This window comes from Macrosteles quadrilineatus, unplaced genomic scaffold (assembly GCF_028750875.1).
Source record: "Macrosteles quadrilineatus isolate MER2022 unplaced genomic scaffold, UCM_ALF_1.0 Scaffold_6__1_contigs__length_79288215, whole genome shotgun sequence".
In the NCBI taxonomy this organism is placed as follows: domain Eukaryota; kingdom Metazoa; phylum Arthropoda; class Insecta; order Hemiptera; family Cicadellidae; genus Macrosteles; species Macrosteles quadrilineatus.
Genome location: NW_026542599.1, coordinates 66,603,192 through 66,710,800, shown reverse-complemented (window position 1 = coordinate 66,710,800; position 107,609 = coordinate 66,603,192). Strand labels below are relative to the sequence as shown.

At 35.4% G+C, this 107,609-nt stretch overlaps 4 protein-coding genes across 8 annotated transcripts; 3 read left to right on the top strand and 1 right to left on the bottom strand.

Annotated features, from left to right (window-relative positions):
- The first annotated feature begins 3,810 nt into the window (after positions 1–3,810).
- Positions 3,811–11,641, top strand: LOC128996463 (UDP-glucosyltransferase 2-like). Of its 3 annotated transcripts, none has more exons than XM_054421816.1 (6): positions 3,811–3,877; positions 5,272–5,909; positions 7,377–7,548; positions 8,569–8,788; positions 9,404–9,623; positions 10,456–11,641. In XM_054421816.1, the coding sequence occupies exons 1-6, from the start codon at positions 3,872–3,874 to the stop codon at positions 10,796–10,798; spliced, it is 1,599 nt and encodes a 532-aa protein (XP_054277791.1). In that variant the 5' UTR covers positions 3,811–3,871; the 3' UTR covers positions 10,799–11,641. The 3 variants fall into 3 exon arrangements, with proteins under 3 accessions (XP_054277791.1, XP_054277790.1, XP_054277792.1); XM_054421815.1 differs by lacking the exon at positions 3,811–3,877 and adding an exon at positions 3,981–4,007; XM_054421817.1 differs by lacking the exon at positions 3,811–3,877 and adding an exon at positions 4,052–4,070.
- An 11,320-nt stretch (positions 11,642–22,961) lies between these two features.
- LOC128996955 (uncharacterized) lies at positions 22,962–87,920 on the top strand. Of its 3 annotated transcripts, none has more exons than XM_054422508.1 (6): positions 22,962–23,099; positions 78,546–78,721; positions 79,271–80,993; positions 82,105–82,772; positions 86,196–86,328; positions 87,606–87,920. In XM_054422508.1, coding segments are annotated over exons 1-6 (2,751 nt in total). In that variant the 5' UTR covers positions 22,962–23,097; the 3' UTR covers positions 87,655–87,920. The 3 variants fall into 3 exon arrangements, with proteins under 3 accessions (XP_054278483.1, XP_054278482.1, XP_054278484.1); XM_054422507.1 differs by lacking the exon at positions 22,962–23,099 and adding an exon at positions 46,216–46,268; XM_054422509.1 differs by lacking the exon at positions 22,962–23,099 and adding an exon at positions 76,372–76,479.
- Positions 87,921–90,933: 3,013 nt separating this feature from the next.
- Positions 90,934–96,635, top strand: LOC128997592 (keratin, type II cytoskeletal 3-like). Its single transcript, XM_054423231.1, has 3 exons — positions 90,934–90,987; positions 95,731–96,025; positions 96,598–96,635. The coding sequence occupies exons 1-3, from the start codon at positions 90,934–90,936 to the stop codon at positions 96,633–96,635; spliced, it is 387 nt and encodes a 128-aa protein (XP_054279206.1).
- Positions 96,636–97,816: 1,181 nt separating this feature from the next.
- LOC128997289 (uncharacterized) lies at positions 97,817–107,190 on the bottom strand. Its single transcript, XM_054422919.1, has 3 exons — positions 107,092–107,190; positions 104,894–105,257; positions 97,817–98,063 (listed from the first exon to the last, which is right to left on the bottom strand). Exons 2-3 carry the CDS (start codon positions 105,247–105,249, stop codon positions 97,916–97,918), a joined length of 504 nt encoding a protein of 167 aa, XP_054278894.1. The 5' UTR covers positions 105,250–105,257; positions 107,092–107,190; the 3' UTR covers positions 97,817–97,915.
- Between the last annotated feature and the right edge of the window lie 419 nt (positions 107,191–107,609).

The following is a 107,609-nucleotide window of genomic DNA, read 5'->3' as shown; positions in this document are numbered from 1 at the left end:
ATCGATATGTAGAATTAAAATAAGATTAGAATTTAACGTTGAAATAACCTAATTAGATATAAAAATGTATATATTAGCTCATATAAATTAATTTAAATCTGTCTTTACACTCCAAATTTAAAATAAGTGTCAACATAACCTCACCGGTATCAGTTCTCTCTCAGTTGACGTCTACGTCTACAGACCAGTGTTGCCACCGCCTTGTTGCGATTTTACCCTAAAGGCGGGCTAAAATTACCCTAAATTACCCTAAATCTACTTTGAGTTACCCTAAAAATTACCCTAAATGTTAATATTTGCGTTTAATGCTATAAAACATTGTTAAAATCATATAAATCTTACATAAGGTGGTTAATTATACTAAATGAAGTTCCAATATCAATCAATTTACGTAAAATTATACTCGATTCTAAAAAACCACCCGAAAGAAGAACAAAATGTTGATATTGATCAGCTCTATTGTATAACAAAAAATATCGAATCAAGAACTATCGTATTTTTTACTGTATCGTCCTATTACTATTGTTTTTGGACAATCATATCTTTAAAATACAGTACGGTACCACCAAAGCTTTAATCTATACATAGTAGTAATTTCTTGACACAATTTGTAAAATAATCCAGTTTAATTCAATTCAATCACATAATTAAATATCAAACCCAGTAATGAATAATATTTCATATTTTATTAGGCCTATAACGTGTTATAGAATCGAATTCATTCTAAAACAGATAATTCCCATCTATTGATAAGATCGATTGATTAGGATACGGTAACTTATCTTAGCAATCGATTTAAACCGGTTGAATCGAATATGATGGTTTGGCCATAGTATGTAATGAACGTTTTTTGCAAAATTTTGGAGTTTTTTCATGTTTTTAGTAAAATTTCCATTGTTATGCTAACTTTTTGTTTTACCCTAAAATTACCCTAAATCTACCATTACCCTAACCTTTACCCTAAGACCAGTAAATTACCCTAAAAAAGGGTAATTACCCTAAAAGTGGCAACACTGCTACAGACTGTCGACTGTCAGTGTCAGTTAGATTTACATGTCTTGAAATCAAACACCACGGAGTTAACTGAAGGAGGGAGCTTTAAATCAGCAGTACTATATGAAATATGAGATTAGAGTTTACCATAGATTAAACATACTCCCTCAGTAACTAGTGCCCCTGGTTATATAACCAAACAGTAAAGCGCAAATCATAAAAATAATTGACCCTAAAATAATAGAGACAACATTTATTCAATACCATAGCAATCAGTGATAGTTGGGGGCTCAGTGTCACCGTGTCACCCAACTAGACGCGAAAAACGAGTATCAATTAAATGGAATAAGAAAAGTACTCGTGTTGGTTAGTCTATTTCAAGGTGAAGATTAGTGAGGAGAGTGAATTGTGAAGGATGAAGGTTGAATTCAATAATTTTATTATATGACAGCTTTGTTGTTGATCAACTAACTCTTCAGCCAGAATAATTTATTACACCCATTGATCAAGGAGAGCTCGGTCTAGTTCTGAACCTTAAAACATAGACTAACCAACCAACGCGAACTGTTATCTATGTAATAAACGGCTACGGCTTCACTTGGTGACATCATCGCCACGTCTAGATTGCTATGATTTTTAAAAATCGAAACCCGGTCACAGGGTGTTCCCCGCTTGAGCAACGACAACTCGTCGGGATCGCTCCAAAGATCGAGTGAAAAGTTTCTGTTTTTTTGCATAACTGAAAATGAAGAGAAAGTGTAGATTTGGAATGAATACCCTGATCACATTTTTATTCGGTCAATTGACTATCTTTATAACATCGCTTGGGAGGGTACTAATGATGAAAGGTAAATTGAATGAACGTTAGTTTCATTTTGCTGTTGCAGGCAGTCGTGGGGTCGCAGGTTCCTTGTTGTGGCAGTTTCAATTTATTTATGCACTCTTTAATCTGTTTCTGGACTCCCTATGAACGTTGAAAAACTTACTTCCACTAGCTGAGGAATCCCCTGTAGCATTTGACTATCCTCCAATGGCAGTTGATTTAATTAGTTTAATTGGTTTAATACCTAATTGGTTAATTGGTTTTAGCCTACACACATCCAGATCTATTTGTATGCTAGCAATACTTATATATTCATAAAAAGGTATAAGAAATAAAAAAAATATATTTCTTACACTTTTTAAATTATTTTAAATTAAATTTTAATATTCTTTTAAATGAAAAAGTACCAAATGTCTGAAAGGAACGGCCTCAACTATCCTAAAGCATTTCGAAATAAAAAATACAATAATTACATAAAAACTTTCAATCTAAAAAAAGGACTTGCATAAAATACTAATGATGAAAATATTTTTTGTGGTTTATTCAGTGATACAATAAGACAAAATACTATCTCTGATAACAAAAAAGTAATAATTAATTCAGAACAAAACTACCTTATTGAACCGGTAGATATTACAGTTTTTAATTTCTGGCTCTGCAAACAAATTGAGAAATCGATGAAATTCCAGCGTAAAATAATTACAGTATTCAAAACGTGGACAAAATCATACAAATGGAGTATGTATAACCGGTATAACAGACCACAAATTAATCTGAAATCAAGCTCTAGACTCTTCTTTTACAAAATATGTTCATCTAGACTAATTGTATTTAACTTTTTAAAACAATATTTTTAAGATTTATATTTTGATATCAATTTTGGTTAACTATTACCAGTATTACCCCTAAATAGAATTTGTCTTGCAGACTGTATACGCATTTTGCATTTGCAAGTTTCTTTGTCCCTTCCTGATAATTCAATGACAAATGTTATAAAGTAAAGTAAGGCGGATTTCTGCCAGTAAACTGAAGGAGTTATCATGTCAGGGGTTTTTACTCTGATGGTTCTCTAAAAAATAAACAATAATCAACAAATGATTCGGTTAAATATGCCATTACAGAATTGAAGTTCTTGAAATTTGTACATTTAAATCGATAGATAATTCAATTAATCCTTCTATTAATATGGTTTTGAATAATTTAAACATAATTTACCATTAAAAATTTAAAATTAATTAAAAGTTTAGGTTTAGGATTCTAAATAACTTCTTGATTAGCAGTTTAGGATTCAAACTTTATTATTGACCTGCAGGAGGCAGTACCGTTGCTTTACAAACATATCTGAAGAGGGCCAAAATTTCAGCTTCTGATAAATTAACATTTAATTCCATATCTTAATACTGTACACAGACTTGATTGATATAACATTGCAAAAGGCAACACGTTTTTGGTCATGATTTTATCTACCATGTTTTTTTTTGTTAGTAAAAAAGAAGCATAGAGGGTAATATTGATTCAAATAAAGAGTATCAGCAAACTGACACATACTTCATCCCATTATCTTGCCAACAACCCCTTATAATGGGTACCTAAGCGTGGTATGGTATTTTATGTGTAAAATCACAAAAGTTGCACTAACTTTTGAACTATAATTTTTCCATCGTTACCATATTGTTACAAATTGAAAGGACCATAAAATACATTTGTTGTAATCAGAAATAACTATTAATTAAGTTGATGGACATAGAAAAGATATTAACTGTTACCTGAAACCCGTTACTTGGTGTACATTGTAGTCTCTTAACAAAATTGTCTTGGCAAAAATCCTGATCTTACTTCACAGGTTATTTCACTCTATTCTACATAAATTCATTCTGCTTTCATATACAGCTTAAAATACACATTTAGCCATCTTAAGGTAAGATTGGTTAAAATACCGGTATATGTCATGATTATAGTCCTAATCAGCTGGAGGGTTTGTTTGAGCTTGATGATAAGGTTGACCCTTGACCTTGTTGGAAATCAGTTTTAACCTTGTAAGCACAATACAAGCACATGGAAGTAAGTAATTCTTTTATGTTTGAACACTTTTTATATGCATTTTTGTTGATATATTCACCCTACTAGATACTGAGTAGAAAATAATTAAATTAAGTAGATACTGTATGTTACTTAGACAATGTTATTTTGGGTAGGTAGCAGTGATTAGTGAGTTCTAGCTTATGTGATCTCCTTAACCTATCTCAATAATTAGGTTAGTGTTATAATTAAAATGAATTTGGGGGTGAATCAGAGCTGGGAGTTGACCATTTTTGGGTAGAAAGATTTTGCATAAATTTGTAGCTTAATTGATTATTGTATTTTTAACTCTTTCAAATGACCTGTTTAATTTCATAAATTTAAATTAAATTATTATTAGTTTAAAATTGAAACCATTATAAAACCTGCACATGTATAGCTTGAGGAGATACAACACACAATTAGTTTGATATAATATCTATTTCTATAGTACTGTATTATCAATTTGAAACCATGTTCATCCACACTTCCTTAGAAAAGTAAGTAAACAGACCTTAAGTCACTAGCTGCCATATGCATCAATTGTTGGTGTTTTTTGTCTCATATTAAAAACAAAACTTCAATTTTGAAACAGCTTTAGTCTCCGAATATCTTTGGTCTGTGTTAACCAAGATCAGAATCACCTAATAAAAGGGTTGATAAAATCCTGTTTTATCCCCCTTTAACTTAATGAAAAAAATTTTGTTAAATATCCCGCATCTGGCCCATCCCGAGTAGTCTTTTTGATGTATAATGTTATATAGCAATGTTTATTCCGCTTTAATACTGTGTTAAAACAATTAATCATTTTGGGTTAGTCTTTGGAAAAGTAGTATATGAATAATAAAATCAGGCGTCACAGCCAAAAATACTCCCGTTTAAGTCTAAAAATCCCCTGAATAGAAATACGATGATACAGTGGTAGTGAATTAACCCACTAGATTTCGTTTTAGAAGTTATCCACCAGATTACATTGAATCGTAATAATTTTTGTAGTAATCCTAATTGTTTGCTAGTGTTGCAACTAGTTTCGACTTTCTACAAAGTCATCTTTAGGCGTCATGTGCCGTTTTTACCATTTTAATGTCCGTGTTCGTGTTTTCATGTACTTTGTGTGTAATGACGAACTTCATATAAGTGATCATCCCTTTTGACATCTTTGATGCCTGAAGATGACTGTAGAAAGTCGAAACTAGTTGCAACACTAGCAACAATTAGGATTACTACAAAGCAGTTATTTACACCAATTTCATAAACCAGAAGTTACACCAGAACTAGTACAATAGCAACACATTTTCTAACTGGTTCTAGGACAGTTAATCATCACAGTCCTTTACCCTTTAAGTTCTTTACTTCTCTGTGACAATCGCAAAACTAACCTCTCATTAACCACTCAGATGCATCTCCTGTTATGGATCTCGTGGACTCTGCTGATCTCCGTAGACTGCGCCAAGATTCTCTGTCTGTTCCCGTACAATGCACGGAGTCACTTCATCGTCATGGAGCCGTTACTCCATGCGCTACATCAGAGAGGCCACAATCTCACCGTCGTCTCCAGCTTCCCTCAACAGAAACGGCTCGAGAACTTCCGAGATGTCGATCTCTCCGTCGACTTACCCTCGGCAGTTAGCAGTTATACCCTGGACTCTATCAGGGAGTTCATGCCCAACCGATTTGTTACCCCCATCTTCATTGCGAAAATCCACATGGACGTTTGTGAGAAAGTTTTAAAGGACGAGAGAATATTAAATCTTCTAAACGAACCGTTTGATTTGGTGATCGGAGAGATATTCGGCGCTGACTGCTTCAGTTATATCGCTTACAAGTTAGGTGTGCCTCAGATCGCGTGGGTGACCAGCGCATCGCTACCTTGGTCCTCGGATAGAGTTGGGCTACCGGATAATCCGTCCTACATACCTAACTACTTTGTGGACTACCCAGCCGAGATGAACTTTTGGCAGAGACTGTATAACTCGATCACGCTAATGTGGTCCAAGACTGTGTACCACTTCTACTCGGATATTCCCAGTCACAGGTAAGCAAAGGGTTGTTACTTTTTGTTATTTAGTTTGTTTAGAAAATGAATTATAGCCTATCATGTGTGTAGAAAAATCTTATGTGTGTAAGAACAAAAAATAACAATATACCTATTTCAACAACAACAAAATGTTTCTCCTATTATTGATTGAAATTGATAAAGAAACATTGTTTTTGAAGTGCGAGTTATTTGGTGTGTATTTATGTATTGTGTCAGACCATTCAAGACCAACAGGCGAAACCATTCAGATGTTTCGCGATGCCGGGCTGCATAACCATCTCGTTGCCTGCCGTGACTGCATCAACGCTCTATCCCCACCTTCCTACTCTTGTCCTTCTTCTTGTCTTGGTCTACGATCCTTCGAAGAGAAAACTGTAAAATGGCTAACTCCGGCGACCGCAAACTAATAAGTTTATATTTAGTTATAATTATGTAGGATATAAGTACCAATTATGGTTGGCTAAGTCAGGAAACACCGGGGAGCCTTTTCTGGCTCACCCGACCATTGAAATCTAGGGAACCACAACTTAGTTGGTTGGCTGGCTCCTGGCTGCCTTCTGCAACCAACCTTTTCAAACATGAAAAACTAAACCACATGTTCCCAGAATGTATCTTATTAGTTATCAATCAATTCTTACTTATTAACATTCAGTATTCAATTTACGTATATTTCATTCACTCTGCAATATTTCTAAGTAATTATCCATGTTCAGTTCATAGTTGGAAGGATAGGTCTACGGTTAAATATTTAGTTAAGTTAGTGTAAATCAAAGCTGGCTAGGCAGGTGTTCTGATTTGGGTAAAGGTCTCCGTCCCTCTGGTCCCCAGCAATCTTCCTAATTTTATTGGTAGCAGATTCAGCACGCTTAAGTTAAGTTTGGTCCAGACATAGCAATACCCCAATGAACCCCAGGGTATTAGCATCACCCTGTTATTCCCTCCGATTTCCCGAATTCCCGCCAATATCCCGTAACCACCATATATCACCCCCGAACCCGCAATAGCAAACAATATAGTCTTCCTCCTTCCTTCCACCCCCCGGCTACAACCATCATGACTATTTTAACAACCACTTAAGTTATATCTAGTAAACTTTTGTAAATGTTTTGTAATAAATGTAAATGAACAAGGTGTGTTCCTCCCAGTGTTGAGGTACATGATGGAGAGGGGGGCGGTGTTGGACTTTGCCCTAGATACCAGCGACTAGTGCTAGACACCACATAAGTGTACCATTAAATGTTTCCTCTGTTCCTTACTTTTGTGGAAAAATTCATTTACTAGATTAAATTTCTACGACACACCAAGGTCTGTTTAATGAATTGATGACATCTTTCTTATCAACTAGGACCAAAATGATTTTTTTCAGAACCATATTAATTAAAAGCCCAATAATGGTCAAGAGCAGCAACCCCAACAAGGGTAGAAATTTAACCTAAAATCAAAGTAACTTAATCTATTTTACAGACTGGCAGAAAAAGTATTCAACTGTTCCCTGCCGCCGATGGATGAGATCAACCGCCAGACGGCGCTGATCCTCCTGAACAGCCACTACACTCTGGCGCAGAGTCGACCATTCCCACCCAACGTGGTGGAAGTCGGAGGCATCCACGTCAGGGAACCAAAGGCACTGCCTGAGGTTAGTACTAAACCCTAATATAAATCGTATTACGATAGCACAATTGTAAATTGTTGTAAAGAGTGGTGTATGTTTCGCATGGCTTTTATAGACACACCCCTTGTTTGATTATACCAGATCTATTTGTCGACACATCAGGGTGTGTTTTTTAAGGCGAAGAAGAGTGAAGGATGAGATAGTAGCTTTACTGACTAAGATCAGCTGTTTGTTTAGTCAGGACTAAATAATGCTCAATAGCTCAATGATCAATTATCAATTGAGTTGGGAACGCCACCTAGGTATTGTAACCCAAATACAAGTGAAAGGAGTGTAGAATGTTGTGAGAATGATTTGTGTAGTGTTGTCACTGACTATCAGCTGTTTCATTAGCCAGGATGATCCATTTAAAGCCCAATGATCAGGGACAGCTGGGTCCAGTCTCAAATGAGTTGTGGCGGACCTCCCCTAGACAGGTCTTGTGATCGTTTTTCATTCCTCATTCGGTGCCTCAGATTTTACTACCTAATATCAACTTTGTTAGAAAGCATAATGCTCAGCCCATTGAGGAATGGCGCCTGGGTCTATAACATGAACCAGCAACTTAAAGAATTGTTTATGAGCACAGCAACGACTGGGTTACTAAGACAATTAAACTAAATCGCCTAATGGATGGATTCACCTAATGGGTCTGATGATGATTGGAGTGTCCACTCGATCGATCACCACTTACCATCATTTTTGTATGTTTACCGTCTTGTGAGTAACAGTATAAGCGTAAATATATGTTTTAAGTGTTATAAGACGTTCTTTTATTTACTTTCCATAATACAATTTACACAATTTGTGGAAAAACATTCCTAGATAGGTCGTACAGTTATTTATCTGTAGAGATAGACACCTTAAATTGTGTTTATCTCAAGAAAAACTAAAATAAAAAACCTCATTAATCTCTTATTCAAGTTCTTTCTCTCAATTCTAACTTGTATCACTGTGATACTAATTTATCAATATCATCCTAAAATAACGTATTGTCTACCACAGGATATTCGGCGGATTCTGGATGACGCTAAGCAAGGAGTTATCCTGTTCAGTTTCGGCTCCTTGGTCCGTGCGTCCTCTCTTCCTCCACGGACAATACAGATGTTCCTGAATGTGTTCAGAACACTTCCGCAAGTTGTGGTGTTCAAGTATGAAGACTCCTTGGATAATCTTCCTCCCAATGTTGTTGTCAGGAAATGGCTCCCACAATCCAACATTGCTGGTAGGTGACCTATCAACATATTGTTGTAGGTATCATTTTTGTGGACTACTTGTCCTACTGTAAAACCTCTGAAGTTCTGGTGTGTGCTTAAGCAGGTGTCATCACTGAATTCTCGGTCTTCGGGTGAGGACTGCTTCAATTGGGTATTCACATTACATATTGTAAATACTTAGCGGCTCTCACCAGAAAAATTTAGGTGTATGTTTCATATTTGGTTTCATTTTAGATTACCGACATGACTGAATTTGGTATAAGGTGAGGATTTCAGTTATACTTGTAAATCAAGTTGTCCCACAAAACTCTGACCAAACAAATCATTTCATTGTTCACCCTCGATTGATTCAATTAAATTTTATTTTTGTTTATACAAATCTGAATACAATATTCCACTATATATTGTAGCATGGAAATAAGAAATATCACAGAAACATACGTTTATTTTTCAAATTGATTAAATACTGGTATTGATGTACTATTCACTCTAAGGTACGGTAACATCAATTCTTAGGATAAAAATTGCCATTATTAATCACAGAATAATCCACGTTCAAAATGTGTATGTGTTGCAATAGCGTTTTCTCTACCTCATCTGATGAGTGTAACTTGTGTCTTCAGCACATCCCAATGTCCGAGCCATCATCACTCATTGCGGTCTGGCCAGCACAGTGGAGTCAGTTCACTTTGCCAAGCCCCTGATTGGAGTCCCGTTTTTCTCCGACCAGTACCAGAACGCCAAGAATGTCGCACGTCGAGGAGCCGGCATTGTGCTGAACATCGACAACCTCAGAGAGGAAGACATCGCCTCAGCTCTCAAGGCTGTTCTGCAAGATCCAAGGTGGGCGGTTTGAATAGTAAAATAACAAAATTGTGGTTGGAAAAGTAGGGTCATTTGGTGGTTTGGTAGTAGGGAATGGAAGTGTTGAGTGTCTGTGGAGTGTAGGGGAAAAATGAGAGAAAGTTTGATATTTAGGAGTTGTATTCGTTAGGAAGCAGTAAGGCAGAAGTTGTTTGGTGAATCAGTGGCTCAGTAGATAGGGTCACAAACTTGGGGCCCAAAGGCAGCAATGTTGTGAATTCAGATCCTGGTCACTGACGATACTTTTTATCCATACACTGCATCCTTGTACTGCACAGGTTCACCCCTTGTCCGCAGTCTATGTGAACAGGAAATTAAAAATTAAAGAACCAACCTATTCAATTCATAATAAAATGGAAGATCTGGAAAGAAAGATTGCTAACAAGGTTGTTAACTGTGTTTGGTGGGGTAGAGAAATATCAAAGAAAACAAGAATAATATTATATATAACTCTATAGTCTAAAATGGTAATTATGGGTCAGCGTGAGGGGCAAAGTAACAAGGAGACAGCAAATGGATTTTCTTAGGTGAAGTAGGGAAGAAAGGTTGGATCCTGCAAGGAATCAATTTAAGGAGTATATGATGGAGGTAGAGAAAGATAGGATGAGTTGTAGAATAGGCAATTGGCTATGTAATATAAATAGAATGGTGGTGGACTGAATTCCACAAAACGTTGTGGAATCAGCTGTCTGATGTCTGAGTTTAATTTTAATAGACGGTTATGGTTATCTTTAAGAGTGACAACTAAGAAATAAATGATTTATTAAATTTATTTTTTTCCATCCCCGTTTTGATTGCTGTTTATTTCCAGCTTTGCAGAAAACATGCAGAAGCTATCCTGGAAGTTCCACGATCGGCCGATGACACCTCTACAAACAGCTGTTTACTGGACAGAATATGTCATCAGACACCAGGGAGCTCCACATCTCCGACCTGCCTCGGTCCACCTGGCATGGTATCAGCTGTTGTTGCTGGACATTGTTGTTGTGCTGGCAACAACAATGTCAGCTGTTGTTGTTGCTCTCTACTGCGTTGTTAGAACATGCACCTCCTTGATGCGGACAACAAGAAAAACCGCAAGAATAGAAAATGGAACGAAGAAAGAAAATGGAATGAAGAAACCAAAAGCGAGAAAGACCAAAAAGATTGATTAGAGTAAATTGTTTTAGGTTGTCTAAGCGAATTAAGGTGACATAGGTTGTCTTTAAAATTAAGCATGTGATTCATCAAGGATGTCGAGCATGAGAATATTTTCAGTTTACTACAATCGACACACACATCCATTATGTTGGCATTGATTTTAGAGAGAATTATGTTATTGGACTGAATAATATCTGCACTTATAGAATGTTTATTTTCAAATATATTTATAAAAGTAAATATAGTATTGTATTCTGGATTGTATAATAGAGGTGGTATGCATAATCTAAGCTCTAACTCTAGTCCTTTTCTTGTCAAATAGTTTGTTCGATGAGCATCATTAATACAATGTTTTGTACCAATCCAGTTAAAAAACAGCAATTTTTATAAGGTTATTGTTACAAATAAAACCCAAAAAATATCAATGTAGGTATGTATTATTTTTAAGTATACTTTTAATATTGTTAATATAAGGGGTGCATGATGTTTTACCATACATTAAATACATATAATTTTATTCGAAATGCTATCAGTTAACAGGTAAACTGAGTATACCATTTTCATATGGAGTACCTTGTTAAAGAAATAAGAGTATTTTAAGTAATATCCAGCAGGAGGAAAGTTAAAGTCTAATTTTACTTCTGCATTGAACAAACTGAACTGAATGACTTTTGGATGTATTTATGGGTTAAGATGTGTTATTAGAGATTGCATAGCAAACTTCTAAAATATACCGATTATAACAACTGAAAAATATATATTTTAGTGGTGCAAATAGTAAATGAGCAGTATGTTCCCTAAATAGTAAGCCTACTAATTTAGTTTAACAATAATACTTGTTTTATGTTTTATAACTTTGTCATAGTTTATGGTTGTTATTTAACTGTATGTTTGTACCATTAGTTAGTTAAATGTTGAAATAAATTTAGTTTGATATAAAGCATGGATTTTTCATTCTAATCTCGATACTATATAACTATTTTAAAAAAGGCTCTGGAGTTTCCCATGCTAAAATTTTTAAATTACATATCTCAATCATCAAGGGGAGCGAGCTGGTGTAGTGGTTAGAGCGGGGGGGGGGGGGGGGGGGACTTCGATCCCTGGGGTCCTGGGTTCAAATACTGCCAAATCATCAAAGGATTATATCTAAGTAATAATGCCGCAACCTCTAGGTCTAGCCCATCGATGTACATCGATGGTCCAGCCTGAAGTAATGTGAAAAACAATCCCAGGCTCGTGCCTAGCGTCCTGACAAAAAACATCAGCTTAAAGAAAACTGCTTCCATTAGCCATATTGAGTTTTAAAATCAAGAACCACTTCCTCTTGAAGTTTGGGTTCAAATACAAAATGTAATAATCCACAAATGATAAAATCCTAACTTAAATAAATAATTGTTCTCACACCTAGCATGTGATTGTTAACACCTTGCTGACAACAATTAAACACTAATCTCGCCAAAGAAATTGTTTGTTAAAAAATAAAAGAGTTGGGAGACACATAGTTATAGTTTCTAGTTGCATACCGCTACTGGTGTACACCTCTGTGACCATGTCCACTGGGTTCATTCAATTTCAGAAACCTGATTATGTGGGGCTGTTTTAGTGCTACAGTACCACAGTACCAGAAAAGATGAGCGAAAGTTTTTCTTGTAGCCACTAACGTATAACATTTTGTCCCACAGTACAACTTTCGACTAAACAAGTGAAATAAAAACTTTAGTGTCTATCACATCAATAATTTAAAGTAAACTAAAATATAACATAAACAAAACTGTACCCCAGCCAATTTTTTCATTGACTGGCGAATACAGTACAGTAGTGTGCAAGGAGCTAGTTAGGGCACGGTGGAAATCACAAGCTTGCTGTTATCTTGGATGCTATATTAAGCAGGTTTGTGTCTGCATATGTAGAATCAATGTGTGATTGAGTTACTAGACACCGGAAATGACCTGTCGTTGGCGGAAGTGACTCCCTGGTGGCGGTTAGTTCCACTTGGACACCCGTCTTCAGGCTTAGGGGCCACAGAGATCATCGATAGCAAAATTGTATTGGCGTATGTAGGACCAGTGTATAGAGCAATAATTATATTAGTCAAGTATTATGTCAATTTCTATGGTCAAAATAGAAAAGATTGCTAGCACCAAAAACAGCTGTTTTTAAATTAATGTTTTGCAGGGCTTACGATTTTTTTCATCCCTTGGTCTAAACGTTATTGGCTGGAGTTGAGGACATCAGCTGTTCATCCGCTGACTTTGACAAAGAAAATAGGTCCAAATAGGAAATAGTTATTTGTGTTTTTGTGTAACTAGTAGACATTATATATTTCCTACAGTTACTATAAACATAGACAAATAGAATATTTATTCTATTTGCCTATGCTATAAATCATATAAATAGTTAGTTTTTCAAACACTGTACAACACGTTTTTAGGTTAGGTTAAATCCAAACAAATGGGAAACGCTGCACCTGATCGTAGTCATAATATCTTTAAATGTTGCCAACTTATTTTCAAGCGTACACGGATTACGTGCATAATAAAAGCACGCTATTTGTGTTGTTTAGTTGGAATACTGGTGTGCGCCAAAGTAAGGCTTTCTGTACTAGGCCTATACTATAATCTGTGCAAGGAAGCCCACTTTGTTGGGCGACTGTAGGAACAATATTTAGCATTCTGAGTAAAATTTATTTGTGTTTATCTTTGTGTATATTTTTTACTTTTTCACGACAAAGAAACTTCTTTCATCTATATTGTCACTAATTGTAATGTAAAAAGATTTCATCCATTGAATTGGGATTTCTTTGTGAGCTTGTGAAGAGTGATAGGTAATAAATTTTAACAGGAAGTTAACATTGTTTATGCTCAACCGCGTTGACTATCAATGTGTATGGGCCTACAAAGTAAATAGTAAAAACATTTACAAATTTCAAGGTCTAAACTTTTATACCTAGCACATTCTAAAACGGACACTGCACTACTTTGGCAACCAATTTGAACAATGCGCGTGTTAAATTCGAACGGCTACAAAAATAAACGTGTTTTTACTGGACGTCCTGTTTATTTCTGGTTGTATTTCTTTTTCTTCTCCCCAGGACTGAAATATCCCTCCGACAAGCCAAATGGAGGTCCGATTAATTGTAGTCACAGCGATAAAGGTCCGGCGCCAAAATATCAATCTCTGTCGTGTTGGTACCGGTTGGACTGTCGTCTATTTTGTCAAGTCCACTTTATATAAATGTTGGGTTAAACGTGGGGGTATGTTTTCGTTTATAACCTTTCATTGCCACTGACAGTGATGCAACGAAAAATTGTACCCACTAATTGCGCCACTCAACAATTAAATTGGCCTGAACAGCTGATTAGTTTAGGTTCGAATCATTACAACTTTACTTCTTCTCTCTCAATCCTTGAATCTCATTGGTCCCTTACCCGTGTTGTTATGAGTAAAACCATGATAGACAAATAGAAAACTATGCTGTTATGAAAGTAAACAATGCTGTTATGTGAAACTTTTAAATTCCAAGCATTGAACTGAAACTGTTATTTAAAATATGGTCGTAGAAAAATAGTTTTTAGGCCGTGATAATAAAATAGTTCACTTCATTGAAGTCATTTGATCGATCAGAACTTAACACAGAATTTCGTTCATTTGAGCAGATCTTAACTTAAGAAGACACACGAGTTGCAAGTGTGAAAATCGATTGAGTCGGTTCTATAGTACAAAGGTAGTTTGTGCTGAGGTGCGTAGCGGAACGGTCACAAAGGATACCCTCGAACGTGTAAATGTGTGTGTGTGTAGGTGCGTGTGTGCGTGAGTTCCCAGGCCAGATTCTCACAGAACCATTAGTAGTCAGTGATGCCAATTGGAGTGAAGTTACTCTAGTGTGAAGGAAGGAGCTCAGGGTAACCACCGGACCTAGGAAACATGGGATAGGGAGATGGAGTTCTGATAGCCTTCGAGTCTTCTCACGTGGGCGAGATCTTCCTCGTCGGAGTCCGGCTCGTAGGTCTCTACGAAGTCGTCAACAACCTCGCAGAAGTCCTCATCGTAGACATCTGGGTGAGGGGAAAACTGGTCTTTCAGCGAGTCGGCGAAGGTCTCAACAAACACTCCTGCGTGAGGCTGGCCCACTTCCCCGACACCTGGAAGCTGGCGAACGTCATCCTCATCCCCAAGCCCGGCAAGGACCACATCTTCCCCGAGAACCACAGGCTCTCCGACAGGCGACAGATTCACCCTGGTACGTGAGGAACTCCGTCATCAGAGACTCCGCAGCCATCACGACTCTCCGAGACTTCATCGACGGCCTTCGAGCAAGACTTGAAGAGACGGCGGATGATTCTCCGTGGGAGCACGTCAGTGACATGGTTGCTGAGGATGTTCCCCAGCTCCAACCCCGGATCCACGACTAACCTCTGGAACGACGTTGACGTCTACAGGTAGCTGAGCTACCAGGGCTTGGACCCACAGCTTCCCAGAAGTATATACGAGATGTGGCGCTAGTCACCACAGTCACACAGACTTGGACTCGAGTCTGCTGGTGTCAGGTTCAAGAATCAGCAATGTTCCTTGTGCTTTATGGTCTGTGTGGTGGAACCTGTCCCCTGTATCTGGGTACTGCCGTACTGCCAGTGGCCAAAAGTATATGGCTCGAACTACTCAAGTAAAGGAGGGTCAGGAGACAGGTTCCATCATACAGACCATAAGACGTTTCAATGATTATGAAACCTCTTTTCGTGCACGGTGTCGAAGACATCCTTATAGAATGAAACAGAGGAATCAATGAACCTCTTTCAATTGCACAGAGTTCCATGAAACCTAAACTAGGGTTTTTAGTGGCACAATTTTCTTAACACTCAAACAAATACGAGGTTCCCCTTTGAGTTATATCTCCTGTCACCCCGAAACTCGGAACTTACTCAATTTGGTCACTATTTGCCTATATATTTAGAATATTGGATGAAAAGTCATGCGAGAGTCGATTTCCGTGCACCCATCATACCCTTAGAATATTTTTATGGTGTGTTGTATCCGTGGAATTCCTTAAAAGAATATCGGTGCTTCACCATCGATTAATATTTTGAACATTTCGTACTCGCAAACCTAAACACACACTCCCACCTAAAAATACGATTTTCAGCTATTTTAGAACACCGTACAGAAAGTTTGGTTGTCATCCGAAAGACTCAACAAATTAATCTGACTATTAAAATTGATTCTAAAATGAGATCACCATGAAACCGTTCATAGATATATAGATGCATTAAAATCGTGAACATTCAACGACTATCTCTAGTACTCCATTAAGAATTCAACTACAACTCCGTTGGCCGGGAAACGACCATAATAAATAGTTCCTCTTTTAATTAGCAGTGCGAACAATGACCGGTTCAGGTGGGCGTTTACACACACACACACACACACACACACACACCGGCGTGGTCATTGCACCCAACACTCGGCACCCAGGCTTGATGCTGTTTTGATTGGTCTCAACGGTATAGCTTGAAACGCACGACTCTTCCCACCTCTTAACCCACAATAGTCGATCACGTAGTGTAAATAACGGTGGCCGTGGTCCACAATGTCGCCATCAGGCCGGCAAATGAGGCAGGAGAAGATGGGGACGAGTTTTGGTCACAGTTTCGATGAGAAAGGCTGTAGCTTGTTTGAAACTGGACCCAGGAGTCCCTAAGCTATCCCTAATCTAAGCCATCCCTATGATCATCAAGGAACACAGATTCCACGCTAATCTTTTGATCATTTGGATATTCGTGTTTAGTTTCCAATTACACAAAAAATACGTAGGAGATCAAGCGATAGAAGAAGTCAACAAATTGATTCAACTGAGAGGCTATGCGCATAACGTGCAAAGATATAGTATTACCATCATTCACACAGGATACGCCCTATTTAACTATGGCTACACAGGGTGGCTGAAAAGTAACTTGCCCCACCCCTTAACTTTGAACTATTTGAGATATTTGAAATTGGTTTGTGCCGTTTGTGCCCTTAAGCTTATGAAAAGTCTTATTTGTTAAGGGGCACCTATTTGAGTGAAAAGTTACTTGGTTGCCGAACTAGTTAATTGTCAATTTAAATTAAATTAGGAAATTTTAAAAACCCGGAAAATATTGAAAAACCACTTTGTCGAGAAGCTAATTGCTTGTATTAATCTGAAATATCGGTCAACTGGCTTAACGATCAAGTGGCTTGACGTTCAAGTGGCTTGACGATCAAGTGGCCTACCGAACAACACACACCCTACGTGTTTTATGCTACAACTCAAGGATAATCTCAAAACCGTACTCCGAGATTTCTCAAATGCTCCATCTACTCAAGGAAAGTACTTCTAGGAACAATCTGAGGCACGTTAGCAGGTTGCGTTGATTACACAACCCTTGTATAACGCTAGGTACGGGTATGGGTATTGGGTATGGGTATGGGTAGTCGGGACATTCCGAGGCATGAAAGGTTACAAGAACCAACCCGCCAGACTGGTTTGGCTCCCAGGACCTAACAGCCTACTTTTACTTTCATCGTTTCGGTAACAGTGCATTTCTCCCTCCACGGTCTGAGTTGGCGCTTCCAAGTAGAATCTCTAGCGCAGCTTCATCGGCCAGGGAATTATTTCCCATCTCAGATCCCTATATTGGCTAACCTGGAACCAATTTATACATTGGCCTAGAGATTAGACATTATGATCTAAATTGGTGATTGGTGGGATTTGAACCCGGTCCCTGAGACCAGTGAGGACAAATACCTCGCTCATCCATTACAGCTCCTCCAAAACGGTTGGGGAGAATCAAGTTGTGAAAAACAACTTCGGTGTATCAGCTTGCGTTAAAATATCAATCTTGAGAGAGGGTAGAAAATGCCCCGACACAGCAAACTTGCGAGCTAATTTGCATTTCTAGGTTGAATTTTCACTTAATTTTGTTCTTGTCTGACAGATTTATTCCCTATTTAAACAAAAATAGGTTTAACGAGTGGGTAGGAGGTTTGATGCTAGAGGAAGGGCAATAAAGTGTGTGTGTGTTTTTTACAAATAAAATGATAATAAATTAATATGATGGTAATAGGACTATTCACACTAATCACACTTCGATACCGACTGTGGGCTTTGTCCCTTTGGCTTTTAAAGTTCTGAGGTGAGGATTTTAAAAGTAAATACAGATTGATTGGTCTCCATGGCTGCAATGAGAACCATCACAATGTTTACATATGCTTTGACATTTCAGTGTAAACAAGAAGAACTTCCAAAGTGCATATTTCACAACTTCAGACAGCTGATCCAAAGAAATGAAATATAATATTTTTTGCAGCTATGTGTGAGGTTTATTTGATCTAAAACTTTATCATAGATTATTTTTCTAAGACAATGTCAATGATTATGGAAATTAAAAAAAAAAATCTATAGCCTACGCTGTATCAACTTAGGCTCTGCTTTCGATTTTTAAAAGTGTATAAGTTATGAAAATAATTTTATTGATATATTTTCATGAACATAGTATGAAAACTACAATGTATAGATATTTTGTATAAATTATAAGAATTTGTAAATAAACTGCTTAACATGTGTTGGATCAACTTAATAACATAACTCCCACTTCACATTGACTATTTTACATTTTGCTAAATTTAGTCATTGTGTTTTGCTACACACCTATACCATAGATAAAACATACTCTATACTTAAATTAATCTAAAGAATGTCATAAATAACTAAATTGTACGCCTTTGAGAAACCAATATTTAACTAATGTATAAATAAAATATATATTTAAAATTGTACGTGATCTATTCCGATGTGACGGTTTTAGGCCCAAATAATCATCCAACGTTTGTAAAATTTAATCATCTAGCAATTGGTAGCCTTGAGCAGTTAGCTGAGGCCTCCAGTGTTTTAATTTCTCCGCGGAACCTGGTTAGTCTTTCCCCAACTTATTAAACGACAGATGAAAAGGAAAGTTATATTTCAGAACGACATTTGCTTTCCCGTAATTACGGCAACTTCTTCTCACTCCCTCAAGATATGTTTACATTCGCTTTCAAACGTTTTTTGCCAGGCGAATCCCAAGGCAGAAAGCTCGATTACCCGTCAGAGTAATTATGCGGTGATTGGGGATTACTGAGGGAAATTTTGAATCCTTGAGGAAAATTAATCTCTGTTGGAAATCATATGGGAGATAATTGGGAAAATTTGCATTGCATGATTAATTACGTAAATTAAAGATCATCCAGATATAAGTCTTTTACGTGTTAAAAATATACTTTCTTGATGTATTTGTTATGCATTTGAAAAACGTTAGAATTTTGCTATCTGTAGATATAAGCTAATTATCTTTACAAGCAACGAGTTGTTGGCCCGTCCTACGTACGGGAATCGAGTAGTCCATTAAAACTGTATATAGTGAGTCTATTACTATACTCTGTCTGAATTTAATGTGCGGTTGAAGGAAAAATTTGTTTTCCCCTGTTTTCTCCCTGGCCCCTGCCACCACAACATATTAGCCTACAGCTGATTCATACTGTTTATAATTTTACCACAGTTGTCACTTTGTTTACATTTTAGTAGTAAACAACATTGTGATTATTCTGATGGTATTTTTTTGCAGTTTAATATTATTCAGTCTGTGTTATTATAAGGTGCCAAGACATTATTACAATTTTTAGAGTGTACAATTATTAAAAAAAAGCATTTATTATAAATCTGCAGGATGACACTGACTCTACTTTCCAGTTGAGAGTGAATTATGTAATGGAAAGTCTCCAGTACTTTTTTAACGTCCACATTACAAGTAACATTTGTTAAATTTACACCATATTGTGTTCATTTTGTGGTTTAATATATGTTTTAAAAATCAAATTAAATTTATATGTTTTTACGAGATTTGTTTTCTATTTGGTGTGTACTAAGGCATATTGGCCTTTTATTATTAAGGATTTGAAATATTTACGGAAAGTAAATAAAAGAAACGTCTTATAACACTTAAAACATATATTTACGCTTATACTGTTACTCACAAGACGGTAAATATACAAAAACGATGGTATATTTACCGTCTTGTGAGTAACAGTATAAGCGTAAATATATGTTTTAAGTGTTATAAGACGTTTCTTTTATTTACTTCCCGTAAATTTAATAACACGTACAATGCTGATCAAGAAGTTATTTGAAATATTTATACAATTAGTAAACGATGAAAAATGCATAAACTTTAATATAGCTGTTACATACAAATGGTTTAATTTGTGTGTATCTCCAAACATAACTCGTTCATTCAAATAGTATGATCAATTTGTTATGTTAGTTTATCCTCAGTAAAAGAAAATTGAATGCTCCTACTTGTCATTTACCTAGCGAGTTTAATGTTGTAAACTGATTATTCAGGCATAAACAGGATAACCCAATGGTTTTCATCCTGATCTGACCTTAGGGCTCCGCTAGAGACATTGGCAAAGTTCCTATTACCGACGGTATTAAAATAACAACTAAATAAAGAAGTGAAGAATCGCTTTAAAATTTTGAAACCAGTTCACCACGATATTAACTAATTTAATAATGTATAGTTACATTACCAGAACTGAAATTGTATTTAAAACAATCCATCAAACCATCAAAAGCAAAAATGTTAGTCCAGGATTATGTATATATATTACATTATAACAAAACTTTTAGTGAAATTAAAATTGACACGTAGATTATTTATTGTTCAAATAAATCTTATTGTTTTATTATGTGTGTAAATCAATCATAATAAACAAATGCTTCCTAAAAACCTGTCTGCAATATAAAACAGATGATTGTTACAGGGGATTTCAGTGTAGAAAAGGGTAAATGAGTGGGAGATTTACCATGATAGGGAAATCATATGTTGAATTCCAACCGCACAATTATTTTAGACAGACTATAATTCAAGCATAGTTTAAGCAGTTCAAAATTTATGAAAAGAAAAGGCTGCCAAGAAGAATTAAAACATGTGATCATTGTTATTTTCCCAACCTTTCCTCAAAAAGTCGAGTAGTAAAATTATTTTCATAAGCTTTTTTTTTAAGACTCGTGAGCAGAGAATGAGAATCCTACTTATTTCCTATAATCTTTGACTATAATTACCTTAGTATCCAATAGTCAATGCTATAATCAATGACAAAACCACAGAGTAAATAAACTAACCTCATAGTTCTATAGAATTTTTTTTTTTTATTCACCCAGCTGTTATAACAAACTATATATAGTTGTAACAAATTATATTACACTAAAACTAACTAAATATTTTATAGACTGCTCAAAAAATTAAATTAGATCATCTAGTATTTTACTATGTATATTTTAATAATCTCTTATCCTCTTACCGAATAAATGATTATAGCATTACGCATAGTATAAATAAGTCAATTCTACGTATGTCATTTCATTTTCATCCAAATGCTGAATTTGAGTCGAAAACGCTTAATGCTTACAGCTGTTAAAGCAAATGGTATTATACCAAAAGCTAGAGTAGAATGTTAGCGTCGGCTGCTAGACTTTAAAAAATTTTAAACTCAATTTCTAAGAAACTGAAACCCTAAGCTAAAATTATGGCTTCGACATTCCCTAGTTCTCAAAATTGTCTTTCTTTTGACACAAAAATCATGAAAATCCGTCGAGTGGTTGATTCAGAATCGTGAGGTTTTACAAATATTTAACTCTATAGAAATGCAACTTATATAATATTTTGGGTAAAGTGCTGTTATTTATTTATAAAATTGTATTTAATAAAATTTTATAAATCAATAACTGTTATTTATGTAAACATTACATTTTAATGTTTACAAGAAATGTTCAAATGATTACAATTTGAAAAAACCCTTTTGGAACGACTTATTTAAGGATTTTTAAACGATATTTTTTAGTAAATATTTTAATGTAAACAGGTTTTCTACAGCGGGAGTATTAAAATCTCTAATAAGTTTTCATTGTTTGTCGTTTGACAAAGTCACTTTTCTAAAATATCTCGATTATAACATTTGAAACTCTAGTAAATACAGCAACAGTTTGGAACAAACATTAAATAACCCTGAGTACATAAAATGTCACCGAACGAAACAATTTTACAGCTGTTTTATTAACACTGAGATGGGTCGGCAGATAAGAAATTAACTATGTAAGAATTTGCAACATTTAAATTTTAAAAGTCTTGAATGGGAAGCCGAGGTCAAGGCTGGCCCGTGGGTGTCCAGTGTTGCCAGCGGTACGATAATCCAGTCGACGATACGATAATTTCCCCATCAGTACGATGATGTATTTTTATGGTGCAAATCTCTTCCATGTGTATTAGTGAGTTTAAGAACATTTCAAATTTGGCTACGATAATTTTGGCTTTCTGATTGTGATAATGAGCCAAAATTCACGTCTTGTTAGGTAACACAACCCTCTATGTTTTATAAACAAGACAGCTTCAAAATGTCTAAGTTTTGTCCCAGTATATTCGGTTGTGTTCCTATTATTCCAAAGGACAAAAAATAATAGGAAGATTTTTGAACATGTCTTATTCATGGCAGGCTATTTAAATTTAAATCCAAACACTTTGTGTTCGCTGTACAGTAGCAGAAAACCTGACCTTAAATCCATTTATAATATAAATTTTATATTATTTTCAAAATCTATAGGAAAAATCCAAAATAGTAATGCTTATTATGCAGGTTTGCTGCAACGAGAGTATTATTTACGCCTACGTACCTACGTATGAGTTCTTCGCTACTTCTAATAAACTTACTTTTTATCAATTAATTAAAAAAATGCTGAATTGAATTCCATTCAAAACCACAAAATGTAAGTCAAGAAGGATTTATAAATGGTTTGACAACAATATTTAAAATACAGTAGTCTGAACTAAACTCGAGAAATTAAAAAACTTAAAAATTAGCCACTAAACAAAATATTGTATTATTTCTAAAAATGTACTAATATGGATTCCAAATATACTTGTTACTACACATAAACAACTTTAAACCTCATAAGCCATTAATTTTCGTGAATCGTAAGTATTTACTTGTATGAGCACAAGATCTATCGAATCAAACTACCATAATTTTTAGGGCACCATAATTTTACTAAGCGTACGATAATTTTGTGCCTTGCGCACGATAATTTCCCATCGCGAGGGCATTGGTGCTATTCCTGCACTGGCCGGCCCGGCACTACTTGTGGTGTTCGGTTCGTCGGCGAAAGATCTTATCTTTGTGCCGTGCTCGGTCATTTCCATATTTTTACGGTGTTTTGTTTGTGTGTGTGGTGGAAAACTGGTGTGGATATACGAACTGAACATCAATGTAAGTAACCATTTTGAAAATATGTATAGTTTTTCCTTGAGTTTTTATACATTAGTTAGTATAATTTAAATAGTAGGCCTAGTTGTTTTGGAAATGGGAAATGATTCGCCCCTATTAGTTTAAATTTTTTTAGTTATTGGTGAATGTTATTAGGTTATGTGTAAAAACTATTCGTAAACCTTTTTAAAATTTGAAAAGAATCTGCATAACATTTTTAAAAGATGGTCTGGACTTTACCACAAGATAGAGAACAATAATTAAAGAAGTCAGTCCCACATTCTTTTTTAGATAAAATTAATTTATCTACATTTTCTTACGATAAGGGCTAAATTAACCAAGAATTCTGTAGCAAATATATTTTCCTGATAACATAGTTTTGTTTATTTATTTTATGTTTTGAAATCACAAAAGATGGGACATAATAAGTTGTCATAAGATAGCACGGAATCATCAAAAACAGTTGGGGAGAAGTCCTGATTAATTAAAAATAAAACTTATCTACCTCTTGTCTACCGAAAAGAGCTATAAACTGTATTTTGAATTTCGTCGCAATCCATTGTCGGAAAACACAATTTAACTTTTACGTAAAATAAAGGTTAACATGCAGACTTAAATAAAGTATGATGATCAAGTATATAAATTGATTTCACAATTGAGTGAATTTAATGAACCATTGTTACAGAGAAAAAAGGTTACCGATATGAATTCAGCTTTTTAGGTTAGTTTGTTTGGGTTATCTCTTTTCCAATTCTTCATTTCAATTATGAGTTCAGTAATAATTTAAATGCACTCTCAGAATCGTTTTAAACAGCGGTTTTCAGAATGGCAAAGTAGTCTCGTCCATGGTCTTGTTTTCGTCTACCTTGTTTGGATTTTTCGTCAAATAGGATTTCTGTCTAATTATACGCAAACGAATACTTGTGAAAACTGTAATGTCTCAATATGTTACGTTCATTAATTATTTGTCATTGTTTGGTTATTTGTCATTTTATTCTATATTCCTAATCCAAATAATCTTCAAAGAAAAACACTAAGATTACTATTAAACTAGTTTACGTAAAATCTGTTATAAACCTCTTAGTACTGATTAGGGATTCATGAAAGGCCATCACATTGTGATTTAGCTTAAACTATATGTGAATTCAGCGTTCAAATCAGCGTGTATTTTTGCTAGGTAGAAATAAACCGTTATTATTGGTGATCAAAATAAATTTTAAGTAAATATTATAGATTTGTATCAGGTTTGATGTAAGTTAAATCAGCATTACCGGTAATTATTTTTGTTTGAAATGTTAAGTGTTTATAATTCTTGTATGTAAATAGGTTATGTAATCAAAATACAAGATAAATTCTACTGAAACTGATAAAATACCTATGATTAGAATTATTATAAAATCTATTGCTTAATTTTCTATTCCTTCCATAATACAATTAATTAGGGTTATAGTATAATTGCTGTGAGTTCGAGGCATGCTTCAGATATCGTCACATAACATCTGCACTCAGAAACAATGTACAATTGTCCTGTAACCCCCTTGTCAGCAGACCTGCGTGCCGATTGGTAAACTTTAAATCCGCTTAACCGAGAGGGCTTCCCTGAAATCATTGACGTACACAGATTTGTACTTGAACTCACGTGATTCGTGCTTGCTATCTTGCATAATGTTGTACCTATTTTACCCTTAGTTTCGTTTTATTTAGGTTTGTTAAAGTTAAGTTGGATTATTTAGAGTAAAAAACGTATTATGTTTTTATTGTTTACAAAACAAGATCTTAATACAAAAATTATAGATCTTTGTAAACTTAAGTCCTTTGAAAAGAAAAAAGTTTGTACTTGGTAGAAAAAATTCAAGACGTCGATTAATATAGAAAATAGTGAAACAAAAATTTCTCTAGAAACTTTTAACAAAACATATGCGCTGCAACAATATCAATAACGCATGAAATCACGCTTCTTCTAAGGTACATTAATATATCTTTGTGTTAGTTATGAACGAACAGGCTTTGCTGGCCTTTAACTGAACACAGCTGATGCAACAATGGAAGCTGTCAGAGAATAAACTCAATGGACGATCTGTAGGCGTTCAGGAAACAATATTTTCATTTTACTCCGCCATTGTATAGGCATTTTATCTATGGCATAGGTAAAGGAGACGAGTTTATGGGAATAGTTGTTCCACTTTGTGACAGGATAGCTGATTTGAAGCAATTGCCCAGAATTTTGCTTGAAAGTAAATAACAACTAAACACATGTGTCAGAAAATGCGTACGTTTGAAATAACACCTGTTGATTAAATAACATACACATGTTCCTATGTAATAGTATATTACGTTACTAGTCCTGAAAATAAGTGTTTACCGGACGAGTGTGGTCGTTCCCGTGCGAGACGAAGTCGAGTACGGGATTACCATACGAGTCCGGTACACACATTTTGGACGAGTGACGTACGATAGTTTACGCCATACTACTAAATCTGTACAAATCCTTATATATTTCCACCAACTAAAGGACTAAAAATCACTAGTCATTGAGAGGTTATGTTTTTGTTTATAACCACTCATTGCCACCTAAATACTAAATACAGTGTAATCAGCTGATTGGTGTCCGGTAAAACTCATTGCAGTACAGTAGTACGCAATGAAACCCCATTTAAATAAGCTGGCGGCAAGCAGCTGTTTTCTGAACTAAATACTTGCGTGGGAAGTTCGTCAAAATAATGTAGTGTGGCGTAAACATACTAACTACTAATAGCCCAGTCACTTTAGGTAAGAACCTAGACATGAAAGATGTAAAGCTGATTTTTTGCATGGTGATAGTATATAATAGGAAAGGTGTTTTCTGAAAGTTCCCTGAATTTCTCCCCCTTGCTTCCCCTTAAACCCCCCCCCTCCCCCGAAACACCAGGTTGAAAGTGTAGTGTTTAACTAAATCACCTATATCTTTTGATGTAAACGAGCTATCAGCATAATTGTTTTTTCTTTGAACTCCCCGTTAAATCTACTTTAATAAAATAACCTTACACGTAGCATTATCTCTATTGGGTGGGATTTTATATGTGATACAAAATAAATATTATTTTATTTAAAACGTGAAGTTGTAGATTAAGCCAAACGTCGGTTTTGCAGTAGGTAGTACGTCAATGTAACAACACTTTTTACCTGTTTGATGAGCTTTCCAAAAATGTATAACAATATATATTTTAATTTAAATTGTTACCGAATGAAGCCATTTAAATACATGCTTCAAACAGCCACAAAGCGCATTTAGCGTACCATTCCAACTTGTCCAGTAAATATCTATTCTATTATATACAGGGTTAGTAAAAAGTGTGGAGACCCCCTGTACATTTTTTTAACGGCCCATACTAAAAAAACTAAACTCGGCACACCTTTATTGCATGTTATGAAGTACTTTTTGGGAATAACCGCCACTTGATGATCATCCCCAAAATGGGGGATTTTAGGGGAAACTCTAAAATTTCAAATTTTAAGCCCCATTGAGTGACCCCTCATTTTGAAGGTCCTGGTAAAAGAAAGCCAACAACGCAAATTAGAGGTATCTACCTCAATCCAGTAAAAAATGGCAGCCAATTGAAATTCTCAGAAGTTAAATTTAACTTACAGCTTTTCAAGTCTGGAGACCCCCTGTAAATTTTGTAACGGCTCACACTAGGAAAACTAAACTCTACACACCTTTTTGGCATGTTATGAAGTACTTTTGAAGCCTAATAGCCACTTGGTTACCAAACCCAAAATGGGGGAAACTCAAAAACTTTAAATGATAAGCCCCATCGAGTGACCCCTCATTTTGAAGATCATAATAAAAGAAAACTAGCAAACTAGAGGTCTCTATCTTAACACAGTAAAATATGGCAGCCAATTTAATATTAAATTGCAAGTTATTTCTGATTTCTAAAGATTTCAATCAGCTTCCATTTTTTACTGGATTGAGATAGAAACCTCTAGTTTGCGTTGTTAGTTTTCTTTGACCAGGACCTTCAAAATGAGGGGCCACTCAATGGGGCTTAACATTTAAAATGTGGTTTTTAAAGGGTTGTTTGAGTTTCCCCCAAAATCCCCCATTTTGGGGATGTACACCAAGTGGTGGTTATGCCCAAAAAGTACTTCATAACATGCCATAAAGGTGTGCCCAGTTTATTTTTTCTAGTATGGGCCGTTAAAAAAATAACAGGGGGTCTCCACACTTTTTACTAACCCTGTATAATTCAGTTTTAAAAATATTTGTACAACTAAATCTAGAGTTCTACTGGACCGATTTTATAATTATTGTGTCGTTGGAAAGCTTAATTCATGTAAATTTGCAAATAATTATGAAAGTTTGTTTTTGTTATGATTTATGGTGAAAAAAAAAATGTTTTCCATAAGAAATACATTGAAAACTGTGTTTTTCACACGTTTTATTTGGGTGCGACTTTTGGCTACTTATTTTGAGTATTTCCAAAAAGTGCATGGTACCAATTTGTAGGAAATGTTATTCTCTTTCAGAATATCACCTTCCACTCTGGTGGATTTCCTCACCATTTAAAAGTTATTTGCTAAAAGGCTAAGCAACCTCTGAATTTATAGTAATGATAAAATACTGAGTAAGGGATATTTTCGTTAAACTTTGTACAACTAAATCTAGACTTCTACTAGACCGATTTTGTTAATTAATGGGTCATTGGAAAGCCTAATTCATGTAGATTTGCAAATAATTATGAAAGTGTGATTTTATCAAATATTTGTGGTGAAAGTTTCTTTTTTCAAGTTTCTGTTTTCAAGTTTCTATTTGTAGCAAGCTTTTGCCTGCCTTTATTAAGAATTTTAAAAAAATGCATGGTAGTTATTTGTAGTAAATTGTATTCTCTTTCAGAATATCACATCCACTTTGGTAGATTTTCCCTCCATTTAAAAGTTATTGGTAATAAGCTAAGTGATCTACAAATTTCAAGTGGTGAGAAAATACTAAATTGTTTTTTTTTTAACTTTGTACAACTAAATTGATTGTATAAATGATTGTATAAAGCATTGATTGTATAAATTCACTCCCACCCTTCATTGACGAAGGAACTGAGGATGATGAGGGAAAAGAAAGTTGATATGTACTGTATTGTTTATGCCTTACTTAAGTGTTTTTTAACTGTAGGCTAATTAAACCTGTTGAGCATATATTTGCCTTTTCTTATAACTACCGATTACTTAATTTTTAATCCTTGTGAGTACTTATTTTCTTACTATTTTTGTAATTCAGTGTTCTTATTTTGCTTGTTAAACATTCACACAGGGTGTGTAAACAATAAATAAATAAAAAGTAATCATTTAGTAATATTTACTGAACAATTTGGAATGATGTGCTAAGTGAAGCATGGATTTAAATAGCTTCATTCGGTAACAACTTAAATTAAAATATATGTTGTTATACATTTTTGGAAAGCTCATAAAATAGGTAAAAAGTTTTGTTTCAAACAAATTGACGTACGACCTACTGCAAAAACCAGGGTTTGACCTAATCTACAATTTTATGTAAAAAAATAATATTTTTTGTTATATCACAGATATAAACCCATCCAATAGAGATAATGCTACATGTAAGGTTATTTTATTAAAGTAAATTTTACGGGGAGTTCAAAGAAAAAATAATTATGCTGATAGCTCGTTTACATCAAAAGATATAGGTGATTTAGTAAAACACTACACTTTCAACCTGGTGTTTTGGGGGAGGGGGGGTTTTAAGGGGAAGCAAGGGGGGGAAATTCGGGGAACTTTCAGAAAACACCCTTCCTATCATACACTATCACCATGCAAAAAATCAGCTTTACATCTTTCATGTCTTTGTTGGCCTTGATTTTTAACTTAAGTTACTGGGCTATAACTGATCGGTTTTGTGAACGAACCATTTGAGCAAATACTAAATACGATCCAAAACAATTAAATGCTAGTAGTACAACTCAACAAAATACAGGAGTACTTACACCACAATCTGAAGATAGATTAAATTTTTTTTTCGAATGTCTGAGCATGGCACATACTTGTGGATTTATTATTCTTGCAGAACAGCTGAAAATAGTTTTTATGTTTCTGCCCTGCATATGGAGAGTGTTTTGATACTATCATAGCCTCCTGTATTAGAGGAGGCTAATTATACATACATTTCTACAACGATTACACAAATTCAAGATTGGTGTCGAATCCAGGCGCTACTCCGGAATAAAACTCATAAAGGGATCCCTCAGAAACACATTTCTGGAGCTTGTCCTATTCTTCACATTATTTTGGAGCAGCACCTGGCAACACACATTCCAGTGCCTTAAGAGACATTCCTTTCGGAGAAGTGTCTCGATTTTTTTTCGGGACAGTTTCTTTCGGCATAGGAACCTGTGCATGTAAAACAGAAGATAAAATCTATACATAATTACCAAATTCGCCCTTTTCACAGCTTAACATTCCGTGTTGTAGCAATTGATAACGATCTAGCGCAATTAACGCAGGTTGCTCTCCGGTGCAATCAGAGCAAGACTACCTGTTGTGCGTCATCTTGATAACAGCGAGCAAGCGAAACGAGCGGAGCAAGCGTTTTGACCTGTCCGGTGGGAAAGTTGAGACAAACTGCTCGATTGCCTCATGGACAATTTTGTGCTGACTCTGCCAGGTAAATTTGGCTGGTTTTGTGTTTATATAGTTTGTCTACGCAATTGGGCTTTTTAGGATTGTTTGTAAGTTAATAGAACAAACATTTGTATTCTTATTGGACAGTTTGTTCGACATCATCAGTAATGACAAACGTCATCTGGGCCCAGAATTGATATCGCTTTGTTTTGAACCAGCAACCTTCCGGCTTGAAGGCGATCACTATAAATCACTCGGGTATCCAGACAATTCATGTTGTGTAATTTGTTTGTGGATTTGCAGGTGATCGAACCCGTAAACCTTTTCTTGTAGTCCAAAACTTTCTTAGGATCATACTAGAGTGTCCGAATTATAAGGGATGCAACTATCCAAGTATCAAGAGCAAGAGTGTAATACCACACCGTGCAGCTTCGTTTTGCTTATCATACTAAATATACAATTTTAAATACTTAATACTAAAGACAGGGGTAGTTAATATTTAGAACATCGTGATTGTGATACATGTTTTTTTTCTGAAAACATTCCCGTGCAAAACAAAGCCACAGTAAATCAGTAAATCATTGTAATCACCACTCCAGCGCAATTAATCACAGTATCATTTAATATATCAGGAAGAAAATCATCCCTACACCTTGGGGAAGGAGATAAGCCCACCTGAATGACTATGCACCATAAGTGCATGTCAAATTTCTATTGTTATACAACATTTTAGTACTAATCGTGTGTAGCTGCCAACTTGCTCTCAAGGCACCGATGATGGTACTCCTTCTTAGCCCTAAAAAGCACAGTCAAATAAGAACATGTTCTTTTCATACCCCTTCGGTACTTACAAACATTCATATCAGAAGGTGAATAACCTGTTTAAACATAATTAGTAACATAGATTCGTCCACGACCACAAATTACCAAGAAAGTCTCCGTAATTTTGGATAGGATGTAAAAGTAGCGGGAAGTAGTTATAATTTGGCGGGAAACCTTTCGTCAGCTGATCCACCATATGGTCTGGAGATAGGCCAAAATCCAGATAATCAGACACCCAGTTGTTGGCGGCGTCGTAAACAGCTGTTATTACAAGTCGAGCCAACATCCTGCGCTTTACGTCTTGGCGTCTTGGAGCGTAAATCTGTCTTTTGTTTATTTGTAAACAATGTTTTGTTTAGTTACAAGCGGTTGTAGTTATTTTGATGTGTAACTTATTTTGAAATAAAGCAAGTGAAGTTCAAGTTCGACTTCATGAGTTTTCAAGCAACTGACCGAGTTCCAATAAAATACAATTAAGAAATTCCTCAGACATCGAGACTAATCCAAATTGTTGCTTGTATGCAGGTAGTTGTCAGTACAATTTGATATTTGTACGATATGTTTCGCTTAAAAGTGTAGAAAAATTAAAGTCGTCTGAGCATACTAAAAGAGTAGACAGTCTTTTCCTTTAATCTATGCTTATCTAACGTGTAAAAACTGACTAGTAGTTTGTAAATTCGCGCGTGTACTTGAATTATTACTCTATGAACGTTTAACATCTTACATGAAATTTGCTATTCTCATGAATCAGCTAAGAATAGTTTTAAGAAACGTTTCTGAAACATTATAATATTTAGTCAACACCAGTGCACTCGAACGTAAAAAAACGCACATCAAAATTTAAAAGTTTACAATAGAATGAGTCGGGTCTATTTGCAGTTTCCAAAATCAATGCTTATGAAACTTATGATTTTTTAAACATTATTTATGGTACTAAATCAATTAATTTTATGTTTAAATGTGTATTTAGTTGTTGTAGTCTTTATTTAGACACTAACCTACAGTGCGTTCAAACAGCCGTGGAACCTGAGGGATTAGGAGACCCCATGGAAACCCTTGGGTCCTCCTAATCCCTCAGGTGCCACGGCTGTTTGAACGCACTGTAGTCTAAATGGAATTTATCTGTTGCTCAAAGTTTCAAAAATCCCATTCCGGTGCATACAATAAAACTAAATAGCGGTTATAACGTTATGACTTCGTGCGGTCGCCGCTGATCGTAAAATTTATGCTCCAGAAAAATAGCTGGACAGTCTATTCTTCGAAAATCAGCGCATATTTTTTCAACAGACCTCCTTGTACAAACGCCATAGATGCTATTTCAATATGTGCCTTCATGTATTGTATGATTTAAATCTAAATCTTTGTTAACATACATTTTTGAATGTTTTTCATTTCGTAGGGGTAGCAAAGCCCCTAAATTCCCCTTATGAAATATGTTTGTGGACCATTTTAGATGCACAAACTCATTACACATTTTTAACATTTTGTAATTAATTTGGATCAAAGGAGGCCTGGTTTGTAACATATTAAATAACCGTTTAACCAAGACTATCTAACCCGTCAATTTTACTCTGAGTAGTTATATAAGTACCCGGGGGGCCGAGATTTGATCAGGGAAACGCATTAGTATATTTTAAGAGTAGTTTTTCGCAACTAGGCCTATAGCCTATTCATACAATTTTTTTTCAACATTACCTATTTGTATATTATGGAGCTTAAAAAGATATTTCTCCGTCTAGAACAAATTGCCCAATGAACCTTCTTCTATCGAACTAGCTAATCAAGGTTTGATTTTCATTCACCTCTACACCACATTCGCTTATTCCATCTAACACTTAAAACTACAAATAAAACCAACTACATGTTTATAAAATATATTACTGAAAAATCGGTAAAACAGTACATTTTTCATACTTTGGCAACAAAAACAATTAGTAAAACAGTTTGGACCCCCTTTCACTAACACAAAATTGCGGGAATTTCCCAAGTTCCCTCACAGCACAAGTTCCTAAGCAGAGACCACGTTCAGGCCGATGAGTCAGGCACCCATAAGATGGTGTTCTGGGGGTCCGGGGATTTGAGGGTCTGGGGTTTGGGGTCCCGGGCGGGTCCCGGGGGTCCGGGCTAACTTCTGACCTCCTCACAGTGGTGGTATGCCTGGCAGATTGTGGTATAACTATACAACTCTTCTTTTACTCCAATCCTATGTGTTTAGGCCTACTATAACATATGGGCACAAAATCCAGGGCTAAAACCCATCAAACGTACTTTCTACTCGAACCTTACCCGGTTTCGGTGAGCATTTCGCTGAATTTCCTGTCCGTGTAGTTCTTGTAGGCTACCGGTACGTACAACACTATTTTATATTATTTTGTCCTCAAGAATTAATCAATTTCACACGGAAGAAATATTACCTACTTCTACTTAATTTATAAAACACTAACTAATGTATCACATTGAACGTTACAATCTAACAAATACACATGTCAACATAAACTACGAGGCAACAAAGGAAGATAGACAGACAAGGGGAGAAAATAAGTAACCATATGTTACATAGAGTTATGTCGGCTGATCTATATTAATATAAATCATAACACACTTTCTACTTGAAAAGTAAAATCATAGATAAAACATACTCCCTTAGTAGATTTCTCATCCTAATGGAACAGCTAAAGACAATTTTATTGTTAGTTCTGTACGGTTTATGTAGAGGTCGTGTTTTGTTTATAATTTATGGTAAAATCTACCAAAGTGGGTGCTTTGTAACTAGTTTAACATAGACAAACCAACACAAGTAGACTTCTCATCCCAATGAACATTTTGACGCTAGTTTTTCGTGTCTAGTTCATGTACGGTGACACTGATCGCTAGTGTAGTCGAAATTTTGTTTCTATTATGTTAGAGTTAATTTTATGATTTGTGCCTTACTGTTTGGCGAGTTATTGATTGCGATTAGATCGTTTTATTTGGTTAAACGAGGTTTTCAATAACTGAAAATTAAGGGGGAATATGAATTAAATAACTACATCCATAAAACTAACAATATATAAGTACAAATGTCATAACTGACTATGGCTACTATAACAAACTTTTGTGAGGATTTTCAATCAGGTTTCTTTACTGCTAGGTCCATCATAGTTATGGCGTTATGGGTTTTTTAACCGTTGACTATAGATACACCGCCGATGTACAATAAAATACCCAGTGATTTTATGATTAAGAAAATGAAATTTTATTTTATCTTGCCGTGTATTTGTCTTACTACCGATTCTTTCTGGATTTTAGCCACAGACGTTTTTTTTTCTTGAGTGTTGAAAAAGACAAAAGAACAAACAATTTAGTAGAATATAACGCACTTGAGATCTACATGAAACGGACATTTAAAGTTAAAAGATACCGCCGAAAAAATTCATCAGTGTTCCGAATTGCAACACTAACTTTTTGTGGACTGAGCTTCATTATTTACCTAAAAACAATAGCCTCTTCCAAAAAAGTCTTGGAAAGTGGAGTTGAAAATTTGAAAACATCGCAGCAGGCGCCTGGCGGGCGAGCGGGCCAGTGGTGGGATTCGATATGGCCTCGCCACTTCATCGATTCACCACAGTTGGACAATAGAGTCGAGGTAAGAACTGAACAATGACCAACTGAATTGGTAAAAGTCACTGGTAGACCTTAGACTCAACAGTGTAGTAGCAAGATTGCATCCTAAAGAGGCATCTCTTCAGGACAAAAAGAGGAAGAGTTGAACAGTGGCCAACTGAATTGGTAAAAGTCACTTGTAGACCTTAGACACAACAGTGTATCAAGATTGCATCGTAAAGATGCATCTCTTCAGGACAAAAGAAGAAGAATTGAACAGTGGCCAACTGAATTGGTAAAAGTCACTTGTAGACCTTAGACACAACAGTGTATCAAGATTGCATCGTAAAGATGCATCTCTTCAGGACAAAAGAAGAAGAATTGAACAGTGGCCAACTGAATTGGTAAAAGTCACTTGTAGACCTTAGACACAACAGTGTATCAAGATTGCATCGTAAAGATGCATCTCTTCAGGACAAAAGAAGAAAAGTCACTTGTAGACCTTAGACACAACAGTGTATCAAGATTGCATCCTAAAGATGCATCTCTTGAGGACAAAAGAGGAAGAATTGAACAATGACCAACTGAATTGGTAAAAGTCACTGGTAGACCTTAGACACAACAGGATAGTAGCAAGATTGTATCCTAAATAAGATGCATCTCTTCAGGACAAAAGAGGAAGAATTGAACAGTGGCCAACTGAATTGGTAAACGTCACCTTGGACTTTGGTAAACCTTAGGCACACTAGGATAGTAGCAAGATTGCATCCTAACCATAACATTCAAGATGCACCAAAGACTGAAGAACAAAAGAGGAAGATTTGAACAGTGGCTAACTAAATTGGTAAATTACACTTTGGTAAACCTAGACGTGGTTAAGTTTGCATCCAAACAAACACATGAAGTTTAAAAGAAAATCTTCTGGGATTGGTTTCGTTTTAATTTCGAAATTTGTTGAACTTTTGTCTTTGGGAGTTGACCAAACTTAGATTCATCATCAAAACTGCTCATGACGTCAATTTTCTCTGACGCCTTTCCGGTCTGTCTTCTGTTGCGCCCAAACCACCCGAAGATTATCATTTTCAGTAACAATGTGACTCATAAATAATAAGGTGATAACGACCGGGGCGGTGGCATAATGATAAGGGACCTTCGCGTTAACACATGTAGGCTCGGACCACCAGAATAGCGTCCGGAACTACACAGAAACCATTAAAGAGCCGACAGAGGTTGGTGGAATAAGAGGAGTTTTGCAAAAAAACATTTATAACAAATAGAAAAGAGGCGATTTTAGTACAGTTTCTAGATATTTAATTAGACTAAACACTTATTTACCACTGGGTCGATGGCTTATAGTCAGTTGTGTCTTGAATTAGCGTTTTAGTGACGCTGCTTGAAGCAGTGGCCTGGGAAATGTAACAATGCCTAAAACCTAAAAAAGAATTACCCAATAAAACCATGCAGGAGTTGGATAAGCGTATATTTTCAACCGTAGCTCATTTATAGCAACAATATAGTACATAGTTATAGTTGCTCGAAAATTGTGTTATGTCAAGTATCATTAAATGGAGCCCAACATGAAATTCCCTTTTAATAGAAAATATGAAGGTAATAGGGGGTTTTCACCAGTAAATTTGGCTCTTACACACCATTTAGAAACGAACTTCGTCTCTACTTCAACAGTTACAACTAAATCCATACACATTAGCAATCACAATCAATACAAGTGTTAATATCCATAATTAACGCAGATTAATTTAACCACTATCCAATTATCACTTTCGTCTACAAATTCCCACTATGACTCACCACTCCAATCAGCTGACTGAACCAAACTTGTAACTGTGCTAATGAACTCCTATAATTGGAGAGCTTCATGAATCGCCCAGAAACGGTTCCAAAGGTAGACCTGGTTCTCAGACACATGTACTCACGTATTGGCAATGTTACATTGGATGATTCATTGTCTTTGCTGTGTAGTGAAAGTTGTTTCTCCATGTGACGAAAATGGTTCGTACGTTAACCTTTCCATTGTTGTATCAGCTGATTTGAATAATGGTGATGATCAATGAATGGAGGAGGTAATGCAGATCATGATATAAAAGTAATGTATTTAAAATTTTCCACTGGATTAACGGTTAGAATTACCTTACCTGTCTTCCTTTACCTGTCTAAAAAAACATAAATAGAGATTTATACCACAGAGAACATGAGACTAGTCTACCTCCGACGCCGCAGACCTGCATATTACGAATTTCTATTTGTCTGATTGGATATTCAATTCAATATTTCCTTAAATATATCAGATTAATTCCATATTTTATTATATTGCATCAGGTTGGAGTACTTAGGTTTGCTGCTACAAGGAAGGCAATGTTTTTCGTCAACAGGTGCAAACCCTGTCTTCTTACAGCGTTACAAATTAATTCGCATTATTCAACCGTTAGTCTGGCTCGAAGTTGATTTTCACGGTTTCGCAACCGACTGGTCGGTGCTCTGGTCAGCTGTTTGTTTTATTCGGTTCGTCGATTTCAGGTCGCGTGGTGACAAATTCGGTTTCTGTCGCGATACTCCGAGTTTTTATTGCTTAATGTTTTATTCACGCTCTGTGGTCAAATTCTGTGCTGCAGTTTCGATTTACTTAATTGATTAGCGAAGGATGTAGTGTGAAGTTCAATTTGCAAAAGTTTTAGGGTAGAATTGTGTGGTTCGTACAGCATCACAATATTTAGGTGGTTTTAGGGGAAGAAATCTATCCCCTCCATTACCTTTTAAAATAATAGCTCAACAGCTGATTAATTGACATAGGCTTTATGAACTATCGTAGTATGAACAATAAAAATACAACCCCTATAGTGACGTACTTTAGGGGAGGCTCATTTGACTATTTTCTCTGTTAGGGATGAAATGGGATTACAACTGGTTCGATTGGATAGGATTTCTAATTTATAATCTTAAGTCGATGTAATATGTTTAGTTGTCTCTCTTTGGTAGATTTTATTTAAATAACTTTGATAAACCGGTAAGTAAATGTAATTATAGGTATATTACTCAGAGAAATACTTTCACCCCAGGTTTCTACCATAAAATGCTACAATGATTACAAAAACTCTTCAATCCACATTCACAATTAGAAAATCAACAGTTTCAACATTCCCAAAAGCAATACAATAGATAGTCATCACTTGTAGAATAAATTAGAAGTAGACCAGATGTCCTTCACCCAAATAAACGAATTGTCGGAGGGAAAGTGAATTAAAGAAGACTTGTGGGGAACTCTGAACCAGAACCTGTAAATTACTATAAAGTGGGGAAAGTGGAAAATTGAACTGGCAAGAACAAACAGTCGCTCAGTCTTGTTACTGTACGTCGTCGACGAGTAGTTGTTGTTGACAAGTATCTGTTGTTGACAAATACTGTTGTTGTCAAGTATTTGTTGTTGACATGTATCTGTTGTTGACAAGTATCTGTTGTTCGCAAGTATTTCTTCTTGTTGACAAGTAGTATTTGTTGATGACAAGTTTCTGTTCTTGGCAAATATTTGTTGTTGACAAATACTGTTGTTAACAAGTATCTGTTGTTGGCAAGTACTGTTGTTGGCAAGAACTGTTGTTGGCAAGAACTGTTGTTCGCAAGTATTTTTTGTTGACAAGTACCTAGTATTTGTTGTTGACAAATATCTGTTGTTGACAAATATCTGTTGTTTATAAGTATCTGTTGTTTATAAATATCTGTTGTTGACAAGTATTTGTTGTTGACAAGTGTAGTATTTGTTGACGTTGCTCCTTATACATATAAAATATGTAGAGGAGTATTTCATATCCATGATAGTAGACCTACCTACCCCATATTACTTCATAGTCATAGATGTTTAAACTGTCATAGATGTTTAATACTCAAAGCTAATTATTTAGTTTAATGTTAACATCCAACCTTTATTTTAGCCTTCAATGTTTACCAGGTATTTTTACTAGTGGTTTCATAACGTCACAGCAAGAAGAAACTTAAGTTGTTTTCCTCATCTGTATTTAATACTTACGATCACTGATTTTACAGCTGTTCTGAATAGCTTAGAAACCCGCATTCTCGCTGTTGCAATTTTATACCGTTATTATTGTGCAATGGAACATGCAAGGAGTGAAAGTAAGTACTGAGGAAACGCATATTAAACGCTTTTATGTTGTTGGCTTATCACACCACTGTTGTTTTATATTAGTAGCAAAGATTACACATGCAACATTGCGAAGAAGTGTAATCTTTGATAGTTAAAAATATTTGAAACACAAAACTAAAACTGATAGAACATCTGATTTTCAAGTGGTTGTTCTTCCTTCGTTATAAACGTTGCTTGATGGTACCATTGTGGAAAATTGTTTATAGAGGATTATTTAACTTTTGTCTAGACTAACGCAGTTAAGGATCGACAGGTACATCAGTTCGGCTCTGGCAAGCAATGTAGCAAATTAATCAACACGGAATTGATTAAAACATCATCAAACCAATTTAACTTACATTTTGTAATTGTTCATTATTTTATTTCATGACTCATTAATTTATATTTTTTTTGTTAGTACAGTAAAATACAAATTATTTACGACTTAGTTAAAGATGTTTTTTGTAATCTATAAAATTACAATCAACCATAATCAACTCACTTTCACAGAAAATAAACTTTAAACAAAGAACTTGATGATGTTTTCTCTACTTTTACACAATGAATAAAAGCGAACAATATATAAGGATCAACAATAAAATAACTGTAATTCATAAAAAGTAGGTAATTAAAGTACTTCTGTATTATTCCGTCAGTTTATGACAAATTTTAAGAGTTAGACTTTGACCAAGAACTAATTAGTCTTATCATACTAACAACTCGGGCACTTAAATGTGTTACAATTAACTTGTTTTCGACTTAATTTCCATTTCGAAATTTAATTACTGAACACTTAACCGTTACGATCTTCCGAATGTATCAAACTGCCAAGGATCGTTAGTTAGAACTAGTTTTTGGGGAGAATCACCTTGCATTGTTTATATAGGTATAAAATGTTTTATCACTTTAGTTTTATCTAAAGGTGAAGAATGCATATGGAATTTTGTTTTAAAGTAATTAAGTCCCAGTTATTACGCGTTAAAACATTGTAATCTGGACTGGTGTGTTGGTGTGAAATACCTCGATCTCCAAGTAACCAGGTTCAAATAATTTGATCGCTTTCAGCTTTTGTATATGATAAAAGAAAACCCCTCTAGATCTAGACTTAGCTTAAACAGAAATTCAAATCTCTAGAACACAGCAAGGGTGAAAAGGGAGGTAAAAAAACTCCAACTTGTGATTCTAAATTAGATGTTAGTTACGTACAGTACTTCTAGTATGTTAAAATACTTCGTTCACAACATTTAGGAGGTTTTAGGGGAAGAAATCTATCCCCTCCACTTGACCCTTAACTTTAATTATAGGTCAACAGCTGATTAAGCAACATACATTAATACAAAAAAATGTTGGTGGGACTTCCCCTCAAACTACCTAATACGTTCACAAAGTTTAGGTGGTTTGAGGGGAAGTTCCCCCACTACTTTTTTGCCTAACACAATGTATATTGAAGCTGATTGACGTTTTGGCAAACCTCAGCTGTTGGAGGTAGAATCTAATGTATGGGATAGATTTCTTCACCTAAAATCGCCTAAATTATGAGAACAGTGTATACGTATGTGAACCCCTCTCTAACCTTTTAACCCACATTGAACCCACGTACCCTCGGGTAAAACACTAATTTTTTCTTGTAACCTATAATTTGTTTTTCTTCCTCTTTCCTGCCTCATCTCTTTCTTTCTACCCTTGTCATACGTGTATTCACCACGCTCGTCTTCCATTATGTCTCAAGGTTATTCCCCCTATTGGTTACGGCTCACACTCTTCACAGCTGATTACTGTCACAGCTATGACGTCATGGTCTGAGCACCGATCAGCTGTGTGTAAGACGAATGTATTGATTAATGGACTAAGCATTCGATCTGGTCAAACAATTTTTTATTCCTCTGATGCAAGCTCGTCTGAAATGGATATTACACGTAGTGAAGATTAAATTAAACATTTTACGAATGATATATTGTCGATGTTAGGGCTTAAGGTAGCTGAGTGGTAATAGTGCTCTAGTAATCATAACGTCAAACGTCGCCGGTTCGATCCTGAGAAAACGTCAGTAGCTTTTTGGTTCTTAACCAGTAACAAAGCTACACAAAACATCACACACTATTCTACACTCATATTTGGATTAAAATACGCACATAGGTGGCGTCTCTATCGCAAATGAAAATGTAAAAAGCATTATTCAATGGTTTTAAATTTGATCATTTGATCATTCAGGACTTGAAATTATCAAAACTTATTTTGTTTACATTTATTTAGTATAGTCTACACATTTTTATTAATAACTAGCTGCTGCACCAAACACTTGTTAAGTAGATTGAATTTATAAAAAAAGAGCCACCAAATTTTAACAAAAAAGTATGACTTACATTGTAATTGTCCTACTGTTTACATTAAAATACATCAAAAACATAATTTTCATAACTTAAGGTTATAGAATTTTTCTTTATTTCCATAATCAATGACATAAATAAATCTACCTAGTTGTGTAGAATATTTCATTTAATTTGTTTGGATCAGCTGTCTGAAATTGTGAATTAAGCATTTAGCAGTTCTGACTATTTACATTGATATGTCAACGCAAAGGTAAACAAGGATTGTGAATTTTCTCATGCTTTCATGGAGACCAATTAAAATTTTCTTTTGAAAACCTCACCTCAAAACTTTGGACATCCAAGGAGCGTAGCTCGAGAGGAACTCAGGGAAGCGAATAGTTCTATGGAATTCCTAGGTATGTGGTCAATTTTTTGGCTGTATCAGTTTAGTATTTTAGTCGTGGCAGCCGGACAGCCAGACACCACCTCAATTTTATAATAGTATAGATAGATAGATAGATACACAGTAGATAAGTTAAATAGATTTATTTGTATTCCGTTGGACTTTAAAATTGTAATTTGAATCATATTTATCATTTTGTAGCTTGTTTGCGCAACGAAGTATACCTATGTTGTAGGCGGATACATGTATTAAAACAGTCGTTGAAAGGATATAGAGAAGACCACAAAGCCAAATAACCACAATGTTCATCAACAACGGAACAATTATTTTCAAATGCGTGCATGTACATCGTATGGGGTTGTTTTTAGTATTTAGATTCCATGAATGATGTAATTGAACATATCTTGACCTTCCTTTTTTAGAATGACACTTGATGAAAGGTCTATAAACTTCTCTGTGGCGGTGACAAGAAAGTAAAACCTGAATCAACTCTCTAATGAAAGTGTAATCTGTTACTTGTGAAGTTCGGTTGTTAGTTGAGTACGGCAGAAAGTGACCGGTTGTAGTACTTACCTTAAAATAAGAGGGTCCCTGTTTCGATTTTAAGTGAGAACGAATTTGGACCTTGGTGCAATTTTCATTCGGCTGTCAATAGCCTAAATGGTGTCATTTAACAAAATGTTGACGTTGGGTGGTAAATGTCAACGGTGTTAAAACGCAAATAAAAAAAAAAACTAAAAAAACTCGGTGAAGTAAATTTTCTCGAAACGCAAAACAAGAATGCAGTATTAAAAATTTGAAAACTACATGGTTGAGTTAACACAATAGGGATTGGCTTTTGCTGACTCTGCAAAAATGAAATTTAAGAATAGGCATATTAGAACCAAGATTCAGAGTGTTTACCCAAAACAGAAATGAAAAACTGTTTCACAACACTATCTGGAACCGTGGCGCCGTCCTGTAATCCAGCTACTAGGAGGTCATGAATTGTGGATATTTATATATTCTATAGTCTGTGTTTATAGGCATACACTGTGGATGAGTTACTCCCTGGTGTGGATTAACATCCACTACTACGACTATCCGCAGTACCATTCTGATAATTAGCTTAATTCGCTAATTAAAAGGCAAAGTGACCTTAGTTGCCATGCTGTATGGGCTATTAATTGACAGTTGTGTTTAAGGAATACGTTGGTCTTGGTCATTAAAGACTCCAAGATCGTGCCACTCATCCTACACTCATCTCCAATCATACTTGGCTTAAAATACCTACATTTGTATGGTCGCCATTTCAAAGTAAAGTATTCAAGTATTATTTACTTGACAGACTTTTGTACTATTGAACCTTCCAACAATGTATTTACCTATAGGCCCTCAGTTTTCAAACAGCTGGTAGCTGAATGCCTTTTATTGTCAGCCGGGTTTCTGTGGCCAACCTCGTAATATTAGCTTTTTGCTTCTTCCGAACACCACCTGCTTTGACTTCCTGACACCTGCCTAATAACATGGCAAACTGTAGTTTGTATGCTGATTAGTAAAGATTTTGGTGATCGGATCGTAGGAAGAATCTTAGTCTGTTTAATTAAAGATTTACCAATCATAGTAGGGTAAATATTAGGTTCATTCGGTCCAAATGTAATAACAAACTAGGCTAAAGATTTGGCACACATTTTAGCTTGGAGTATTCTCGTCAAATTCGCTAACTACGGTAAAGTTATAAGACCAAAATTGTGTATACTATTTCAACGCCATTGGCACTTATTACGTGTTCGTGAAGTGACGTAAAAAATCCTGGTTTAGTTTATAACGTCGATATTTCTTAGATAGCTTCATCGATACACCAATGACAAATAGGTTCAGAATCGGCCCAGTAAACGTCAAATTTGAAGGGTAGAGCACTAAAACCACTCCACTAGCTATCAAATTGTCCTATAAACACGGCCGATGTTATTGGGAGAAAGTTAATACCAGTTTAAACAATTTACGAGTAGTCAATGATTCCAACAAAAGTCTGGAATCAGTTTGATATTTAATGACATTTAGATTACATTCCTTTGAAAATCCAATTATTAAATTTTCCAAGGTTGTTTAAATTACAAAAATAATGATATTCCAGCTAAGAAATATTCTAGAACGCAAAAGTTATTTGTAATTTGACTACTCTTTGCAAATTCATGAAGTCGGTCGTTTTAGCGGTCCGTTCTGACTTTTACTTGAAATATATAAAGCTACGTTACTAAAAAGTAAAAACATTTGATATAATTTTAACGATGTATGAGCTGGGTGTACTTAACCAGAAAAACTACTCAACCAAAGAAGGCTGCAGCGCCTTTGGCAAGGCTGAACGGTATCTCGGTCCCAGCTGGAACCGGTTATTGGCTGGAACAGACGTTGCATGGTAACCGTTTGTTGTTTTTCCTTTGTTGACTTTCCATCAGTATATAAGTCACTGGGAACGGATTCTTGAGTTGTTTTTCCTGAGCTGATCTAGATGTGAGTTGGGGCGTTTTCAATGGTGAATTTCTTGAGTTTCGAATCAGTATTTCAAAATACTACCTTCCGCATTTCCTTTTTCAAACTAAAACCTTTTGCATTTGAGGAATTGAGAACATACCAAATGTTTTCACAATAATATTTTCCCCAACAGTCAAACCATCCCAATTAGATACTCTAATAGTTGAATAGGACACCCTTAACGCAAATCAGATAGCAAGATTACATTTTGCAATCCATCAGACATTTTACAATTCATGAGACAGCAACTGTTAACAAAAACCGGCGAGGCATAAACAGAAACACGTTTTGAAGTCTGGAGCGACTGCCTGGTTGCGCAAGACTCGACAAGAGGTGGATTTGAACTCGTGACCTCATGTTTGGCCTCGTATCAGTTATCAGGTGTTAGGCCTCTCTCCTCGTCACCTGGACACCTTCTCAGGCTTGTTTATGTAAGCGGTTGTGTAAAGCAATTGACAAAACCAATTAATACTCGTGACAATTGATGGGAGATGGCAATGGATGGTCTGGTTATCGATGTCGTGGTAGCATTATTAATTGATAGCCCTTAACAAATATCAACTACTAGGATTGAACCAGTATCCTTCCAATTCGAAGGTGAACACTATAAACACTTGGCTACCAAGATAAGATGAAGAAAACAAGCCACTTGGAAATATTTTTAAAAGGACTTTGCAAACACGAGCGTTACTTTGCAGTATTTTAATAGTGCCTCATTCTCTGCCTAATATGTTTTCAGCGTTGCTACTCAAAGATTTTAAACTTTGAATCAAACTAGCTGAGAAAAGAAATTCTTAAAATCGTGGAGGATAAAATTTGGTGAATCGGCAGATGAGTCGGTAGCCCGACGTATATAGAATCCATGGCGATGTCTTTGGGTTCGTGTTTTGGTATCTACCATTAAATTTTATCAGTACAGATAATTCTAGTAGACTAGCGATTAACCTTTTGTTTTCTGGATACGTTCAACGCCCTGGCGCGAGATCTATGCGGATGGACAAAAGTAAGGCCAAAAGAGGTCGCCAACCTCTTGAGAAAAAATTGGAAACTATTTACGACAACTTGCATAATAAATTTAGTTGTTAAAATTAAAAACACTTCCATCTGTTGATAAAAGAAATTATTTAATTTTGTTTCAGAATGTCAGTACATTCCTAACATAATGTTTTGAATATATTTCTGGTTGACGAAAAAGAACAAAATCGTCAAGAACGTCGAGTCTCTTGTTCTCTCCGAGGCAATGTCTATCTCCCGGGGCTTTCATGTTTAGATGTACTTGTATGAAGATATCCCAGTGACTTCTCAGCAACAAACACTATTTTCTTCACGCCAGGGAATGTCTTCATACATAATGCCCTCATGACACAAGAGTAAGATTGGCCTATTCCCAAGACCATCAAACGCATTAAGCCATAAAAACACTCACCACAGATTGTGGGAACTAACACCTTGACAAACAAGAGGCTAAACATGTTGCGTGCTTGTCTCAGCTGATCCTAAACTCCAGATCAGGTTGCGAACTTTCCCAGGGTGTCGTGTCTGGCGCAATGCGCAATCAGCTGTTAGGCTGGGCGTGCCTTAATGTCCTGTTCCAATCAGCTGTGATTAACAAGGGTCACAAGCTGAGGTGTGCACTCTGAATACACTTTTGATATTGGACAAGTATACATCTTTTTCCCTATCTGTGTCTCAATTTAATGCACGTTCATTTCATAAATATTGCAACACATTTTCAAAAAATGTGTTTCAGAAAATGTGTTGCAATATTTATGAAATGAACGTGCATTAAATTGAGACACAGATAGACCACTGGTGTAAATTGCTGATTTCACTCGAATGCGTTGTCGGTTTGACCAAGCAAAAGTAAAAGAACAGCTTGTTGAAACATATTATCTGTTATGTTGTCCACTATCGAGGTAACAAAAACTTAAGGAGAATTAGAATTTTGACTATAACGCATTGTGTATTTGGCTTTTTCATCAGTTTTAGTTTCTGAATTTATTCATTTTCGATCAATTATGAGTACAAATGGAAGACGTTTTATCTAGGTACCTGATAGCTGTATTTCTCAATGCCTCTCATCGTCATTGAAATGTTCTCTTTCCATAAATTGGATTCTAAACTCATCAATCCTTTCATGAGACTTTTGCAATCGTGCAAACTGAAAATCATAATCTCCATACTTTTACTGTCATAATTTTCTATAGTTTTGATTCATGCAATTCTAAACTCATCGTTCATTTGGTAAAAATTTCAAAAGCATCGAAACCATTGACCACCATGTAATCGTGACATTTCAGTGAGTGATGGAGCTGTCCTAGGATTTTGTCCTCTTCAGCCTTTACAACAAGTGAATACCACTGCACACCATTTGCACTTGACAAGTGCCTTGCCAAGATTCTCCAGCGCAAGGCATTCTCTAGCTAATGAGACGAACATCACGATTGTCCACCTGTCCTAGGACTTTGTCCTCTTCAGCCTTTACAAGTGAATACCACTGCACACCGTTTGCACTTGACAAGAAGTGCCTTGCCAAGATTCTCCAAGTCACGGCATTCTCTCGCACGCTAATGAGACGAACATCACGATTGTCCACCTGTGATGCTGCGGTTCTGCGGCAAGATCTATTACGAGTAATGTCAATGCGGCAATGCGGTACACCGCTGCGGACAATAGCATTGTGCAACCAAACCCGACCTTCGAGGTCGCCAAGAGGGTGGGGATCGCGAAAGGCTCAGTTGAGTGCGTAGGCAATATGTGGCAAGGATGGTGGGCTTCTGGTGAGTGGACTTTGATTTTATATGTTTATTGTGGAATTTTATACGATATAATGATACAATGTAAGTGTCATGGGCCTTGGGAGAGCGTTCCTAACCCAAAACTTCTTTTGGTCAAACACCATGTGCTTCCACCATACAAATTGAATTTTGAATTGTATGGTGCTATTTTGGAGGGAATGTTTTTGAAGTTTGTTGATCTTGATGAACTCCTGTTCAGTAAAAATTGCAATAGTCGTTTCTCGAATTCATATCAACATTTGAAACCCTCAAAGTTTCTCTTGTAGAAGAATTGAACAACTTTTTTGTCCTTAACTGTAGATGTAGAAATTAACTTTTACCAAAGATTGAGAAACTCCTTGCATTGTTTCACCCAAAACTCAATGGCTATGATCAGCTCATAAAACTCCAACTTGTCTCAGTAAAGTATGAAGTTTCAATTAAACCATCATAAATCTTTAGATTTCAATAAAATGTCACTCGTGTCAATGTGACTCAATTTCTTGTCTTTCAAAATTATTGACGGTAACTTATTCTCGCAGTCTACAATATTTATTTCTTCCATTTGTCACGATCGCACGTCTTCACAAGGCCGTCTCCTTTCTAAACGTTGTCACTTGGAGTCTGCGATCTTGTACTTCTGTGAGTTACAGAGCATTTACATAATGTGTACCGTGTACGGTACAAACTCTGACAGTAATGCTGGTGTCTACAAGGGTGACGTTATTTCGAAGAATAGTTCGTATGTGTTGGTGAAAATCAAGTATGAGTAACCGAGTGATTATAGTGATCATCTTCAAATCTGGAAGTTGTTAAGTACGATTCTAAGCAGAGTTTGATATGAACCCAAATAAAAAAAAAAGTTCGACATTAGATAGCAAAACCAATGTTTGGCCCTTTTATTTACAAGAACCATTCAAATGTCAATGAAAATATACCTACAGTGCTGTAGTTGGATTCGGGACAAAAATAAACTCATGTAGACATATACCACCATTGACTATACACATAATAGACTTCCCATGTGAAATAAAAGTTTGAAGCCAAGAAAATAGATGAAGTTCAGGACCATATCACCAGAGATTACTAGTGTACTAGTTGGTGACCATCTCAACAGATTGCACCACGTTTTTTCGGCTTCAAATTTTTACATTACATTAGAAGTCTATTCTGATTATAGTCAATGATACCACTTATACATTACATCGTAGATGTTACACTTCATGAGCATCTACTCCATACTTTGACAACCTTCTCGAAGACTTTGATTCCCAAGGTTCTGGGTTCAAATCCCGTCGATCACCAATGTCTTTTCACTATGTGATAAAGCCGTGACTCTAGGGTTAGCCTAAAGTGATGAGTAAAACCACAGATTTACTCTGATTAAATAGAAGAAAGTATATCTACTCTCTTTAACCTGTGTCAAAACGATTCCGGAGCGACAGTCGCAGACTCTAGTAACTCTATTGTCAATTGGTAACTCTATTGTAAGTGGCCTAGCATCCTGGGATGTGAAGGTCATTCAAAATCTTTAACAATCCAGCAAGGAAAATATGACAAACTCTGTGACCGCCAACCCTCTGAAGACCTTGTATTCCCCATTCGCACGTCTCGTTGCACGCCTTCACTTGCGGCTTGCATCCCACAATAATAACCACTTGCAATTAATTGCATCTGCAAGCTGCGATTGCGCGTTCACTGATTATTCCGCCCAACCTTGCAATGGTTGCAGTGTCTGAGGTCAAACGTGTGTGGGACGCTCTCCTCCCTCTCCTTATACAACCTCCTCCACCTACGTCACTTAATAACGTAATAACACGTAATACGTCACTTGTATTATTCTTGGTGACTTGTGTTTTAGTAAATCATATATTTTATAGGGTATTTATTATATTTCACATTCACATTCAATGCTAGGCTCGAACCTGAAACCATTTTATGTAAGGCTAGGGCTAGATGGTTGTCACTTGCCTAGCGATAGGTTATTGAATTGATTTGAACCCGGGAACTTGTAGACCGAAGACCAGTGCTCTACCATTTGACCAGCTCACACCTTATACGTTACATGCAATAACAGAAATGTATCATTCGACCTCCTATCTACATGGACCAGGTGTAGACAATGGTTTCTTAAAATTGAACTAAGATAAATTAATTACTTACAGAGCACACCGTCGACAATTTTCGAAATGAAATGAAATACGTTTATTTATCCCAATATTGTACAGAAAGATACAGATGAATAAAAACAGAGAGCAAGACAACTATTAGTAGTACCGGTACAACTATAATTGTTAATGAATCTGCCATACTTATGGGATAGGCCTACCATGGGCCTACGTGTGCGTAGGCCTGGTTGTTCAAATTTCTCGTTAACTTTTTGAAACTATATTTTATGTGAAAGGGACTATAAAATTCAATAAGTTATCCCTACTTGGCTTGGTTACTAAGTTGGTGTATTGGCAGAATTCATTAACTCAGCGCCTTCTTATTAAATTACCTTAAAGTACAAGAATACGTCAAATAACACTTGCAATAATATATTTACACTTAAACTGTTTACTCACAAGACAGTAAATACATATAACAGATGGTAAATGGTGATCTATTTCAATTGGACACTCAATCATCCTCAGACCCAATAGGCGAATGACAGAAATCTCAATCTCACCTCTTCACCTATTGGGGTTGATAATCCAATCGAAATCTATCACCATTTACCATATTTTATATGTATTTGCCGTATTGTGAGTAAACAGTATAAGAGTGAATATATTATTACAAGTGTTATTTGACGCATTTTTGTACTTTCAAGCAAGTTTACATCACACAAAATCTAACATGCCATACATTTCATTGAAATGTCATATTTAGTTGAACATCGAAACTGAAACTGATAAGCAAAATCCCTTTTATTGACCGAAGAAGTTAAGTCGCTACATGCCTCATATATCTTTTGAACTTTTCCTTGTTCATACCTCTACAAAAATCTTCGTGACATCTAGAGGCGATGTTATGCAAAAACAATAGTAATGTTACTGTAACGGCAACTGTAATGTGTTATGTTAATGTTAATGTGCGATCGCGGAGTGTTGCATTGTCTGATGGTATCTTTGTCGTGTTTCGTGTCGTGAGAGATCCTATCACGTTAATTTGTCTGCGTGTAAACAAGAGTCTTCTCCGATTGTGAGATAAGTTAATTGACGGTTTGTGCAAACATTTTTGTAGACACCGTTATGGTTTGTATCAAATAGTATTTTAGGAAGAAAATCGTTAGTCTGATGAAAATATAGTTTGGCTCAAATAGTTTCGAGAATCTATAAATATATGTTGAAAAAATAAATATTTTTCATCCTAGTGTCTATTCTTCATCGTTGCAAGTATATGTCGAATACAAACAAACTAAATTATTAACGGCTGTTGTGACATGCCATAAAAATAGATCATGCTCATGAAGCGTTCCTCTGAAATATTGTGCTGTTGAGAGCAAGACTACATCATAGGGTGAACAATAAGGCATGTTAGAGAGATCTTAGGAAGATCCCCTAAGGGAACTTAGGGATAGAGTTCTCGGGAGACTCTCCAAGGATCTTAGGGAGGTGGTCTTATGGAGACTTCCTGAGGGATATTAGGGAGACTCCCCGAGTAATTTTAGGGAGGGGTCTTAGGGAGACTGTCCAAGGAATTTTAGGGAGGGATCTTAGGGAGACTCCCCAAGGAATTTTAGGGTGGGGTCTTAGGGAGACTGTCCAAGGAATTTTAGGGAGGGGTCTTAGGGAGACTGCCCAAGGAATTTTAGGGAGGAGTGTTAGGGAGACTCCCCGAGGAATTTTAGGGAGGGGTCTTAGGGAGACTGCCCAAGGAATTTTAGGGAGGGGTGTTAGGGAGACTCCCCGAGGAATTTTAGGGGGGGGGGGGTGTTGGGGAGACTCTTTGAGGCATTTTAGGGAGGGGTCTTAGGGAGACAGCCCAAGGAATTTTAGGGATGGGTCTTAGGGAGACTGCCCAGAGGAATTTTAGGGAGGGGTCTTAGGGAGACTGCCTAAGACAACATGGAGACAACACAAAGGTACAGAATTACTATGATTACTTCGGGCAGTAATCTTAAATCAGTTCCACTCTGGCTCAAAATTACTACTAAGAGTGATTATTTTAGAACCAAATAAATTCTGTAACAGTTAGTGTACCGTAAACAGCCATAATACATTACACACACGTTCTGAAAGATCGTGGAATCATGAAGACTAAACGAGCTTGGTATTCTCCAGCTCTGGCGCAAGCTGACCTGAGCGATCCTCTGCTCCAACCGGTCCTGTCCTGATATGCATCCCGAGCATGAATAATGTCCTCCAGGACATAGGACACGCTGACCTCGGGGTCAAGGTCACGTGACCCGAGCCGTTAGATACAGCCTTAGGAACCAGACCGATACAGTATTGTTATCCATGGGGTGTTTGTAGGAGTGTTTACGATTCAATGGTTGAGTTTTCGGAGAAGAGCCTTTCGGTGTTACGCTTTTCGGAGCAATGCCTGGATTTGTGAAGTAGACAAAAGATTAAAGTCTAAGTCTTCAGTTCAGTCTAGTCTTTTCAGTTTAGTTTATTGTTCTAAATTTCACCGGTATTTGATAAAAAACTAGAAGTTCATGTAAGGAGATTTTCGATCTAGGTTTTCAAGGTTGTTTTCAATTCATAACTGCACTGAGTGAAAAAAAGAATCTTTCGAGTTAACATTAGCTTGGTTCTACGTTTATTACAATTTCCAATTTTCATATTGGATAGAGCAACATTACAGTTTGTTTATTGAGACGTAAATTATACCTCACATTGTTAAAAGTATTCATATTTGTAATCAAACACGGTTTCATAAGGCACATAATTCATGTATTTCTAAACCATACGTTAGTGGTGTTTCAACAATACCTCCATTCAACAATATTGGGACAAAAGAACACTACGACAGTCTACTACAGCATGTAAAACACGTGGGGTGTACGAGTAAACCTACACGAGGCAGAGACAATGCCTCATTGATTTCTACTCTTTCCCTTCATCGTACTATATGAAATAGAAATAGTTAAGAGTGGACTGCCAGACTGGTGTTATCGGTGGGTTTAAGTGATTGTCTGATGTAAGTTAACTATCAGGCAGGATATTCCAATATGTACAAACTATTCATTAACAGATTCCTTTGATGTTTCTAAATTATCTATTGTTCATCGTATCAACTCAATCCCATGAAATCACAGTAGAGTGGATTTATTTTTTCCTTCTAGATACCAATTATTGTCTGTATGATGGAACCTGTCTGCTGATCCTTCGTCTACCTAGAACTGGCATGACCCTTTAAACCATTGGCCAGTCTCCAGATAGACGAAAGGTCATAAGACAGGTTGTACTATACACACTATAGGCTTTAACATATCACTATAGTAAGGTTTTTAGTTAAAGCAGTTTAGTCTTTTCGTATCTTTCACTTTCAGAACCTTGACAATTCAAGGTGGTGTTAAACCAAACACATTCGGTAACACCATTTGTCGTATATTTATACTTTTCACAAACCTAAATATTATTCTCAAGTAATTAAATACAACACTGTTGGCTTCCTCTCTATCATACCTTTTTATACATTCGATACCAATTACAAATAGTAACACAAAACGAAAAATCTTTGGGTTTTTGTCAGTCAATTTTATAATTTTTAGAGATTCTTCACCATACACCACATGGAAACACTACCAGTCCTTATTTATCATCTGAAGGTCTAAAGGTATACAAATATTCCATAGAGGGATAGAAGTCCCAACAAGGTAACTCTGATAATTATCCATCAATATAAGGTTTTTGGTTCGAGAGAAAAATCTGAAGCTTTTTGTATGTCAAAAGCTGATGCTGAACCTAGCTCATTGGGTCATTTATCCATAGGCAGATAAATTGCATTTGCTAAAGAAATATCTTATCTTGAGCTTGTTCCGTAACAAAACTATGATCTTATTCATTTAACGCTCGTGAACTAATCTTCAACTTAAAATACACCCCCTGTTGTGTTGGCGAAAAACCCTAATTAATTTTTTATTTTATTTTAAAAGTCTAATCAACCCATTATGGCAATCAAAGCTAGGCAATTCTATCTTCTTCTTCTTCTTCTCTTTTCTTTTTACCTTACCGAACTAACTAAAGAACGAATCATCCTATGATAGTAATCACAGAGGTAATTCTTACTACCTTATCCCTCTTTTCACCTTAAATGTCCCTAGGCAATCCCAACATGGCAACACTGCCCAGCCCACCGCCCATGTGGTCAGCTGATAATATATTTTGACAGTTGCCCCCGACCACGCAGCTTCCAAAATTAGCCAGATGGACATTAGGTATAACCCCCCCCCCTGGGTTTACCCCTCCCAACCCACGGGTGTATCACCCGTGTGCGTCATGTTTGGGTGGGTTTGGGTGTTGCGCAGTAGCCACTTCCGACGATTGTCGAAATCAAAATCAAGGCTAACGTGTTAGTATTTGGATTAACGTAATGGGAAATAAAAACGCACACAGTGTAGACAATTGATTTGTTTTTCTATTTTTCATTAATTGAAAGTATAGTGTTGAAAAAAAAACATAAATGAAATGCGTTTGAGTAGAAAGGGGTAAGAGCAATCGAGGTGAATAAATGGCATAAGGAAAGGTAAAACAATTATTTATGTTTTGTGTAAACTTTTTTTAATTAGGATGGTCTCAGTGATACAACGAAAAACTGCTAAATGTACGGATTCTTTATCGGATTAATGTTTAAGTTTTCTTTGTAAGTGTTACGTTAAGAGCATTTTTCAAAAACCCTTTTATCTACAAGAGTGTGCAATCCAACTTTTATTTGCTGTGTATTTCCTACTTTGATAGTTGTCGGCTCATGAAAGATGGTTAAGTTTACAATTAATTAATAGACATTCAATTTTAGCACCATTAAAATTTAAGTTTATACGATAAAAATTATATCCTACAAAATTCTTTATTTCGTTCGCTGAATCAAATTGCGTTCTTGTCTACAACTGACAACTATTCATGGGAATGGAATTCTTAACTGCGTAATGTATATATAGTTGAACTTTTTATCCTCGTGGCAAGTGTAGTTTTCTTACTGAGTGACCAGCTGATTACAGTTAAACACCGACCATTCTATTTTCCCGCAGACGACGTTCCAGCTGAAATAGTCACTTAGCTCTGTCCAGTCATTCTTGAAGGAACGCCAACATTCCCTCCAGCTCCAGCGCCATTCATTTCCCCCTCCATGTCCAGTTCAACCACCTTCTAGAATAATAAATTCCTGCAAATGTTTCTGGTTAAAAAGATTTTAAGCATGGTCAAAATTACTTATACGAAGACATTGTTTATGTTAGGTTTGAAAAAAATAATAATCTGCTAAGAACTGCCAGCATATCATCACTAAAAGAAAAAAACAGCAGCAAATAATACGTTATAATATCGATTGTATGAATTGTATAATTTTTTTGACATATATTTTTTGTGGAATAAATTATTTTTGATTAGATTTTTTTATTCTTAGACTCAAAGATCCTAAAAAGGGTGTAGAAGAACAACTATGAGATGGGAGCACAACTAACCAACCAATCAACAAATTACTAATTGTTGATTAAGTAAATAATGTTTGAAGTTTCTTAACTAAATTGATGTTTTAGGCAGGCTTAACACTTACTGAAATCTATCAGGGAGTCAGTGCCAAAGCAATCTAAACTAAGAGTAAATAACACAGCAATTGCACTACGATATGTGGTAATAGTACGATACAAAAAAAAAAAAAAAAAAATAGTAAGGATGTAAATGAAACTCAGGAGATTTTAAACATCACAGATCTTGGTTAAGGATTCATGAAACATTGAGGTTAAAGGACAATAATGATGGGACCAATTATTGAAAATTTCATTAAGAAATTTTCAAGATAACATTAAGGACTACTCAAGTTTTTTTTTTTTTAGCTCCCTGTTTTTTTGGAGATTACTTATGTTTTATGTTTGTCGATATGATCTACATTCTTTGTATTTTCAATCGTACTCAGAATATTCCACGTTTCGTGTACAAAGGAATTATTGTAGCCGAAACAACATCTTGGAGAGACTTTTAACCCCAGTTGTTACAAATATTAAATTATCTCTCCTACTTTGAATATACATGCAGTCTGAGTTACGCCTCCGTCATTATATTGCAAGATTGGCATTTATATTATGCAAATGTGTGGCCGCAACCTGTCGTGGCGAGTTTTATGGAAGACAAGATATTTATTTTGGCCCCTGGACAAACGGCGTTTTGGTTGCTATTCTACGGCCTCGAACGCGGTAACTTTTCAATCAAATATTAATTAAGTTCTCAACCAGTCTTGGATTAAGCCAGGTCGCCCACAAGATGTGTTGTGTAACTAATCTTTTAGAAGTTTTGTTTTTGTTTGTAAGAGTCGACTTCCTGCAATTTTCATCAAGGTTTGATTAGTGAAAAGTCATTGTTGCAACAATGGAAAACAAAATAGTATATTTCATCACTAGGACCTAAAGTGACTCTTTTTGACCCGAGGTCAAGTTTTATGATCGAGGTGAAGCCGAGGTCGGAAAATGAGCGAGGGTTAAAAAGTCACTTTTTGTCCGTGTGGTGAACTATTTTTTTCGTCATATTGAATCATTAAATTACTCACAAAGCTAGAAAACAAAATATTTTTTTATGAAAAACCTCTCAAAAAGACTTCCAGGTTGTTTTCAATTCTGCTAATGCAAATAAGCAGCTGTTTAGTAGGTGGTTCAATAATTTCGTCTATTACGATTGTGTTACAGTGCATTTATACCATCGATATGTCGAGCGATCGACAATAAATTACTAGGCTAAATCCTTACCTAATAAATCAATCGAAAAATAATTTCAATCGATATGATTGCCACAATCGAAAATTTACAACGGTTTACAACAGCTGATTTTTACTACCTAGAGACTATGCTACTTTAGACCCGCAACACATGCATTAAAAAACGGCTGTTTTTGCTGTAGTATGACGAAAAAATGTTTTGCGAGTAGGTATAGTAGATAGCACAACAAATTTGAATTATTTATTTATTAAAAAAAATTTTCGTTGAGTGAAATACCTAAATTATTTTACCATTTGCTAATCTTTTTATCCTTTATTTGAATTGAACTAATAATTGCTAGGCAAACTAACAAAACAAATTATTAAAATTGTATTTTCTGGAAGTTCGTACAATAAAGTTGATTGTTAAATTCGGCGATTTGAGATGTAAAAGAATTTAGTTTACGTTAGGATTGAACATGTAAAAAGATTGAAGACAAGTAAACTTAAAAAGATAAGCTTAATGAGAATCTATATTGGTGTCCTAAATAAATCAATATACACGTTTAACGTATAAGACGGTAATTTTACAACTTTAAAAATATTACATTTTTGTGAGTATTCCACACAAGCTAGATTAAAATCACAAGTTGAAACCACCCTCTACAATCTCTTGAATATGTGTAAAAAAAATAAACGTTCCATAATGTGCTGCATGAAGTAAACCTATTTACCATACGAAAGTTGTTTACGATTGATCATGGTTTTACAAGTTTCTTAAGTGAACTACAACATTGTACAATACAAATTCTTTCTTCATTCACACATACTGAAGGAACTACGGGAGATATTCAGGCATACGTTTTGGCCAGCTAGTCTTACTAGCAAGCCAAAACTTCTCTTTTCTTTGGGGAAAGTAAACATGTCTAGAGAATCCTGGCATTAGTTTTTAGACTAAAAATCGTGATACCATGGTTGTGTGATCCACATTGTTACCAACTTTCGCTCAAGGATTATCTCGGATTTTGTTAAGTTGGCGGCACTAATTTTAGAAATTCTGCTACATTTAGATATGTCGGCAAAAACGAGTGTTGATAAGATTTTAATGATTTGGTGGAGTTAAGGGGAGATTCATTTTTCACTATAAGTAGGATGTAGGAGGAATTGTCACTATCTAGAATATTCCAGATTTTAATTGATAGATTATCGAAATCTTTCCTTGTTCGGAACCTTGAAACCTGATGGACTGTTTGATTGTTTTGCATCTAAATTTGACTCTCAATTATCATTTCGGCTAAGTGCCGTTAAGCTGGTTGTGACATATTCTTATCTTGTCAAAACAATTTGTGAAATGATTTCTGCGAACTAGGTAGAAGATCATAAGATAGCTGTAGAATAATAAGGTATAATTTAGGGGGTTTCCTGTAAAGAAACTACTCATATTTCTTCATAAATTATATGTACGTATATAGCAATAGTTTTTTTGAAATACATAAGCTTACTACATACTAATATATCCGATTTCTCTCGCTTCTCTGGGATAGCTAAATTAAAAGCATTATACATCCATCCTTTTGACAAGTTTGAAGTTTTTAAATCTAAATGTGTTTAGCGTTTAGTGTGCTGATTGTACACTGATACTGTATTACAATGTATACAATGTATGATGTATGTTGTATGTTCTGACGTATGAACTGATATTTCTAAATGTATCATCCTAGTTTTAGTGTTGATTTTGTGATTTTTGCTTTACTATATCGATTTTGTTTCGTTACAAAAGGAAAAGTAATAAGCCTACAAATAGATTAAAGTAACAAGACAGAAACAATAAAGCAAAAATGTTCTCTTAAACCAAACCAAACGGAATTAACCTTTAAATTGTCCTCCGTTGATCCAAGGATGGTAATTTTATAAAAGGCAGTTTGTAAAATCTATACTACGAATTTAACAAGGAAATGTAAAGTATACTCTGCTATATCAGTCAGAGGAGCTTGTTTTATAGTATAACACGAGGCTTCAATCCCTAAGGCACTGGGTTCAAATCCTGCCATTCACCAATGACTTCACCTATGACAATATGGCGACCTTTTAGTCCTATCTAATGGGTAAAATCCTAGAACGTTTAAGAAGAAAATTGAAATAAAAATGTTTAAATCTAAGATACTGTGTAATGATTTACACTTACGGGTAGTCAGGATGTATATTTCTTGTGAAAACCAGTTTTCTGAGCAAACTGTCAAGAGCCGACGGAGGCCAAGGTTGTGTGAATGTAGGCACGATCTTTGTGAGATATTCCTATACAACACTTGTGGACTTTATAGCTACATAGCTCAGAGTTGAGCTTCACTATCAAGGCTGGGAAGATCCGCTTTTTACAAGTCCTTCACCTTTGATATGACAGAATCCTTGATAGTGGATACTTTGTGGGGAATTCGTCTTCCTTTGGTACACTCAAACTTGATGTGGGATTTTTATTAACTTGTTTACTGAGGCCGTTTTTCTTGTAGAAGTTGAAATCGGAACCTAACTCGATATTTGTAGCGTTCATCTTATTTATTCCTTTAAGAATAAAAGGGGGCAACGGCTTGCATTTAGTACTTTAAATATCCCGCCAACCAAATAAGCTGGATATTTATATAATTTAAATTGTTAAATTAAATAAACTGAACCCCCGATTTTTGGGAATATGTGATATTTGTGCAAAGTTTCCGCCTTTTCAGCGTTGGATCGGGTTGGTTAAAATGATAATTTGAGGTAGGCTACGGTAATAAATTTGTTTAAACTAAATGCTCAAACTCTTTAGAGGCTATTTCTCCTTCCAGACACTCATAAAAGGTTTTATATTTCGAATCCAAGATCTTTGTCTTACATGTCCATTCACTCCCTCATTGCTTTGTCAAAAACGCTTTTCTCTATTGAGAACATTGCTCTGCCTTCTCACATTACATGAGGGTCTGCATTTATTTATTTGGATCTGACTTCATTAGTGGTTTTACTATTTATAATTAAGCTAATTTATATATTTAGATGTTTAATTCTATCGTAGTGTGATTTCTGTTACGTTTTCATTTTCGTTAATAATTCTTAGTTAGCTCTTCTTTTAGTTAATTCATTCAAATGGAAATGAAGTCTTCTTTCTTTGTGGTTTGAAATTTATGAACATGAAACTTATATTTATTTGCTACTATCTTATTAATGTGATAGGTAGTACGTACAGACGTGTGTCAATTTTATTGATATAAAACGGCAATTTTTGGAAGGTGTGTATTTATTTATTTTATTAATTGTATTACATATACTAGTAAAACTATTAATCCTACACATATTTGAAATTTATTAAGTATGTGTATTCAAAATATTTTACTTATACTAAAATACAGTTCTTACCTTTTACAACAAGTCAGCCTGTTCTTTTCTGACATATTTTATTCATGTTTGCCAAAATCGTGAGCAAGAGTTAAAGATTTCATTTTGAAACACTCTCTTGCCTAACAACCCCTTTTTTGTAAGGGCTTTTTTACTAGTCTCTAGCCCAGGACTATTTTTACATTGCTTTAGGTTAGTCCTATAGGGTTTGGGCATTACTTAGATAAAATCCATTGGTGATTGGCAGGATTTGAACTCGGAACCTTTAGGACCGAAGTCCCGCGCTCTACCACTTGGTTAGCTTTGTACTTACACCTTCGTGATCTCCTATCCATTTGGTACTGCATTACACACTAATTACATGACATATTTTCAATACAACCATCACATTCCGTAGTCCCTCGTATCGTACTTGTCTGTCAAGTCGATCGAATGAATGAAACAATCGAGTAAATGTATGAATCGATTAATCGATTAACTCAACCTTTTGTCACCAAACAATGGTCCGTTGTGCGCAAGGTAAGATTGCAATGATTGCGCGTAGGTGTCTGGTTGATTGCGCATTGCGTCATATTGTGATTGACAGCTTGACATGTCAAGGTCCTTAAGGACTCAAGCAGTATAGGTATGTCACTGTACAGTTTTAATTACCTTTTCTAGTCTGAAATTTATGTTATGATAGGACTGTTCTAGCAGGATTTTGAGTAAAATTACAGTAAAATAAGAGAATATTTTAATGATGGAAATTGATTGACATGATATACATTTGTAATGTCATGGTTTTATAGCTATTTACATTACAAGTGTAGTAAGAGCGTTTTTACTTCACGCAGGTGAATGTTGTGCAACGAGCGGAAGCGAGTTGCATAATTCACCTGATGTAAACAGCACGCTCTTGCGTAACGTGTAACGTACAAGATTTTACCTGACCCGACAATAAACATGGGTTTACGTACAATATTTTTCATTATCCATTTCACTCATCTTCTATCAGTAACGTTCTTTTACTAACAAAAGCTAGGTTAGGTAGGAAAATACTTTAAAGCATAATAATAACATTCAAGCGCCCAGCTGATTTCTAGCGTTGAACATTGTTGGCTCCATAGAGTTATATTTTTTTAAGTTAAGCACTCAATGTTATTTAAATGGGTTTCTTTACATCACCGAGTGAGTTTTTGATACTTTACATCACTCGAGAAGTAAGGAAGTTGTATACATCACGCTTGGGATAGGGAAGTTTAACATGGCGGGTTAGGTAAAAATTTAAATACCAAGAGTATAACAAGACAATGTAACTGTGGGGAAGGTTTTAAAGACAGAAACAGTTTATTCAGTGGTTGTAAGGAACTATTGAAACCCCTTTGGTTAGGTTGTTAGGTACTGGTATTTTATTTATTCCGAGGTTAACCTATAAACAAAATTTAACCTCCTAATATATGCTAACCTACCCTAATCTATTTAAAGTCTTTCCAGTCCGGTAACACTGAGAACCATATAGTCGTGTCCGTATTACATTTCCAACCCGAATAAAATTGTGATGGATACTTAACATTTTACTTTTCAAGTCGCCAAAATCCGTCTGAAATTCAATATACTATACGAAAACCATGGTGAAAATCATATTATCGTATTTGGTGGCCAAATTATCATACATAATCGGCGTGAGGGCAACACTGAAGACCTTCGATACAAGTTTCCAACTCAAATCAAACTCGTGTATACTTTCCCAAACATATTTTGTTTTCACAACAAGTATTTTTCGTATTGTAAGGGTAATTTATTTCACATACAGGGTAATCGTCGTATGTCCTTGCCAGGTCCTCACATATGCGGTTTGAAATCAAATTATATTTTATAAGGTAGAATATTTTCAAAAATAAATTACTGGAATGCAGTATGAATTTTTCAATACGCCATTATTTGACTTAAATCCAACACGTTTTTTCAAAATTATGGTACTAATCATATAAATTATCGTGCGCACACAATAATTTCCGCATGACCTTCTATGCAAGTTGCAGTTGTGTATCGTTGGTTGCACGCGCATGCTCGGTGGACCGCAAAGTCCTTCATTCCCGCCAACCCACGATAACCTGTCTCCCGATTATCCGGCATTTCCGGTTTACCCCGGTATGTCCGGTTATTAGCCTACCACGCGGGTGGCACCAGCTGTTTCTTGGAATATAAAAAGAAATGTCAATAATTGTGTCTACACGACAGGGAATGACACGAAATTGCTGCAGTTGAGCTGAAGCAACCAACAGCATTGTGTTTTCTATTTCCGGTGGTTATGATTGGTTCTAAAAGTATGGAGACCGTTAAAACCGGTTAACCGTTAAAAATAGTTGGGAAATAATCGGAACAATTAATTTTAGTATTGCCGCTGTGGTACAAATATATTTATTTCATGCAGTAGTATTATACAGAAATATAACTTAATATTGAGTACAAGAGCATGCAGTTAAGCAATTTTACCGGTATACAACATAATGTTTTGGTACATACATAACAAAGACAAATAAAAATTTAAAGGGAAGTGATGTAGTTTGCAACCAAATCCTCAGCAGTTCCACAGGATAATTTGTGGTCATGCATTAATTGTGCTAAGCCCTCAAAGGGTCCCAAAATGTTCCTTAGTTGCACCAAGCCAAAGCCAGGTAAGGGTGAGTTGCCGGCAGAAGGAATGTCCTTATTTAGATGTCATCCTAACCTAACCCAACCTAACCTGACCTAAACTAACCTAACTTAAAACCTAACCTAACCTAACGTTACCTAACCTAACTTAACCTATCTTAAACTATCCTAACCTAACCTAACCTAACCTAACCTACTCAATTCAAAGAGGGCCGCCCCTTGGAGCAGTTACGAAACCTAGTTGGCTCCCTTTAGTAGTTCGCGCAATTCAGGAATGCCCAACTACCTGACTCAGGTCAGTTGGCGCAATTAATGTCCACCCTATGTGTTTGCTTTATAACCACAAAGTAATTTCACAATGACCAACAAATTCCGACAAATGACGCTTATAAAAAAATACAAAAAAATATACTATTAACAGGTTGAAACCAAAATTCACAACACCAAAAAATAAAATTAAAAATGCCGATTGCATTACATAATGTATACACTTCCAAGTGGGTTTTTACCCAACTCATGCGGTTTAACGAAGCCGTAACGACCGCCATGTTTAATTCATCAGCTAGATTCAGCAGGTTTGCACGCGCGCAAGGAAATTATTAATGATGAACCTACTTGTGCACTGGTCACTTCAACCACAACCCATAACCAGAACCATGGCCCGGTCATCAACCTTGTTTACCTCACATATCAACCATGGTTGCATGGCAACCGTGGGTCGGTGGTTGCACTGTACGGTACGTACAGTGTACAGGCGCTGTTTAAAGTTTCATTGTTGTCATGGGTGGTTAAGTTAAGTAGATTGTTTAAGTTCTTTGTCGTCCTTTGTTCGCCTTGCTCACTCAGGTTTAGTTGCTCGTTTAGTTTCTAGGCGTGGTACTTGAATGTGCCACGGTTGTTTGTTCTCTTTGCGAAGAAATGTGGATGAATTATAACCTAGAGTGAAAAATGGATATAACATGCAATTTTTGCATGGTTACGTAAACAGAACACTTATATAAATCTTAAGTTTGCCTACTTATTTGAGTTTGCATTTAATCTAGTCACTTTATTTGGTGGCACTTTGTATAAAAACTTAGTAAAATGTCTACCTTGATGGCATTGATATGCACATATTTTTGCCCTTTACAACCGAACCGTCCAGTTGACCACGGTAAGACCATGGTAAGACCTCGAGAAATTCATCTTCATATGCCTGGGACATGGAATGGTTCATGTTTTTAACTTAAAATCCGATTGCGAATGAATTGAGTTTTTTCCAGTGGAAACAAAATGATAATTACAACAAAATTTACATTAACTTGCTTTACTCTAAACACTACAATTTTACACGTCCACAAGCTTAACAAAACCAATGAGATATTTTTAAAATGTTTGTATGTTTATGAAGCTATTTTCTTTGTTCGACCACTGGTTTTACAATAGAATCCAGTATGTTTCATAATCAATGGCTATGCTGTACTATAACTTTATGCTAGGGATTCGTAATCTATTTACTTTCTAATCTGTTCCATTTCGAAGAACAAATAAATCTAAAACGAAATTAGAAGGTTGTGTCGAGCTAGTTTAGTAGGTAGCGTAAGCTTCACTTCTAGAGGTCCCAGCTCCAAATCCTACTAATGTGGTTAACTCTTGGTAAATAAAACGGTTCCTTGCTACAGCCTTATGTCCCATTGTGTGAAAGGAAAGGGAGACACTTGGAATTAATCAGTAATCATAAAGACCTGTGGATCTCATAAGGGTTGATTAAGACCCTAGTTAGCTCAATATAATCTGTATGATGGAACCTGTCACCTAACACCATCTAATATTGGCCAGCTCCTAGGTAGACGGAGGGTCCTAGCCAGGTTCCACCATACAGACTATAGCAGCTGTGACGTAGTTACGCACGTTGCAGCTGATATAGTCTGTATGATGGAACCAGTCACCTAAACCTCCATACTGGCCAGTTCCCAGGTAGACGGAAGGTCCTGAGCCATCCACCCATGTTCCACATTACAGACTATAGCAGCTGACGTAACCACGCACGTTGCATGGCAACACTGTGAGTTTGTTTTGGTTGCGTTGTTGCCAGATGATTTACTACGAGGCGAAATTTATTGAAATGGCCGCCGACTCGGCTGTGATTGGTTGATACAATCTACAGCTGTTCACGGGGTACAGGTGTAAGGTTGGTTACGTGTATCTTGTATGGATAATCATATGTGATCTCTGGAATTGTATAGGGAAAACTAGGAAGTATAAAATGACAGTTATTACACAGGGTGTCCCACGAAGAGGATCCACATTTTTGGATTTATGATTTACCACTACCCTCTTAAATTACATACATTTTAAATTTTATTTTTGTCTTATATTTGACTTTGTTCATAAAATTTAGTTAGATTGAAGAGAAGTACCCCCACATTTTTTTTTTTTAATTTATGGTGCTGCTGATTTGTGTTTTGGCTAACCTCAGCTTTAGCTATTATTTTAAATTTTGATTCAAGTGGAGGGAATAGATTTCTACTCCTAGAGTGGGATTATAGATAAATATGCCGATGCTTGATGGCAAATTTGTGCGTGCATACCCTCAATTTGAGACCTCAATCATGAAAATCGGTCGGGTAGAAGAGCCAAACGAACTCGGAAAAGAAAAATCAATTTTTTTTAAATATATAAGATTCAATTCAATTGTAAAACACACTCTGAATTGTATATTCTAAGCATAAATGAATGCAAGTGTGGAATGGAGTGGGATAACATGTGCAGCACACACATAAACAGCTGTTCTTAAATCAGGATAATTAATAAAAGCGAAATGATCAAGATCAGCTGTAATTTAACCTTTTCGCGTAACACAACCAAAATCCCACTAGGAAAATTTATTTCCAAGACAAATCTGTAATGTAACACTACGTAACGCTAGTAACGCTCAGTGTAACGCTCTGGGCGTAACGCTTTAGTCAGAGTTCCGGCTCAATAGAAAGTGAGACATATTGATAAGTTATCACAACAATAGTATCTACTGTAGGAAAAATGAAGGTAAATAATGTTGGCAGCACTGACTATTGATGATGCATGCTGCACTCTCGCACACGATTTTATGTTATATTGTGTATTTGTTGAGTAGTATGGGGCTACTTAATGTTTTGTAAGTACAAGAACTTGTATATTTAATTATTTTTTAATTATATTTTTTTAAATTTTCATTCACTTTAGCATGATGTTCAAAATATACTATGCATTAGGATAAAGTAACCTTTGTTATCTACCTATGCCAACTTGGTTTATTTAAACTACTATTTTACTACTTATTACAAAGATTAATAGCACAACTCATAACTCTCGAATTATTTTAATTGGGTATTGATCAATTTATATTAATTGTTAATTATTGATTGGCGAGAGATTATATTTAACAAAAATTCCAAAATATAAGGTTATTAAAGTTAAATAAACTACGGTAATGCATTTGTCCTGTACATTTTATTTAGTCAAATATAAGTCATCATTAACACCACTGCAAATATTATTACATGGTTATTTCATAACAAGTACTGGGATACACTTCCGTATCTGTTGTCAAAAACAACCAAATGAAAATATCAATCGATATATTGATTACCTATTCAATATATCGATTATTTCATTCGTATATCGTTTGGTTGGTTAGGTTAGGTTAGGTTAGGGGGGTTAACCTACATCGATCTGGGTTAAACTCCTAACTAACAAAACGATATATCGAATGAAACAATAGAATAATCGGTATATTGATCAATATTTTAATTCGGTTATTTTTGTCAACAGATACGAAGTCTACCCTGTTTAATGTTAACAAAAGTGTACTGCAATTTCCCTAAAATTGCTCTAATATTTTATAAAATACTCAAGACTGAGCAAATGAAAGCGATAGTCGACCTAAGTTATTTTCGTCCAGATCAGAACCTGTTAGCACTAAACACCGTGTTCTAACTATCGGGTTTCTAATTCACTCATAACCGTTTTATGGTTCCAAATTTTGCCATGCAACCGAACTCAGACCTCGGCAATTTAGGGATTTCTCCACTTTCTACCAGATCATCTGGCTTCATCATGCTTGCCATTGCCAAGTCACTCCTTCGGTTCCCACTCAACAAGAAAATATATCACGTTACGTTAACATTTACAGTGTGGGAGTAACTCTTAAAAGAACCCAAGATGACTTTATGAAAGCGGTCTCAGTTTGACAGTCAATTAAATTTTCAATTCAATAACAGATTTGTTGGCAAAGGTTGTACCAATGCATAATTTATACAACAACTCTATTTAACTCGTTATATGAGTTGTATAATGTTTTCTAACTGATTTCCCCTAGCAAACCTCCTCACGTAGCTTAAATATCACAGATTTAGTAACACTGTAAATTTTACCATCGTCAATAATCGTATATATTAGTTAGCGCAATGCTAAACACATTCATCTCTAATAGCTGGATTTTGTATTTTTTTATCTAAAAATTTGTCATCCCACAAATTGTTTTTTTTTCTTTGCAGAGCTTCCTTCGGATAGGCCTTCACAGCAGGAAGGAATTAATTAAATCGTTTACTATAAATTGATTCGTTAACGCGTTCCTTTAAAATTCACTAATTTCTCTTGACACTTTCAACTATTTCCATTCCATAAATTATCCCTCACCCAACAGAAATATTAGAAAATTTAGGATAAAAGCCCGTTCGTAAAAAATACGTTGGAATAGATTACAGATAAAACCGACTAATATTATGTGATTAGACACGACAGAGTGATTGACCTACGTTTGACTGACTTGAGTGATTAGATTAGATTTAGATTTTTTTTAGATTATATTTTAGACTTGTATAGATTCGATTTTTACGACTAGCACGTGAGTGTAGAATGGAGTGAGATGCCTTGTGTAGCTTTGTCACTGACTAAGATCAGCTGTTTCTGTACTCAGGACCATTATTGAAAGCCTAATCGAGGACAACTGGGTCCAGTTTCGAACCGTAAAAAATACTTCTGACTTTTCTCAGAATCTGGCAATATCGATATCCTGAAGAAGCGAGCGTTATATCCGACAAGATGTCGTAACAGCTGGAGAAATGTTGATTCGTGAACACTCTCCTCTCTAATTCCCGACTTGAGACTTGTTTCGACATCGCAATCCTTTCCCTTGAGATCGACCCGTCCTGAGAAATGCTTTCGTTTTTATCGTTCCGATTCGTTGGCGATCATTTTTTGTACGGTTATACGTAATATTTTTTGTGAATCTGAGAAAAGTTTAAGAACTGGTTTGATACACACACAAAATACCCCTTTAGTTTAGAAACCACAGATAGAGGAGGTAGAAGAGCTGTGTTGGTTGGCACTGCGTGATCATTTCATTGTTAGGTCCTCTATACACAAACAAACAATGCCTAGTTTGTATATGAATTTCTACATTCATGCATCATCTAAAGAAGCTCCAGATTGTCAAGGATAAATATATCTAGTCTTCGAAACTAAATAAACAACAAATTCGATTGCCAATTCGTGTGGTGCAACTGGGCTTTTGAACCCAAATGTGAAAAAAGGAGTGTAGAATGTAAGATGATGGAATGTAAGATTATGGTGTGGAGTGTGAGATGATCTGTGTAGCTTTGTTACTGACTACAATCAGCTGTTTCTTTACCCTTTTTGGTACTTTCCTGTTAAAGGGAACATTCATTATTATCGATGATTTTTTTCGATATATCGATTTTTTCCCCTTTACGATACATTACAAATTGACAGCTGATATTTGGGCTAAAATATAGTCTATTATATGGAAAGAAATGAATCTGTTCTAAGCTAACCTAACATAACCAACCAAACTTGCTGTACCATTTAAAAATTCCGTTTGATAACAGAAAAGACAAGTGGAGAATATTAAATGGAGTTTTTAAATGTAACAGCAAGTTTGGTTAGTTTTGTTAGGTTAGTTTAAAACAGTTTTATTTCAATATTTTTTTATATTTTTTTTGTCGATTCTGAACAATATTTATTTATCGTAGTTGTCAGCTGATAAGTTTCAATTTGTTAATATCGATATATCGAAAAAAATCATCGATAATAATGAATGTTCCCTTTAACAGGAAAGTACCAACTTTTTTCACACAACGATAAAGTACAGCTGTGTCTAGCTTCAAATCAACAAAAAGGATCAACCCGGTGACCTTCTGATACCTCCAATGTCTGTATTTTTTTTTACAACCTAATAATTTCATAATTTATCCAGTTTTTTAGTAGGAAATCCCAATGCAAACTATTATGAGGTTCAGTGCATTTTCTTATCGTCAATTAACCCCTTTACAGCCTCACGAAAATTAACAAGATTTTAAATTGATTTTAGTAGGTTCTTCGTAGAATTATGTTTACATAGTCTTTGACTGTACTGAACCTACAGAGAAGTAAAAGTACTCGTAATTTACATTACTTCACAGTGACGTCATTGTACTGACGAGGACACAGCTGAGATGTGCATCTTTGGCACGTTCTTTGTGAATAAGTGGAAGCGGCTTTCTTGGAAACATTTGACGTCACGGTATAAGATGCTGATAGGGTTTAAAGCCAGTAATGTAGGAATTAGTTTTTTCTATATAAAATACCTGAATTCAAAAAAGCTGATTGTAGTAAGAGTCTTAATTATAATAGCTTACACGAAATGGGAATGTAAGTGTGGTAATGAAGTGTTCCAATTTCAGACAAATAGATGAATATCGATTAATTGTACAGTATTGGTTAACGTTTCTATGGTGTAGGGGCATCGCATTATCCCTAAAGTAGGGAAATCCTAGCTAATATTGCATTTTCCCCTAAATGTAATTCTAACTATGGTTTTTGCATAAATGATAAAAACCTCACAATGCAATTTGGTTCACACAAAATGATGTCAGATTTTTAAGCTATTTTAATATTTTTAGAATGAATATGTAATATAAAATTTCCTAAATGCCTAATTAAATGTGATAAAGCTTAATAAAATATAGAAAATGTAATTTTTATTATAGAGAATGTTTACAACTTCTTTCCCATAGTTTTTGTCCAAGGACGCTAGGCACGAACCTGGGATTGTTTTTCATATTACTTCAGGCTACACCTAGTGGTTGCGGCATTATCATTTAGATAATCCATTGGGGATTTGGCAGGATTTGAGCCCGGGACCTCAGGGACCGAAGTCTCGCGCTCTAACCATTACAGCAGCACCCCTCCTTTCCCATAGTAGAAATAGTTTATTTTAAAATCTCGCAAAAGAATATTAGTCGAAACAATTGCCTCAAATTTTGCAAAAATGTGAAATTTTGAAACATAATTGCGTCTGCGGACTGATATGGTGTTTTTGTCCCACGGGGACAAAACAAAAAGTACAGTGGCTCCCATTGTCCTATGTCTAATATAAGACGATGGTAATAGCTACTCCCTATGGGGATATTTGCTTAACAATGGGTAAATATGAGTATGAAGAAGGCGTATTTAACTTAATGGGATCAGGAGCTACTTGTATTAATGATAGGTAATTGCATGCTTGCGTTCATGCAAGCGGAGTAATACTTGCATAATGACTGCAATCTGTCAGTTGTGTGCAGCAATTGAACTCATCCAGAAGAGGTTAAATATGTAACTGAGCTACCTAATTTGGATAGTAAAAGATTTAATTTGTCTTTTTAATGGTCTCGATTTTATCAAGTACTGGTGAAGGAAATTGGTCTTTTGTACAGGTGAGGCAATTAATATATATTTTTTAACGTTAGGATATTCGTATACTCCTGCAATAATAAAGTATAATTTGATTCGCTTTAGTACTAATCCGCCATTTTAATTTTAAAAACCGAATACTGGTTGTTCAGTGTGCCAAGGTGGAGTAAGAAAAGCTTTTCGTTGAACACACAAAACTAAAGTGATGTATGAAAAAATAACTACCTCAACAGAGAAAAATCCATTACAATTTACAATTGCAATCCTACCCCACATTTGTTATGCATACTTAACAGTTATACAGGAAAACCAGTAAAACAGCTTTCAAAGGTAATTGCATAGTTTAAGACTAATATCACATAAGAAGCATAGATGAAATAATGCTACAATGATGATATTCCGTGTATCTCAATTAAAACTTACAAGAAAAACACGTAAGAGCAAGACCTGAAATAAGAGCTTGAATAAATAAAACTTAATCCGATTTTTCAAACATGCACTGAAAAAAAAAAAACGTCGACGAAAAAGTTCTAGTGCGTACAAAATCACGTAGGCAAGAAGTTTATGTAAATATGTATTTTTAGTACGGTACTTTGACATAATTTAAGTTATTATGTGATTTGACAATCTTATCATCTTAGTGAACCTATATGAATTGTATTACTCTTTGTGTTTCTACGACTAATATTCAACCAAAGTAATGCAAAGTATCGCAACAACATACAACAACCTTATTCTTGGCCCCTCTAAAAATTGTAAATTCAATTTAAATCTACAAGAACTACTCTACTCAGTTTATAATGTGACAGTATAAGTAAATACAGGAAATGAAAACTCCACTTCCCTTGCTTACATCATCGTTCATTGAAGATAGCCGCGGAAGATTTTAGATTTTCTTCGCTTGATACAACTAGCACTTCTACGTCTTGACCAATTTAAACCGAATTGCTTCCTCGACCAAACTATCGGGTACTCGAAACTCGAAACTTGATAGTCCACAATTACTGTGGATTAGGGATCTCCAAACTCACATTGAAAAATTAGGCTATCGATTCAGAATTTGTAATGAGTGAATGGGTGTTACGAAATCTAATTTGAATTCGTGCTATGGTGTAACAAATCACGAATTTTTACGTCTTTGCCATACAAGTATTCAAAAATCTATAAACATACCTTTAATTCTCTTCAGATTGTCCTCATGATGAGAAATAGTTATTTGTGTAACTAGTGGGCGAAGTGGCACTTTGTTGCACACGAGAGAAATGCTGAGCCGTAGGCAAGTGTGGAAAGTTCCAGCAAAGGCAGTTTGCACTCGTGTTACACATATTTTTCTACAGTTACTATAAATCATATAAATAATTAGTCTTTCAAACACTGTACATCACGATTTTGGTTAGGTTAAATCCAAACATTTAACGAAATGGGAAACGCTGCAACAGCTGATCGTAATCATAATATATTTAAGTGTTGCCAACTTATTTTCAAGCGTACACGGATTACATTGCATAATAAAAGCACGCTGTTTTGTATTGTTTGGTTGGAATACTGGTGTGCGCCAAAGTAAGGCTTTCTGTACTATAATCTGTGCAGCCCACTTTGTCGAGTGACTGAAGGAAATAGGTATATGTTTAGGTTTATCCGTAGTATTTTATTGTTATACAACTGAAATTTCAAAAAGATAATAATTGCTGATGAAAAATCAGGTAATTGTGCTGACAATTTATTGAAAATTAATCGTTAACTCATTAAAGTTTAGAGATTTGTTTACATTTCCAACATACTCAACCTAAATATCATTCATATTCCTGTAACTTGTTATTTTGTGTTTGTGTTTTGTCATGAATATTTCTAGAGATGACTGCTGTACTGATAAGGAAATGTTGACTCAACACAAATGGAATGCAACTACATGCCTAAACACAAGATACTTAAACCACTTTAATTTCTCCAGTTGAAGGTACCATTAACTGAATTTCTTTATATTTCCATGTGTAAGCAATGGTTATACCATCTTTGTGCATAATAGGGAATCAAATTTTAAAATCGTGTAAAAATATACACGTTAGTCTAAAACGTCTTATAAATGAAACCTACAATTAAAAGTATACATATTTTAAGAAAGAAAAACAATGAGCAACATTTTATAGCGTCTGCGTTGTACGATTCGCATGAATAATCAATATTTTTCTAAAATTAATCTATGATGATAACAGACGTAAATTTTAATGTAACCAGAAAACCTCACCCTCAATGGACGTTTCTACTTTGGGCGCATTTTCTTCAGAAGTTCACTGACATCTCAATTCAAAAATAATTAGGTAGTTTAACAATTACATTACGTAACTACCACAAACAGTGAGGTGTATTAAGGTTGTATCAAATTGCCTCAATTTTCCCTTGCTAAACTGTGCTGTCGTAGCTTTTGATTGCACTTTTGTGAAGAGGAGAGTTTCTAGTTGCTATGTTTTGTGGTTTTTGAGAGTTTTCAAAGAAAAATGTGTAAAATATGTCATAAAAATATTTATATGTAGCCTCCTATCAACGTAACATCATATTTTGTCTATTTAAATATGTTTTAAATTTGTAAAATTTTAAAAGCTCCGGTGAGTATAAATTTTTTGCTCTATTGAGTTTGGTTTCTTCAGTCTCAAAATACAGTACTTATATTTTTGTAGGCTTAAAGTTAAAGGAATGTAAGTTTGTTGGTTTTTGCGTTGGTTAATGTATTTTTAATCTATTACTCTTTTAAAAAACCGTGAGCATAGATCAACCACGCTATAGCCCAGAAATTAAAATTTGCATAACCTGAGTAAAAAAAAAAAACTTTCCACGATTCACTGAACCCAACGTAATTATATAATTTGTCAAAACTCTTTATTTTTTCTACAGGTGGTTTTGAAGTAATTTTTAAAATAGCAACAACAGCAGCTGAACGGCCTGAGGCTAGAAGACGAAAACCAAAAACCTGTCGAGGCTGCTCATGGCTAATCGTAATTCCTCCAAAATTGGACCAATCAGAGCGACCATTTGCATAACTCCCGCGCTTTCTTGGTTCTCACGTGACCAAATCACAATATTCGGCACCGGTTCACCTTTTACAGCAAATCAGCTGTTTCACAACAATGATGAACGGTTCCTTGAACTATATATGTTACTGTATTCGTGTTGAAAGCTTGAGTGGTCTTCATTGTGGTAGCCTAAATGTCATGTTTCGTATTGGTGTTTTTGTTTTGCCCACTAACGGGTATAATTTGAGATGATGTAACAGTATAGTTTTAAGATATTCTGCATTTTGTGAATGCTCGAAATAGAAGTGTGGATTATTGACCAAGTTGCCTTTGGCATTGGACTTTTATCCATTATGCTATTTACTACTAATTTTTTATTCCATAAGTATTGTTTATTTAACAATTTGTTAAAGAATTAAAATTAGATGTCCAAAAACATAACTCACATGTTTATTCTTGTCGAAGAAGAAAAGGGCTTACAAAGTTTCCTTAAAAACGTGCAAAAAACACAATATTTGTCCCAGCCAACGCGTACCAGTACAAACTTAAAAAAAAAAACAACACAACTGATCAACTAAGTAATATAAATCATTATAGGTTTGTATTTTTGCATGTTTTTGCTTTACAATTCATTTGCTTCCTCATTTGACCGATTTAAATTCTTCGAATGATCCGGTAGAATTAATTTCCCCAAATTAACAACTCACACTTCAATGAAACTTCAAAAGTAAATTCATATTTAACTGACATCACAAACAATAATTCTCTTAGCAAATAAAATAACCGATAAACATATCTTACTCTAGAGACAGAAGGCGCCACTATAACTCCATGACATAATTATCTCTTGGCTAGCGTTCACCGTAGATCATATGACATTATGTATACAGAGCTTCCTACACCTTACTCTGTGCGTGGAGTCTTCCTACTTGATACTCTGTGTAGACGGAAGTTCAAGGCCAAGGTCCCTTAACAGCTGTCACTTTCTTATCTTATCTCTGTAATTAATTGAATCTTGTTAACCTTTTGATTGCGTTATGCTCGGGTGGCTTACCAAATTGGCGGAATTGGCTTGTTTATTCCTTTTGGAATTTAGTGGGATTGTTTTCGTTGAGGGAAGTAAGTTTTTAAATAATTGTAGTGGTTTGGAATTTAATTGTTTTATAAATTACTGTGAAGTTGGGCGTGTTTTATTCGGCAACCCTTTGAGTGCAATCAAAATCAACGGGTTTTGAGTTATTCGAGAAACAAAATTGTAAATTGCCGCCATTTTGTTTTACTAATTTGGAAAATTGTCATAATCTTTTTGTAACTTTGTCTAGTTGTCATGGATGTTTCTGCAAAGTTTAAATTTTTCGTACGTTTAACCATTAAAAAAATTAATAGGCGAAAAATCAAAATGGCGGCTGTGTGAGTTATTAAGGACTTCCGGACGATTTAAATATGATATTTAGATATGTTTCTAACACAGTAACAATGCCCTAAAGCATTGGTAGATAGTTCTGAAACCCCTGTATACTTTGACGTTACTCAGTTTGTATTCCATTTCACTTCTATATTTCTGTTTGACCAATCCCTCCTCACCTACACTAACAATCCTCTGCAGCTTGATGAGAAATTGATGATGTCTAGTCATCATTCTAAGTAAGCTTCCTTCGCCTCTACCATATCCATTACATCCATTACATTCTTACACCACAAGATGGACGTCTTCTGATGGTTCTTTCTTCAGTTTGATCTCGGATTAGCTTCGCATTAATCACTATTAAAATGTATATTTGATTGAGGACAAATGACCGGCATTGAGAAAATTAATATATTCTATGGGTTATATACAGGGTGTTCAAATAGGTGGGGACATAATTTACGTAGTGATTCCTTGGGTCCTTGAGAGGTGGAATAACATTATTCCTAATTTTCAATCGATATTTTCATTCGGTTGTTTGTGCCAACAGATACGGAAGTCTACCCGATTCAACTCCAAAACTACGCCCGTAAACACTAATCTTACATAACGCTACACTTACATATCCTGCCGCACCTCACACCAGTAGACTTAGACCCACGTCTACCGGATACGTAAATAAGACATCGTAGTTTACGATTTCCAGCTTGAATAATTGGCTTTGCAATCAAACGCCTCTGAGATCAGTTGTTGATGTAGGAAGTTATAACTGCAATAAAACAGTTTGTGGTCGCGAGGCGTTAGTGTGAAATGCAGGTCTGCTGCAAATGAGGTATTGTGTTTGTGTCTCACTAAGCCGTAATCAGGTGTAGGATTTGTAGGTTCAGTAAAGGCTTAGACTATTGAAACAACGTATGTATCCAATAGTCAATAAAGAATAAAATAATACAAAATTGAACCAGTAGTTGTGGTAAACTATCGAAACACTGATTTGAATCTGGATTATAGGCCTATTGTATTATTTAAATGAAAGTATATTATATTTGGGATTTTATAAGCATCAGGTCAATTCCTGGGATGTATTTGTGTAAAAGGGAATTAAATGAATCATCAACTCACAAATCGTGAAGCTAATTCAAGTTTTGCTAAGAAATACCAGAGATTTTGTTGTTAAGTGATTGATAAATTCTAGTCCAAAGGAAATTTCATGTCTAAATGAAAGAATTTCACTCGTTGTCGTGTTTGTATGTATTTGCAAACACAGTTTAAAACAGTGGCTTTCGCAATGCGTAAATATTACAGCTGAATGAAACAATATTTTTTACACACCGGTAATTCAAGTGCTCAGTAGCTTCTTCTACACATCAAAATGTAATTGGGGACAATCTTTTACTGAGCTTTCACTTTGATTATTACAATATTATACATTACCATTCTCTTTTAAAACATCACAAAAAATGCTTGTTGAAATTGCAGAATTTTAGGTTTTGAACAAATAATCCGGTTCAAATACATACTCGGCTATGTGTGACTATGGTACGATGCACTCTAGTGCATAACACTATGCCTAATTAATTCTCAGACATCAACTTCGACGTCTTTATTCCGCTCTATTTCTCCTAATTTCTTCCTACACTAGGTGAAAATTGTGCAGAATTCCACTAACGACATTATCTAAGAGGAATCCACGTTTGCCAACGACGGACATCTGCAAAAGCTCTCCCGGTGAAAACAGGATGGTAATCACATCTCATCAACTACCGTCCAATCTCCAGCTTCGTACTCCTTTCGAATTTGGAGGAAATCGCTTTCGACCGTTTTAATCGATGGTTTCCTTCGTCGACTACGTTAGTTAGAGTAATTCCCCAATTGAAACTCGTGTAGCGGGTTCGTTTAGTTTGGTGTTCGGAGGAATTTTTGTTTTGAATTTTTTGACTGCCGATTTGACATGTAGAAATTTTGGGGGATTCCATTTTGGATTTGGGTGAAATTTAAGGAATTTAGTACTAGTTAGTTTGGAATAGTGTAATAAAGAATATCCGACAGAAAACACATCAATTTACTTTAGCAAAAATCTATTTCGTTATTATAAATACAGTATATTAGCTTTACGAGGGGACATATGTTATGAAATATAAACAACTACATAGTAAAACTGAAATTCACATTCGTCAGTAAAATATGGTCTCTTTATAGGGTATATTGAACACTTTCTGTATTTCTTTAATACTCTCCGTGGGAAAAAATAATTGGAAAAACTTATATTTTTCACGAAGAATTTGCCCACTTCAATTAATTTTCCTCCCACAGAAAGTGTCACAATGTCCTATATTGTGAAATTCTTTTCCAAGTGTTGCCCAACTAATCCCTAGTTTAGCCAATTGGCAGGCTCAAAATCCCACGTATATCTAGCAACGCCTACGAAGACACCCGAATTTCAAAACTGACGACATAATCAAGTAGAGTGGGACGGAAAGTTGGTAGTCGCCGCACCAACGCACGCCAAAACAATTTAGGACCAATTTCACTTATTTTAATTTATTAAAAATGATCTACGGTAATGTATTTCACTTACGACGGTTTTAAAGTAGCAGTTTCAGTTCAGAATTGAAAAGTTTCACATAACACCAAACATAACGTACATAACATAACATATAACATAACATAACGTATAGTATAACTTAGCAATACAGGTAACGGACCAATGTGGTTCAAAGATTGAAAGAGAAGAGGTAAAATTGTAATGCTCCCGACTTCAGCTAATCAGCTGTTTAATTTAATTGTTAACGATATTAGTGCGATTAGTGATTGGTACAATGAGTCGTTGCATTAATGTCAGTGTCAACGAGAGGTTATAATAAAAAACATAACCTCTCTTAAGTTACTGATTAATAGTAATTAAAAACCGGTCGTAGGTAAAGTAGTGTACGCAACTCGCGTAAATAGTATTTACAACACTCGTAGAAGTTTGTACGGCACTCGCCAAGGCTCGCACCTAAAAATAGAGACAAAATAGAGTCTTAGATAAAAAAATTTACAGAATCTACAAAATTATTATCCACCGCAGAAATCTGTTAGTTTTGTTTGCAAGCGCCAAGGTTCCCAAGGTTGCCCGCTATTAATATAACCGCCTATGAAAAACTAATGAATACCGGGGCAGGGCGCCGTGGGTCGGACCAGCTGTGGGTTTAAGCATTCATAATCAACGGCTTAAGTCTGCAAGACTCCCGTCAGTAAAGTGCTGGACCTCGAATGGTGACGTCTTGGTCAATATGTAAGCAATCAAAGCATTACTAGATTTGTGTTCGTTTGCAAAGGTTTTCTAAGCCACTTTGTTAACTAATTTGTATTGAGAAGTGGGATTTATTAAGATTTTTTTTTCAAATTGTTTCATTTGAGGTGTTTCTTGAGTTATTAACCAAAAGTCTAACTATATGAATTTAAATTGGATAAACTATGACGCTTAAATTAAGTAAAGCTTTTTGTCTGGGAATTCGTATATTATTTGTCAACTAATATTAAATTACATTTTACAAAAGGTTTTATAAACAAGCCCTATTTATGCAGGGATTTAATTAATTTTACATAGACGTTTTTATTAATTTCCCCAACAGTTAGTGCCTTGGAGGATACTTCCAGCAGACTTTGCTGTGTTGCGGGTCGAAATGTAAACTTGCAGGCGTTCAATAAATTTGAGGACAACGAAATTTGATCTGGTTTGATTCTAGTGGCGAAATATAGACTGAAAAGAGATCCAGATTTTATTGTTATACTATTTTAGATGTATTAAACTTCTAGAATAGGATGATTTTTAAGCGATCCGCAAACACTTCAGCAACACTTCAAAAATGTTATTTAAACGTATACTACCCACAGTTGCAATGGCTTTTTAACTGTTCACAAAACGAATAGTTAGCATAACATAATGCTTAACATGTATATGTATGTATAATGTATATGTATGTTATGTATGCATAACATGGAGCTTAACATACATTTTAAAATTGTATGAAACTTTATACACTAATCCTTTAATCTATGATTATATTTAAGTGAACGAGCTAATAATCTGTCAACTAGCTGGTCGACCCATAAAAATATGAATTCACCCTTTTAATCATAATCAGATAAAATTGTGTAATACTTTGTACTAGAGAAGAAAATACTAAGAAAATTCGACCAAAAGTATGTATTGTGCGAACTTCTCTATTTTCACCCCATGCTGTAAATAAAACATGTGATTGGAGTTTCTTCCATTTGTTTTGATTTTCTGTTTACATTTTGTTGTTATTTCTTCACCAACATGGCAACCCATATAAGGCCAATGTTAATTTTAAATTTTAAATTTAATTGTTGTGTTTGTTTTTAAGCCTATTTTAAATTATAAAGGGATTCTGCACATCCACAGGCAAATATCTTTCTAACAGTATGCGTAGATTTTCCCTGCGATGCACAGGAACTGAGAAAAAATGTTTTCCATAAAAATGCTTCTGTATTAATATATAGAATTATCCCCATGTTAAATCTCCATAGGAAAGGTTGAATTTCTATTTTTGACCCAATTAACATAAATATTCTCAAAATACAAATAAAACCTGCATACTATCTTTACACAATTTTTGTGTAAACTACTATTGTATGACTATAATGGTGTATACTATTATAATATGTATACTAAAGGACTGATATACACTTTCTTTTGGTACAACCCGCATGTAAATCGGTCCAGTAGTATGGTCAGGGTGGCTGTCATAAGCTTAACAATTTTGACCCATGTTATCTACATAAGAAAAGTTTAATTTTTTTTTTTTGCCCCTATTAACATAAATATTTTTAAAATACAAAACCTGCACATATATGTAAGATAACCTTTCTTTTGGTACGACCCGCGTACAATTTGGTCCAGTAGTATGGTCAGGCTACCTGTCATAAGTTTTGCCAAAGATTTTTAACTTATAAGATAGCTTTAATTTCTTAGAATATAGTGGTAAAATATAGAAGTATATTTTACTATATTTGTAATACAATTTTAATTACCGTTGTTAAATTAAATTACACGAATAACAAAGGCCATTACGCTGATTTTTCATTTTCCCAAAATATAGCATACTGAAGAATTTAAATTTACAGTATACTAATATTATAGGTACCGGTACTCAACTTTAGGGTTAATATTCAGTTACATCCCTATTTAAATTTGTGAGTGATAAATATACTTCATCCCCAAGAAGTAAGGAATAAAACAGGTCCACACTCAAGAAACCATTGATTGACATTTCATACTTCTTCACTCCTGCATTTTGATTTAGAAAAGTAGTCTTATTATAGTATTGTTTACAGGATGCGGCTTTTCAAGCGGCGGTGCTCGGATCCCTCGCCCCAGCTAGTGAGTCTCTCACCCATCAGCCAGGAGGATGAGGAGGAGGTGGAGGAGGTCAGACCCAGACAGACCCGGTCGGGTCAAGCATCACCCGCCAGGACACCAGTGTCCGGCTCACCCAAGGCTTATAGGAAAGGTAACAGTGTTTATCAAATTGGATTTTTGGCTCAACGATTCATTTTACTTTGTATACCGCTTTCTAAATAAAAACTAACCCCAACTGATTTAATTCTTCGAGCACATTATTATAGCAAGTGAAGATCCGTTTAGACATGATACATCTAAAATATCACTCCTGTTGGAAACAGAAAGTTCTTGCTGTATACAACGGGATTTTTCATTTCTCTAGAGCGGGATGAAATGGGACTTTCTCGACCCAGTAAGCGGAATTTTGATTATGGTCACGTTTGTCTACAAACGGTAATGAGGAGTTAACAGAGAGATCCAGCAATGGTTTAATATTGTAGGATAACACATTATACAGGTTTTCATATAGAACAATAGCTGCTGAAATAAATTTAAACTTCTCCAAGGAAATCAGCATTAAATCAAAATAGCATTGAACTAAGCCTCACCAATTTAAATCAATTTTATTTTCCAAATGGGCTAAAACATATTGAAGAGAGTAAATAGCCAATATTTGTTTACGTTCCCCAATTTTGTTCTAATGATATTTCTCTTTCAGGGCTATCAACATGGGGTAAGAAGGTTGGACGTAAATGGGACCAGTTGAAGCGAAGTGATTCCTCAGAGTTGTTGGCTGCTTCTCCTGGCAGACGTCGTAACTGGTCGCCCAACACGTCCAGTCCGGCCCCACCACCGTCGTCTGCAGCACCTCCACGAGCCAGGCGGATCTCCAGGGTGGAGTCCCTCAGGAACCTCTTTGTGAGAGGTGGAGTCAACTCTCTGACAAACGTGCAGAACAAGGAGAAGACCATCAACAACAACACCATCAAGAATGTCCAGGAGAACGGCACAGAGTGGGTGAAAGAAGAGTGTCAAAAAGGTATTTCAGACCTGTATCAGCTGAACGAAATGCTTGAAGAGTGTAAAAAGGGAAAAGAAAGTACCACCAAACCAGTGAAATGCAGGAAGAGAGCCTTGACTGAACCTGTACCTGAAAACCCCTTAGAGGAACACTGTCTGTTAGAATACATCCTTTCTCACCAATCCTTGCAAGGCATTGCTGGAAAAGAGACAGAAAATAATCTCAAGTCGTTGAGTTACGATGATCTCTTAGCGACTTTCAAAGATCTCACTACAGCGGAACAGATGAACTTGTTGAAGAAATCCACGTTGTCTTTAGACGAACGAAATTCAGGTTGTGAAAAGAGCAGATCTCATTTGTCAGTTTTACCTGAAGAGAATTCTTCAGTGTCCCCAGTGCCTGGAAGGAGTATAGGGAAAATAAGACTGGTAGATAATAAAGAGTGTAGAAGTAGTAATGAAGAACTCACGAGAAGAGGGAGGAAGAATTCTACTCTTAAACCCAGACCTGATTCTACTCCTGTACCTGGATCTCAGCTGGAGACTCTTTGTTCCTTATTGAATAATCTTCTGTTGGTTAAGGCAGATGAAAGTGGGTATGAAAGTGATTCTACAAGAGCTGGGTCAGACTCACCGAGGGGCTCTATAAAGTCATCTATTTCTGACGTACAACTGCCCCGGAAAATTGTCACAAGAACAAACTCAAATACTTCTTTTATCGCAGAAAAAGAAAATGCTGCATCTGAAAAACTCCAGGCGGATTTAAAACAATCAAGTTTCTGCTGCGAAGAAGTGAACGAAACTAAATGTGACGATGCTAAGTTGATATCAGGTCAAGTCAACGAAGAGAGCTTTGATGATGTTTTTTACTCAAACGACACTAGCAAACCCAATGGAAATCCATTGCCAAACGGTTTGAGAGATTTAAGCCCCGCTAATGAAACAGATGAAGAAAAACTTTCTTTTTCAAGAAAACGAAACGCTAAAATAAACATTGGCATACGCAGAGGTGATGTAAAATCTGTCGGTCTTTCTTTGGGCTATCGAAAACCTTCTCCTAGTTCTCAATCTGAGGAGATCAAGGGAGAAAGGGGGATTGACAGCAAAGATATTTCTTTACAATCACTGCTATGTAACAGATGCAAACCGACGACAGAAATCCAAACCAAAACTACTCCTTCCTCTAACTTCAATCTATACCAAAGGTTTCTTAGTAATAAAGCGCAGCAGATTTCAGTGGCACATTCTTCAGTACCGCCCTCTTCAAGTTCAAGTTATCGGGACGACAAAGAGTTCAAAAGTATGAGGTTCACCAAAGACCACACAGGAGAATTGGGAGTGTACATAGAACGTAAAGATCCTGCAGCTAGGTCTGCTTGTTATGTCATCTCTTATATTGAACCTGGAGGAGTGATGCACAGGTTGGTTTTAGTTTCCTAAGCTCCATGAATTTTTAAGAAACACTGTAATATTCTTTTAATTCTTGAAATACTTTAACCCTACTTTCATTAGATTTTCAAGCATTGAATGAACTGTGTAAAACTTTGACTACAAATTTATAATTTTTGTACATATATCTTGTCTCTTGAAGAAGTGGTCTAACAAGTTGCTATTCAACATTGGGCTATCATTTAATTTAGTTTATTTTGGGTGATATGTTGAGTTTACATTAGCTGTTCATTGTGAAAATTGTCGTTTCTGGATGTTCATAGGTCTCTGTCTCATCATCACATCCCAGGTCCCAAAACATATGTTGTAAAAACTTATTTACAGTAGACTCCCTCTTATCCGGACTCCTCAGGAACGAGGCCAGTCTGGATAACGGTTTTTCCGGTTAAACTGACGTCCCCAAAATCTTGTTAAAACGGACCGTTTAAATGCATACTCTATACAGTATTTTACTTAAAATTAGGAGAGCATTGTATTTAGACACGTAATCACTGGTCTCAAATCTTTCCCACAAGAACAGTCGTTTTAGTACCGCCCACTTCCTGCCAATCTAGTCCGGTTAAACCGATGTGCTGATCAAAATTTTCCGGATAAAGAGATGTCACTTCTACCGAGTGTAGTCCGGTCAAACCGATGTCCGGTTAAAAGGTGTCCGGATAAGAGGGAGTCTACTGTACTAGTAATTGTGATAAAAAATGTCAGCAATAATCAGTTGAATAACAAGTAGGTGTTATCATAGACAAATATAATAAATGTAGACCGTCAGCAGTGCTGCAGTTAGCATATATTCCGGCACCCACCGCTAGGAGTGCCGTTTAGTTACGGCGCACACCGCTGCAGCGTATGCTGGTAGCATACGGCTCCTGTGCTCCTTGCCTGCAGCGGTGTGCGCTGTAACTACACGGCAAACCTAGTGCCAAATCGCAGAACCTTCCTTTGACGTTTATATTTATTCTATTTGTCTACGGTGTTATACGGTAAAAAGATCATAGAATTTGGAACATTACCTTTAAAACATTAAAATGCCAATGATGTAGACAGGGAAAATAATAACATAGTAATGTGTTTCCTTGAATGTTTCAGAGATGGCAGATTTCGCATAGGAGATGAAATAGTGCGAGTAAACGGCTGCAGAATGAGAGGTCTGACGATCCAAGAGGCGAGAACTACGTTGCGGAACACACCTCAAGAAGTGGAAATCGTCATTTGTCGTGACACTGAACCTAAAACTCTACCTGAAACAACCGTTCCAACATTTCCGGACAAGACTTTTAAAAGACCTCTCGCTCCACTCAGCAGCGTACCAAAGGGAATTAAAGTGGAAAAATCACAATATCTGAGACAAGTTTCAATGCCAGAGATTAAAATTGACTCGTCAAAAAGGGAAAGTAAAATCGCAGAGAAGAATGCCGAAGCTAAGAAACCACCTTTGTCGAAATCTTCTGGGAAACCTCCCATTCCTCCGGATGAACCTGCAAAAGCCTTGACAGGAATGAGGAAGTTCTCGTGTCAGTTTGACGGAATCTCTCCGAGGAGAAGGACTGAAGCTCCGAGAAGACAAAGTCAAACACCGAGGCCAAAGTCTTTGACATTGTCCATGTTTACTGTCACGTTACATAAAGGTCCTGGATACAAGTCCTTAGGCTTCAGCATAGTGGGAGGCCAGGACTCTCCGAAAGGATCTCTGGGGATCTTTGTGAAAACAATCTTCCAGTCAGGACAAGCTGCGGAAAATGGAAACCTTAGAGAAGGTAAGATTTTGTAGTATTTGGTTGTTTAACTAACACTCTACACTGAATTGGTGTTTGGAAAAAAATATTGTTATTTGTTATGGGGTTTCTATTACTATTGTGTTCTTCCTTCAACAAACACCTTTTCAACATAGTCAAATCAATCATATCAATCATCGATTTTCATTGTACAGTGAATCGCAATATATTTCTAAAGTGATCAACCAATGCTCACCTGGAAGTTTCAGTTCATCATTAGCATAACTTTTTTACATATATCACTGCTTTTCTCTTCATAAAAAATATTTTAGTAAGTACCATGTTTTCAAACTAAAAAGCATATATTAAAAAGTCGCTCGAGTTTTGATTGGCAAAAAGTGGTGTTTGGTGTAATTTTAACTCAAACTCAATGCATTCAACTCCATCCGTGATATGCTGTGAACATAAATTGTGCTAACCACCAAAATAAAAAAAAAGTTAAATCAATTATTTCCAGGCAAAGTTGCATTTATTGCCAGAGCCTTACGAAATTCCAAATAAATAGCCAATGGTTAAAGGCGACAATAATCCTTATATATAATACGTAAAGGCGATTTCTACAAAACACTACTCCTCCGTTAATAATGGACGGATTTTTACAAACGACGTGTCAAAATAAAGTATTTTTTGTGTAGACGCCCCCTTTCACCAATTCCTGTAATAAAAATCTTCGGGCTTTGCCCCACAGGCCATCAAAGTTGGATTTTCTCCTTTAAGATTAACATGGGGGAATTTAAATATTTAATTGGAAACTTTGTCCCCACTAATTTGAGAGAACGGCTGGGCGTAGAAACTTGGTAGAGGTGTCCAAAGAAAGGTCTTGGTCTGTACATGAGTAATCAAAAGAAAAACTAAGCAAAATCCCTTAGGGCTCTGCCCCAGAAGCCTTTAAAGATCCCTCCACAGAGTTGTTTACATTTTGGCCATGTGAATAATACTTTTTAATAAAACAGATGTTCATTTTTAAATTGTATTTCACATAATAATATTATTGATGTACCAAATAAGTATTTGCAATGTTATTTTCTTCTAATCTATATAATTAATACGCTACATGAAACTTCGTCGGTTGAACTCCTCCGCCATTTCTTAACCGATTTTATCCATTGACGTCTCATTGGAAAGAGCGTGTCGCGTAGATTTGCAAACTGGCCTTACATTTTTGAAAAAGTCCCTTGGGCTCTGCCCCAGTGGCTTTGAAAGTTCCCATGTTATCCTTATGAAGAACATAATTGTTTACATTTTGATCAGCTGTATAATTTAATTGCAGTTATTTATTTTTCAATTCAATGAAACTTGATGAAACGCATTGAGTAGATTTATTTACTATTTGAGTTTGTGTAAACATAACCCCCAAGATGGATCGTTTTAGTATGGTTGCATCTTAAATTTGTGTATTTATCGTTGTTTTGTGTCGCTATGACGGGTCGTATGACGGAGTATGATTGTAACTTAAATTTGTGCATTTATTGTTCTTTTGTGTAGCTATAATTTGTTTGTTTGTTGTTTTTTTTCTTTTAAATGCCTCCGACGCGACGACAACGAAACAGACAGGAGGCGTAATCATGATAATAACGACCGCAGCTACAGAACAGTGGCGCGTAATAGGCTTAACTCATCACATTCAGCACCTGACCCTGGACAATCTCAACTATTAGGTTACAAATGCGCCCTAACACTACCCCAAAACGACTTTTCGTTCTCAATTGGCCCTCTATCAATGAGCTGTGTTGCGTGTACAGTGAGGCATTTTGAGAAGGAGAAAACCAGCCGGAATGCTTTAGGTTTATCAATAACAACGAAGATAAACATGGTCTGAGTTACACACACCGGTAATCTTTGAGTTGAGTCTTATAAACTCATTGTAAATATGACTGTTATTCGTTTTGAAATAACTCCTGTAATCTGTGATACTTTGCAATTGCTCGAATTCGAGCAACATGTACACTAGTTTTAAAATTAATGTTCCTCTTTATCATGTCATGTTCTGCAATATAACGTTCCATTACGAAATCAGTGGAAAATCCTTTTATCACAGCAATTTTTAAATTATTTTTTATTGAACTATCTTATATCTATTGTACGGGTTGGTGTCTGCCTTTTTCACCACTTTTGCCTACATTTTATCATATTATTCTACACATATCAAATATTTATGTAGAAATGTCTGCTCTTATTAATCGTGTCTAAAAAAATCCAAACATAGAAACCTTGCCTAAAATGGTACCCATCTTGATAAATTATTTGCACCTGCCTATATTACAGACTTTGGCGTACTTGGTTGGTAACATTATTGAAAATAACTCTACATTTTGGCTGTAAAATATGGTACAAAGAGAAAATACGATTTAAGCAGCTACTGTCATGACAGAAAGTTCATATTCCTTTAAACTATAAATCCTTTATAAATCCACATACTGTAATCCTTTATAAGATACGTTGATTACCAATCTGTAAACGTCAATATATACGTAACAGCCAATTTACAGTATTTTTGCTTTTTCGAAATGTCCCATTGCTATGTCATTTGCATTATTTGTTGCCAATGAAGCCGTTAAGACCATATAAATGAGAAGGCCCCTAACAGTTCAAGAATTAAAGCCAACTTCGCTTCAAGTATTCCACTACACCCAACATTCAGTAGAGAGATTATTTTGACAACTTTATGTTATTGATAAGGCTGAGACAACTAACTGACATCCCCCATGTCAAGGAATTCCAGCTTTAATAGTAACCCCACAATCAATTTCTCAAAACTATGCTAGAGGGTTCATTCATTGGCACAGAAGTACGATATGAACTGACGCGACGTGACGAAGGAAAAATCAAACTTACACTGTAACGGATATACCTTCCTTTGAAGTTAGAATATGTCTTCCCAACAAATGTTCTCTTTTAAAATAAAATCATAATACACTGATGAAATCACAGAAGTGTTTAACTACAAAAGACCCACCAATACGATTTTAATACTATTTAAAGGTTCTTCCAAAGGAAGAGATGTCATATAACATACTAATAATAACTCCGATGAGTCCGATGACGTACGGTATGGGAAATATTTTAATCATTGAATGATCAACCAAATTTGGCAACTAACGCAATTAAAACCAGTATTGTTTTTACACTTATTACCCTTTAAACAATGCTAAATGCTCAAAATATGTATATTTCACCAAATTTATTGCAGTTAGATGACTTAACGTAAGCCTTGAAAGTAACCGTCGATTTCGACGGGTTTCACCTAGTATATGCAACAAGACGATATGAGGCTTCAAGTGTGTCTAGATAAAAGTATATTAGATCTCAGGACTTGTAGTTCTATCTGCTTGGCACGTTATTGGAAATACTCTCAATTCTTTCACCTTGTCACTGAAACTACAACCTATTGATTGCTGTTTACAGGTGATGAGATTATAGCTGTCAACGGGACGACACTACAAGGTCTGACTCACTCGGAGGCCATCGCAGTGTTCAAGGAAATCAAGAGTGGAACTGTCATGCTGCATGTCGGCCGACGAGACCAGCTGCATAAGAGGTTAATGTTATTCACTCTTGATGAATTGAATTAAAAAAAAGCAATTAAGCCAAGTGGCTTCTAGGACTAATTGAAAATAGATGAGGTATTGCTAGCTATCCTGAGAACATTTTCTTCTTTAACCTATTCTCTGGGTAGGGGTTGTTATTATTTTTCATTACTAGGACGTAAAGTGACTCTTTTCAACCTGAGCTCAAGTTTCAAAACTGAGGCGAAGCCGATACTATCGAAAAATGAGCGAGAGTTGAAAATATACTTTTTGCATGTGTAATGAACTTATTATTTAACCCTGTCCATGCGAGAATTTTTTTGTAATTTTCCTTAAAATGTTAGTCATTTACTTATTTTGTCCGAAAAGTGCTAGGCTTGCCACGGGGGCGAAGTCTAGTGTGTGAGAGAAAAATCGGTAGAATTAAAATTTGTCTTCTCAAAAGTGCAATGGAACGATATATCGAGCCTCGATCGTATGAGGAATCTAAAGAAACCATCGCTGTTTCGAAACAATAACCAAGTCAACCAATATGCCCATTTGAACTCACACAATCGATAGTTACCCTAGTTATTGATATAGCATATTGATATAGTTGCTTAGCACACGAAAAACTATATATCGTTTGACAGCACTTTTCAGGGAAAAGACTCACAATGATGTATCGTTGCATAGCGCTGAAAGGGTTAAGAAACCTAAGTAAGAAAACAAAAAAACTGTTAATGTTAAGATAACCTATCAAAACAACTTCCAGCTTGTTTCTAATAAACAGCTGTTTTAATTGATTCATTCTTTTCGTCTATTACGATTAGTGTTCATTATACTATCAATGTGTCAAACTGACAAGAACGCAACAATAGGCTAAAACCGATTAAAACAGTGGATACACACTTTGATACATAGGATTGCTAAAAAAGGACTAAAAGCTTGTCACTCCAAGGGAAAAAGACTAAAAAGAGCTACTTTAGACCCGCAAGGCATGTTAAAAACGTGTGTTTTTGCTTTTGCATGACAAAAAAGATGGAAAAGGAGGTTACCTCCCTCAGGAGACTTAAAATACATTACTCTTAATGTAAATTCTAATGATTGACTGAATCCAGTAAAGATTCAAACAATTTGATAAAATCTCTGCCACTCAATTAAAGATTATATAGCTGTTTCATTCTCAGAAAAACCTCTACTGCTTTCAAGCATATGATCCCGCACTTTGGTAAATTATTTGTGTAACTAGAGCTTGCTACCATTTATTATTGCAATGTTCACTGATATCAATAATAATCTGTTCCAGAGCTAACAAGTCCAAATCCTGCGATGACCTTGACAAATTCAACTCTTAACGAAAATAGCAGCAAAGAAAATTAACAAAAGGCTGTGACTCATCGAGAAACCTTGTGGTTCTTTAATTTCAGAGTTTATATTATCTTTTAACTTTACAACACTGTATATAGAAATATTGTTCCTACATTGTATAATTGTAAGGCAACGCTTAGGTATGGGCTTTAGAAAACTTTTGTACAGTGTTTATTGTTGTAAGTTTTATTTTGTAATTAACGAAATAATTATTATAATGTTATCTCAATTTAGTATACTAAGTTAAACATTTTTTGTGTTTGTTTTTCTACCCCACTTATTTTTGTTGGTAGCCTGAGTATTATGTGCATCTTTTGCTCAAACAGTTTAGAAATGTAGTTTTTACAAAGGAGCAGTTCAAAACCTGTTTTGGTTTCCATCCAAGGTGCTATTTTTCTTAAAAATAATTCTTAAATAAAAAAAAAAACTTATAAATGTCCCCTTGACCAAATACTAGTACTAAAAATATCTGTGTTGAGGATGGAGGATAACTCTTCAAACTTTTCCTTCAGGGTTCAATCATGTTACAGACATAACATCACACTAGGAACTGACACTTTGGACTTGTTACAGACAGAGACGGCTAGAGGGTGGGGCAGGGGGGGCCAGAGCCTTGGGCCCTGGGTTTAGAAGAGGCCATTCTGTACATGTAATCTGTTAAAGCCAAAGATTTTAGCATGGTTTTCCAGTTCACTAGGTGATCTTTGATTGGAATGAAGCAACTGTGAACACAATAGTTAATCAAACTAGCCTATCATGCATAGATATGTACTAACCGCTATACCCGTGCCTTGCAATGGGAACAAGATACGGAAGAGACAGTTTTGGTTCCCTGAAAATAATGGCTTGAGAACGCTAAAGATAACAATCATTATGTTCCCTAGATCTACAGTATGTAGATAGACTTTTATTAATTTACTATTAGATTAGTATTAATTGGCTACATAAACATAACTGTAAAAAACCCATCCATTCCATGTAGGTACCACAGCTTTTTGTTTCTGCTTGGTACAAATTAGCTGTTGTCATAAATTTTAACAATTAGTGCTTCAACCTGTTGGCAAACCTATAAACCTTTTAATGCTATTTAACATCACAGAATCAAATTGTTAAGTTGAAACAGCTGTTAAGATTCTTTAATTCCATTTAAATACAAGCACTCATAAGGTTAACAGAAACTCCAGAGCCACTGGGGCGGAGCCATTTGGATGGATCACGAAATTGAAATTTGAGTTTCGTGGCCATCGGTCCAGCTGTGTTTGAGATTATCACTGCCAAATATATAAACATACAAACAAACCAACATCCTCTTTTATAGATTGTTATATCTGTAACAAAACGGCACGGATGCGGCTAGACACTAAATCAGGAAAATAGGGGGCACGGGATCCCTCAGCCCAGAGGCCTGTGATGGCTCTTGCCGGCCCTGGTTACAGAAACATAAACCTATCATCGGTGCAGGTGTTTGTCTAGCACTACTACTATTGAAGGCTTGGAGAACATATATTATACTGGCACATTGTTGTTGTCAGCGACAGAATTCTGGTTGCTTTAGCTAACAGTTGTGCCAGACACTTGATCCGACGATGGCTTTCTGTAACGAGTCCAGGTCCGCGGGTTGCTTGTGATTCACTATGAACCTGAGATAATTTCCCCTCTACACCTACATTGTGGGGTAATTTTCTCTTCTTTGCACTCTTAAAAAACCTTAAACCTCTTGCGAAATGTCATTTCCTAGTAATAAGTTTATGTCTGTGTTGACAACCTCTAAAGATCAGGTTTGTAGTGCCAGTGACCGTCAAATAGTGTCTATGTAGGATAAACAATATTTAGAATTCTACATGCAGAGAAAAATTGAGAAAGTACCAGATGCAGTGACTATAGACTCTTCTATAGTGTTCAAAACGCTGAGAATGCAACAGTCTTGAATAGAATAAAGTTTTGGAGAACTCAAGGACTGCATTGTGCTCAAGTAAAGAACATCTGTCTCTGAAGATGGTCAATAAAGTATACTCATAAGGGTGCTCAGTAAGATACGGAGAAAACTTGCTTATAGGACAACTGTGTGCTTTCAGCTGTTTTGCTTAAAATATACTTGTGACAAGCAAGAAGAGCCCAAGCTGGGAGCACTGTGCTAAAATTCCTCGCACAGGACACAGGGTCTTCCTCCACCATGACCGTTGTAGTACATGTTGGCGAGAGGGGTGGTGTTGAACGTTTAGACACCAGCGACTAGTGCTAGACACCACTTAGTGTACCGAATCTGAATGTTTTCTCTGTACCTTACTTCTCCGTGGTTTAATAAGGAAGACAGTTCCTGTGGGTTAATTTCCAACAGTTTGGTAAATTCCATCAAGGATAGAGTGTGGTCCCTGAAGTTGATGGTAATACAATCTACAAAGTAAATAACTTTGTGGTACCTATGGTTCATCTTACTGTAGATCTTAAGATAGGATTATCAAGTTTGTTTATTACTATTATCATTTACTATTGGATTCGATCAAAGCTATTATCAATCATTGCTGAATTTAAAAATACCTGGACTGAAAGAGGAGTGAGATCCTCTTGTGAACTAATCCGTCCCACAAAAACCTATTATAAACATATAACATATTATATGAAAGGGATACGTTTCTAAAGGAAATATTGAATGAGTTGAACATTTTTTTAAAATTAAATAATTTAAAATGAGCTTTTAGTAAAATATTGGGGGTTGAATATGCAATAAAAATGTAACACATGTTGACTTTGCGTCTAGTTGGCTACATAATATGAGCGATGTTTTAGAACTCGCCCCCATGCTACTCCTTCCTTCCCCATGGTGTGTATGCTGGGAGAACGACAACATCGGTTTTAGTCATCTCCAATATGACTCCAAAAACAATCATAAAATTTGTTCTAATTTTAGTACATCCTGGTTCTAATACTCGCCTTACTACGTACTCACTACTCCCCTATGGATACATGGACTATTTAAACTCAGGCAACCATTAATATGAGGTAATGTTTTTAACAATCAAATTAGCTTCTATAATTTTAAATAAAATCGTAAGTTAATTTCTTTTAAGAAATGATAAAATTCTGTAAACAGTAAGTGCAGAATTTATTGTAATTATTTTGTTGTCAGACATTTAATGTTTTGTTAATGTAGCTGTAATATTCAATGTAAACAAAATTCGACTAGCTTTTAAATCCTATTAATCTAAAAAAAAAACGTGTGTACATACAAACTTTTTTTCAAGGAAATTAGATTTTTTAAATTTAAAATGGGGTATTTAGTGACGGAATATCGATTGCAGTTGGTCTCAAGGCAACAAAAGGTAAGTAAAGGGTGGGAGTAAAACTATGCTATTTTAAGGGGGACCGTAATTTTTAAAGCATTATAGGAGCTGTGCCATTTTGTTAGAAGTGAAAAAGACAATAACATTCTAAATTATAATCAAAATCGTTAAAGCTGTGGAAATCAGGGGTTTCCGTTATTTTATGAGTTTTTATGAATCACCACTAAAAATAAAAATGAAAACTATCTTGGAGATACCATGGATTAATACTAACATAACAAATGTTATCAAATTTGGACCTCAGGTGTAGTCTGTAGCTCTGTACACATACACATACAGACATCACTTCGTGAAATCATTATTTTAGGTATATCCATCCAAAACTCAAACTCTGAAATGTTGACAAAAACAATACTTTCTCCATACCCCATGTATAGGAGAAGAAAGAAAAAGAAATACATTTTTAATACTATGAACAGGGGGAGAAAGTAAAAATATACCTACCAATTACATAATTTTAAAATATTTGCGAAACATGATGGCGTTTTCCTTGTTGTGGTAGGTTATACTCCGCTAATGACCTTTAATGGGAGTTTCGCAGACTACCCTTAATTAGACCGTATATAAAAGAAAATAAGTAAACAACTGTAGTTTCGACATCATGATCCTAGCTGTAAGTAAAATTTTATCTCCTTTGTTGTAATATTTTGTTAGTATTAGCAAAGATTACATATGCTACGCAAAAATGTAATCTTTGGTATTAGGAATATCAGAATGAACTGCTATTACATATGGAAAGCAATATTATTCAGTCATGACATTGAGTTTGCTATAAAGTCCCCATATGTATTCATCTACTTTTCTCCTATACATGAGTAGGCGCCTTAAAATAAGAAAATAAATAGCAAAACCTAGAAATAATTAGAACACGGATGAAACCATTGTTGTTCGATAGTAAAAGGTATTGTGAATAACATATCAAAAGTCTCCAAAAATATCTTTTGTGGAACACCACCATTTTTCCAAAATGGCGGTCAAATCCAGTAGTTTTTTGCTTTTTATTGAAATTCTGACTTTCCAGTCAATATTGGTGAAAAGTCGTCAATACATTTAATGTTCCTCGTGAAATTACCTTTAAAATGATACCAAATACATGTACCTACAACAAAAAATAAACCCCGTAGAAATAATAAAATATTTCAAATAAAATTATTTTTGATAAATTAATGTAATAGTCCAAGCAAACTAAAAATAACGTACACAGGGATCGTATAAAAATTTGCAAGTAAACATGTTATGGTTTTATTTTTATTGTTGTGGTGTGCAGAGTGACATATCAAAAGTTGCAAAAAACCAGTCCACGGGAAACCCCTAAATTAAGGAAAAAATGGCGGCTTTTCCCAATATTGGACAAATTTTGCAGCAAAAGATACCACATATTTTTTGCAAATTTTTCGAGATATTGACTTGGAACCACGACCGATATTTATTGGATAGTCCGTACTTAATTTCAATAGGGGACGCTTTTTGGGCCGCCATCTTGGATCAGCCATATTGGATCTGCCATATTGGATATAAATATTTTTAATGTAATTATAGTGTTGTGACACATCATTATGAACTAGATTTCCACGCTGATTTCATTGCTGAAATCAGTTGTTTAAATAGCGTTTTACGATTTTAAGATATATTAAAACGAAAACTCTCCCCCATACATTTCTTATGGACGTTTCGTACTTTGACAATTTAAAAACACATTGAAAACTACCACAGTCTAAGGTTGTACTATCAGGTTAAAGTATGGCGTGGAAATAGTTCACCAGCAGATCCAACAGATTGGGAGTGGTGTTTGACTGATGGTACATATGACCAACTTACTTATAAATAACTGTACTTATAAATAACTGTAACTGTCTAACTTGGAAATTATATTTAGATAAATATAGGATATGGCCTTTAAAAAATTTCAACAAAACGTTTTATGGTTTTATTTTGTAGTGTTGTGCAGAGTGAAAACGGGAAAAACTCGTCATAGCTATTCGTTCAAGTATTGACTTTTATTTTAGCTATGGATTCCTTATTGGGAGTTATTTAGAATTGGGGATAAATGTCTTTAGCTAAAGACAAATTTCAAAATAGGTAACAATAATTCATTCAGTAGTGCATCGAAGGTAGGCCTACATGATTCGTTTTAAATTTGTCATGTGTCATTTATTAATCAATAAAATTAAAGCCAAACATTTACTGAGTACTTTGATACCAGAATGAACTTGTTAACATATTAACAACCCGAGATATAAATCTTTTAACAAAAACTGATAAAAAAAGTTTACCGTAATTTAATTTTGTGTTGGGGTTTGTACCTCGTCTATAACTAGTATGTTTTAACTATAAATAAAACAAAATGAAAGCTAACTAAAATGAAAGATCTTTTATCACTGAATATTTTAAGGCTAGAACGAACTGCAAGCAATAATAATACCTGGAGAAAAATAATCCAAACACATTTTCAAAGTAACTTAAGATACGTCTATAACTGATGTATAGGGGAGAGTTTTCGTTTTAATATATCTTAAGCAATGAAAAAACTTATTTAAAAACGGATTTCAGCATTGAAATCAGCGTGGAAATCTAGTTCATAATGATGTGTCACAACACTATAATTACATTAAAAAATATTTATATCCAATATGGCAGATCCAATATGGCTGATCCAAGATGGCGGCCCAAAAAAGCGTTCCCTATTGAAATTAAGTACGGACCATCCAATAAATATCGGTCGTGGTTCCAAGTCAATATCTCGAAAAATGTGCAAAAAAATATGTGGTATCTTTTGTTGCAAAATTTGTCCAATATTGGGAAAAGCCGCCATTTTTTCCTTAATTTAGGGGTTTCCCGTGGACTGATTTTTGCAACTTTTGGTATGTCACTCTGCACACCACAACAATAAAAATAAAACCATAACATGTTTACTTGCAAATTTTTATACGATCCCTGTGTACGTTATTTTTAGTTTGCTTTGACTATTACATTAATTTATCAAAAATATTTTTATTTGAAATATTTTATTATTTCTACGGGGTTTATTTTTAGTTGTAGGTACATGTATTTGGTATCATTTTAAAGGTAATTTCACGAGGAACATTAAATGTATTGACGACTTTTCACCAATATTGACTGGAAAGTCAGAATTTCAATAAAAAGCAAAAAACTACTGGATTTGACCGCCATTTTGGAAAAATGGTGGTGTTCCACCAAAGATATTTTTGGAGACTTTTGATATGGTATTCACAATACTTTTTACTATCGAACAACAATGGTTTCATCCGTGTTCTAATTATTTCTAGGTCAAACCATATATTCAGGAGCCTATGAGTATGAGAAGAAACTATTGGGTTTTATGGTTATTTTCAAGTTTGAGTTATTGAAAATACCTCATTTTCTGTGCCCTTAAATCTGAAGGGGTCTGTAATTTTAAAGAATTATTTGAAACAATTACACTTCTCATTTTACAACACTGTATCCATTAGTATAATTGAGTCATAACGATTAACAGGTTTGGCCCTGGGGAGCGAGCTGGTCTAGTGGTAAAGCGCTGGACTTCGGTCCTTAAGGTCTCGTGTTCAAATCCCACCAATTTACCAATGGATTTTATCGTAGTGATAATTCTGCAACCCCTAGGTCTAGCCTGAAGTAACGTGAAAAACTATTCCAGGCTAGTTTCCATCCTAGGACAAAATATCCCTGCCGCAGCAAACCTGCGGACTAAGTGAATTAATTTCCATTTGTCTGAATTAAATTTATTGTCAATTAAATCTATTTAAATAACTTAGGTTTAATGATTGTCTAGGTTTGCTGCTACAGTACAAGGAAACTAATAAATAAATAAATTTGCTAAGTTTGATCAAAATATATCCATAAACAAGGAAACTACAACATTTTACAATATTCTCCATAAGAATAACATGTGAGTTTTAAATTTAAAATTTTTTAGATTTGCTCCGTTGCCAATAGTTGTTCAAAAACACTTTCATATATTATTTGTTTTTTAAGCTCTTTAAAAAGGTCTCTAGAGAAAAATTTGGAAATTTTGTGTTTTGAGGGAAAAAATGAGAAAAACCAATTTTTACCCCCATAAAACCCCGTTCCCATGGTCGGATCATGCTTGTTCACTAACTCATTTAAGTTTATCCCGCCAGACACCTTTAAACCAATTTTCATCGGACAAAAATTACTCGAGTTATCGCGTTAACGGATACATATATAAAAAATTTTAACCAGAGGTATTTTTGGCCTCTGGAGACATCAAAATTAAAAATTAAATCAGTCCTGTGCTAGGTCTTACCGTGCCACCTACGGTAATATAACTACTTTCCTATAGGAAAATTCGCTAAAAGAGGGTTTTTGAAAATCGATATGGAAACGTTGGTCCCACGGCGTTAGAATAAGTCCCAGAGATTTATTTAAACTGCTGATCTAAGAATATTCCAAGAAATTTTAACGATTCTTTAAAGAGTATTTAATGGAATTCCCAATCGAGAAGAATCCAGCAGGACAAGAACGTCACTTGAAGGATGCTGTTTTCAAGACATGGAAAAATGACTCTGTCAAGTTAATGGCACAATATAAGCTATGTTTTACGTGCTATTTATATGTATAGGGTAAATAGCATAAAATTTGTACTATTTTTTGATTGAGACACTCTTATTGCCTCACCTTGTACAGAAGCTCATGATGGTTTTCATAAACTTTTACATGACAAGCATTCCTTACTTTGTCTAGGTAGGTGTACTGCTCTCCCTAGCCCTAGGGCTGGTAGCAGGAGCAGCTATACCAGAAGTACCAGCAGTACCAGTCACCGACCACGATGACTTAAACACCTCCGAGTTCATCTGGGGAGGCTTAGGCTTCGGCCGCCCATTTGGATTTGGACGTCCTTATGGATTCGGCCGCCCTTTTGGATATGGAGGTTTTGGTGGTGGATTTGGCGGTGGATTTGGCGGTGGATTCGGATATCCCGGTTTCGGAGGTGGATTCGGCTACCCCGGTTTTGGTTATGGAGGATATCCTGGGTTCGGTAAGTTTTGATTAATTAAATGTATCATATTGAACTAGCAACATAAAAATCTAGGAAGGCAAAATAGTATATTTCATCACTAGGGCTTAAATTGACTCTTTTCGACCTGAGGTCAGGTTTTACGATTGAGGCGAAACCGAGGTCGGAAAATGAGCGAGGGTTGAAAAGAAAGTTTTTCCCCATGTCATGAACTATAGCTTTCATCATATTGCACCATTATTTGATCAACCTATGTTACAAAACTAAATAGTTTTCATTTAAAGTAGCCTCAAGCAGCTGATTAGTAAGTGTTTCAATCGTTTGGTTGATTGTGTTAGTTTACGTTATACTATCGATAAGTCAAAATATTTACAATAAGGCTACAATCGAAAACAATCGATACATACTTTCATTTCGAATTTACAACTGAGTTGACATCAGCTGATTTTTACTCCCTAGGAGCTAAAAACAAAAAACAGTTAAAAGTGGCTATTAAGGCTGTTAATCAATTAAAAATCCTTAAAAACCCTTAGTCTAATGCTATATCTTTAGAAAAAAGTAAAAAAATTAAATGTTGTTTTCATCTCTTTCAGGTCGAGTTTACCCTGGGCTCGGAGGATACTGGTTTTGATGAGATCAAGCTGTGTTATTTTTTGTAATTTCTGTATTTCATAATTTAATTAGCACTTAAACGAGTTTGTATGGTAATTGTTTAAATTATGATATCAATATTATCTATATATACTAGTAGTTAAAAATTGTGTGAGAAATTACCACTTTTGTTTGCCCAAAGTATTAATACAATGGTTTTAAAATAATTCACTAAAGTGATATAAATATTATTAACTTAGCTACTGCGTGAAAGATAATTTGATACTTAGTTTGTTAAAACATAACAGTTATTGGTTTTACATTGGAGATTTTTAGGGACTTATGTCCCTACATGCCACTAGTTTTATTTATTTGTCTTACTAATGAATGAACGTTGTTAAAAATTGTAAGAAAAGAGGCTTGAATTTATACTTGACCTAATAAGAGTCCTTATTGTATTTTGTGTATTGTGTACTTTCTTCAACTCACAGTACACAACCAGTGGTACACAGCTAGTATGTTACTAAATGTTTGTTAACTCAGATGTGTAGAAGAGCTTACCCACAAGTTTAATCAATAATTCTGAATCGTAGGACCCTTCCACACGAGGTCTCTGGTTGCTCGCAACTGCAGTTGTCCGTCAGGACATTACGATAACGTTATTAGTTTTTATTCTGCCACACAAAAGTTTTGAATGCAAATACACAAACGATTTTTAATCAAATAAGCAACAAGTAATAATGAAGTTTAGCTGTATAATTTGCATGGTTAGTGTGTGTAACTTTTCGCAGTAGATTTAGGGACCTACACCTCTTAACCCTTCCAGGAATATGGACGGATATATCCGTCAATCTTTGTTTACTTTCCGGGCTGAAAACAGATATATTCGTCAAATCAAATTTTATTTTATTCATAACTTCTGTACAAAACTTAGTTCAGCCCTAAGGAAAATCTTTTCATGATCCATGAATTATTTCAAGTGAAATTAATACAATACAACCACTTTCGTTTTGAATTTTTGTCAAAAAAATAATTAAGCCCCAGCCTTTTATTTAATTTAGCCCTGGAAGGGTTAAGTATTTTATCCCACTTGTGAAGCACGGACAGAACAACTAGTTAATTTATATTTACAATGCCTTATGCTCATAAAAGTAGTAAAATGTTGATTTTAAATTTAAAGCTAATAGGAGAAAGTGTGACAGTTTATTGATAGACCTACCATACCATTTATTCAAAGCTATAATTTTGTTTGTCTTTTTTTCAAAAACCAAAACAGTTACATTACACAATGCGGAATACACATAACCAGGAATTTCATCTTCAGGTTCTTTCATGAATTTTATCTTTGGGAAACAATGGTTTACCCGCTAATGTCTCGACATAATGCTTATATTGTGGGTATTCTTCTTGTGGTGTAAGTAGAACCTGGAGGCAAGAGCCGAACCATTTGTTTGCAAAGCAGCTGCCCCTGAAATCAGATGAAAAATTATGGGTGAAGGCAATTTCTGATGACATTATTTACCCTATTATTTTAATGTTTTAAGGGAAGTAGTGAGCGAATGCGGTATTATTCTTATGGGAAAACATGTGGTTAGATAGTTACATTTATTTACCTACATTATTTGGTTAGAGATATTGAATTAAATTTTCCTTTATCAACCGAATTCCCCACTACCAGCAAAAGGAGGAGGTTCTCAATTTGTTTGTGGTAATATTTTTTTTTCTATGGGAGAACCGATAATGTTTATGGCTCTGTGAGTTTAAACTGCTTAGAATGCAATAATTCAAGCAGATAACTAAGCGGCCTCAAAAAGCAGCCTGCTTACCTACAGAATTACACAAGGGAACCAGAAACAAACTCGGATGAGAGTATAGGCCTAGGTTCCGCAGAGTCGGTGTTTGAACGAAAAAAAGTTTGCCGGTGAAAATAAAATAAAATTGAAACGAAAAGACCCTCTTGAACGTGAAAACAAATTTTACCTACGACCGTTTTTTAAAGTAGCCGTTTCAGTACAGTTCTTAGAATTGAAAGTATCTCATAACAGCATTGTTTACTTTCATAACAGCATAGTTTTACTCATAACAACACGGGTAACGGACCAATGAGGTTCAAGGATTGAGAGAGGAGAAGCAAAATTGTAATGATTCGAAATTCAACTACAGTAATTAGCTGTTCAAGCCAATTTAATTGTTGATTGGTGCAATTAGTGAATCAGTGTTTGATTCCTTGCTTCACTGTCAGTGGCAATGAGAGGTTATAAAATAAACAAAAATATAACCTCTCTTAGAAGTTATGAGTAGTGATTTTTAGTAATTAAAACACCGCCGTAGGTAAAGTAGTGTACGCAACTCGCGTAAATAGTGTTAACGACACTCGTAGAAGTTTTTAAGGCACTCGCCAAGGCTCGAGCCTAATTTTCTACTCGTGTCGTTAACACTATCTTTACGCAATCGTTGCGTAAACTACTATTACTTCTACTTCCTCACGTGGTCAACTTAGGAAAACTTTACCCAAACCGGTCAGGAAGAAACAAAGCCACTAGGACTAACTAGGGAAATTACTGGTGACTGGTTACCGAAAACGGGTAAATCTTTAGGGAAAATACCAATACGAATTTTAATTACGTATCTTAAAATAGCAACTGTTAAGACCCAGCAACTATGTCACTAACAAAACATAAGGTACATAACAGAGTTTTTGACAGGTGAGCAATCTATGGCTGGCTCACACAACTACATTAGTTTTTAGTAAAAAACTGGAGACAGCTGACCCATATGTGAGATGGGATGTCTTCTTCTGTATCCAATAGTCAATGGTTCTACTGGCACTCTACAACTAATACAGTTCTATAGAATCTATGGAACAACTACACTGGTTGACATTTGCATTACCAACAAAAGATTTGGCAGGCCAACATAGGCCTGGCATAATTAAAAATTCGTTCATACCTATCAATGTCTTTGCACTAATTGCTAAATAAATAAGTAAACAAAGAAAAGTCAAAACAATGGAAAATAGCTTGTTTTGAAACAACTGTTTAGTGAAAATAGCATTATAGTCGAGGCATTTTAGGAAAGTTAGCAGAAAGTTTAGGTACAGTCCTAATCATCACTTTTCTTTATGTTTTTTGGGTCGCTGAACACGAATATGAGGTTTGCTGACAGATATTTTGCCCGGAACATTGGTTATTTTGTGAAAGACCTTAAAATTTGGGCACTTTTTTTGGTTTTTCGGGCAAATCTCGGTAAGTATGGGTTTTTGAGAAAATCCTGCTATGTAAGATTAAAGATTACAAAATTTACTACAAGTTTCCTATATAATGTTTGTTTCTACGACGAACCGTTTCGCCACTAGAGCACACTAAAAAAGGCCAGAAGTACAAAAAATTCAAAACATTGCTATATGCTGCCGTTTTACATTAGGTTTCCATGGAAACAACCCCTGTTACGATAATTTTAACTATTTATTCATGATAACAAACTGAAACACACTTAAAAATACCCCCGCCACAGCAAACCTGCAGACTAGGCGAATTTCCATTTCCCTGATTGGATTTACACTAAAATGTCCCCTTAGAAGAAGTATCAGTGTCCCCTTAGAAGCGAGAAATATCACATTATTCCCTATTTAAATAAAAGTTTAACGAGTACCTAGGTTTACTGCAACAGGGAGGGTAAAAAGGTGTTTTTTGTAAAATGTAATAATTTGGTATGAAATTAATGCATTTTCCAAATTTGATCAAAATATGTTCATAAACAAGCAAACTACAACAGTTTACTTAGTCTACATAAGAATAAAATGAACATTTTAAATTTATAGATTTTTGGAATTTTCTCAGTAACCATTAGGCGCATAACAACGCTTTAATATACTAAATTATTTGTTTTTTTAAGCTCTACAAAATGGTATGGAAAGAAATCGCTAAATTTTAAGTTTATAGGGTTAAAAATACGAAAAACCAATTTTTACCCCATAAAACCCCCCATAAATCCCTGTTCCCATAGTACGATCATGCTGGGCAAAACCAAAAATGAAAATAAACCCTAACCGTTTTACAAAGGTTTTACATTGGGTTTCTATGGAAACAACCCATGTTACGATAATTAGAACTGTTTATTCATGATAATGAACTGAAACACACTTGAAAAATCTATGCCAAGATGTATGACTGACTGCTGGAACATTTCCCGTTCCCACAAAACCCCCATTTATTTTCTCAGCACAAGGATGTTGCTGGTCACCGGGTTGACTGCTATAGTGATTGAGAAAAAAGGATGAAATACAATAAAAGAGTTGTAGATAACTTTTAACTTTGGTAACGTCAAATTCAGACGAGTAGACCGTGTCCAGCCACTTGCCATAGTGAATAACGCGATGAAAGTAGAGAATTCTTACCCGTATACCTCAACACATTGTGGTCAGAAGACACACTAGTTATAAAGTTTATTAGTGAATTTCCCCTATAGGGAATAAGCTATTGCCGTATTACTCATGGTAAGACCTGGACCAGGGACCGATTTACTTTTTCGTTTTGAGGCCCCTAGAGAAAATTCATATATGTGTCCGTTAGGGCGAGAACTCGACAAAAATCATCCGATTTTGATGAAAATCGGGACAAACGTGTAAACCTACGTCTATTCGAACGAGTTCGCGAACCAGCATGATCGGACTATGGGAACAGGGATTTATGGGGTAAAAATTGGTTTGTCCTATTTTTGACCCTATAAACTTAAAATTTAGCGATTTCTTTCCATACCATTTTGTAGAGCTTAAAAAAACAAATAATTTAGTATATTAAAGCGTTGTTATGCGCCTAATGGTTACTGAGAAAATTCCAAAAATCTATAAATTTAAAATGTTCATTTTATTCTTATGTAGACTAAGTACAATATGTTCATAAACAAGCAAACTACAACAGTTTTGTAGTTTGCTTGTTTATGAACATATTTTGATCAAATTTGGAAAATGCATTCATTTCATACCAAATTATTACATTTTACAAAAACACCTTTTTACCCTCCCTGTTGCAGCAAACCTAGGTACTCGTTAAACTTTTATTTAAATAGGGAATAAATGTGATATTTCTAAGGGGACATTTTAGTGTAAATCCAATCAGGAAATGGAAATTCGCCTAGTCTGCAGGTTTGCTGTGGCGGGGGTATTTTTAAGTGTGTTTCAGTTTGTTATCATGAATAAATAGTTAAAATTATCGTAACATGGGTTGTTTCCATGGAAACCTAATGTAAAACGGCAGCATTTAGCAATGTTTTTAATTTTTTGTAACTCTTGCCTGTTTTAGTGTGCTCTAGTGGCGAAACGGTTTGTCGTAGAAACAAACATTATATAGGAAACTTGTAGTAAATTTTGTCATCTTTAATTTTACAAAGCAGGATTTTCTCAAAAACCCATACTTACCGAGATTTGCCTGAAAAACCAAAAAAAGTGCCCAAATTTTAAGGTTTTTCACAAAATAACCAATGTTCCGGGCAAAATATCTGTCAGCAAACCTCATATTCGTGTTCAGCGACCCAAAAAACATAAAGAAACGTGATGATTAGGACTGTACCTAAACTTTCCGCTAACTGCCACTTATATTCCTAATATGCCTAGCCTATTAATTGAAATAACAAACTTGTCACATGTATGAGGAATATTAAAAGTAAACACGCTAGTTGTCTTGTGACTTAATCTTACTAATATTATAAATCTGAAAGTTTGTGAGTTTGTGTGTGTGTTTGTTGCTCAATCACGCATAAACTACTGGACGGATTGGGCTGAAATTTGGCATGATGATAGCTCACATTCCCGATTAACATTAAAGCATATTCTTATCTCAAAAATCCTTTCGGGTTCCGCCCCAGTGGCTCTGTAGTTCTCCATGTTAACCTTATGATTTTTCATATTTAAAGGAATTAATGAATCTTAACAGCTGTTTCAATTAAACAAGTTGGTTCTGTTCTATGATGTTCAATAGCATCAAAGTTACAAGGATTACCAATAGGGTGCAGCACTATTATTTTTAGCGAATTTCCCATATAGGGAATAAGCTATTGCCGTAGGTCTCATAGCCTACGGTCTCATGGTACCTACCATGGTAACCTCATGGTAAGACCTGGACCCGGGACCGATTTAGTTTTTCGTTTTGAGGTCCCCAGAGACCAATAACACCATCCGTTCAAATTCATATATATATATATTTATTTATATATGTGTCCGTTAGCGCGATAACTCGAGCAAAAATGTTCCGATTTTGATGAAATTTGGTATAAACGTGTAAACCCACATTTATTCGAACGAGTTCGCGAACCAGCATGATCGGACTATGGGAACCGGGGTTTATGGGGGGTTTTGTGGGGTAAAAATGGGTTTTTCTAATTTTTCACCCTGAAAACATAACATTTTGAAATTTCTTTCTAAACCATTTTGTAGAGCTCAAAAAAACAAAACATTAGTATATTGAAGCATTGTTGCATGCCTAACGGTTACGGAAAAATCGCAAAATAATGTAAATTTAAAATTACCATGTTATTCTTATGGAGAATAAATACAGTGTTGTAGCTTGCTTGTGTATGGACATATATTAATGAAATTTTGAAATTTTGTTTACTTCATACTGAGCTATTAATATTTCAATAAAACCCCCCTATTTTCTTCCCTGTAGCAGCAAACCTAAGTACTCATTAATATTAATGATGTTTAAATAGGAAATAAATCTGACAATTTTAAGGGAACAATTTAGTGGAATTCCAGCTGTGTATATGGAAATTCGCTTAGTCTGTAGGTTTGCTGCGGCGGGGGGTATTTTTTATTTATGACAACATCTAATTTCCAACCAAAAGGAAGGTGAGTGAGCGTAGCGAACGAACTTCAACCTGGAGGCGAGTTAGCGTAGCGAACGAGCTAACCTGAAGGCAAGTGAGCGCAGCGAACGAGCTCTAACCTAAAGGTGAGTGAGCGTAGCGAACGAACTTCAACCAGGACGTGAATGAGCCATGCGAATACTTATTAAGTTAAACGGGGCAAAGCCCGCGGGTACAGCTAGTCTATCATAGTCCAAGAATTTTAGGAATAAGAAAGCCATTCGACCTAACAAATTCGGACTAAGTGGAAACTTTGCATAGTTGTTTAGTACGCCTAAATAAATAAAATTACAAAAGTCCCCATAAATCCCGGCTGTGCTTCAGCCGCCGTATTGGAAAATGGCGGGGGTATTAATATATACTAGGTGTCGTCCAGTGGTCGAAAACTCGACCAAAAATATCCAATGTACAGACTTATCTATGTTCACCCCACGCTGTAAATAAAACGTTTGATTGTAATTTCTTCCATTTGTTTTTTTTTTATTTTCTGTTTATATTTCGTTGTTTTTTCGTCACCAGCATGGCAACCCATGAGTCCCATGTTAATTGATTTAAATTTCAAATTCATTTTTCGTGCTTATTTTTGAGCCTATTTTATTTTATAAAGGGATTTATAAAATAAAATCCTACTCATCTACAGGAAAATATCTTTCTATGAGTATGCGTAAATTTTCCCTGCAATGAACACAAGATGAGAAAAAAGGTATTAAAGAAAAATGCTTGAATATTAATACTGTATATAGATGATGATGATGATGATGATGATATGATATATGTTATGATGATATAGGCCTAGAAATAGATTAAATGATTTACACTTGTATCTGTTTGAAGAATATTAGTTTTAACGAGTACCTAGGTTTGCTGGCTATAGGGAGGGTAATAAAGCGTGTGTTTTTTTTAAATATGAATAGCTTTAATTAAAATAAATTAATTTGCCAAGTTTAATCAAAATATATCCGTAAACAAGCAAACCACAGCAGTTTGATAGAAATAATAGATAATAGGCTAAGAAATTTAAAATTTAATTTTTTTAAATTTTAACCACATGCAATGACTATAATATAATTAATATAATTACCTTGCCACAGCTCTGAAGTTTCCGTTACGGCCGTTTCGGCATCAAAATGCCATCCTCAGATACACATACATCCACCAAAATTAAACTTTACATATACACAAAACACCTTGTTTAATGTGTTTGGTGTATATGTAAAGTTTAACGACGCCAATTTTGGTGAATGTATCTGTATCTGAGGATGGCATTTTGATGCCGAAACGGCCGTAACGGAAACTTCAGAGCTGTGGCAAGGTAATTGTATGAATTACAGTATATTATAGTCATCAATTCAGTTCAGGGGCTAAATCATGTCTATTGATATATGCAATGCTCACAGTGTGATGCACACAGAATAGCAGGAAAACACTGATACTTACATGCAATGTGCATATAACTCTAGGTGGGGTCGGAAAAGACTGTAACAGTCGTAACACACAATTTCGAGTTTAGCAAAATAGTCGGCTTTGTATATTCCACGGCAATCGTTCCATGAAAAGGCTGCTCGGTCATTCGTTGGTCTGAATTGATCATGCGCTCGGCCCCCAATTTCTCCACTTGACTCTTTTAAATCTTTTATCAGGTCTTGCAAAACGGCTAGAGCACTACTCCTATCAGGCCGTTGGATCCCCCATTCCTCCAGATAAGTAGAATCATTCTCTTCGACATTTTGTGATGCCACACGAGAGAGGCATGTTGCAGCCAAGAAAGCCACGTTGTATAGCCACAGCTGCATCTGAGCACCTAGAACATTTGAAACACTCCTTACCACAACCTTGAATAAATTACGTGTTACAAAACGTCATTTCGATTTGACTCGGTTCAGTTAAGAGTTGGCATTTTTGGTGGTAGTCAGTAATATACTTTTTCCTACAGTTACCTAACAATGTACATGTTCTCTCACTGATTTGAGAAAGCAAAGTGGCCAATTCGCTCATCAGTGAGACAATGTTAACATTGTCTCACTCTAATTACTTTGTCTCACTCCAGATTTGCAACGAGAAGGCATGAAATAGTGAGCGCGTAACATGCAGGCAACGTCGTATGCGCACGAAATACGTTGGCAGCACTGGCTGTAAATCAGCTGGTCAGCTGTTGTACTGTTGTATTTGTCATTTCACATTAAATGTTATATTACAAAAGTTCACTTCTGTGTCAAAATAGGTTATGTTTCTTCACCAATTTATTTGTTTTATGGTAACTGTAGGAAAAGTATAATGTGCAACTCGAGTTCAAAGTACAATTGCCTCACTCGAGAAACCATTCCTCCTCGAGTGAGTCAATTGCTCACTTTTCTCACTAGTTGCACAAATAACTATAGCCCAATCCAACTGCATTAATTTTGTCCTAAAACTGACTCCAAATTTAAATTGGGAACATATTGTCTACTTCTATCAATTCGCAATTGTAGAAAATAAATACAAAATATTATGTTCGACGCATGAATGTTCTCTAGTAATATTTCAATAAAGATTTTGTCTATTGTCTAATGTCTATTCTTATATATAATATATTATTTGTGTAGACTACCCCCATAGATAAAACATACTCCCTTAGTAGATTTCTCATCCTTATGGAACAGCTGAAGACAATTTTATCGTTAGTTCTGTACGGTTTATGTAGAGGTCGTGTTTTGTTTACAATTTGTTTCCCGTTATTACAGCCATTTAAAACCTCGTTTAACCAAATAATACGATCTAATCATAAACAATAACTTGTCCCCTAGTTATATAACCAAACAGTAAAGCACAAATCAAGAAATTAAACCTTAAAATAATAGAAACAAAGTTTCTTCGACACTAGCGCCCATGTGTCACGTAAATGAACTAGACACGAAAAACGTGCTTCAAAATTTACAATGGGATGAGAAGTCTACTTGTGTTGGTTAGTCTATGCTACCCCTTTCACCAGTTCCTGTAATTTAAGTCCTTGGGCCTTGCCCCACAGGCCATCACAATCCCAATCTTATGACTAAAAGATTTTGTTTACTTAAACAGACGAATAATTTGTATTAATAACAGCTATTCATAATAATCACATGATACATACAAGAGCGTTAGTTTTCAGAGTGAGTTTGTTTTCAGTTTCGATAACTGGAGTGGAGTGAGTGATCGTTTTTAAAATGAGTTTGTTTTCAGTTTCGATAACTGGAGTGGAGTGTTTGACTACGTTATCTTTGGGTTGACTCTTTTAAGTAGTCGGACATTATGACTTTTATTATTCATTTTGAAATATTGCCAGTAATACTTTGCAATTGCTCGAATTCGAGCAACAGGTGCACTTGTTAAAATTAATACTTATACTTGGATGTGCTCAGATTGTCTTTCAGTCTTAGTAAATCGATATTGTAAAAACTCATCAAATGATTGATCCAAAACATTCTTTTTCACACTGATATAATTAAATATGTCAACAATTTCTTATTAATAGTTCAAATCCTATACTGGGTACTAAAAATTAACGTATAATTTTTAAATTGACCAATGATTAATCAATCGTTGTTCAAAAATTACCACTTATTCTCAATTAATTATGTTATTATTTAAATGATTTATCTGTAGAAAGTTGTTGACATTACCTTATTTGAAAAATGAGAACCTAATTTCACCTTCAACTTTGAAGATATGTATGATATCGGCTGAGTAGATATGTTCTTAAAACGTTTTTTTTATGATGCTACGGTAATATAATGCGTCAATTGACTTTGACTAATGTACCTCTAAAAGTGAAGTTACCTACTAGAAAATTATTATATGAAATTACTGGAACCAACTATTGTTCATAATATTGATGCTTGTAAATTAATCTCTTATCCTCTGTTGACTTTGACTATTTCATACGATGAAATAGTTACTATAATTACTTTATTTTATCACAGAAACTAAATGTGATACACTCTATTACACTTTAATACAAGGTGTAATAGAGTATAGGACATAAAATGCACTTATGTTTGTTAATCGTTCCAAGACGTTTAGTACTTTTATCGTTATAAAAAGGGTACACTTCCATATCTGTTGGCACAAACAACCGAATGAGTAATATTGATCGATATATCGATTATTCGATATATCGTTTGGTTAGTTAGGTAGGTTA

Coding starts and splice junctions, on each gene's coding strand:
- LOC128996463 (XM_054421815.1), top strand. Junction 8,789..9,403: donor CCCACAATCCAACATTGCTG/GTAGGTGACCTA, acceptor TTGTGTCTTCAG/CACATCCCAATGTCCGAGCC. Junction 9,624..10,455: donor GCTGTTCTGCAAGATCCAAG/GTGGGCGGTTTG, acceptor GTTTATTTCCAG/CTTTGCAGAAAACATGCAGA.
- LOC128996955 (XM_054422507.1), top strand. Junction 78,722..79,270: donor ACCCAAGGCTTATAGGAAAG/GTAACAGTGTTT, acceptor TTTCTCTTTCAG/GGCTATCAACATGGGGTAAG. Junction 86,329..87,605: donor CGAGACCAGCTGCATAAGAG/GTTAATGTTATT, acceptor AATCTGTTCCAG/AGCTAACAAGTCCAAATCCT.
- LOC128997592 (XM_054423231.1), top strand. CDS start 90,934: ATGGGGTATTTAGTGACGGAATATCGATTGCAGTTGGTCTCAAGGCAA. Junction 90,988..95,730: donor TGGTCTCAAGGCAACAAAAG/GTAAGTAAAGGG, acceptor TACTTTGTCTAG/GTAGGTGTACTGCTCTCCCT. Junction 96,026..96,597: donor TGGAGGATATCCTGGGTTCG/GTAAGTTTTGAT, acceptor CATCTCTTTCAG/GTCGAGTTTACCCTGGGCTC.
- LOC128997289 (XM_054422919.1), bottom strand. CDS start 105,249: ATGCAGCTGTGGCTATACAACGTGGCTTTCTTGGCTGCAACATGCCTC. Junction 98,064..104,893: donor GAGTTATATGCACATTGCAT/GTAAGTATCAGT, acceptor ATCTGATTTCAG/GGGCAGCTGCTTTGCAAACA.